We start from the raw sequence: 144,179 nt of genomic DNA, 5'->3' as shown, positions 1-144,179 counted from the left end.
CTACAAATAGATTCCAGTACTTCTAATACATTTAGCTGGCAAAATGATTCGTTATGGTACAAAGATCGCTTATACCTCTGTAAGAATTCCCAGCTAAAACAAAATATTCTTATGGAATTGCACACTTCTCCCTTAGGAGGGCACTCAGGATTTTTAAAAACTTACCACAGGGTTAAGAAGGAATTTTTTTTGGGATGGCCTTAAATCAGATATTCAAAAGTTTGTGGCGGAATGTTTGGTTTGCCAGCAAAATAAAGTTGAAACAATTAAGACACCGGGTCTATTACAACCTTTATCCATTCCAAGCCAACGTTGGGAGGATGTTTCAATGGATTTTATCATAGGTTTACCCAAGTCTGAGGGAAAGAGTGTCATCATGGTGGTAGTTGATAGACTTACCAAGTATGCACACTTTTGTGCATTATCACATCCATTTAAAGCCAGTACAGTCTCTACTGCATTTATGGAAACAATTCAAAAGCTACATGGAAACCCAAAGATTATTGTAAGTGACAGAGATCCCATTTTCACTAGAAATTTTTGGACAGAATTATTTTCTTGTCTTAGTACTCAGTTAGCTCATAACTCATCTTATCATCCTCAATCTGATGGGCAAACTGAGATAGTAAAGAAATGTTTGGAAGGATATCTTCGTTGCTTTGTATCTGATAAATAGACACAATGGGTGAAATGGTTGCCTCTGGCTGAATGGTGGTATAACACTTCCTTCCATACAGCAACAAAAATTACCCCATTTATGGCACTTTATGGGTATCAACCACCATCCATCACATCATATTTAAGAGAAAATTCTAAGGTTCAGGCAGTGGAACATCACATCGAACATCAACAACAAGTCCTCCAACTCTTAAAGGATAAGCTCGTGTTGGCACAAAATAGAATGAAACAACAGGCAGATCAACATCGCAGTGAAAGAAGTTTTGATGTAGGTGATTGGGTATTCCTACGGCTACAACCATATAAGAAAATGTCCCTAAAGCAAGCTAAGAAGGATAATAAATTATCACCAAAGTATTAGGGTCCGTACAAGGTGTTGCAAAAGATTGGTACTATGGCATACAAATTGGAGCTTCCTGCAGCTTCTCGATTGCACCAAGTTTTCCATGTTTCATGTTTAAAGAAGGTTATAGGTGATAAGCTCCCAATTCAAACAATATTGCCAGAACTTGACGAGGAAGGAAAAATTATATTGGAACTGGAAGCAGTCATAGAAACAAGAACTCGACAGCTACGAAATCGATCAATTTCAGAGTATCTTATCAAGTGGAAGAACTTATCCGCTGAAGATTCCACATGGGAGGATGAGAATTTTATGCAGAATTATCCAGAACTACTCAAGCGTTGAGGACAACACTTTTTTGAAGGAGAGGGGCATGTTGGGTCCCTATAATACTAGTGATTACCCCATTACTATTGTATTTATACCCCTTAATTATATTGTTGTGCCCCTATTACCCCCATATTGTTATTTCTGTGCCCCATAGAATCCCTCTATTGCTATTTTTGTGGCTTTATATTATTATTGTTAGGTCGGCTGGATTATATTGTGACTCCTTAGACTCCTATATATAGAAAGGAGGTTTTGTCATTTGTATCATCCAAGAATTGTTCATTTATGTAATGTAAAGGAGGTTTCCCCCTCGAAGAGGCTGAATTCTAAGGCGTGGATCTCTCTTTTCTATCTTTTTGTGAGCTGGTTTCATAACAGTTTCAAACAGAGGTATACTGACTACAGGCAGCAAAATTCTTGAATAGATCTGAAAAGAGTGAACACAAAAATCAACATTCAGGAACAATGCCTACTCTGATCAGCGCACCTGTAACACAGTGAATTTGAAATGCAGTGCACCTACTACACTCGGGAAGTGCGCTGAATTTCAGATTCACAGAACAGAGATTGCGCTAGGCCAGGGACGAGACTTTGCTTGGGTTCCGCGTCACAATTTGCAGTTCAGTTCAAGGATTTTGGCCGAGCAAGTGGTAATTAGTAAATCAACAACAGGGGTAGATCTAAAGAGGTTACTAGAGCCACCACGAGGGCAATTAGAGAGTTTGTAAATCAGTTGTTTAATTCATAAACAAAACCTGGAGATTGACTGAAGCGACATTTATCTACTTTGCATTTGTATAGAAAATGCAGTTCGAAAGCTACCTGGCTTAACTTCAGGCTCCGTCTGTAAGTTTATAAAGTAAACAAAGGTAGATAAACAATCAACCTAGTCTCTCCCCAGCTGAGTCGCCATTTTGTTACAGGGAAAAGTGTCTATGCAGAACTACTAATCCCACTAAGGTGTGGTAGCTACCTTAGAAACAAACAAATTAAACTACTTTCATTTTCCTTTATGAAAGATAGATGAGAGAAGAATAAAGGAGACCAACCTCTGTCTTGCGCTTGGTTCCTTGCTCGATTCCTCTCTCTTCTGATAGTCCTTTGCTACTCGCTTCCTTGTATACCCATCTTCGCAGAGTACCTGTAGAATCAAAGTAGCATAACACTATACGAGAACATGGATCTATTATCATAAACAATCTAGGATCAGATATAAATTGACCATACAAATGCACAAAACATAGATTACACAAGAGTATGGAGGAAAACTTGAATAGCTTTATTGATAATCAAGAAAGAGCCAAGAGAGTTACAACTAGTTGTTCTGACCCAGCATCATCCTCTTAGCAAGTAAGCCCTTCTTCACCTCATGCAAAACTTAGATCACCCAACACTATGATGTTGCCTAAAGAAACCAAAAAAAATTCCTTACAAGATGCAAAATTCAAACCTTTGGATCTCTGGGATGAGGGATCCATATATAGATATCTGTAAGGGAGATGAGTCAGCTTGTGATTTGATTAGTGTCTTCCCTCTGATAGTTCTTGCTTCCACTTGGAGATTGATGATCTCTTACTCATCCTTGGTCGAATTCAGAGAGGCAAGTGTCACAGGAGAAGTTTCTAGAAGATTCCATGCCTCTCCACCTCGCGGATTGACACTGCCATTTGTCTCTTCTCGCCCATCGCACCCCATAGAAGGGATTTTTGAAATGCAACGCACCCACAGAGTGTAATTAGGTGAGATGCAATGCACTTTGCCTATGGAGCAGGTGAAATGATCCTGTTTTGACCAGTTCTGAGTAGTTTTTCATGGAGAACTTCTGGGAGAAGCTGTAATCAGTTGACATTGTTCCTTTAGGGGTAAGAACAACACTTTTAGGGACTTAGGAGCCCTTGTTTTATGGACATTTTATGCCTGGGGTTGTAGTGCCCAAAAATTTCTATAACAGTAAGTTCTTCCACTTGGTGAGATACTATGAAATTGATCGATTCCGTAGCTGTCGAGTTCTTATTTCTTTGACTGCTTCAGGTTCCAATATGATTTTTCCTTCCTCATCAAGCTTTGGAAATATTGTTTAAATTGAAATCTTGTCACCTATATCCTTATTTAAGCATGAAACATGGAAAGCTGAGTGCACTCGGGAAGCTGTAGGAAGTTCCAATTTGTATGCCATTGTACCTATCTTTTGCAACAACTTGTATGGACCATAATACTTTGGTGATAATTTATTATCCTTATTAGCTTGCTTGAGTGACATTTGTTTACATGGTTGTAGCCGTAGGAATACCCAATCACCTACATCAAAACTTCTTTTGCTGCGATGTTGATCTGTTTGCTGTTTCATTCTATTCTGCGCCAAGGAATGGCTATCCTTTAAGAGTTGGAGAACTTGCTGTTGATGCTAGATGTGATCTTCCACCGCTTGAACCTTAGAATTTTCTCTTAAATATGATGTGATGGATGGTGGATATTATCCATAAAGTTCCATAAATGGGGTCATTTTTGTTGTAGTATGGAAGGAAGTGTTATACCACCATTCAGCTAGAGGCAACCATTTGACCCATTATGTATGTTTATCATATACAAAGCAACAAAGATATCCTTCCAAAGATTTGTTTACTATCTTAGTTTGCCCATCAGATTGAGGATGATAAGATGAGCTATGAGCTAGCTGAGTCCCAAGACAAGAAAATAATTCTGTCCAAAAATTTCCAGTGAAAATGGGATCTTTGTCGCTTACAATAATCTTTGGGTTTCCATGTAGCTTTTCAGTTGTTTCCATAAATGCAGTAGAAACTGTACTCGCTTTAAATGGATGAGATAATGCACAAAATGTGCATACTTGGTAAGTTTGTCAATTACCACTATGATAACAATTTTTCCTTCGGACTTGGGTAACCCTGTGATAAAATCCATTGAAAACTTCTCCCAACGTTGGCTTGGAATGGATAAGGTTTGTAATAGTCCTGGGGCCTTAATTGTTCAACTTTATTTTGTTGGCAAACCAAACATTCCGCCACAAGCTTTTGAATATCCGATTTAAGGCCATCCCAAAAAGAATCCTTCTTAACCCTGTGGTAGGTTTTTAGAAATCCTAAGTGCCCTCCTAAGGGAGAGGTGTGAAATTCCCTAAGAATCTTTTGTTCGAGTTGGGAATTCTTACATAGGTATAACCGATCCTTGTACCATAACGAATCATTATTTCAACTAAATGTATCAGATGTACTGGGATCTTGTTGTATCTTTTGAATGAGTGCCTACACTTCCTCATCATTCTTCCATTCATCCCTATCTTCGTTTATACAATCTGGTTAGATAATAGAAATGGCGCAAAGAAATGCTTCCATGTCCTCATCTTTTCTTGAGAGTGCATCTACCACAACATTTTGCTTCCCTTTTTTGTAGATGATTTCAAAGTCATAGCCCAACATCTTTGTGACCCATTTTTGCTGCTCTTATGAAGATAATCTTTGTTCCAAAAAGTGCTTAAGACTATCATGATCTGTTTTTACCTTGAAGTGTCTTCCCATTTGGTAGGGTCGCCATTTCTTAAGTGCATGTAGTATTGCCAACATTTCGTTCTCATAAATACCTTTGTGTAAATACTTTCCTTTGATTGGACGACTTTTGAAATCAATGGGTCTTTGTTCTTGCATTAAAACATCACCAATTCCATTTCCTGAGGCATCACATTCCACAATAAAGGTTTTTGTGAAGTCCAGTGTAGCTAAGACTGGTGCTTGGAAAATTTTCTCTTTAAGATGTTCAAAGGCCTTTGTTGCTTCTGGAGTCCATAAGAATGCATCTTTCTTCAATAATGTTGTTAGAGGTTCTTCTATTCTCCCATAACAAACTTGCGATAATACCCTGTCAACCTAAGAAATCCCTGTAGATGCTTTATGGATGTGGGGATTTTCCATTCCTTAATGGTTTTAATTTTGTCAGGTTCTACGTTAACACATTCATGAGATACAATATGACCTAGATATTCCACCTCTTTTACTCCAAAGAAACATTTGGACATTTTTTCATATAATTGTTTCTCCTGCAATAGTTTGAGAACCATATCAACATGTTAGACATGATCCTTCCAAGACTTGTTATAGATTAGTATATCATCAAAACATACTAACAAAAATTTTCTAAGGAAGGGTTTGAAAATGGAATTCATCAAACCTTGAAATGTAGAAGGTGCATTAGCAAGGCCAAAAGGAATGACCAAAAATTCATAATGACCCTCATGAGTTCTAAATGTTGTTTTTGGAATGTCTTTAGTCTTCATTCTGATTTGATGATATCCTAAATGAAGATCCAACTTGGTGAAGTAAATTGATCCATGTAATTCATCCAATCATTAATCAACGACAGGAGTGCGAAATTTATCTTTAATTTTGAGCTTGTTGATCTCCCTATAATCTGGACACATGTGCCATGATCCATCCTTCTTGTGAACCAATACTACTGGAGTAGAGAAAGAACTTTGACTAGGTTGAATTATACCAGCCTCTAGCATTTATGCAACCATACGTTCAATTTCACCCTTTTGGACATAGGGATATCTGTAAGGCCTGATGTTTGGAGGAACACTTCCTAGAATAAACTTGATAGCATGATCATGATCATGAACATGTGGGAGGCCTTTTGGAGTCTCAAATACCTGGGAATGATTGTCCAAGACTTTTTGGAGATCTAGAGAAATGGATGATTTTGATGTGGGAACCTCTAGTGAACATAATTATGCCTCGTTGTCCTTTCTTTGGAAGCTTTGTCATTCCATTAGAGCTGATTATCTTTCCCGATTTCCCTACAATACCCCTTAATTCAATTTCCTTTCCTTCTGAAGAGAATTTCATGATAAGTTCTTGAAAATTAAAAGCTATTGTACCCAAGGATTGTAGTCATTGGACTCCTAGTATGACATTAGCACCACCCATTGGAATGGAAAGCATTGGGCTATTCAATACATATTCTTCCATGGATAGCTTGATATTATGGAACTTTCCTGAGAAATTTATGATTCCTCCACTTGAAACCATCACTTGATACTCTGGTGGTGGATATAGAAAGCAATTCAATTCTTTGGCTATCTTATAATGAATAAAATTATGGGTACTTCCCGAATCAATCAACACTATTACCTTTTTCTTCTTGATATGCCCTTCTATCTTGATAATTTGAGGAGTGGTAATTCTAGCCAATGCATTACATGATATGTTCAGATTCATTTCTTGTTTTTCTAGGGTTTTTTTCCTGGTGTATATCCTCTTCTTTTGATGTTTCTTGTTCCTTTTCTTCCTCCTCTTCACAATCTATGTAAAATAATTTCTTCCCGGCACACTTATGAAATTTAGTGTATTTTCTATCACAACTGTAACAAATTCCTTTTTCTCTTTTTTCTTGCAATTGTTGTGGTGTCAACCTTGTAGGTTGTGGATGGTTAGGGGCAGCAACACTTCCATCTTTATGATTGTGAGTGGTAGGCTTCCTTGTTGCCATACTTTTCTTTCCATTTTTCTTTCCAACTTGAATGCCTTCTCCAATGAATCTGGTTCCCAAAGGCAAACCTCATGTTGGATGTTATCTTTTTAAGTCCCTATGAACATATCAATCCTATGCTCCTCTGGAATATCTTTTACCCTTATATTCAATTTTTGGAAGTCCTCAATGTGCTCCATCATTGAACCCTTTTGTTTGAGATTCATTAATTGGCTAAAAAAAGTGTTGCTTTTTGTATCCTCATAATGTGTTATCATTTCATCCGTAAAAATAGCCCAAGTGACAATTTATTTACAAGATCAAAGCCATCGATAACATACAAACTGATTTTTTTCCAAATATAAAGTTGCAATGCATACCTTTTGTGTGTTTTGCACATTATGGAGATCGAAAAATTTCTCCATCTGTAGTATCCATGTTCTGGGATCCTTGCCATCAAACTTCCTCATATCGATCTTTGGAACATGGTGGTTCTTCGATCCAACGTTAGAGTCTATGAAATCATGATTAACATTTATTTTTTTCTGATCATGAGTTTCCTTTACTACCCTTTCACCATTAGTAAGAATTTCTTGTAGAAAATTTGTCAGATCTGTCTTCAAATGTTCCATGCCGTCTTCAAATTTGTCTTCAAGTTCTCCATCTTAGTTTCCATGCCATCCATATTAGCTTCCATGTCGTCCGTCTTAGCTTCCATGCCATTCATCATAGCTTCCATTCCATTCATCTTAGCTTCTACGTCTTTCTTTAAACCATCCATCTTATTTTCTGTTACCTTTTATGCGAGTGAAATTTGTTGCACTTGGTTTCGTAATATTGATATATCATGTTGCATTTCTTCCTCTTCTTCATGATTCATGTTAGAGATTTCAGGTTTCTTACTAGGTGTTTCCATTTTCTTTCTTCTGGGCATCAATTACCAATAATAATGCTTCACTATGCCCTTTGAATTCCTTCAAACTAATTTTTCAAACCAAGCTTATGCAAAAATTTAAAAAATACACACGTTTTTCCACTTGTAGGAGCTCGATATTGAATCTGATGTACCTCTGTAATTTTGGATCTCCTAGTTTTGCAATCATGATCTGAAGTAGCCCTCTACGTCTTCTTTCCAATGCCACTAGTTTGATCCAAATTGGATTCTCCAAGGAAGCGTTATGCCAAATCTCCCACGATGACCTGATTATAAACTAGTTTAGTAGAGTGAACTTGTATGATGTTCAAGGTGTCACTATTTCGACCTTTGAATCTGAAAATTATATACAAGAAACTACAGCCTATCCTCTTTCTGTAAATTTTGATGAAATTTAAATATGATGCTCAGAGAGACAATTATGACGATTTTCCTACGGTGCCCTGTTTGGAATGTAATTCAAGGGTCTACAAAACCCCTACCTTCCTCAGACTATATCTCCGCAAATATAGTGAGATAGGATCTGAAATTTGGAGCTGATGTTCAAACCAATTGCTTCTCAAATGGGTTTTTGTTTTAGCTTCTGAAACATCATAGCGAAAGAGTTATAGCGAAAAGCCCACGATGACCTGTTTTATCTTAAATTTTGAAGCTTGCAAAAAGCCTAATGTCCTCAGATCATATCTCCGAAAATGTAGCAAGCCAAGCTCTGAAATTCAAACCCAAGGTTAAGCATGATTTCATCTCAAATGGGTTTTTGGTTTCGCTTCTGAAACGGTGCAGAAAGAAAGTTATAACGAAAATTCCATGATGACCTATTTGGAGTAGCGAAACCGTAGAATCCAAAGCTTTGATACCAAATGTTAGGAAACCAACTCAGAAAAAGATAAAAATATAGATCAACGCCTTAGAATTCAGCCTCTTGGAGGGGGCAACATCCTTTATATTACACAAATGAACAATTCATCCATGATACAAATGACAAAACTTCCTTTCTATATATAGGAGTCTAAGGGGTCACAATATAACCAAGCTGACCTAATAATAATAATATAAAGGCACAAAAGTAACAGTAGTGGGATTCTATGGGGCACAATAATAACAATATGGGACAATAGAGGATAGTGTGAGAGTAGAAAACTGTGAAAGTGGATTATGCACTTATGGTCTACATCTCATAACTATTTATTAAAAGAAATGAAGATCAGTTTTCATCATTCTTTCACATCCTGAAGATGAACCACCATTGCTTGTTCGAAACATCGATCTAAAGAAAACTAATGTGATGAATTTGGAAGATGATCTACACAAATCTGGTAATTGGATATTGAGCATCTTTATGTAGATCTCATTTGCCTTTGTATATTTGGAAAAAGTAGGCTTATTGACAAAAATGTGTTTTAACTCATGTTGGAGGTAAAACAAATTCTCAAAAGTTTGATATAATACTTTTCCAGTAGGCATTCCCTTATGGATGAAGTATTCACTTGATCTGTGGATACTTCCCTGATCTTTTTATTATAGTCCTCCTATGTCATTAACTTTTTGTTTATAACCAAGGGATTTGGTAAACCCTTTTGCCTCAAAATTTCGAACTTCACCATGAATCTGTCAATGGCCAATTGCATGGTTTGGCACTTACCCTCCAAGCTCAACATCAAATTCCTCTTGGTGAGGACCCTTTTAACATCCAAAATTGTACCTATTATGTCAGGTTATGTGTAATTCCTGTAGCTCATACCTATTCTTGGAGTTGAGGTGGTGAGTGATCCTTGCAACTTCCTCTGTCATGTCTCCAGGTTCTGCTTTGACTCTTTGAACGACTTCTGTAGCCTGCTTTATTAAATCAATTTGTTCGAAAATAACCTGGATAGATGGCCAAATATCATTGACAAAGTCAATGATATTAGCCTGAAGTTGCACCTTATCCTGACCTAAAGGTTCATTCAATGCCAGTTCCTTCTCCAGGGTTTTGATTCTTTCGGTCATCCTTGTAGACTTCTGTTGTTCTTCTTTGTACATTATTTGGGAAATTTTGTAATATGTTTCCAGGCTGGTCACTTTCTCCTGAGGCCTGTTCATCTCAGTGGTCTGGATGGACATTTCTTCCATTGCTCTGACCAACCTGTTTGCCTCATCATCTATAGACCTTGTTGTTGTTAACCCCATTTCTGATGTATTTGGTGTAGATGATAGCAGTGTTGTGGCCATTGGATATGTGGGAGCTAAGGATGCTACCAAAGTATAAGGTACAAGAGTGATAATTTTTGGGATAACAGTTGTAGGGGCATCATCAAGACTAGCTTTCTTTAGCTAAATCAAGCTATCCTCCATCTCCTTTAACTGATCATTCAGTTGGAGCTCTAGGTCCATCATCTCTTCATGATTAGTTTGGCTCTCCATGACCTCCTTTGTTTGTGGGTGCTGTAAATGAGGTAGCTTAAGTTGTTTCTTGAGGGCTAATATATCCTCATTCTTCTTTTTGACCAATTTCTCAGTAGCATTAATGTCACTTGGATCATGGCCCAGTTCAATGACCATGTCCTCCAACGACTTGATCCTATTGTCTTTGGCCTATGAAGAGGCCTTCTCCAATTTATAATGGGTTGTTACATTATCTAGTGAATCCTGCTACCTGTGTGTAGCCATGTCTTTTCCTGTAAGGGTGGAGTAAATAACTTCTCAACCTACTTGTGGAAATCTATCTGACCAATGGGATGATCATCCCTGGCCAACACCTGAAAATAAGTCTTCTTATAGTCAACTGAGGTCTTTGGTTTTTGAATAGTGGGCTTCAAAAATGATACCTGCATCTTTCCTACTTTGATGTAAAAGGCTAACATCAACCTGCTTTGATTGGCTGGTGTATGTTTGAAGAATTGGGCATATGTCTCTGCCTTCAACTTATCATTCCTTGTCTTTATTTATTTGTACCTATCTTTGATGTCGTTTTCTCTGTCAGATGGCCTGACAAAGGAAGAAACCTCAACACTTTGTTGTCTCTCAATCATTTGAGTGTTGGAGGTTGATGGCTATTATGTTTCACCTGAAGCTGCTATGTCTTTGCTTCTCTGCCCCATTGTTTCAGTGTCAATTATTTCCACTGATTCAATGTTCTCCTCCTATTCAGACACATGATTCAACTTGGGCCTTTTTCTAAGCTCAAACAATTCATCTATAGTCTCCATGGCAGAACTGGATGCCTCTTCCCTATTCCTCTTTGGATTCTTCTCCTCGGTGGTTGGGGTCTGTAATACAGGATCAATATTCATAGGTTCCCCTAGTTCTGGAACCTGCAAGAAAGAACTCTGGTGAAATTTCTTTTCTAGATCAATGAGTATGTTCTCTACATCCACAACTATGTTATCCATAACAATCAATGTATTTTCCAACCACTCAGATTGGTTGGAAAAATGTTCAGTGTCAGGTCTTGGGTGGTGGATGTAAGGTCCCAATTTCAGGTCCTGCGACTTATAACGTTTTATCTTTAGCATTTCACCTTGACATTGTGATCGCCAATCTGTGGGATTGGGCCCACTCCAATGTTAGGTCTTTGGTAGATTTAGCCAAAGAAATCCTGAAACTACCGGCCCTTTATACTCTTTTCCGTGGGTCTTTTTCCTTTGTTACTTGGGATCCTGCATACGACGACTTATAAGATTTTACCTTTGGCATTTCCCCTTGACATTGTGATCGCCAATCTGCGGGATTCTATGGGGCACAATAATAACAATATGGGGACAATGTTATTCCTTAAGGAATCCTTGGTGCAATAGAGGAATGAGATGATGGAGACTTTTATGAGATCCTTCGATGACTACCAATGTCTAAGGAACCTTCATCAAGATATCATTTTGAAACTGGAACGCCATTGAAAGTACCATTTAACTTTGATACCACCTTATGTGAAGTCTAAATAGATTTATATGGACTAGGGAAATCATTAAATTTGTTTGAGAGCTATTACTCTATCCAAACTTTTTCTAAGAATGAAAATATCACATAACACTATTTAATTCATGTATATATGTCATAACCACTGCTGCCAAAATTTACCCACTTTTACAAGCTCTCTAGTGTAAATGTTAGGTTGAGTGCTACTATAACATGACCCAACCTCCAAGTTCCAATTAAGGAAGTGGGACATACAAACTGAACACATATTAACATTCCATAGGGACTACATATCACTGAGGAGTTAGAAAACCACCTGAGGTGATTAATCCTTGATCTGGAACTCTTTTTCACTAACCTCACACACCAAACACATGCAAAAAAAGGAAAGAGTGTGGTTATGAGGTCCAAAGTACATGCACAAGCCATATTCCATGTGATTATGACACAAATATTGTAGTTGTGAGCATGTGGTTCTCGAATCTATGCCACTTTTTCAGGCTAGCCTTGAGACCATTGCCCAAAACTTCCTGTAGATGTATAGAATCATAGTTTAGGTGACGAAAATGCCAAACAAATGAAATTGATATGAAAAATTGACTTAGACCTCCTAATACACATTAGAGATTTCATAAAACATATGGTAAAAATGTAGTTATAGGCCATTAATGCATATCTAATCATAAATCTCTGAACTTCATATGAGAATCACCAAGAATGTATAATTCCCTCTTAACTAGCTGAAACGACACTTGTTAGCACATGCATTCGTCATCCATTCAAATACTTATCAAATAATGAGCAAGATCCATAACCAGAGAAAATCATAGAACCATGCTTATTACCAACATATAACCAAAATGATAACCATGGCAAAACAACCATAGAATACACATAATAACAAGTACAAGTGTTCATTGATTACAATAGAAAAATAACTCTTATTAACATATGAAAAATCCAACCAAGTCAGGGACTTCGACATACCACTCGACTGTAGATTGGGCTAAACCAAGTATTTCATTCAGAAAATAACCCCTATGCCATATTCAAAGCATGAATATGGGATATCATGGGATAAATCAAGATATAATCAAACAAAGACTCCAAATATTAAACCACCTCCACCCTCAATCTATCGGGATCTCACCTAAAATGGTCTCGAGATCACAAAACCAAACCATGCTTGGATGCCTCAAAAATATTTTGCCATACCTTGAGTAATTTTCCTCTCTCCACCCACTTGGTAAGGGCGTCCTGTAGAAAATCATGTCCATTGCAAACTATTGGAAATTTCACTGAGACCACCTAAACTGGTTCCAAACCCTTATGACAATCCAAATCTCAACCAAGAATGAATCCCATCACACCATGGCTATCTAGGAATGTCAAGGAAATGATGAAAACATTGTCAAACTAGTAAAAACCCATGCCAATGATAGAAAACAAACCAAATAAACAAATTCATTTACCATGCATTCACACCTCAGCTAGGAAATGACACATGAAACTTGTTACTTGCAAATAATCCTACTGAAGCTATTGATCCAACCTTCTCCTTACTTCCAATCACTTTTCATGCGTGTTCTTTTCCTTCCTTTTCTTCGATTTACTTTCTTAAATTCTCCTCCTTGAGCTCTCACTCTCTCTCTCTCTCTCTCTCTCTCTCTCTCTCTTAAATGACCCAAGCTAAAACTGAAAAAACCTGTGAATTGTTTCTCTGGTGCCCTGTTATTATTGATGTCTCCCTTTTTCTTCATTTCCCCCCTCTAATTTCTTTAGCATGAAAATTTGTCTTTCTTCGCCTTAATTTTCTCCTCTTTTCATTATTTCTCATGCCAATTATTGCCTCTTTTTCCTTTACCAATGCCTTTGCCAATAGCATGAAAATCTGGCTTTCTTCGCCTTAATTTTCTCCTCTTTTCATTATTTCTCATGCCAATTATTGCCTCTTTTTCCTTTACCAATGCCTTTGCCAATTTCTATAATCATACTAAACCACAAGTGATTCCCACTATAGTTCTTTCCCAATACTCAACTTGGAATATATGTCCCACGAATCTGGTATTATTTTCCCTTTATTATCCTTTATTACATGAAACTTTAACCTGGGGCTATTACAAACGCCTCCCCCTTAGGGGAACACTCTTCTCGATGTTTTATGACACCTATTACCAAAAAACCGCTAGAAACAAAACAAATTGCCTATGGAGCTTTATAAGATAGCTCAATGTAGTATTTACAATGATATTTTGCTTAAAATTAAAACAAACATACCACTTATTGGAGCTTTATAAGACAACTCATTGTAGTATTTACAACCGTACACATATACATATACCAAAAACTCGTTTTCTTCAACCAAAAAATAATGAAGGATACAAAGGTTGCATCTAATTTACCATCCAATCAAGCTTCATCGGTCCCAAAGTCCTTCCATTACACTTTAACTTGCTTGATTTCTTGGTTCTAGATCATGAGCTATTTCCACTACAATATGAACTAAGGTTTTGGTTGGAATTTATCCTCTAGTTCCACCTACAATACTAACCAATTAATCACATGATCAACATCCTAAAAAAATATCTTAAGCAACCAAACATGGAAAGCATCATGGAATTTCACTATTGGTAGAAATGCAAGTCTATAGGTCATTGGTCCAATCCTCTTAAGGATATCAAAAGGCCTGCAATACTGAGGTGTCAACTTGGCACATCATCCAATCATTAAGGATCTCCTCTTGGGCTTGATGTGAAAGTACATATGCTCCACAACTTGAAATACCTTCAATGGCCTGTGCCAATATTCATAACTCTTCTTCCTATCCTGTGCTACCTTCAAATTCATTTTGATAACTTGCATTTCATGTTCCATCTTTTCCATGTTCACTAGATCACTCCAACTGATAGGAGTATTACAAATTCGCATGTAAAGAGCCTCAAATGGACTCATAATAAATGACTCGTGATACCCATTGTTATAATAAATTTTATTAGTGGAAGATACTCCTCCCATTTCCTCGGATGAGAGATGACATACATCCTCAAAATGTCCTTAAGAATCTGGTTGACCGTCTCTATCTTTGCATCTGTTTGGGGATGATAAGTTGTACTGAAAGCAAACTATATCCCCAAACCTACAAACAACTCCTTCCAAAGCATAGAAGTGAACTTGGCATCTCTGTTTGATATGATATTCATAGGTACAACATGTAATCTCACCATGTCCCTGATGAAGATCTGAGCTAACCATTGGCTGAATTAGTAGAATTTACTGCAATGAAGTTAGCTACCTTAACCTATCAATCACAACCATGATGGAATCATGCTATCTAGATGTCCTTGAAAACACTATACTAAAAACCATGGAAATGGCCTCCCATTTCCATTTTGGGATTGGAATAGTTTTTAGTAAAGCAAGTGGATGCTTACACTTTGGTTTTATCAGTTGGAAATCCATACATATCACAACAAACTTAGCCACCTCTACCTTCAAATTCATCTGATGATAGAACATATTAACTGCTATCAAAGTATTCTGATATCATTGGTGGCCTTAATACAACTTAACATGAAACTTTCTTAAGATAAGCTTCTTGAGCTCATTGCTATACGACACATAAATCCTACTCCTAAATCTGACCAAGCCATCTACCATGATGTGATACTCCTCGTCCCTATCACCTTCACCCTACTACTCTAACCTCCGTTGAGACTAATGGTACCTCTCATCATGCTTCCTTGCATGCAAGATCTGCACTTGTAAATATGGTGCATAAGAGCTCACAACTAAAATATGGTTTACCTACACTCTCCTATTGAGGGCAACTACAACCTTGTTATGCTTTCCCTTATTATATTCAATCTCATTGAGTGTATCCAACCATCTAGCTTGCATAGAATTCAGATTTGGTTGGTCAAACAAATACCTCACTCCACTATGATCACTGATCATAATAAACCTTCTGCAAAAAATATAATTCCTTGACATCTTCAAGGCATGAATAATTATTGCCAACTCACGATCGTGGGTAACATAGTTGTACTCATTCCTATTCATCTTCGTTGAATCATAACATACCACCTATCCTTCTTGCATAAGGACTCCACCAATTCCTCCATTTCAAGCATATATACATACCATGAACTCTTTATTAGGATCTTAAATATTCAAGACTAGAGCATTAGTAAGGAACTACTTAAACTGCTCAAAACTAGTTTCACACTCCTCAGTTCATTCAAACTTATTCTCTTCCCTATGCAAGGATGTAATATGATAGAAAATTTGTGAGAAGTTCCTAATGAACCTCCTATAGTAACCTACTAGTCCCATGAATGATCTGACCTCATCCACATTCATAGGATTTTACCTTTACATTATAGCTCTAATATTTTATGGGTTCACTTTTATACCTTCCAAAGAAACAACATGTCCAAACTAGTGAGCTTTAGTTTGAACGAAAATGAACTTGCTAAGCTTAGAATAAAAATGATCCTCTCTCAACAATATTGACACTGCTGCCAAGTGAATTGCAAGATATTTATCATTCTTAGAATATAGCAATATATCATCAATAAACATTGTCACAAGCTTGTCCAGGTAAGGACACAATACACTATTCTTCAAACACATAAAGGTGGATGGAGCATTATTAAGACCAAATGGAACCACCACAAAATCATAATGCTCATACTCGATATGAAATGAGGTATTGTAGATATCTTATTCTTTGATGTGCATGATGATATCCTGGTCTTAGATACATCTTCGAGAATACTGTTGCTCTGTTAACTTGACCAAATAAGTCATCAATTCGTGACAATGGATACTTTTTCTTGATAGTCACCTTGTTCAGCTTCTTGTAATCAATTCACAACGTTAGAGTACCATCCTTCTTACAAACAACACTGGTGCACCCAAAGGTGACACACTTGGCCATACACATCCCTTATCATGCATTTCCTTAATCTAAAACCATAATTCCACCAAATATGGAGTACTCATTTAGTAAGGTGCCTTTAATGCCAATGTTGTTCCTAGTACCAACTCAATAGAGAAATCGACTTCCCTGCGAGGCGATAACTCTGAAATATCTTCTAGAAACAGATCCTGAAACTCCTACAAAACAGGATACCTCTTCAAGACTTCAGCATCCTCAACATCCTTAGCATTTTCAGTGGAAATATGTACTGCAAATTATACACACCCTTTCCTGCAACTGTATTTTTCCAGCACAACTATAACCAATCTCACTACTGTAGGATTCCTCCTACCCTACAAGATTCTCTTCTCTCCATCACCATCTAGGCACTAAATAGCCTTCTTATAACACTCTACCTTTGTCTTGTGAGTGAACAACCAACTTGTACCCCAAATCATACTATATTGTCCTAATGGAAGAAACTTTAGATGTGCTGAGGTGGGCATACCATTCATCTCAAATGCCGAAACTCTCACCCAATGGTGAACTCTTTTCTTGGTCCCTGTAGCCAACTACACCAACCAAGACTCTGCATAAACTTCTTTATTCAAGCCACAGTTACCTACTATGTTAGGAATAACATAACTATAATTATATCTAGGATTAATCAAAATGGAAACAACTTGATAAAAGACCTTACCTTCCATCTCAATAATGGATTCTTGATGATCCACCTGCCTATTATCAAGTGTTGCATAGTTCTGAGGAATGCTTTGACCAACATCCCAAATTGTCCGTGCCTTCTGGGCACTATAGATATGAGGCTTGCAATGCTAGTACAGTGGAAAATCCTTCTTGAGATGAACTTTTCCAAAAATCCAACACTCTAATGGTTCTCTTCCACTACCTTTATATTGATACTCTATAGTTTGAGGTCCATGTCCCTTCTCAATTGCATTAAACTTCTTGTAAGGAGCCACATTTTATTTCGCACCTTCATCCCGAGGTCTTCCCCGCTTCAGAGGCCCTTTTTCTTTAGCCTTCTCATTCCATTTCTAATCACGCTTAGGCTCAAACTTGCACTTTGTCTATTGATAACAATGCTTCAATTTCCCCATGAATTCCCTTAATGACCGAGGCTCATCATACTTAATCTAGTCCTTGAATTTTATTGGTAGTCCACTGATGAATCTTTGAAACTTTATCTTCTCATCCTTGAGGTAAGGAACACACCTCAACAACTCTAGCAATTTATTCATGTACTCTTCACCTGTCATAGGTCCCATTTCAACTCATAGAACTCATTAGCCTTTCCATCATATTATCTCTTAGACAAGTATTTTTTTTTCAAGAGTCTTTTAAAATCATTCCAACTCAACTCTTTTACCTTTATACCTCTAACACACTTCACATCTTGAAACCAGATATCTGCATTTCCTTTGAGACTGAAAATAACTATCCTAGCTTTTATATTCTCTCTATAATCATGAAATTTGGAAATCTTCTTAATCCTGAGAAACCATGATCCTGGCTCTTCTAGTTCCTTCATCTCTCTATCAAATGTAGGAGGCTTGGATTTATTGAACTCATCAGGCAAGTTCTTCTTCTCACTCCTCCAATATGGGTGATTGTGGTGATGACAATGATGTCTCTCTGAACCAAAACTAAAATAGAACCCATAAGCACTACCTCTCACGTTAAGTATATAAAACCATCTGCCACCTCTGACTGTACCTCCTATGTTCATCCTGTATCCTTATCAAGATCTTCTACCATATAAATCATTATTCCTTTACTCCTTTCCATGACTAGTTAATGGTTTTCCATGTCTCTGCAAATACAACAAGATTTGAAGGGTCACTGCATTAACCTCAAATTGCTTTTATTTCTTTTATTGTTATATTGCTTACAACTTTTGATTTATGCCTTCATAATTCTTAGTGTGCCTGCTATATCAAGAGAGTATTCATCTCCTTGTTTCCCAACTGAGGTATAAGAAGAGTCACAAGAGATGCAATCCATAATTATGCGTTTCATCTCTTATCTTCTTCTTCCCGTAAACATACCATGTTAGATAAGAAAAATATAGACAATCAAAATCATACCTCTTTGAAGTTCAAGGGAGGCTATCATGTTTGCACAATTAGTGCATATTAGCACGACATAAATGTATCTCTCTCTCTCTCTCTCTCTCTCTCTCTCTCTCTCTGTATATATATATATATATATATAATGACACCAACATACCAAACTATTGACATTATGCACGAGAACTCAAATTGTAACATTGACTATATACATGACAACCTTAGTTGTTGCAATGCATGTAAACTGACTGACATGGATGCATAACAATTAAATATAGCCCATCTAGTCCAAGTGTTTGAACCTAGAAGCTCTAATACTAATCTATGGTATCATATATCACCCAAAGATAACACAACACAATCTGATACCAATCTGTAACAGCCCCTCCCAACATTTACCTTCTTTATAAAGCTCTCTAGGGTGAATGTTAGGCTGAGTGCTACTATGACATGACCTGACCTTCAAGTTCCAATTAAGGAAGTGTGGGCTACAAACTGAACACATACTGACATCCCATAGAGACTACATATGACTCAAGAGTTAGACAACCATCCTAGGTGATAAATCCCTAAGTTGGAACCCTTTTTCACTTACCTAACACCCCAACCACACACACAAAAAGGAAAGAGAGTGGTTATGAGGCCCCAAACACACGCACAATAAGGAAAGAGTTTGGTTATGAGGCCCCAACCACACACAAAATCATTCTTCCATGTGGTTATGACCCAAATCCTCTAGTTCTGAGCATGCAGTTTCAAAATTTGTGCCACTTTTTCAGGATAACCTCTATATCATTGCCCAGAACTGACTGCAACTTTCGAGAATCATATTTTAGGTGATGACCATACCAAACAATCAAACTTCAAGCTAGGACTTGACCTAGACTTCCTTGTACACATTCCACATTTTGTCAAACATATAATGGTAAACATTGAAATTACAAGTCATGAATGCATATATGATCATAGATCTTTGAACTTCATTGGAGAATCACCAATAAGGTCTAGTGCCATATCAAGTAGTGAAAACAACACTTTTTAGCCAATGCATTCATCAACCATTCAAATACTTATCAAATAATGAAAAAGATCCAGAGTGAGAGCACATAATAGAACGATGCTGACGACCAACATATAACCAGAATAATAACCATGGAAAAACAACCATAGAATCCACATAATAATAAGTATATTTTCTCATGGATTATAATAGGAAAATACATTCTATTAAAATATGCAAAATCCAACCAAGTGAGGGACTTCCACGTACCACCATACCATAGATTGGGATGAACCAAGTATTTCTCTCATCCAATCACCCTCGTGCCATATTCTAAGCATGAATGTGGGATATCATGGGATAAAACAAGACATAATCAACCAAGGAATCCATACCTTAAACCACCTCAATCCTCATGCTACCATGATCTCACCTAAACTGGTACTGAGATCAAAAATCCAAACCATGCTTGAACGCCTCAAAATTTCTTCACCATAGCTTGAAGAATTTTGTTGCCTTGACCCACCTATCAAGGGCTTCCTACATAAAACCTTCTAAACACCAACACTTCAAAATTTTCTTGAGACCACCTCACCCAGTTACAAGAACTTCTAACAATCCAAAGCTGAACCAAGAATGAATCCCATAACAGCATGGCTATCTAGGAAATGGCAAGGCAAGTTTGAAACCAATGTCAAACTAGAAAAATCCCATGCCAATGACAACATATAAACCAAATAAATAAATTCATGTACCATGCATTCACACCTCAGCTAGGAAATCACAAATGTAACCTGTCACCTGCAAATCCTCCTGCTAAAGTTGTTGATCCAACATTCACCTTGTTTTCCTTCACTTTCATTGCTTGTCCTTTTCCTTCCTTTACTTGCTTGATTTCTCCTCTTAGAGATATATCTCTCTCTCTTAACTGATCTGAGCCAAAACTAAAAAAATTGTGAATTGTTTCTTTGACGCTTTTCTATTATTAATGTCTCCCTTTTTCTACATTTTCCTTAATTTTTCCTCTAATTTTCTTAGCATGCAAATTTGTATCTCTTCACCTTGTTTTTCTCCTATTTTCCTCATTTCTCATAAATAAATGACAATTATTACCCCTTTTTCTTTTCCCAATGCCTTTTCTGAGTTCCATAACCACAATAAACTACAAGTGATGTCCACGATAGTTCTTTCCCAACATTTAACTTGGAATACGTGTCCCATGAGCTTGGTCTTATTTTCCATTTATTATCCTTTATTACATGAAACTTTAAGTCGGGGTTGTTACAAACCCATACCCCTTAGGGGAAATTCATCCTCGGTGTTTTATGACACCTATGACCCGCAAACCATTGAAAATAAAACATATTGCTTATGAAGCTTTATAGCATAGATTGATGCAGTATTTATAATGACATCCCATTGAAAAGAAAAACAAACATACTTCTTATTGGAGCTTTATAAGAAAACTCATTGTGGTATTTACAACCATAAACATATACAAAAAAATTAATTTTCTTGAACTAGCAATTAATTAAGGATACAAAGCCCTCATCTGATCAACCATCTCCCATGTAGCTTTATTGGGGCCAAAGTGCTTCCACTGCACTTTAACTTGATTGATTACTCAGTTCCAAAGCATGGGCTCTTTCCATTGCAATATGCAATGAGGTTCTAGTTGGAATTCTCCCACTAGTTCCACTTGCAATGCAAACCATCCAATCACATGATTAACATCCTGCACATATCTCTTAAGAAACAAAACATGGAAAAAATCATGGAATTTCACTGTGGTGACAATGAAAGTTTGTACGCTACTGTCCATTCATCTCAAGGATCCCAAAAGGCCTGCAAGAGGCAGGTTCCAAATTGGCACATAATCCAATCCTCAAGCAACTCCTCTTGGGCTTGATGCACAAGTACACATGATTCCTAGATTGAAACTCCTTGAATGCCTTGTTTTAATATGCATTACTCTTCTTCCTATCTTGTGCTACCTTCAAATTCCTTTTAATAACCTGCATTTCTTTTTAGATCTTTGCCAACATGTCTGGTCCAATCAAAACCTTGTTCACTGTATCACTCTAGTTGATAGGAGTATTACAACTCCACCCATAAAGAGCCTCAAATGGACTCATCCTCAATGACTCATGATACCCATTATTACAAGAAAACTCTACTAGTGGAAGATACTCCTCCCACTTCCTCTATTTATGCATGAGATATATCCTCAACATGTCCTCCAGAATTCGGTTGACCCTCTATGTTCACCCATCTATTTGCACATGACAAGCTGTACTAAAATCCATGTTTATCCCCAAACCTGCAAGGAACTCCTTCTAAAACTTGGAAGTGAACTTACTGCATTTTTTTTATATAACAATCATGGGAACAACATGCAATCTCACTATCTCCCTGACGAAGATCTGAGCTACCTCACTAACTCAATTAGTAGACTTTACTACAATGAAGTGAGCTACCTTACTTAAGTTGTCAACCACAACCATGATGGAATCATGTTGTCTAGATGCCCTTAGAAAAACTATAATGAAGTCCATGGAAATGACCTCCCATTTCCATTATGGAATCAGAATAGGTTGTAGTAAACGAGATCAATTCTTACACTCTTATTTTACCTATTGACAATCCATTCATCTTGCAACAAACTCAACTACCACTTTCTTCAAATTTGGCCAATGATAGAACTTCTTAACTATTATCAAAGTCTTTTGATATCATGAGTGGCCTGAATATGGATTAACATTAAAATCCCTCAGGATAAGATTCTTGAGATCACTGCTATCCGACACATAAATATTGTTCCTTTATATGATGAAGCCATTTTTCGTGAGTTGATACTCCTCATCTCTATCACCTTCACCCTGATGTTGTAACCTCTGTTTCAAATGTTAGTACATCTCATCATGCTACTCTACATGAAATATTTTCTCTCGTAGATCTGACCCATAAGAGATCACAATTGAAATATGATTTACATGTACACTCCTACTGAGAGCATCTACAACCTTGCTATCATTTCCCTTAATGTATCCGATCTAAAATTCAAACTCACTGAGGGTAATCAACCACCTAGCTTGCTTAACATTCAGATTTGGTTGGTCAAACAGATACTTCAACGCACTATGATCACTCATCAGAATAAACCTCATGCCAGGAATATATTTCTTCCACATCTTCAAGGCATGAATGATAGCTGCCAACTCAATATCATGAGTCACATAGTTATGCTTATGCTCATTCAACTTCCTTAACTCATAACATACCACATGTCCTTCCTTCCTTAGGAATCCACCAAGTCGTCTCTTGCAAGCATCTTTACATTCCACGAACTCTTTATCAAGATCTTGAATCTTCAAGACCATAACATTTGTAAGCAATTTCTTCAACTGCTCAAAATTAGTTGCACACTCCTCAATCCATTCAAACTTATTTCTTTTCCTTTGCAAGGATGTAATAGTATAGGATATCTGTGAGCAGTTCCTAATGAACCTTTAGTAGTAACTTGCTACTCCCATGAATGATTTCACCTCATCCACATTCCTAGGAGTTGGCCACTCCATGATAGCTCTAATTTCTTTTGGGTCAACTGCTATACCTTCCCTGGATACAACATGTCCCAAGTAGTAAACTTTAGTCTAAAATAAACTGCACTTGCTAAGCTTAGCATACAACTAGTACTCTCTCAACAATATTAACACTGCTGCCAAGTTCTCCACATGCTCTTCCTCTTTCATGGAATATATTAATATATCATCAATAAAAGCTATCACAAACTTGAGTAGATAAGGATGCAACCAATTTTTGATCAAACACATAAAGGTGGATGGAGCATTAGTAATTGAAAAGAACTACCACAATCTCATAATTCCCATACCAGGTATGAAATTTGGCCTTGTAGATATCTTATTCTTTTATGCACACCTGATGATATCATGATCTTAGATCAATCTTCGAGAATACTGTTTCTCCCTTCAATTAATCAAACAAGTTACTATCAATGACAATGAATACTTGTTCTTGATAGTTAGCTTTTTCAACTTGCTATAATTGATGCACAGCCTGAGAGTACCATCCTTCTTATTTACAAACAACACTGGTACACCCCACGGTGACACAATTGTCCTTATGTATCCCTTATTAAGAATTTTATTAAGGTATAACTTCAAATCCACCAACTTTGGGATACCCATTCGATAAGGTTCCTTTGACGCTAGTTTTGCTTTAGATACCAACTCAATAGAGAATTCCACTTTCCTATGAGGTAGTAACTCTGAAATATTTGTTGGAAATACATCCTAAAACTGCTACAAAATATGATACCTCTTCAAGATTTCAACATCCTCAACATCCTTCCCTTTGTCACTTGAAACATGCACTGCAAATAATACACACCTTTTCCTACAATTGCACTTTTCCTACCTAGCTATAATCATTCTCACTGATGTAGGATTCTTCTTACCCTACAATATTCTTTGCTCTCCATCATCATCTAGGAACTCAATAACCTTCTCATAACAATCTACCTTAGTCATGTGAGTGAACAACCAATTCATACCCAAAAGAATACAATATTATCCCAATGGAAGCCCATTTAAGTGTGCTTATGTAGGCATATTATTCAACTCAAATGCACAAACTCTCACCCAAGGATGAACTCTTTTCTTGGCCCTTATAGCTAACTGCACTAGAAAAGACTATGCATGCACATATTTATTAGATACACACTTATCCACTATGTCAAGACCAACATAACTATAATTAGACCCAAGATAAATCAAAATTGAAACAAATCAATCATAGAGCTTAAATTCCATATCAATAATGGAATACAAGTGATATTCCTGCATGTTATCAAGTCTTGCATAGATCCGAGGAATGCTCTGCTAGACATCCCCTACTACCTATGCCTCCTGGGAACTATAGATCTGAGGCTTGCCACCATGGTACAATGGAAAATCCTTCTTGTGATGATCTTTGCCACAAATCCAAAACTGGAATGGTTCTTCACCACAAAATTTATTTTGATGCTCTCCAGGTTGAGGTCCATGTCCGTTCTCAACTGTAGTAAACTTCTTGTAAGTAGCCTGAATTTCTTTCTCACCTGCATCTTGAAGCCTTCCCCAATTTAGAGGCCATTTTCCTTTAGCCTTCTAATTCCGCTTCCAATCATTCTTAAGCTCAGAATCACGCTTTGACTTCACATAACAATTATTCAATTTCCCAATGACATCATCCAATGACTGAGGCTTATCATAATCAATCTGATCCTTGAATGCTATTAGAATTCCACTGATAAATTTTTGCATTAGAGAAATCTTAAGGCCAAAAATGGGCATCAAAACAAAAATGTACAACCAAAATCAACTTTATAAGTAATAATGGGATTCAAGATGATTATGTCAACCATGGTGGATGATTCACCATTTTTTGAGTAAAAAAGTAAAAACATTAAAAAATAAAAAAAAATTGAAAAAACTATTTTTTCAACTTATCTCCCTATGGTCTTACACAAATTTTGAGTGCTAGCACTTGTTGGATTCAAAATTGAATTCCTTGTCCAACGAGTACCCATGCCTCATACTTTTAATGGATCTTCCTACAATAAAAGTGAGAAATACATGAAAAACATGATTGCAATCACATTTTTACATGTATTTCTCACTTTTCGTGTAGAAGAGTATATAAAAAGTATGAAAAATGGGTACTCCTTAGATGAGGAATTAAATTTTGCATCCAGCGAGTGCTCCCACTTGAAATTTTAGTAAAATTGTAAGGCGATAAGTTGAATATATGAGTTTAAATAGTAGTTTTTTCTTTTTCCCCTCTAAAATATGATGTTGTAATCTAATATTATTTTATAATATTACTTATGATGCCCAATTTAGACCTAAAAATTTATCTAATGTAATGTTCATCTTCTCATCCTTGAGGTAAGGCACATACCTCAATAGCTCCATAAGCTTAGTCCTCTACTCTTCTTCTATCATAGATCCCATCGTCAACTCATTGAACTCCTTATCCTATCCATCATAGTATATCATGGAAAGGTACTTCTTTCTTAAGAGTCTGTTAAATTGATGCTAACTCAAATCTTCTACCTTGATGCATCTGACAAGCTTCACATCTTCCCACTAGATATTTGGCTTTCCTTTGAGATTGAAAATAACTATCTCGCTTTTATATTATCTGTATAATCATGTAATTCAAAAAACTTCTTCATCCCAAGAAACCATGCTTTAGCATTTTCTCATTTCTTCATCTCTCCATCAAATGTAGGAGGCTTGGATTTCTTGAACTCATCTCGCAATTTTTGTTCTCACTCCTCTTATAAGGATGAAGGCAGTGATGATAATGATGTCTCTTTGAACTAGGAATAGAATAGAATCCATAAGCACTACCTCTCCTATCAGGTGTATCCAACCATCTGCCACCTATTATTGTACCATATTTGGTCATCTTGTGTCCCGATCCATACCTGCTACCCTATGCCCCATTAGTCCTTTCCTCCTATCGATGACTAATACATTATTGTCCTTGTCTCTTCTAGGCTCTAGCAAGTACTTCCTATGACTCAACTATCCTATTATCTGCCTTACAAATCTGATTTCTGCCTTTAGAGTTCTCAATGTACCTAATGTATTAGGAGAGTAATCTTTGCCTTGTTGCTCAACTAATCTACAAGGTGAGTCACGTGATTTGTATTCCACCATATTGCTCATCATCCCATATATTATTCTTCCTGCAAGCATAACATGTTAGATAAACCAAATATGGGCATAATCAAAATCATACCTTTGTGAAGTTTAGGAGAGGCTATCTGGTCTACAAAATTAGTCCAGATACATAATGAAACCAAAATATCAACCTATCAGCATCATGCATGATAGATCACATTGTAACACCAAATATATACATGATAACCTTATCCACATGAATACATGAATACATGACCTGAACTCCAAGTTCTACTTAAGGAAGTGGGGTCCACAAAGTAAACACATACTGACATCCCACAGAGACGGCAGATCACTAAGGAGATGGAAAACGACCCCAGGTGATCAATCCCTAATTTGTAACCCTTTTTCACTGACCTAATACCCCAACTGTACACACAAAAAGGAAAAAGTGCAGTTATGAGGCCCAAACTACACACACAAGCCTTCTTCCATGTGGTTATGACCCAAATTCTCCAGTTCTAATCACGCAGTTCTGGAATTTGTGCCACTCTAGGCTAACCTCCATAACACTACCCATAACTGCATGTAACATTTCAGAATAATATTTTAGATGATGACAATGCTAAATAATCAAACTTCAAGCGAGAACTTGATCTAGACTGCCTAGTACACATTAGACATTTCGTGAAACATATGGTAAACATATAAGCTACATATCATGAATGCATATTTCATCATAAATCTTTGAGATTCATCTTAGAATCACTAACAAGGTCTAATTCTCTCTCAAGTAGCTACAAAAACACTTGTTATCCCATGTATTCAGCAACCATTCAAATATTTATCAAATAATGAACAATATCCATAGCCAAAGCACATTATAGAAACATGCTTATGATCATCATATAACTAGAATAATAACCATGAAAAAAACGATATAATACACATAATAACATGTATCAGTGCTCACTGATTACAATAGGAAAATAAATTTGATTAACATATGCGAAAGCCAACCAAGTCAGGGACTTGCACATACCAATCCACCATATTGATGAGCCCTAGAAATGGGTAACTATATGGGCTCATTTTGCCTATTATTTCCATTTAATCCACCATTCTCCATAGTTTTGTGCATGTTTTGAATATATTTATGTCAATTGAGTGAATGGGGATAGTCACTTTGCCACATAGTCTAATGAGTGTTTATTGCAGATTTTTGGACAATTTTTGGATAAGGACCAAGCATTTATGAGCAGATTGGCAGCCAAACTCGATGAAACAGGCCTAACGACTTATAGGAGGGGTGTGTCCTACATCAATGATCCCTTCCTCTAGTTCTCCACCAGCAGCTCGGAGTTCAAATGCCCACAATGATGATCCAAAGGGGTAGCCGAGCAAGTCTAGTAGAAGTTGTTGTTATCTTCAGTTTAGGTAGCCAAGTTCCTTAAGTTTAGGAGGAATGTTGGGAGTCCCCACTTGTATAAATAAGAAGGCTTCAGGCCTCAGTAGGTTAGCCATTTCATAGTCTATTTTCGCACTTTTGTGCAGTCTTGTACTGAGCTCATTTTCGAGCTCCTTTTGTAGACAGTTTGTGATGTAGCTATTATTTTTTGATCAATGAACATGAATCTAGCTTTGAACCAGCACTGATCTTTTCTAGAGGGCTGAAACTCTTGGGTTAGGGCCCAACCCAAGCTGCCCAACACCTCCTTTGTGTATTTATATGTTTTTTTTTGCATTCATAAGCTGATTTTTGTTGTTTAGGATTAATCTTGCTTTGGTAAAATAGGTTGCTTTTGATGATTAAATTAGTTGTTCTTGCTTCAAGTTGTTTAAGTAGTTTGCTGTAGTAATAAAGAAAGATCCAAAAGGGCTACCAGCAGGCCTTGATCCCCTTTCTCCCTCCTTGGGACCATGAATTGAGGACCAGGCACTGTTGCTGCCACCAAAAACACGTTTTTGCCTTTCATGCAATCACTAGTGTGATGTTTTGAGTTGGCGAAGCTGCTATTTGTTTGGATTCACATGCTTAGACCATTTCTTATTCATTTACCATGGTTTCCTCACATAGTTTCCTGTTCATAAAGTTATTTTCAGCACTTTTATGGTTTTAGGTCAAATTAGACAAACTCTGTTTTTTGGTTCTTTCTTGGGTTAGTATTAATAAGTAGGTGTGTAGCTCACTTGAAAAACATTCCAGCTTGTCATCACTCCATAGCACAACTTGTACCAGCTCATCTTTCACAAATTCCTTCACTCATTCACCACATTTCTCCAAACTGTCCTAATTTCTGCGTTTTTGTGCAAAGTTGCTTTCTTCCCCTTTGAGCAAGTCCAACCCTCCCTTCATTCCCGATCTTCATTAATAGAGTCCTAGACCCTCCAACACCTTCATCCCGCCTTCATTTCATTTTTCCCACCATTTTTTTCACCTTCAAACCTCCAAAAATCACTTTCAGCCTCCTCCTGGAGAACTTCTTGTAGAACTTCCTGTAGATCCCCTTCAGCCTCCTGTAGAAGTTCATGGGAGTGATTCTTCAAAGTATGATCGCAATGGAAGTCTCCAGAAGGGTTCTAGGGACTTCTTAGGACCCCTCCACACCTTCCTCACCATATGTAAAAGCCAACTCCATCCTCCTTTGCCACCAAACATCTGCAAAGTCATAATTAGTCAAATCAAAAGCATACTAAATCTGCATAAAAATACTCAAAATTGCAAAAAAATGATTTCTTTCCATTTCACTTCAGAAGTAGCTTGAATAAATATAATTTACCTTTTCAGTAATCAATGGCACCCATTTCAATAGTTTCCATCTCTTTTCTTGCACGATCAGGGTTTGCTAGGGTTTGAGTTCCATTTCAGTTTTCATTCTCTTTCTGCAAGTAGAATAGCCCCTGTAGAATTAGTATTCTACCATCACAGTAAAAGCTTCTTCTTAAAACTCATAAAATTTGGCTTGAGCTCCTAGCGAACTTGTGCCAGCTGATCCAGTGACAACCTGTAGTAAGAGCTAGTACTTGTGCATACAGCATCATCGCTTCTATGTTTGTTACGAACTACCGAGTTGATACAAGTAAAGAAGGGAGCTCTAGGAGTTGCAACATTATTGCTGCAATACTGGAGCTCACCACTCTTTTTGGTGTCGTTGCCAGGGAAGTGTCAGAGTAATTGTGATTACTTCTTTTCTTCTATTTTCTATTGCAACATTCTGCTAAGTAGTTTATTTCAGCAAGAGTAGAGTAGTTGTTTCATTTCAATTCTACAATTTCATTTATGCAAAAGTAGATTAGACATTTCCCTCTTTCATTTCAATTCTGCAATTTCATTTCAGCAAGCGTAGATTAGACATTTCCTGCTTTCATTTCAATTCTGCAATTTCATTTCAGCAAGCGTAGATTAGCAATTTCTTGCTTTCATTTCAATTCTGCAATTTTCATTTCAGCAAGGTTTATTTTAGTTAGTTGCAATTTGATGTTCAATCCATTTCAGTTTTTTTAGGTACAAGAAGAAAAACAAACAAAAAAATTCAAAAAAGTGATTTCCTTTCATGCCTCGTAAGAACAAAGACAATTCAGGAAAATTCCTGCCCAACACCCCCAACACATCATTGAGTCACCATTCTCTCTTCTTTGGTGGCAGTGATCCAAAAGATGTTATAGGTGAATCTCCAGAGATATACGAAGATCCTATAACAGAAGAAGAGCGAGAAAACATTCCTCCTGATACCATGGCTGAAAACAGAAATGTTAAAGGGAATGGGGAAAAAAGAGAAGGTACCTTTCCTATCCGGGAGACCAATGGGGACACAAAAATGAAAAACATAAGTCCTTCATCCCTACCTCACTTCCATGGACTAACTACGAAAGATCTTGATACTTTCTTGTTTGAATTTGTTTTTCTCTGTCGAACCTATGACTATGCAGAAGACGAGCAGAAGTTGAAACTGTTTCCTTCTACCCTGAAGGATGTAGCCTTGCACTGGTTCATGGGTTACCTGGAGACAATATCACAAATTGGGCTCAGATTCAGCAAGCCTTTAACAACAAATACCGTGACTATTGCAGGTCAAAGGAAACCAAGGAAGAAATCTTCCATATGACCATGGATAGTGATGAATATTTAGAAGACTATGAAGAGAGGTTTCAACTCAATTATAAAAGGGCCATGTGCACACTTGACCCTGAATCTCTGAAGTTGGTTCTGCTCAGAGGAGTCCCTGAAGACCTTCTAGATACCCTCCATTTGCTAGCTGGGGGAGACATCTATCAATTACCTTATGATGACATAAAGACTATGTTTAGAAACCATTCCAGGTCAGCTAGGAAGAGTGGTAGGGGAAGTTAGCCATTAGCCAGTACATCCTCATCCAGCTCATCGCTTAGAAATGAACTTGAGAATCGACTGGAAGATTTCAAGAGTGAGGTGAGGCAGACTCTTGCCATGAAAATGGATACCTTGCATATCAAAAGGGAACAAGAGGAAGCTGAGAGAGCTCTGGCCATCTTTTGTCCTAGGTGCACAAGAAAGCATCCTAGGAATGAATGTCCACTGCACTTTATAGAAGTGTGTGTAGTTTGTGAATAATACCATCCTACGAATCAGTGCCCTTCCTTGCCCGGAATCAAAATTATATATCAAGGGGCTGAAGGAGCCACTGAACCACTCTATTGCATGAACCAAAGGAGGCCACATGGGCCCATACCTTACCAGCAGGGAATGCAAGGGACCTCCCAGAGCTATTACATCCCCAATCAAGCCAATTCCATGCCTTCTTGGGGTCCCCCTACTCATCCTTCCTAGTCCACACCCCTTCCTTGCTTATATCCTCCTTAATACCAGGCCCCTCTAGTTGCTCATTTGTTTCATCTTTATGCTCAGCCACAACCTCAGTGGAGTGCACCTCATCAAGGGTGGAGGCCCCAGTATAACTCTCCTCCCACTCTTTTTCCTCCACCACCTACTCAACCACAACCATTACCTCTTGCGCCTCCAAGAAAACCCCAAATACCTGCTCAACTGAACCTGAACCCCAACAACAGACAGGCCCAACAGGTATATAGTGGGGAAACATCATGCCCAACATATGTTGTGGAGATTCTGGAGATTAACCTACGATATGGGAAGGTTCTCCCAAATAGCCAACCTCCTCCTAAGGAGGATGAGGAAGAAAAATAGGAAAGTGAACCTAAAGTCATTCCACCCTTTCCTGAGAGACTATCTGGAACCACCGAACCGACCCCAGAAGAAACTGAACTTCTGGGAGAACTAAAACAGTTATGTTTAAAAATACCCCTTCTCCAAGCCATAAAGGATGTGCCTATATACAACAAGATGATCAAGGAGAAGTGCTTCAAACACCCAGGTAGGCGAAAGAGATATGCCCCAACTATCAATGTCATAGGACAACTATCTGATCTGATGTTGGGGCAGGTAATTTGTCTGAAATATCTAGACCCTGGGAGTCTTGTAGTTGATGTCCACATCAATGGCACCATAATCCCCCATACCTTGATTGATCTAGGGGCTGCCATTAATGTGATGACCAGGGACACTATGCTCAAACTCAACCTTCAGGGTTCCCTAAGAAAGACCTCAACAGTACTGCAGTTAGCAGACCACTCCACCATGACCCCTGAGGGGATTGTGGAAGATGTCATGGTCTCTATTGATTCCTGGGAGTACCCTACTAATTTCCTGGTTCTCCAACCAAAGGCAAAGCTCACTGGGTATCCTCTCATCCTAGGAAGACCTTGGTTGGCTACTGCAGATGCCTACATCAGCTACCGAGCTAGGAACATGACAATCAAGAATGGGCATATGTCTAAGCAGCTAGTCCTCTATCCTCCTGTCCAACCTCTGCTGGAACATTATTTACCCCTTTGGTTGGAGGACGAAGATGAGGATGAAGTATATTCCGCACCATTGTGTATATTAGAAGCTACCATGGGGGGTCCACAAACCGAGGATGATGTTATTGAGAACTTGATTCATAATTCAACCCTGAGTGTGTTGCCTTAGAAGAGTTGGTGGAAGAAACCCAAGCTAATCCTTTAGTTGATCTCTGTGTGGCTGATCCGACCTCCCTTCGAGTCAAGAACGTGGAATTTGGCCCAGAAAAAACTTTGAAGATCAACTCATCCCTGTCCACCTCTCAGGAGAAAGAACTGTGTAGCTATTTGAAGAATCACTTGGATGCTTTTACTTGGAGTTATAAGGAGTTGAAGGGAGTCCACCCTCCCGTCTGTACTCATCACATTTACATTAAGAAAGATTTTAAACCAGTTAGGTAACCTCAAAGGAGGATGAATCCAGCCCTCAAGGACATTGTCAAAGAAGAATTGTAAAAGTTGCTCGATGCAGGATTCATCAACCCCATCTTTGATAGCGAATGGGTTTCTCTTTTGGTGCTAGTGCCAAAGAAAAACTAGAAGTGGAGAATCTATGTAGATTATCGGGAACTAAACAAGGCCACCAAGAAGGACCATTTCCCTTTGCCTTTCATAGATCAAGTGTTAGATGGCCTAGCAGGGAAGAAGTTCTTCTCCTTCCTAGATGGGTTTAGTGGGTACAACCAGATCCAAATCAGCCGGGAAGACCAGATAAGACCAGTTTCACTTGTCCATGGGGTACTTTTGCATACCAGGTCCTTCCTTTTGGGTTGTGCAATGCTCCTGCAACTTTCCAGAGAGCAGTATTGAGCATATTTGCAGAATTGGTTCATGATTCAATGGAGATCTATATGGATGACTTTACTCCTTATGGTTCTAACTTCCAGGAAGCTTTGACTAACCTAGGAAAAGTTTTAGGCAAGTGTATTGAAATGAACCTGTCCCTCAGTTCTAAAAAATGCGAATTCCTGATGACTGGAGGGACCGTGCTAGGTCATACAATTTCTCAGTAAGGATTATAGGTGGATCCCAACAAGATTGCTATCATCCAAAGGGTCCCAGCTCCTCAAAAGGTAAGAGATGTTCGGAGTTTTCTAGGATTAGTAAGGTATTATAGAAGATTCATTAAATATTTTAGTAAGCTAGCCTCTCCATTGTTTGGTCTTTTGGGGAAAGATGTTGAGTTTATATGGACTGACAACTGTTAGGAGGCTCTAGATGCCTTGAAAGGTAAGCTGGTAACTTCCCTAATCTTGAGAGGTCCAAATTGGGCCCTACCTTTCCACGTTCACACAAATGCCTCGAACAAAGTGATAGGAGCAGCCTTAGGGCAAGTTGAAGAGAAGTTGCCTTATGCCATATATTTTGTGAGTAAAAACTTGTCTAAGGAAGAATTAAACTACACTGTAACTGAAAAGGAGCTCCTAGCTATAGTCCATTCGCTAAACAAGTTCAGACACTACATCATTGGCTATCAAAAATTCATACACATTGATCATGCTGCAATTAGGTATTTGATGAATAAAACATATGTAAACGCTCGTATCATTAGATGGTTACTTTTATTGCAGCAATTTGATTTGACTATTGTTGATAAGCGAGGTAAGGAAAATGTCGTTGCTGATTTTCTGTCTAGACTAGATCTACCTGCAGGTGAAGTAGGAATGGTTGATGATCAAATGCCAGATGAACACTTATTTGCTATTTCTGTACTCTCTCCATGGTTTGTTGATATAGAAAATTACTTGGTTTCAGCACAGTTTCTGCCACGCCTGTCCTCAAAAGAGAAGAGCAAGATCGTGAGGAAAAGTGCCCCATTCACTTGGATTGGGGGAAATCTTTTCAAACTTGGCCCAGATTAAATTTTTACGCGATGTGTCAGGGAAGAGGAAGTCTTTGACATCCTCTTAACCTGTCATGATGGACCTTGTGGGGGCCACTTTGCAGCAAAGAGGACTGCTTTCAAAATTTTGCAGGCAGGTTACTATTGGCCCACTCTTCATCAAGATGTCAGGAGATACATCAGCCAATGTGACCGATGTCAAAGGATGGGGAAACCGACTCCAAGGGATGAGATGCCCCTGCAACCTCAAGTGACTTTCGAGCCATTTGAGAAGTGGGGCATGGACTTTGTGGGTCCTATCAACCCTCCTTCAAAACAGAAATCTTACATCATTGTGTGTACTGATTATCTGAAAAAATGGGTAGAAACAAAGGTGATCAAAGTGGAAACAGAAGAAAAAGTAGCTGAGTTTTTAAGCAAAAATATCTTCTACAAGTTTGGCTACCCAAGAGAGTTAGTTACAGATCAGGGAAGTCAGTTTACCTCCAATTTGGTTGAAGACATTCTCGCACACCACAAGATTAAGCATAGAAATTCCACCCCTTATCATGCACAAGAAAATGGACAGGTGGAAGTCACCAATAGGGCTTTGGAAGGGATTTTGACTAAGGTAGTGAGCAGCAACAAAAACGATTGGATAGATCGATTGGTTGAGGCCACCTGGGCCTATAACACCACCCAGAAAGCCACCACAGGGTTTACACCCTATGAACTGGTCTATGGGAAGAAGGCTCTACTATCAATATTCAGGATGGCAGCTCAGCGGGACCTAGATCTCATCCATGCACAAAAGGAAAGATTGCTTTAGCTAAATGGAATGGATGAACAGAGAATGCAGGCCATAATTCACTCAGAGGTAGTCCAAACTCAGAGAAAAATATGGCATGACAGACACCTCAAAGAAAAACAATTCCAGCAAAGAGATTGGGCACTGTTGTATGATTCAAGATATAAATATTTCAAGGGCAAATTGAGGACAAGATGGGTGGGACACTATATAGTAGAAAAATGTAGTGAAAATGGTTCAGTCTTTATCTGGACCATAGATAAAGAAGCCATCCCTATGCTCGTTAATGGGCATAGATTGAAGATCTATAGGAAGCCCCTTTCCAAGCAGGAGTTCATTGAGAATTTGGGAAAAACAGTGTTGGTAGTGGAGCAAGTCCCTGTCTCCACTCCACACTCCACCCACACCCTGAACCAAAAAAAAAAAAAAAAGAGAGAAAGAAAAGAAAAAAAAAGAGGAAAAAAGAGAAAAAAACATAAAGAGGAATAAAATATCCCTGGGTGAAAACCTCTTGGAGGCACCTAGGGCAGGCAGTGAGGGTGAAAACCTCCTCGAGGCACCCCAGCTGTCTCCAAAAAAAAAAAAAACCCTAACTTATTTTGGATGAATTGTAGGTCGTAGGAGGGTCGCACAAGAGGGAAAGACGAGACCAGGCTGCATGCACCCTTCATAGTCCATCCCTCCATCACTATTATCCTTTTCCAGGCCTCAGTCTCATTTGTTCTGAAAATTTCGCATCCTACAGGAAACTCTATGTATTTTACAGGAGGATCTCGTAGAAATTACAGAAAGGCCAAAATCAATTTTAGAAAAGAACCCGAGGGTTGCAAATTCATCTAGAAGGCCTGTGAACCTCTCTACCACCATCCATCCGCCTAACTCTCCATGTCATCTCTACACACCCGCATTTCCACTCATTTTTTCCTTTCCCTGCACAAACAAAATACAAAAATTATGTTTTTTTCCCACTTTGAAAACACAAAAGAAGATGACAAATAAAGTAGCAACGTTCTTCTTGCTTATTCTTACCTAATACCTTCCAGCTGCTATGTCTTCCATTCAAAACCTTTGTCAACTGTCTTTTTAAGCCTGCTCAAGCATCAGCCTGAATTTCAGAAGGAGAAGCAGCTATAGGAAATCCTGTAGGATTCCTGTAGCAGCTGATCCCTTTGAAAAACAAACTCTAGAGACAGGATCAACGTAGCAGGATGTATGAAACATGTAAGGAGTATACCTTGATCAAGGAATCATCCACCAAAGATGAAGGCTGAGCATGCAGAGCACTAGTAGCAATAGCAACGAGGAAATGAGGTGCCAGAGTCCAAAGTATGCATAGCACAACAACGACTAAGCAGGTAAGTGGCTAAACCTATTCCTCGATTGCATGAATACTATTTCAAAACTGCATGAACTATGGGAATGGTCATGATTAAGTGGACTCAGTGGCCAGCTAACTGGCCACCCTCGTTCAGTTCACACACCCTCGTGGAATTCAGTTGAGCCACGTCCAATTCAAACTGCTGATCAGATACGTAGTCAGCACGTGTGGCATGTCAACTCGGGAAGAAAACATTCAAAACCAGTAGTGGTGGCGGCGTATAATGGGAGTAAGGGAGGTGATGGCGGTCAGGTAGCATGAAGAACCATAATTACACTGGTATAGGACCAACGGTCCAGATGGGGATAACATACGCATCCGGCCACCTCATCTCCTCATCGCGGATATGATGATTAGGTGACAGAAGAATTTTTGATGTCCTTAAGACCCCATTCGAAAACACATGCTACAGTCAGTTTTAGGGGTCTGACCCTAGAGCTTACACCTGATTTTATTAGTCGAATCATAGGTCTTCCACTTGGGCTCCCTTGGAGCAAGGAGGAAAAAACATTGGGACAGGTTGCCAAGAAGACATTTTTTTCAACCTGGGGAGCATCCTGTAGAGGATAAAAATGGGGCCAGAAGGAAGGCTTACCTCCTCCATGGAGTGAAGTCAGCTACCAAATAATGAAATATATCACTTGTGAAGGAAGGTTCAGTATAATTTATGGTTATCACTTCATGTTATTGCATGAATTGAGGTATGGGATGGACCTATCTCTAGTTAGAAAACTCAGTCTCCCATATTTCCTCCTCCAGTCTTTGATAGAATGTGGCACCAAGCTGAATGCAGGGGTCCCAGACCAGCTGGCCCACCATGGTCTCATTAAATTATTGGTGGAAGATGCCCTACACACATACACCATCCCCATAGCTTGGGAAATTTTTAGGAATATGTCCAGAGAAGATGAAAACAAGACTTTGACCAAGGACATCAACCCATCTGGCATGAGGAGGAGGAAGAGAAAGAGGAAATTGAGAAAGAAATGCATGAGGAGACACAAAATATTCAAACAGAGGAAGAACAGGAAACAGAAGAGGAGCAGAAAGAAGAGGAGAAACTTGAAAAACCCACTGTAATACCTAAGGCAGAAAAGAAAACAGCCTCAAAGACAGAGAAGAGGAAAAGAACAAAAATTGAGAAGAAAAAGCCCAAGAAAGCCCAGAAAAAGACTGCCACAGGAGAGGTAGGGACCCAACAAGGAAAAGAGAAGACATTACCAGAGATAGCAGAGACACAAGAAAAAACAACAGACATAGAAAAGACTGCAGAAGATGAAGGGGAAGAACAACAGAAAGAAACATCCCCTAAAACATTGGAAAAAGAAGCAGCAATTGTGCTGGCTGCATTGAGCACTCCAACAAAACAAAAGGGAAAAAGAAAAAGAGAAACAATTGTGTATTTCAAAGCTAGAAGGAGCACCAGGATTAAGATGGGAAAGCCCCAACCACCATCAAAAGAACCTATAATAATTGAGGATGCACCTACTGAGAAAAAGGAGGAATCCCCCTCCAAAATCTCTATCACTTATGAGAGAGGGAGTCCCAAAACTTCCACTTCGAAGGAAAGAATCAAACTAATGGACTCCAAAGCAGTTCTACAGGAAGCTCAAACCTCTTTACAGGAAACACTGGCCAAGCTAAAATAAACTGAACAATTAGAAGCGAAGGCAGCAGAACAGTCACAAGAGGAAGGTAGGGAAAAAGAGATACCTGAACCAAGTCCTCAGCCTAATTTAGGCTGATATTACAATCTGCTAGAAGGTGGGAAGATCATCCCATAGAAATTTGCTATGCCCCTTTATTTGAACTAGGACAAGAAAGGGTTAGAACCCACACCTAAATGAAGATTGCTAAATCTAAAGGAGTATAAGATATCAAGCACATGGAAGAACAGTTAAAAGAGTTGAGAAGGGAGTTGGGCATGGTGAGACACATCGAGAGCATTAGAAGAGCCCAACTATAGGAAGAGAATGAGTTGCTGAAAAAGCAGTTACAGGAACGGGAAACTCAAGGGGGAGAAAAATCGCAAATTTTTGAAGAACAACAACTACAGGAATGTCCCCTAGTAGATGAGGGAGCAGTAGAGAAACAACATTAAGAAGAAGAGGCACAACCTGATGTTGGAATGATGATAAAGCAGCAGCAAGAAAGAGAATCTTAAGCAGTAGCTGAAGTGATGATGTTGAAGTAGTAGTTGCAGGAAAGGGAAGCCCAGATGGCCTGCATGGCCAGCTGGGCAATGGAGGCCTTACAGTGCAGGCAACCAGCTAGATCCTATGCACTATATCTCAAAGACCAATGGCTCCAGTTCTAGATTAAAACATTGGCCCAAAGGGGCACAATCCCATTCCAAAATTATGGTCAGTTTATGCATCTATGTGCTACTAGTTCAGTTGAGGATAAAGCCAAATTAGCAGAATTTTACTTACACAATATGGCACTCCCTGATATGAATTTTTGGGATCCGAATGCTGCATTGGGAGACCTACAGCTCATGGCTATGGCTTCTTGGATGAGCCATGAGGAAAAGAGAGCAGTGGAAATTCAACAGATCATGGAAAAAGAGCTAAGTGAGCCCCTGCTAATAAGGGCCGAACTGGAAGACCCCTCAGCTCTCATATATGCTCATCAACACCTTGCAAGCAATCCTCAAGTTCTCCCTGATTATGTTGAAACGAAAGCACAAGCTATTGCTGATTTTGAAGATATGGAAAGATTATTTGGCGATGATTGCCTTCATGCTTGCATGAGAAGGTGGAATACATTGTCATATAGCTTAAAGATCAGGGAGTATCACTCCCCAACTAGAATGAGGGAGGCTTTGGTGAGAGTTCCCCTATATAAACATTCAATGAAAAACTTGAAAGCCAACTGGATTGGCCTTAAGTTTAGTCCTCCACTACTCTTAGGACTATTGAAATGGGTTAAGGAAGAAGAAGAACACAAGCAATGGGAGGAAGTGAACAAAAAGGCAGGTTTTCATGACAGGGAAGAGGATATCACTTCAGAGGCTTGGGATGTCAGGGAAGCTATTAAAGCTATCAAGGATGAAGAACTGGATTAGTTGCTTAGAGGATGAGCAACCCATTCAGTAGGGGGGTGATGATGAGCCCCAGAAATGGGTAACTATATGGGATCATTTTGCCTATTATTTCCATTTAATCCACCATTCTCCATATTTTTGTGCATGTTTTGAATATATTTATGTCAATTGAGTGAATGGGGATAGTCACTTTGCCACATAGTCTAATGAGTGTTTATTGTAGATTTTTGGACAATTTTTGGACAAGGACCAAGCATTTATGAGCAGATTGGCAGCCAAACTCGATGAAACATGGCTAAGGACTTATAGGAGGGGTGTATCCTACATCAATGATCCCTTCCTCTAGTTCTCCACCAGCAGCTCGGAGTTCAAATGCCCACAATGATGATCCAAAGGGCAGTCGAGCAAGTCTAGTAGAAGTTGTTGTTATCTTCAGTTTAGGTAGCCGAGTTCCTTAAGTTTAGGAGGAATGTTGGGAGTCCCCACTTGTATAAATAAGAAGGCTTCAGGCCTCAGTAGGTTAGCCATTTCATAGTCTATTTTCGCACTTTTGTGCAGTCTTGTACTCAGCTCATTTTCGAGCTCCTTTTGTAGACAGTTTGTGATGTAGCTATTATTTTTTGATCAATGAACATGAATCCAGCTTTGAACCAGCACTGATCTTTTCTAGAGGGCTGAAACTCTTGGGTTAGGGCCCAACCCAAGCTGCCCAACACCTCCTTTGTGTATTTATATGTTTTCTTTTGCATTCATAAGCTGATTTTTGTTGTTTAGGATTAATCTTGCTTTGGTAAGATATGTTGCTTTTGATGATTAAATTAGTTGTTCTTGCTTCAAGTTGTTTAATTAGTTTGCTGTAGTAATAAAGAAAGATCCAAAAGGGCTACCAGCAGGCGTTGATCCCCTTTCTCCCTCCTTGGGACCATGAACTGAGGACCAGACAGTGCTGCTGCCACCAAAAACACGTTTTTGCCTTTCATGTAATCGCTAGTGTGATGTTTTGAGTTGTAGAAGCTAATATTTGTTTGGATTCACATCTTAGACCATTTATTATTCATTTACCATGGCTTTCTCACATAGTTCCCTATCCATAAAGTTTTGTTCAACACTTTTCTGTTTTTAGGTAAGATTTTAGGTCAAATTAGACAAACTCTGTTTTTCGGTTCTTGCTTGGGTCAATATTAAGAAGTAGGTGTGAAACTCACTTGAAAAACATTCTAGCTTTTCATCTGTACATAGCGCAACCTATACCAGCTCATTTTTTGCAGATTCATTCACTCATTCACCACATTTCGCCAAACTGTCCTAATTTATGTGTTTTTGTGCAAAGTTGCTTTCTTCCCCTTTGAGAAAGTCCAACCCTCTCCTTCATTCCTGATCTTCATTAATAGAGTCCTAAATGCTCCAACACCTTCATCCAGCCTTCATTTCCTTTTTCCCACCATTTTTTTCACCTTCAGACCTCCAAAAATCACTTTCGGCCTCCTCCTGTAGAACTTCCTGTAGATCCCCTACAGCCTCCTATAGAAGTTCATGCGAGCGATTTTTCAAATTCTGATCACAATGGAATTATCTAGAAGGGTTCTAGGGACTTCTTAGGACCCCTCCACACCTTCCTCACCATCTGTAAAAGCCAAATCCATCCTCCTTTGCCACTAAACCTCTGTACATTCGCAATTAGTCAAATCACAAGCATACTAAATCCGCATAAAAATACTCAAAATTGCAAAAAGATGACTTCTTTCTATTTCTCTTCAGAAGTAGCTTGAATAAATACAATTTACCTTTTTAGTAATCAATGGCACCCATTTCAGTAGTTTCCATCTCTTTTCTTGCATGATTAGGGTTTAACAGGATTTGCTAGGTTTTGAGTTCCATTTTAGTTTTGATTCTCTTTCTGCAAGTAGAATAGCCCCTGTAGAATTAGTCTTCTACCATCATAGTAAAAGCTTCTTCTGAGAACTCATAGAAGTTGTCTTGAGCTCCTACCGAACTTGTGCCAGCTGATCTAGTGACAACCTATAGTAGGAGCTAGTACTTGTGCATACAACACCGTCGCTTCCAAGTTTGTTACGAACTACAGGGTTGATAAAACTAAAGAAGGGAGCCCTAGGAGTTGCAACATTATTGTTACAATACTGGTGCTCACCACATATATTGGGTTGAGCCAAGTCTTTCATTCAACCAATCACCTCCTTGTCATATTCCAAGAATGAATGTGGGATCTCATGGGATAAACCGAGACATAATCAACCAAATACTCTAGAGGTTAAACCACCTCCACCTTCAAGCTACCATGATCTCAACTAATCTAGTCCCGACATAACAAAACCAAACCAATCTTGGATGCCTAAAAATTTCTTCACCATACCTTAAGGAATTTTCCTATCTCCACCCACCTGTCAAGGGCTTCCCAGTTAAAACGATATCGACCCCAAACCCTTTTGAAGTTTCCTGAGACCACCTCATGAGGTTCAAAAACCTTTCATTAATCCAAAGCTTAACTAAGAATGACTCCCATCATTCCATGGCTATCAAAGAAATGGCAAGGCAAGGCTGAAACCACTGTCAAATGAGGAAAAACACATACCAATGAGAGAAAATAAACCAAATAAACAAATGCATGTACCATGCATTCACACCTCAACAAGGAAATCACACATGCAACCTGTTACCTACAAATCCTCCTATTGAAGCTGCTAGTCCAACCTTCTCCTTGATTTCCTTCGCTTTCCTTGGTTGTCTTTTTCTATCCTTTTCTTTCCAATACTTAATTGATTTCTTGCTTTCTCCTCTTGGAGCTCTCTCTCTCTTTATCAAATGATCCAAGACAAAGCTAACAAAAGCTGTGAACTGTTTCTTCGATGCCTTTTTATTATTTATGTCTCCCTTTTTCTTCATTTTCATTATTTATCATAAATAAATGCCAATTGTTGTCTCTTTTTTCCTTTTCCAATTTCCATAGCCATAATCAAGTTATTCCCACTATAGTGTTTTCCCAAAGTTCAATTTGGAATACATGTCCCATGAAGTTGGTATTATTTTTCCTTTATTATACTTTACTAAATGAATATTTAACATGTGGCTATTACAACTACCATGATAGGAACTATGATCACTAGTGCAAAAGATGGAAAAATGTATGATAAATGAGATACTTGACACATATCATCCCATATCTTCCATTTATTGTGATGAAAGCTACATATTAGTGACCTTAAGCAACACATATTTTTCAAGTGTTATAGTGGCATACAAAAGTACATTTAAATAGATACATATTTCTTGGATATCTCCTCACTAACAAGAACTTGTCAATGTTCTATCAAAATAAAGCAAAAACTCAAGAAGGGAAATAAGTAGGAATTCAAGTCTACAATTCCACCACCATAAAAATCATGGTAAAAGTGGCCCTAAATCATAGAACAAGGGATGGACTAAGGTGAGCTAACCTCAAGACAACCAATCCAAGCTATATATAAAGAGGAAACTGCAAAATAGTGTGAGTTTGATAAATTCTAATGGAATAACACTAACAAATGCTACTGAATATAGTCATTGTTTGTTGATATTAAAGAAAAATGTATTCCCTACCTTGGAATCTGATTTAAAGTGGGATAAGGTAAAGTATATCATTGATGCATATCTAAGTGCTATTGACTATAAATATCCAACCAAAAGCGTTTGAGGATATTGAGCAAGGGGATCAGTTCTTCCAATTATATATGTGGGTTAAGAGGACCCCACTAAATTTCATTGTTGATCACGAGATCTAAAATAGCTCCATGTGAAGTAAGGTTATTAAGATATTGAATCTTCTAAGGATGTCACACCTTCAACTATACACCAATGGTTGGCTGAACCATGGACAAAAATTTCAAGTCAATGAACAATGTCACATATCCTAGGACATCAAGCCCTTCAAATATCAGGTATTGTGCATTGTTTCCTTAGTCAAGGTTTCTTATTTTCTTTTAGGAAATCCTTATTTTTGGAAACATCACGAGGTTTAATATTCATATGCTTACACCATCATTGTTACTTTCATATTATAGCCTTGAAAAGGGCTAAAGATACTTCTTACTAATACAATTTCACTATATTGAAAAGAAAGTTTTAGAAGGTTATCACTAAACAAAAGGTTGGATATTGGTATTTGGTAGCACAAATTCTAACCACTTCAACATAAGGTCTCTTTATAAAGTAGAAGTAGGTGGAAAAGATTTTAGAGGAGTAAAATGAAATATTTTTCTCACACTTTACACCACCCAGTCAAACTTTCCATTGAATTGATACCTAATTCACCTTCCCCTATTGGTTCAATATATAAAGGCATGTTTCCAAAGCATAATGAAATAATGTGTAAAATTTATGAACTCATCCATAAGGTACATTTGAGTAAACGTTTCAACTTGTGGGAGCCCAATTATTCTTCTCTAGAGAAAATATGGATAAATGAAAGTCGTCAGTAGAATTATTGTGCATATCATGGACATGTACAACTTCAAGCATCCATGTACACGGGAAGAGAACCTTTCATATGTTCGACATAACTATAACATAGTTCTCCATATCTCTATTGGATACATCACTTTTCAAGTATTCTTTGGGTTATATCCATTCACCCAGATTGATGTAGCTCTTCCCATTTCAACTTCATTGAAAAATTATTCCATAATGCAATCAAGGTAGATTGACCTGATTAAGAATATTAGTTTTCCTCTGCTAATATCCTCCTCAGATTATAAACAAAATGATATTCATGTGCTTAAGGATTTATGAGTTTATTGCAAGTGAAAATTAGTTTATATGTTAATATTATGAGCAATTTTAACATAAATAAGAAACTAAACAACATCATATAAATGAAAATAACATCACTAACAACACATCACAATAGGAACATGATGAAGGAGTTCATCCCTCCTGGACTACGTCTCCTTAGTCCAACTTCCAATGGCTTGGGCCTCTCTATTATGCTAAAATGTATAAAAATATGTGTTTACAATGATCAAATGCTTATGCAACCTGCTCCAATAAGCCCAAAATGTCCAAAAATGGCTACCTAGCCTCTTTCTGCACCCTATTTGGTCGAAAAATGGAGAAGTTATGACGTCTCATATTTTCTCCACTATTCGCTCCACAAATCGCCCAAAATATGGCATGGAACCCTCGGTTTTGCCCAAATTTCCGCTAACAAACCACCAAATGCGTCGAAGTCCAGGCACATTTGTCTGATGGATAATTTGGCTGTCTAGTCCTAAAAATCAGGAGATTAGGTCATATGGGGGCCATGCGCCCAGGGGCTAGCCAGTGGAGCTGGCCCCTTTTCCTCCGGTGGTCACATAACCCTTGGTGGTTAATGATAACAGTGTTCACATGGGGTGGTTAAGTCTGTGCCAACCTCCAAACTATGCAAAATTACAATTTATAAAGAATGCGCATACATAATGGTTAAGTAACATCCATCTGGTGCATTGGCAATGGGCTTTGTTTTGTGTTGGGAGGTCATGGGTTTGACCCTTGCTGCCTTCGCCCGAACTATAGCAACATTTTTGGTGGCCTCCCAGGTTGCCACTTCTCAGTCCGTGGTTGGCCATCATTCCAACCAATAAAATGCACTAAAATCCGACCAATCAGAATGTGCCACTTGGCACATTTTTCATTTGCCAATGATCCCTTGGACCAAGTCAACATTCACATCACTTGCTCAGTTAGCACCACATAAGTAGTACGGACTTCTGACTGGCCTTTCCTTTTTATTGAAAATTTGCATGTTTGGGAAAGTGAAAAAAACTTGTTTCTGGAGTCATACGAAGCCCATTTCACGCGAAAAGAATTGCGCTGGATTTAGGATGGCGATCACTACTCGGTGACTAAGTTCCACACTCATCTGAAAGATTTTAAATTTGAGCTATTTTTTGAGCACCTGATCATTCCTCCACACTGGAAGCCTTATGGATCCCAAAAGACCACTTTCGGTTGTCCAACAAGTGAGGGTACAGTTCCCTCACCTTTCCAATCTCTATCCATTTTTCATTTGAAGGATTTGTTCCTTTGAGCCCCAGTCGAAGGTAATCCACATCCCCTTGTTTTGAAGACCTTGTTCTTCCATTAAGAATGGTGTCTTGCTATATTTCATCAAGTTATTCAGGAGAAAAATCCTCTATGGAAGGAATTTGAACATTCTATCCTTGATTTTCAATCAAAGGAGTCTCATACAACCTTAAGTTCTCGAAATTAATAACAACATAAATTTGCATATGTGAAGGAAAAACCAACCTGAAGGAATTGTTACCAATATTTTCCAGAAGTTTGAATGGACCATATCTAATTGGTTTTTTTCTTTTTACCTTCCCCTTGGAGATTCTTTGCTAATGTGAAGCCAAACTTCATCACCAGCTTGGAACTTGTGATCTACATGATGGTTGTTGTGCCTAGCTTTGTACTTTCCTTGGCTCTTTTCAAGCTTTTCTTGAACTCTTTGGTGTACCAATTGGATTTATTTAATGAACCCTCTTGCTTTGTCTATGTCACTATGACCATCAATAGAAACATCTTTGCCAAAAATGAAATCCAAAGGATACTTAGGCAAGTATCCCAAACATGCCTCAAATGGAGATGTTTGAGTTGAAGAGTGTTTGGCCCATTTGTAAACACACTGAATATAGTGAAAATGTTCATCCCACAACTTAGGATGCTTGCTACAATATCCACGAAGAAGATGTATCGCTGTCCTGTTCACCACCTTTGTTTGACCTTCTGTTTGCGGATGAGATATTTCACTCTTTTATAATTTGGTGTCCATGAATCCCCACAAGCTTGACCAAAAATTTTCAACAAAGCAAGAATATCGATCACTAAAAGTGGATGCGGACAATCCAAAATGCAGCCATACATTCTGAAAGAATAACTGAGCAGTTTGTTCAACTGTAACTTTCTTTTTACATTGCATCAAAATACACATTTTTTTGAACCCATCCACAACTACATAGAAATAATCATGACCTCTTTTTGACAATGGAATACCTCCTACAAAATCCATAGAGACATTCTCCCGTGGTTGTGAAGGAACTGGAAGTGGTGTGTACAATCTTAACTTCCTATTGCTAGGCTTATTGACTGCACATAATGAACATCCTTTAATACAATATGACACACTTGCAAGCATATTAGGCCAATAACTATACATTTGTAGATGTGCCACCATCTTACCTACACCGAAATGACCAGCAATAAGAGAAGTATGTGCCTCTTTTATGATGTTGAATCTTTCTCCCTGTGAAATACAAAGATTGCCAATATAGTACAACAAGTTATCATGAAAATGATAATCCAATTTCTCTACTTGGTTACCTTGACTCAAGCTTGCATACACATCCTAAAAGTCATATTCTAATGCAAATTTCTCAATATAATTTTCATGCAAAATAGAATTATGCTTGTGTAAACTAGTTGCACTAACAATAGGCCTAGAAAGCATGTCAAAAACTTTAATATAGATACATTTATTATACCTAATTACCAAGTGGAATTGTTGAAGAAAATGCATCCATCGAAAGTGCCTTGATTGCTGCAACTTTGCTTGAGATTAAATTATTGCAATGGTTGATGATCAATGTGAATAATTGTTTCCTTACCCATCAAGTAGTGTTTCCACTTTTTCACACTTTCCACCAATGCATACAATTCCTTTTCATATGTAAGATAATTAATCACTGCACTATTAAAAGTTTCTGAATGAAAACAGATAGGCTTATCATGTTTCATGCAAACTGCACCCATGGCATAGTCACTAGCATCAGTTTGAATCTCAAATGATTGTCCAAAGTCTGGAAGTTCATGTATTGGAGCTGAATTGATATTTTCCTTAAATGCATCAAAGGTATTTTGTTGTTTTCCTCCCCACTAAAAAACCTTTTTTCACACTTGTCAATGCATGCAAAGGAGCTTCTATAGAAGAAATGTTAGCAGTGAACTTCCTCCAATATTGGGTTTTTCCCAAAAATCTTCTTACCTCAGTAGTTGTCTTGGGCCTTGGCCAATTTAAAATCACATCAACCTTGGATGGATCTATTTTAAACTCACCTCGTACAATAGTATGACCCAAGTAAACTAAAGAAGTTTTTGCAAACTCACACTTTGACATATTTAAATACAATTGTTCTTTCCTTAAGACATTAAGTAATTTTCTCACATGCATGAAATGTTCACCACGCGATTTACTGAAAATTAAGATTTATTTTAAGTAGACTATAAAAATCTCATCAAGAAATGGCCTCAACACATCATTCATCACACACATGACTGTAGCAGGAGCATTACATGAACGAAAAGGCATAACTATCCATTCAAACAAACCTTGTTTTGTTTTGAATGTTGTCATCCAAATGTCTCCTTCAACAATTCTAATTTGATGGTAGCCACTCCTTAAGTCCAACTTAATAAAATACTTTGCATCTGTCAACTGATCAAGTAAATAATCTATTCTAAGTAGTGGGTAGTGGTTCTTTACCGTAATTTTCTTCATTGCACGAAAGTACACACACATGCGCCATGTTCCATCCTTCTTTGGCACCAAAATAATAGGTGAACCCCATGGTGAAGAAGATGGCCTAATGATCCCTTTATCCAACAACTCTTGAATGTGATTTTTAATTTCTACACTGACATATTGTACATGCCAATGTTAGGAAGAGGACAATCTTGTTTCAAAAGCATCTCATGTTGGATTCCTCTATTGGGAGGTAATCCTTCTGGTTCCTAAAACATATCATCATATTATTTAACTACATCAACCAATTTAGATTTCAATTTTGAATCACAACCTTTAAAAGCTTCACTATCAACATCATTGTTGGGTTTGATCATTAGAAGTACAAAATTCTTGCTTGAATTCACTAGTCTTTTCATCGTCCCCACATTAACAACTGAATGCTTTAGTTTCTTGCTATGAGCTCTAACAATATATTCTACTCCATATTTGAATAAATGGTATTTGTTATCATGTCTATGGAAGATAAATTTTATGTCATAGAGGTACGAGCTACCCAAAACTATACCCCATATGTCTAATGGCACAACATCAAGCTCCACATCATCTATGAAATTTGTAGTAATGGCGAATCTCAGTTTACGCTTTGTAGTAACATGAAATTATGCATTGTCACATACCGATCCAAGTGGATATGGTTTATGATGTGGAATGGTTTCCAAGTTTAAAGCTTTGACAATTTTTCAGAGATAAGATTAGCTTGAGAGCCACTATCGAAAAGTGTATCAATTTTTCTATGTTATGAGATCACCCTTATGTGAAAGCGTTCTATCCTCTTCTTTTCATTTGGAGTTTCATTGTGTGAATTTGAAGTGTTAGTGCTAGCAATGGATTCTGTTCCTTTAATACCCATGGCTGTAATTTTAGTTTCATCACCTGCATTGGATGCAAAATCCTGTTGAGTGGTTGCGGTTGTATTTTGTTTTCCCTTATTGTTGAGTTTCTTTGGTTTCATTTCAGGATGAAGCTTCCAACAATGAGCTTCATTGTTACCCTATTTGGAACAATGTTTGCATGTTAATTTCTCCCCTTCCTTCTTGATAGATGTATTTTTATTTCCCTTCCCTTTTTAACCCTTTTCTTTTCCTTTACTCTTAAATAACTTTTTGCTACCTTCTTCTCGAGTGTTTTTCCCTCCTACCTAAAAATGAGTGGCTTGCACACACACATCATCTAAATTATTGGGATTAAAAACTAACATAGTATGCCTAAGGTAACAATATAAACCCCCTATGTACTTCAACAACGTGTCTTGTGATTGAAAATATACATCTAACATTAGAGACCTTTTCTAAATTTGTAGGTGTAATCATGCACATTTTGACCTTTAAGTTGTTTAAAGTTCTGCCAATTCATGATGGATTTCTTCATATAAGCTAGAGGGTAGAATTGGATTTTAATTGCAGTAATGAAATCAGATCAAAAAATTGAGATCTTACTATGTTTTTTTATCTGCTCTTGTGCCTTTGATTCCCACCATACTAGTTTTGCACCCTCCATTATCAAGGAAGCTAATTGAATCTTTAGGTCATCCTCTTGAAGGTTTTGAATTCTGCAATAGAACTCGAACTAACGAATCCAATTATCAAGCTTCTTTGTATTCACTTCACCATTATACATGGGCAACTCAAATCTAACATCAAGTTTTAATAAGGATGATTTAGCAATTCCTTTTGAAGTGTGTTGATGAGTATGAGTAAGGTTTGTGTTAGTCAAAGAGTGTGAAGATGCTTGTGAAGAAGAAGATGAAGAAGATGGTAGAGAGGGTGGAGGTTTACCTCCATTTCCATTACCTCTTCCTAAAGAACCTTAACCTTTGGGAGGTTTGGAGCTTTCACCCTACAGTCTGGTATTCCTCTCTTCATAGAGGACCTTCACAATATATGTCATATCAAAGAAAACCTTACTGAAGACATTCTCTACTTTTGCCATGTTTGTATGTTCTCCTTCATGAGACATGCTCATCGGCATCTCAACTGCAACTTGAGGAAGAGCTAGTGTTGGAGATTGTGGAAATCTTTCCCTCCTTCCCCTTGACCCAACTTCAGGGCTTCCAATGAGCTCCCCTTCTCCTCTTTTGAGTTTCAACCTTGTAATCATGACATAAACGCACAAACAATTAATCCTTCTTGCACAAAGAAAACCTAGTGCTCTGATACCAAAATGATCTGATTACGAATATTAGTGTTGTGCTAAGATCCTCCTCAGATTACAAAAAAAACGTTATTCATGTACTTAAGGATTCATGAGTTTATTGCAAGTGAAAATGACATTTTATGTTAATTTTATGAGAAATTTTAACATAAATAAGAAATTGAACAACAACATATAAATCGAGGATAATTTTAGGGGCGAATGTTCACCCTTTGGCGAAATTAAGGGGTTTTAAATTTTTAGTGGGCGAATATTTTGTATCATAGTACATTTTTACAAATCACCTCAAATAGCCCACCTTATTTTAAGGGAGAGGGTAAAAAAGGTAAATTTAGCCCATGAAATTAGGACTTACAACCTTCCATTCACCCATTTTCAAGAATAGGTTTTATTTAAGTGAATCCATTCGCCCATTTTCAAGAATAGGTTTTATTTAAGTGAATCCTATGGGCCAAATACCATATTTATAAAAGAGGTATGGTAAATTAATAAAAATATAAATAAATGAGAGGTATGGTAAATAAATAAAACATTTTTTATATTTACTCCATAAGTCACCTTATATACATGTAAGGGTGGAAACAAATAAAAATATAAGTAAAGTGGAGGTATGGTAAATGAATAAAACGTCTTTTTATACTTACACAAAAGGTATGGTAAGGTATGGTAAATAAATAAAAATATAAATAAACTAGACGTATCATAGATAAATAAAACCTCTTTTTATATTTAGTCCATTACCCTCCTTCTATTTATGAAGGCTCAAGAAAGAGGTTTTATTTAAGTGAATCCTATGGGCCAAATACCATATTTGTAAAAGAGGTATGGTAAATTAATAAAAATATAAATAAACGAGAGGTATGGTAAACAAATAAAACATTTTTTTATATTTACTCCATAAGTCACCTTATATTTACGAACACTCAAAAAATGGGTTATATTTAGGTGAAACCTATGGCCAAAATACTATGGGACAAATACCATGGACTAGATTGTTATTAATACCATGCAAAAAACCATTATTAACCCTAATATTAGAATTAATAAAAATAAAAATGGCACATGGTATTGACCCATGGTATTCACCAAAATGGCACATGGTATTGACCCATGGTATTCACCTGGAATGTAGCCTATTTAAATGGGGGAATTAAACCAGCATGTAGCCTATGCTAAGATTCACTAGGACTTTACAAACTTTTATTATTTAGTGAAAGACTCGCCAAGATCTTACAAGATTTTATGATTGAGTAAAATATTCGCCAGGCCTGGTGAGAGATTCGCCAAAAAATTATATATACATATTATATTATTGATAAAATCGCCTTCCATTTTTCCTATAGACCATGGAGATTCGCCCATTTATTATATTTATTAATTTAGGGGGGGTTCTTAAAATTTTCCCTGATATAAATGCACATAACATCACTAAAAAGACATCACAATAGGAACATGATGAAGGAATTCACCCCTCCTGGGCTACGTCTGCTTGGTCCAACTTCCATTAGCTTGGGCATCTCTATTATGATCAAATTTATAAAAATGTATGTTTACAATGCTCAAATTCAGGGAAAATTTTAAGAACCCCCCTAAATTTATAAATATAATAAATGGGCGAATCTCCATGGTATATAGGAAAAATGGAAGGCGATTTTATCAATAATATAATATGTATATATAATTTTTTGGCGAATCTCTCACCAGGCATGGCGAATATTTTACTCAATCATAAAATCTTGTAAGATCTTGGCCAGTCTTTCACTAAATAATAAAACTTTGTAAAGTCCTAGTGAATCTTAGCATAGGCTACATGCTGGTTTAATTCCCCCATTTAAATAGGCTACATTCCAAGTGAATACCATGGGTCAATACCATGTGCCATTTTGGTGAATACCATGGGTCAATACCATGTGCCATTTTTATTTTTATTAATTCTAATATTAGGGTTAATAATGGTTTTTTGCATGGTATTATTAACAATCTAGTCCATGGTATTTGTCCCATAGTATTTTGGCCATAGGTTTCACCTAAATATAACCCATTTTTTGAGTGTTCGTAAATATAAGGTGACTTATGGAGTAAATATAAAAAAATGTTTTATTTGTTTACCATACCTCTTGTTTATTTATATTTTTATTAATTTACCATACCTCTTTTACAAATATGGTATTTGGCCCATAGGATTCACTTAAATAAAACCTCTTTCTTGAGCCTTCATAAATAGAACGAGGGTTATGGACTAAATATAAAAAGAGGTTTTATTTATCTACGATACGTCTAGTTTATTTATATTTTTATTTATTTACCATACCTTACCATACCTTTTGTGTAAGTATAAAAAGACGTTTTATTTATTTACCATACCTCCACTTTACTTATATTTTTATTTGTTTACACCCTTACATGTATATAAGGTGACTTATGGAGTAAATATAAAAAATGTTTTATTTATTTACCATACCTCTCATTTATTTATATTTTTATTAATTTACCATACCTCTTTTATAAATATGGTATTTGGCCCATAGGATTCACTTAAATAAAACCTATTCTTGAAAATGGGCGAATGGAAGGTTGTAAGTCCTAATTTCATGGGCTAAATTTACCTTTTTTACCCTCTCCCTTAAAATAAGGTGGGTTATTTGAGGTGATTTGTAAAAATGTACTATGATACAAAATATTCGCCCACTAAAAATTTAAAACCCCTTAATTTCGCCAAAAGGCAAACATTCGCCCCTAAAATTATCCTTGCTCAAATTCTTCTGCGACCTACTCCAATGCGTCATGTCCAAAAATGGCTACCTAGCCTCTTTCTACACCCAATTTGGTCTAAAAATGGATAATTTATGACCTCTCCTAGTTTCTCCACTATTCGCTACACCAATGGTCCAAAATCCAGCACCGAACCCTCATTTTCACCTAGATTTCCATTAACAGGCCACCAAATCAGCTGAAATTTGGGTGGATTTGTCAGACAACTAATTTAGCCGTCGAGGCCTAAAAATAAAGAGATTAGGTCATATGGGGGTCATCCGCCTAGGGGCTAGCCCTCGGTGCTGGCCCCTTTTCCTCTGGCGGCAGCATAACCCTTGGCGGTTAATGGTAGCAATGTTCACATGGGGTGATTAAGTCTGTGCCAACCTTCAAACTATGTGGCATTACAATTTATAAAGAATGCACATACATAATGGTTAAGTAACATGGGCTCTGTTGTTTGTTGGGAGGTCACGGGTTCGACCTCTGTTGCCTCTCCATAGACTATAACAACATTTTTGGTGGCCTCCGACTGGGTCACGTGTCAGCCCGTGGTTGGCCATCATTCCAACCAATAAAAGCTACGAGAATCCGACTAGTGAAAATGTGCCACTTGGCACAATTTCATTATCCAAGGAGCCATTTGAACAAGTCAATGTCCACATCACTTGCCCAGTGAGTGCCACGTCAGCAATAAAGACTGTTGACTCGGATGTCATTTTTTTTAAATTCACCTATTTGGGAAAGTGAGAAAAACTCATTTATGCAGTCATACAGAGTCTTTTTCGCGCAAAACAAGTTGTGACGTATTCAGGATGACGAGAAGTACATGGTCGTCTAGGTTGCACACCAATCTGAAAACTTATAAATTTGAGCTATTTTTTTGCACTTGATCATAGATATGGAAGCCAAATTTGTTGAATGGATCCAACACCTCCAATGATAAGTTAATTTAATATTATATAGAGATAATGACAAGTATGAGTAGCTTCCTAGCCAAAATTGAGTTTTGCACATGATTTAGGTCAGTGATAAGGCATGGTTGCATTTGTAGGAAGAAAATATAAAATAACCCTATAAGAATCTCACACTAGCTCGATATGGGTCTCACACCATCATAAATGTTGTGGGTGAAAATTTTGTTGAATTGAGTATTACTCCTATCTTTGGCTTGCACCTCGAAATTAAGGTAGATATTCTTTGACCATATTTCCCACCTCTATCAGACACCTTGGAGATGGATAAACAATTGGGCCCTATAGAACGTAATCCTTGCTTCATTGAGAAAGATACAATAAATCAAAACATGGAGACTAGAATGGACACCTCCCAATATAACATTCAACTCTCTTGGTTTGTCCAAGTATCATAGTAAGTGGCTCACCGTGACTTAAAATTAGCGAAAGTTTCGACATCTCCTTTGGAAAACCGACATGATGGGGACTGATCCAAGTGAAGGTGGACATCTTTGGCATCCAAATCTCTCACTAAATCAACATGGTACCATGTAGATATTAGGTACTAAGAGATAACAAATAGGATAAAATAAAGATAGATTCAAATAATACTTAATAACTAATAGAAACAAAATAATGAAAGCACAAACTAGAGAAAATACATGTTTTAAGTAAAAGGGAACCTACAGTAGTATTTCTATGGGGTCTCTCATTTTTAGATGATATCTCTCGCTACTTAATGATGTAGACATCAAATATTTTTCTGGAAGCATTAACAAGCTAATTAGTAACTTTTTGTTGAAAGAGAGTAGCTAATATCTCTCGATTTTAGAGATAATCTACCACCATTTTAAGCTAGTGTTTGTTCTAAAATATTCTTCTATTTTATAAAGAGTTGGATTTTTACTATATAACTATTCTTTCTATTGGAATTTTACACATGTATAGTACATTTCCTTGTTTTCCTTTCATTTCATTCCTTACAACGTCTAAATCACAAAAACGGTCAAGATTTTATGCCAAAACTATGAAATTTATCCCAAAAGTGTGGTTTTTAATTCCAAAAATGTTAATGTTAAAAACAATTTTTATTTTTTATTACAAAAATGTCAACATAGAATTGCTACATTATGTACTTCAATTTTAATATTTGAAAGTTTTCATAATTCATGTGTATATAATATTTAAATTCTAGTATAATATATTTTTGTAATCATATGATTTTGTATAATATATTTTTGTAATCGTATGATTTTGTATATAATTGTATATTGTTACTATGACACCCATTACTAAACATATTAACATTGAAGAGAGGTAATAAAATAGAAACAACTAATAATGTACCTTCTATTCAAGTGTTTTACATTTTAATAAATATTTAAGGTAGTATCACTCATACAAAGTCTAATATATCAACTTCATTCCTACTTTCATCATTATGTTCCATTTATTATTGTTGTACCTTAATTGTTGCAGGGAACTTAGTTATTATTACTATCTTTCTGGTTGATATTTTTCTTCATGTCCATGCCTATATTATACTATTAACACGAATGCAGATATTTTTCTTTTATTACCAACATCCCATTGTTATTTCCTATCTAAAAAATTTTATTACAATACTTTGCTAATAATTGATGTTCTAGTTGGCTTCAAAACTTGAACCTCTACAACTAGATCCTGATAAACACTTCCCTTTTCCATAGTTAACCATATCACCCCATCTTTCTTTGGTGATTGCATTGTGATATTTTTTCGTCTACATCACCATCCTTTAGAAAGAAAGTATCCTTGCGCTTTTTACATAGAGGTATAACATATTAATTTTTAATTGTGAGTTATCCATCAAATATGCTTTCATAGCTTCATTTGAGGATTTCTTAGAGGCATTGTTTTTATTTCGTACATCATGGCCGGGAAAAAACTAATGGTTAATTTATTAATGCTTTGAAAGGGAGTGCTCAACGATTATATACAGTCTCCTAATAAATTTTTTAGGATGCCAATATTGTTCCACTTTCTTATCTTATCAGTTCATTTTTTCTAGAATGAAATATATGTTTCCAATCCTTTTTTATTCCATCCATATCAGAAGGTCTCTTTGCACATAAATTTAACAATTAAGACTGTGAGACTAGTAATCTTACACTTTTATTAGGTAAATAATTCTACATATTAATGGAAGGTGAGTGATTTTCATCTTAAAGTAAGGGTTTATATTGCATAATTGACTTATTATTATTAGCCCCTGCCGCAAGATCAATTGGGACTATAGTAATTGATATCGCAATGTTAAACATTAATTGAGCTGCTTGTTAGCTTTCCTCATCACTTATAATCAAAGCTTTTAATCACATATGGTTTCAACATGTTATTTGGCCTCATCGCGAGGCAAACAGAGGCAAACCATATATTATATGCATTTTAAAGGTGTTTTATTAATCATATAAGTTCACAACGTAGACTAATACTAACATCAGTCTCTAGTGTTAAATGTTATGTTATATGCTATACCTGTTCGGGTAATTAGCTATGAACTTGGCTCTGCCACCTGCACACCATGCATTGCCACCTTCCACCTTCACACCATGCATTTCCACCTATAGTTCTAGTTTCACCTAATGTTATAGTTCCAATTTCACCTAATGTTCTGCGGCCTTCAGTTTTCATGTTCTTCATTCTTCTTTAGGCGCATAGGCTTTAGGTTGCTTCTTCAGGTGGACATGCTTCAGGCAATTGAATCAGGATCTGTCCCAGCCTATACTTCCACCTCTACTACTTTTCTCTTTGCTCTTGGTGGTTACGGTTCAACTTGCAAAGTAACTAGCTCTCCAACGGAGGATGCCAGTGGGTAAACTTAACCTGGAGCCAGGTGGTGCACACTGCATGGTGCATACTGCATGTTGTTGCCAGGTGGTGCATACTTCATGTAGGTGGTCCATATTGCATGTAGGTGGTGCATATTGCATGTTTTTGTTGTAAGTCTGTGCGCAGAACACCTTCAAGGTATGGCCTGTGCGCAAAACACCTTCAAGGTATGCACGCCAGCTATCTTTTATGGACATGGAAAATGGAAATCCCTTGTTGTCAAATGGAAAACAGAAAATGCTTGTTGTATGCACTATAATAGGAATATGAATAAGCAGAGAGTACACAAACAAGCGAATATTCCAGTCATTGAAGTACATCAGAAAGTTCAGAACTACTTAACGACCTTGTCTACCTAGCCTGCCTGCCTGCCTTCCTACAAGATTGGGTGGCCATCCAAGAGTGATGAGGATGAAACTGTTATGAAACCAACTCACAAAAAGATAGAAAAGATAGTTGAATGCCTTAGAATTCAGCCTCTTCGAGGGGGCATGTTATGAAACCAGCTCAAGAAAAGATAGAAAAGATATATCAACGCCTTAGAATTCAGCCTCTTCGAGGGGGCAACCTCCTTTACATTACATAAATGAACAATTCTTGGATGATTCAAATGAAAAAACCTCCTTTCTATATATAGGAGTCTAAGGAGTCACAATATAATCCAGCCGACCTAACAATAATAATATAAAGCCACAAAAATAACAATAGAGGGATTCTATGGGGCACAGTAATAACAATATGGGGGTAATAGGGGCACAACAATATTAATAAGGGGTATAACTACAATAGTAATGGGGTAATCACTAGTATTATAGGGACCCAACATGCCCCTCTCCTTCAAAAAAGTGTTGTCCTCAACGCTTGAGTAGTTCTGGATACTTCTGCATAAAATTCTCATCCTCCCATGTGGAATCTTCAGCGGATAAGTTCTTCCACTTGATAAGATACTCTGAAATTGATCGATTTCGTAGCTTTCGAGTTCTTGTTTCTGTGACTGCTTCCGGTTCCAATATATTTTTTCCTTCCTCGTCAAGTTCTGGCAATATTGTTTGAACTGGGAGCTTGTCGCCTATAACCTTCTTTAAACATGAAACATGGAAAACTGGGTGCAATCGAGAAGCTGCAGGAAGCTCCAATTTGTATGCCATAGTACCAATCTTTTGCAACACCTTGTATGGACCATAATACTTTGGTGATAATTTATTATCCTTCTTAGCTTGCTTGAGGGACATTTCTTATATGGTTGTAGCCGTAGGAATACCCAATCACCTACATCAAAACTTCTTTCACTGCGATGTTGATCTGCCTGTTGTTTCATTCTATTCTGTGCCAACACGAGGTTATCCTTTAAGAGTTGGAGGACTTGTTGTTGATGTTCGATGTGATGTTCCACTGCCTGAACCTTAGAATTTTCTCTTAAATATGATGTGATGGATGGTGGTTGATACCCATAAAGTGCCATAAATGGGGTCATTTTTGTTGCTGTATGGAAGGAAGTGTTATACCACCATTCAGCCAGAGGCAACCATTTGACCCATTGTGTCTGTTTATCAGATACAAAGCAACGAAGATATCCTTCCAAACATTTGTTTACTATCTCAGTTTGCCCATCAGATTGAGGATGATAAGATGAGCTATGAGCTAACTGAGTACCAAGACAAGAAAATAATTCTGTCCAAAAATTTCCAGTGAAAATGGGATCTCTGTCACTTACAATAATCTTTGGGTTTCCATGTAGCTTTTGAATTGTTTCCATAAATGCAGTAGAAACTGTACTGGCTTTAAATGGATGTGATAATGCACAAAAGTGTGCATACTTGGTAAGTCTGTCAACTACCACCATGATGACACTCTTTCCCTCAGACTTGGGTAAACCTGTGATAAAATCCATTGAAACCTCCTCCCAACGTTGGCTTGGAATGGATAAAGGTTGTAATAGACCTGGTGTCTTAATTGTTTCAACTTTATTTTGTTGGCAAACCAAACATTCCGCCACAAACTTTTGAATATCTGATTTAAGGCCATCCCAAAAAAATTCCTTCTTAACCCTGTGGTAAGTTTTTAAAAATCCTGAGTGCCCTCCTAAGGGAGAAGTGTGCAATTCCATAAGAATCTTTTGTTTTAGCTGGGAATTCTTACAGAGGTATAAGCGATCTTTGTACCATAACAAATCATTTTTCCAGCTAAATGTATCAGACGTACTGGAATCTTGTTGTAACTTTCGAATAAGTGCCCACACTTCTTCGTCATTCTTCCATTCCTCCCTTGCTTCGTTTATCCAATCTGGTTGGATAATAGAAATGGCGCACAACAATGCTTCCACATCCTCATCCTTTCTTGAGAGTGCATCTGCCACCACATTTTGCTTCCCTTTTTTGTAGATGATTTCAAAGTCATAACCCAACATCTTTGTGACCCACTTTTGTTGCTCTTCAGAGGATAATCTTTGTTCTAAAAAGTATTTAAGGCTATCATGATCCGTTTTTACCTTGAAGTGTCTTCCCATTAGGTAGGGTCGCCATTTCTTAAGTGCATGGAGTATTGCCAACATTTCCTTCTCATAAATAGCTTTGCTTAAAAACTTTCCCTTGATTGGACGACTTTCAAAAGCAATGGGTCTTTCATCTTGCATTAGAACAACACCAATTCCATTTCCTGAAGCATCACATTCCACAATAAAGGTTTTTGTGAAGTCTAGTGTAGCTAAGACCGGTGCTTGGCACATTGCCTCTTTAAGATGTTCAAAGGCCTTTGTTGCTTCCGGAGTCCATGAAAATGCATCTTTCTTCAATAATGTTGTTAGAGGTGCTGCTATTCTCCCATAATTCTTAACAAACTTGCGATAATACCCTGTCAACCCGAGAAATCCTCGCAGATGCTTTATGGATGTGGGGATTTTCCATTCCTTAATGGCTTTAATTTTGCTAGGGTCTACCTTAACTCCTTCATGAGATACAATATGACCCAAATATTCCACCTCCTGGACTCCAAAGAAACATTTGGATCTTTTTGCATATAATTGTTTCTCCTCCAATAGTTGTAGCACCCTGTCAACATGTTCAACATGATCCTTCCAAGACTTGCTGTAGATTAGTATATCATCAAAAAATACTAACACAAATTTTCTAAGGAATGGTTTGAAAATTGAATTCATCAAACCTTGAAATGTTGAAGGTGCATTGGTAAGGCCAAAAGGCATGACCAAAAATTCATAATGACCCTCATGAGTTCTAAATGCTGTTTTCGGAATGTCTTCAATCTTCATTCTGATTTGATGATATCCTGAACGAAGATCCAACTTGGTGAAGTAAATTGATCCATGCAATTCATCCAGTAATTCATCAATGACAGGAATGGGGAACTTATCTTTAATAGTGAGCTTGTTGAGCTCCCTATAATCCGGACACATGCGCCATGATCCATCCTTCTTGTGCACCAATACTACTGGAGCAGAGAAAGAACTTTGACTCGGTTGAATTATACCAGCCTCTAGCATTTCTGCAACCATACGTTCAATTTCACTCTTTTGGACATAGGGATATCTGTACGGCCTGATGTTTGGAGGAACACTTCCTGGAATCAGATGAATAGCATGATCATGATCACGCATAGGTGGGAGACCTTTGGGAGTCTCAAATACCTTGGAATGATTGTCCAGGACTTTTTGGAGATCTGGAGAAATAGATGATTCCAATGTGGAAACATCTAGCGAACATAATTGTGCAATTACACCTCTTTGCTCCTTTTTTAGAAGCTTTGTCATACCATTAGAGCTGATTATCTTTCCTGGTTTCCCTGCAATACCCCTTAATTCAACTTCCTTTCCTTCCGTAGAAAATTTGATGAAAAGTTCTTGAAAATTAAAAGCTATTGTACCCAAGGATTGTAGCCATTGGACTCCTAGTACAACATCAGCACCTCCCATTGGAATGGAAAGCATTGGGCTAGTCAATACATATTCTCCCATGGATAGCTTGATATTATGGCACTTTCCAGAGCAATTTATTGTTCCTCCATTTGCAATCATCACTTGACACTCTGGTGCTGGATATAGGAAGCAATTCAATTCTTTTGCTACCTTACAATGAATAAAATTGTGGGTGCTTCCTGAATCAATCAACACTATTACCTTTTTCTTCTTGATTTGTCCTTCTATCTTGATGGTTTGAGGAGTGGTAATTCCCGCCAATGCATTACAAGATATGGTCGGATTTATTTTTTCTTCATCTAGGCTTTGTTCCTGGAGTATATCCTCTTCTTTTGACCTTTCTTGCTCCTTTTCTTCTTCCTCTTCACAATCTATGTAGAATAATTTCTTCTCAGCACACTTATGACCTTTAGTGTATTTGCTATCACAACTGTAACAAAGCCCTTTTGCTCTTTTTTCTTCCAATTGTTGTGGTGTCAACCTTATAGGTTGTGGAAGACTAGGGGCAACAACACTTCCGTCTTTATAGTTGTGAGTGGTATGCTTCCTGGTTGCCATAATTTTGCTTTCCATTTTTCTTGCTAACCTGAATGCCTTCTCTAATGAATCAGGTTCCCAAAGGCGAACATCATGTTGGATATTATCCTTTAAAGACCCTATGAACACATCAATCCTATGCTCCTCTGGAATATCTTTTACCCTTATGTTCAATTTTTGGAACTCCTCAATGTGCTCCATTATTGAACCCTTTTGTTTGAGACTTATCAATTGGCTAAAAAAAGTGTTGCTTTTTGTATCCTCATAATGTGCTATCAATTCTTTCGTAAAAATTGCCCAAGTGATAAATTGTTGACGAGAGAAAAGCCATTGATACCATACAAACTGATTTGGTTCCAAATATAAAGTTGCCATATGTACCTTTTGTGTGTTTTGCACATTATTGAGATCGAAGAATTGCTCCATCTATAATATCCATGTGGCGGGATCCTTGCCATAAAACTTCATCATATCGATTTTTGGAATATGGTGGGTCTTCGATCCAACATTAGAGTCTATGGAATCATGATTAAAATTTCTTTTTTTCACATCATGAGTTTCCTTTACAAACTTTTCACCATTAGTAAGTATTTCTTGTAGAACATTTGTCAAATCTGTCTTCAAATCTACCATGTCTATCTTCAAATCTGTCTTCAAATCTGCCATGTCTCTCTTCAAATCTATCTTTGAATCATCCATCTTAGCTTCCATGCCCTTTATCTTATATTCCACACCATTTATCTTAGCTTCTGTTAGCTTTTGTGAGCGTGACATTTGTTGCACTTGTTCTTGTAATTTTGGTATATCATGTAGCATTTCTTCCTCTTCTTCATGAGTCATGCTAGAGCTTTCAAGTTCCTTACTAGGTGTTTGCATTTTCTTTCCTTGGGGCATCAGTTACCGATAATAATGCTTTATTATGCCCTTTTAATTCCTTCAAACCAAGCTTACGCAAAAATTTAAAAAAAAACTACACATCTTTTTTCACTTTGTGGAAGCCTGATATTGAATCTGATGTATCTTTGTAAATTCAGATCCTCCAGTTCTGAAATTGTGAACTGTAGTAGCCTTCTACGTCCTCTTTCAAATGCCACAAGTCTGACCCAAATTTGATTCTCCAAGGAAGAGTTATGCGAAATCTCCCACAGTGACTTGATTATAGACTAGTTCAATAGAGCGAAGTTGTACGACGTGCCACGAGTCACTGTTTTGACCTTTGGATATGAAACATGCATACAAACAACTACAGTCCGTCCTCTTTCTTTACCTTCTTACGCAATTTCAATCCGATCCCCAGAGAGAAAGTTATGACGATTTTCCCCAGGTCACCTATTTGGAATGTAATTGAGGAGTCTGCAAAAAGACCAACTTCCTCAGATCATATCTCCGCAAATATAGCGCGAAAAGCTTTGAAATTCAGACCCGAGGTTTAGCACGATTTCTTCTCAAATGGGTTTTTTTTGAAACTTCGGAAACATCGCAGAAAAAATTTATAGCGAGAATGCCACGATGACCTGTTCGGAGCAGCGAAACCCTAGAATCCAAAGCTCTAATACCAAATGTTATGAAACCAACTCAAGAAAAGATAGAAAAGATAGATCAACACCTTAGAATTTAGCCTCTTCAAGGGGGCAACCTCCTTTACATTACATAAATGAACAGTTATTGGATTCTTCAAATGACAAAATCTCCTTCTATATATAGGAGTCTAAGGAGTCACAATATAATCCAGCCGACCTAACAATAATAATATAAAGCCACAAAAATAACAATAGAGGGATTCTATGGGGCACAGTAATAACAATATGGGGGCAATAGGGGCACAACAATACTAATAAGGGGTATAACTACAATAGTAATGGGGTAATCACTAGTATTATAGGGACCCAACATGACCTCCTTTACATTACACAATTGAACAATTCTTGGATGATACAAATGACAAAACCTCCTTTCTATATATAGGAGTCTAAGGGGTCACAATATAAATAAGTTGACCTAACAATAATAATATAAAGGCACAAAAATAACAATAGAGGGATTCTATGGGGCACAATAATAACAATATGGGGACAATAGGGGCACAACAATATTAATAAGGGATACCACTACAATAGTAATGGGGGCATCACTAGTATTATAGGGACCTAACATGCCCCTCTCCTTCAAAAATGTGTTGTCCTCAATGCTTGAGTAGTTCTGGATGCTTCTGTATAAAATTATCATCCGCCCATGTGGAATATTCAGTGGATAAGTTCTTCCACTTGATGAGATACTCTGAAATGGATTGATTTCGTAGCTGTCGAGTTCTTGTTTCTATGACTGCGTCTGGTTCCAATATAATTTTTCCTTCCTCTTCAAGTTCTGGCAATATTGTTTGAACTGGGAGCTTTTCACCTATAACCTTCTTTAAACATGAAACATGGAAAACTGGGTGCACTTGAGAAGTTGCAGGAAGCTCCAATTTGTATGCCATAGTACCAATCGTTTGCATCACCTTGTATGAACCATAATACTTTGGTGATAATTTATTATCCTTATTATCTTACTTGATGGACATCTATTTATATGGTTGTAGTTGTAGGAATACCTAGTCACCTACAACAAAAATTCTTTCGCTGCGATGTTGATCTGCTTGTTGTTTCATCCTATTTCGCGCTAACATGAGGTTATCCTTTAAGATTTGGAGAACTTGTTGTTGATGCTCGATGTGATCTTCAACTGCTTGAACCTTAGAATTTTCTCTTAAATATGATGTGATGGATGGTGGATGATATCCATAAAGTGCCATAAATGGGGTCATTTTTTTTGCAGTATGGAAGGAAGTGTTGTACCACTATTCAGCTAGAGGCAACCATTTGGCCCATTGTGACTTTTTATCAGATACAAAGCAACAAAGATATCCTTCAAAACATTTGTTTACTATCGTAGTTTTCCCATCAGATTGAGGATGATAAGATGAGCTATGAGCTAACTGAGTACCAAGACAAGAAAATAATTTTATCCAAAAATTTACAGTAAAATTGGGATCTCTGTCACTTACAATAATCTTTGGATTTCCATGTAGCTTTTGAATTGTTTCCATAAATGCAGTAGAAACTATACTGGCTTTAAATAGATGTGATAATGCACAAAAGTGTGCATACCTGGTAAGTCTGTCAACTACCACCATGATGAAACTCTTTCCCTCAGACTTGGGTAAACCTATGATAAAATCAATTGAAACCTCCTCCCAATGTTGGCTTGGAATGGATAAAGGTTGTAATAGACCTGGTGTCTTAATTGTTTCAGCGTTATTTTGTTGGCAAACCAAAAATTCTACCACACACGTTTGAATATCTGATTTAAGGCCATCCCAAAAAAATTCCTTCTTAACCCTATGGTAAGTTTTTAAAAATCCTGAGTGCCCTCCTAAGGAAGAAGCATGCAATTCCAGAAGAATCTTTTGTTTGATTTCAGAGTTCTTAGAGAGGCATAAGCGATCTTTGTACCATAACGAATCATTTTTCCAGCTAAATGTATCAGACGTATTGAAATCTTGTTGTAACTTTTGAATAAGTGTCCAAACTTCTTCGTCATTCTTCCATTCCTCCCTTGCTTCTTTTGTCCAATCTGGTTAGATAATAGAAATGGCACACAATAATGCTTCCACATCCTCATCCTTTCTTGAGAGTGCATCTGCCACAACATTTTTCTTCCCTTTTTTGTAGATGATTTCAAAGTCATAACCCAACATCTTTGTGACCCATTTTTGTTGTTCTTAAGAGGATAATCTTTGTTCTAAAAAGTATTCAAGGCTATCCTGGTCCGTTTTTACCTTGAAGTGTCTTCCCATCAGGTAGGGTTGCCATTTCTTAAGTGCATGTATTATTGCCAACATTTCCTTCTCATAAATAGCTTTGTGTAAATACTTTCCCTTGATTGGATGACTTTTGAAATCAATGGGTCTTTCATCTTGCATTAAAACAGTGCCAATTCCATTTCTTGAAGCATCACATTCCACAATAAAGGTTTTTGTGAAGTCTGGTGTAGCTAAGACCGGTGCTTGGCACATTGCCTCTTTAAGATGTTCAAAGGCCTTTGTTGCTTCCGGAGTCCATGAAAATGCATCTTTCTTCAATAATGTTGTTAGAGGTGCTGCTATTCTCCCATAATTCTTAACAAACTTGCGATAATACCCTGTCAACCCGAGAAATCCTCGCAGATGCTTTATGGATGTGGCGATTTTCCACTCCTTAATGGCTTTAATTTTGATAGGGTCTACCTTAACTCCTTCATGAGATACAATATGAACCAAATATTCCACCTCCTGGACTCCAAAGAAACATTTGGATCTTCTTGCATATAATTGTTTCCTCCAATAGTTGTAGCACTCCGTTAACATGTTCAACATGATCCTTCCAAGACTTGCTGTAGATTAGTATATCATCAAAAAATACTAACACAAATTTTCTAAGGAATGGTTTGAAAATTGAATTCATCAAACCTTGAAATGTTGAAGGTGCATTGGTAAGGCCAAAAGGCATGATCAAAAATTCATAATGACCCTCATGAGTTCTAAATGCTGTTTTCGGAATGTCTTCAGTCTTCATTCTGATTTGATGATATCCTGAATGAAGATCCAACTTGGTGAAGTAAATTGATCCATGTAATTCATCCAGTAATTCATCAATGACAGGAATGGGGAACTTATCTTTAATACTGAGCTTGTTGAGCTCCCTATAATCCGGATACATGCACCATGATCCATCCTTCTTATGCACCAATCCTACTAGAGCAGAGAAATAACTTTGGCTAGGTTGAATTATACCAGCCTCTAGCATTTCTGCAACCATACGTTCAATTTCACTCTTTTGGGAATAGGGATATCTATACGGCTTGATGTTTGGAGGAACACTTCCTAGAATCAAATGAATAGCATGATCATGATCACAAATAGGTGGGAGGCCTTTGGTAGTCTCAAATACCTTGGAATGATTGTCCACGACTTTTTGGAGATCTGGAGAAATAGATGATTTCGATGTGGAAACATCTAGTGAACACAATTGTGCAATTATACCTCGTTGTTCCTTTTTTAGAAGCTTTGTCATACTGTTAGAGCCGATTATCTTTCCCTGTTTCCTTGCAATACCCCTTAATTCAACTTACTTTCCTTCTACATAAAATTTCATGAAAAGTTTTTGAAAGTCAAAAGCTATTGTACCCAAGGATTGTAGCCATTGAACTCCTAGTACAGCATCAACACCTCCCATTGGAATGGAAAGCATTGGGATATTAAATACATATTCTCCCATGGATAGCTTGATATTATGGCACTTTCCATAGCAATTTATCATTCCTCCACTTGCAACCATCACTTGAAACTTTGGTGCTAGATATAGGAAGCAATTCAATTCTTTTGCTATCTTACAATGAATAAAATTGTGGGTACTTCCTTAATCAATCAACACTATTACCTTTTTCTTCTTGATATGTCCTTCTGTCTTGATGGTTTGGGGAGTGGTAATTCTAGCCAATGCATTACAAGATATGGTCGGATTCATTTCTTCTTTATCTAGGCTTTGTTCCTAGAGTATATCCGCTTCTTTTGACCTTTCTTGTTCCTTTTCTTCTTCCACTTCACAATCTATGTAGAATAATTTCTTCTTAGCGCACTTATGACCTTTAGTGTATTTTCTATCACAACTGTAAGAAAGCCCTTTTTCTCTTTTTTCTTTCAATTGTTGTGGTATCAACCTTATAGGTTGTGGAAGGCTAGGGGAAACAACACTTCCATCTTTATAATTGTGAGTGGTAGGCTTCCTAGTTGCCATAATTTTGCTTTCCATTTTTCTTGCTAACATGAATGCCTTTTCCAATGAATCAGTTTCCCAAAGGTGAACATCATGTTGGATATTCTCCTTTAAAGTCCCTATGAACACATCAATTCTATGCTCCTCTAGAATATTTTTTACCCTTATGTTCAATTTTTGTATCTCCTCAATGTGCTCCATCATTGAACCCTTTTGTTTGAGACTTATCAATTGGCTAAAAAAGGTGTTGCTTTTTGTATCCTCGTAATGTGATGCCAATTCTTATGTAAAAATTTCCCAAGTGACAATTTTTTTATGAGAGCAAAGGAATTGATACCATACAAACTGATTTGGTTCCAAATATAAAGTTGCAATGCGTACCTTTTGTGTGTTTTGCACATTATTGAGATTGAAAAATTGCTCCATATGTAGTATCCATGTTGAGGGATCCTTGCCATCAAACTTCTTCATATCGATTTTTGGAATATGGTGGGTCTTCGATCCAACATTAGAGTCTATGAAATCATGATTAACATTTCTTTTGTTCTCATCATGAGTTTCCTTTACTACCCTTTCACATTAGTGACCATTTCTTGTAGCAACTTATTCAAATTTATCTTCAATTCTTCCATCTTATCATCCATGCCATCCATCTTAGCGTCCATGCCATTCATCTTAGCTTCTATATCTTTCTTTAAACCATCCATATTAGATTCTGTTACTTTTTGTGCGAGTGACATTTGTTGCACTTGGTGTCGTAATTTTGATATATCATGTTGCATTTAGTCCTCTTCGTCATGAGTCATGCTAGAGCTTTCAGGTTATTTACTAGGTGTTTGCATTTTCTTTCCTCGGGGCATCAATTACCAATAATAATGCTTTACTATGCCCTCTGAATTCCTTGAAACTAATTTTTCAAACCAAGCTTATGCAAAATAAAAATAAAAACTACACACCTTTTTTCACTTTGTAGGAGCTCAATATTGAATCTGATGTATCTCTGTAATTTCGGATCATCCAGTTTCAAAATTGAGACCTGCAGTAGCCTTCTGTGTCCTCTTTCCAATGCCACCAGTCTAATCGAATTTAGATTCTCTAAGGTGGAGTTATGCACAATCTCCCAAGATGACCTGATTATAAACCTTTCTAGAAGAGCAAACTTGTATGAAGTGCCACGTGTCACTGTTTTGACCTTAGTATCTGAAAAATATACACAAGAAAGTACAGTCCGTCCTCTTTCTACAACTTCTTATGAAATTTCAATCTGATGCTCAAAACAAAAGTTATGACAATTTTCCCCAGGTCACCTTTTTGGAATGAAATTGAGGAGTCCGCAAAAAGGCCAAATTCCTCAGATCATATCTCCACAAATATAGTGTGAAACACTCTAAAATTTAGATCCAAGGTTCATAACGATTTCGTCCCACATGGATTTTTTTTAGCTTCTGAAACGTCGTAGAAAAAAAGTTATAGCGGAAATGCCACGATGACCTATTTGGAGCAGCGAAACCCTAGAATTCAAAGCTTTGATATGAAATGTTATGAAACCAACTCACAAAAAGATACACAAGACAATTGAGTGCCTTATAATTCAGCATCTTCGAGGGGGCAACATCCTTTACATTACACAATTGAACAATTCTTGGATGATATAAATGACAAAACCTTCTTTCTATATATAGGAGTCTAAGGGGTCACAATATAACCAAGCTGACCTAACAATAATAATATAAAGGCACAAAAATAACAATAGAGGGATTTTATGGGGCACAGTAATAACAATATGGGGACAATAGGGGCACAATAATATTAATAAGGGATACAACTACAATAGTAATGGGGACATCACTATTATTATAGTGACCTAACAGAAACTGGTGGTGTGGATATATTACTAATGGGTATGGTGGGCATGGACTCAGGCTGGGAAAATTTCCTGGTGCAATCCAGGAACATAGACATGAGAGAGATGCAATATCCTAGGCACTGATGGATTTGAAGAATGAAGCTAGCCTCAGCTTCCGCTGATTTGTAGTTCAACACATGGATTTGCCATAAAGGGAGGGAGGGATCTAGAGGTGGGGCAATAGCCAATGAGGCTGTGTAATTCTCAACAAAATTAGGACCCTAGAAAGAGGAGACATTGAGTTTAGGTACTATAACATGCTTATCTATATCAAAATCCTTCTGGACCGATTTATGATTCCTTTTTTACATTTTTCTTGCAAAAATTTCAAGCAAAGCATATGCTTAGTAGCTAATATCTTCTCTAATCAATCCCTTGTGAAAAAATATGTAATATTTTTCTAATTTCCTAGCTATATTGGGGTTATTTTGGGTTGTTGGGTAGTAGGATTGAAATCTCTTTATGTTCAATTTTGGTCAGTGATATCACTAATTTGAATGCAATACACAGAATATGATTATTTTTTATGTTGAACTTTAGTGTATTACACCAAATATGTATATTTCTCATGTCTAATTTGAATGTAATGCATTGAATATGTATAGTTTTCATATTTTTCATATCTAAATTTAATGTAATATGAGGAATATGTGTATTTCTCATAGCAAACATGAATATGTAACATGCTGAATATGTATATTTCTCATATCAATTTTAAAAATAAATACGAGAAATATGTATATTTCTCATGTCAAACTTGAATGGAATAGATGAAATATGTATATTTTGCATTTTGAACTTGAATATAATAAACAGAACATGTATATTTTTTATAAACACAGAAAAAACTAACGAACTTAAAACATACTGACCACAGTGTTGCAGAAGCATTTGTGTTTAATGAGAGTAGATTGCAGAGTCACCTTCATAGAAGGCACATGAACTAGTTTTTCCAGACCTATGATCACTAAAATGTAACTATCCATGTAAAAATGGCGAAATATAGCTCCTTGTGGAGACATGGGTTCTTCTTCTTCATTTAAACTGTCTTTTCTCAGACTGATATGCCTCAAGTCTGGCTGTTGCTTCACACAGGACCATAATCTGCTCTCATCGTCATCCATGGCTACTGTTGTGGCTTGTCCACCGTCCATGGCAGAGTTCTGCATAGTGCAATGGCCTCTGAATATTTTATGTCAATGTGTTTCAGTGTTATTCAATGCATACTAATCTGTCTATAAAATATCTACAAATACATCTCCATTAATGTGGTTGAAACTAGTGCATTTTGGGTCGGTCAGAGCATTGGGAGAGTGAAACCACCACCAATAACTCAAAGAAATGCAGCTCCTCACATTTAATATTCGTATACTTTGCCAAATTAGTGATCCAGCAATAGAGAAGAGTTGGAATTCGATCGGGTAAAGCGAGGCCAGATCTAGTTGTTTCTCTGAGCAACAGTTTGAACATTTTCATGAGGAGACAAGGGTTGGTCAAGTAGCATTTATAGAGGAAATGAACAATGGTAAGAGCCAAAGACAGATAGGGTCGAGCTTTCATTTACAGAGGAAAGACACGACATTAAGAACCAAGCTTTCAATTGATGTTTTTAACCTCTGCATGCATGTTATACATGTTTAACATTCATTCTACAAGTGTCTTTTCCAAATCTGATTAGGCTTTTATTCCATTGTAACTTTAATGTCATGTGGCGCTTGAGTGGGTGTAATGAACAACTTTAATGTCATGTGGCTTTTGAGTGGGTATAATGAACATCTCATAGTAAAAAATAACATTTAATAATTTAATTTTAAAAATAAATAATATAAAATAAATATTTCAAACTTTGGAAATTACATCTGATATCATTATTTAATACTATAAATCATAGTTATGGCAGATTATTGAATTCACTTGAGATACTTATCCGCATTTTGACATACTCCTATCAAAATTGACTGGGGATGCTAGAATCAAACCTTATTACCATAAATCCCCCCCATATGATATTATGAAAATTGATGACTCGATTATTCATGATTTTGTGTTTAGTGAAGCCCGATTACCACTAACCACCCATGCCTATTGGATGGATACACTAGTTATTTTGTATGCAGCGAACCCAACTAATCTCTGATTCCAACGCATATATTATTTGACCGGCACTTGGTTGTTGCCATGTGGTGCAGACTATGAGTTCATCCATGGTATCAAAGGTTTTTACTACCACTATTTCTTTGCTGGTTGTAAGTCCTCCTCTCTGGGACCTGTACAATTTTGGAAGCCATTCCGAATTAAGCTATCTTGGTTGCTATTTTTTTTAATGAGTACCAAGTAGTGCAATCGGTAAGTAATCTGAAAGTTCAAAGTAAGAGCTTTCACTTCTAGTCCATCCCATGGTCTCAATGAATATCATCTGCTTTTTGTCTACAAGGCAATTGAGTGAGTTGATTCAATTAATTTTTCCATACAATCAATTCAAATAGAAAAGTAAGCTACTTGTAATATAGTAGATATGTATTTCCTTGGCTACTTATATGTAACAATTTTATTACTGAATAAAATGAACTTACATACCAAGCCATCGAACCAAGTGGTGTGAACTCAAACTCGTATCGCAACTACACGCATACAAGTTCATGACTCGCTTTATGAAGCCATTCTCATTTTGATTCCCATTGCCTGCCATCCATTCAACGATCCAACGATTCCATGCTATGCATGTCCTCATGGCTTCAAAGGCAGAGCACTGGGTGGATAAATGTTTGAGTAGTGGCGAGTTCAATTGAAGAGAACTGGACAACCTAATCCTTTTGTATTGAAAAAACAGGAGTTGACAGATAGAAGCAACTAACATTTTCCATGTCTATAGTCGGCAACAACTTAAAGTTGTGGTCTACAGACATAGGAGCAGCAGAAGAACCTGCAACATTTTGAGACCTATGCAAATCTTCAATGGGAATTGGCTGCAAAGGCTGGGCATGGAAAACCAGTAGGAGTTACGATCGTAGTGAATGGGAACTTTTGGAGCTAAATCGCTGCGGCTTGTGGAGTGCTTGTTCGGCTTCATTGCTTTTCCTGTGGCAGGGACTTGCTGCCATGCAGCGATCTTGTTGAACTAGAATTCGAAGAATCACATCCTTTGATAGTAATAGTCTTGGAGTTATAATATAAAAGGCGTGGTTCAATAAAGATATTGAATTCAAAAAATTCATCAATTAAGCATAGAACATACTAAATATGATTATATCTGTTATAAGTGTTCATTATATTTATTAGGTAAAAAAAATATTTCAACCTTAATCCTTTTGATAACCTTCCTTAAGTTCCCATGTATGTATTGATCTATCTATTTCAGGGAAATAAATTCAAACTTAAAAATGCCAAACACCCTCCTTGATTTTAATAATCTAAAATGGACCTAAACAAATGATTGGTTATAAGGCTAAATGCTTGTAAGAGAAATTAAAAAAAATATTACGGTTAGTAAAATATGTAAATTAATGCAAATGAAAAGTTTGAATAAGAGAAAATGAAAAGAGAAAAAATAAATTAATTTAATGGATACAAAAAATTAAATAGGTGAGGAAGCTAATGAATGAGAAACAAAGGGCCATGAATGTTTTTTTTTTCTCCTCACCACCAATCTCTCCCCATTTCTTCATTCACATTCTTTCTCGATGGATAGCTTTTGGAAAAGAGAGGTAGAGTCATAGAGAAAAGTGGAAACATTGTAAAAAGATATTTCTAGAGTGACATACCAAGCCCCTTTTGAAGTTGGTCTTCCCATTTTTTTTTAGGATAAACAATGTCTTGATTTTGGTTTGATCTACTATCTGAATGCACTGTATTTTCCTATGATTCTATCATATTCACTTATTAAGTAATGTATGGATTCAATGTGGATATCTTTTGTATTGTTTTCACGATTATCCCTACTTGTTTTATGTTGCATTAGAGGCGGTATCTTCGAAAACATTTTTGGGGTGATATTTTGCATCCGTTTTTGGCATTTTTAAAAACACAATTTATACCTTTAGTTTCTTTGTGGTGCATGGTGGTTTTTCCATGGATTTTTAGTTTCAGTTATGAATTATCATTCTATCCTAATACATGGTAAATAAATTGGCACTTTTTGAATTGCACAAAATTGTTATATTGTAATAATATATTGAAAAATCTTTTTGTTTTCCTAGTTTGGGTTCTGGGATAAAATATATGTGTCATGTTTTTTTTTACTAATGAATATTTTCTATTTCAATAAGAATGTGTTCGCAACAATTAGTTGTATAGGCCTAAAACCTACGTGTAGTATCAAAGTAGTTATGGCTTCAAGAGTATGTATTTATGCCTAAGGAGTTTGGCCTAGGCCTATGGTAGACTTTGTTGTAGTGGTAGATTTGTGGAAGTGATTCTTGTGGTGGAAATTAATGGTGAGAAATCTAAAGAAAGAGGTAAAAAAGCTCAACGGAAATATTTTTTAGGTGTGGAGGGTCAAAACAGAAGATTTGTTAGTAGTTAGAGATAAATGGATTACTATGGATCCATGTTATGCATTGATGAGGATGTTAATAGAAGACTTAAAAAAATTGGATTCAAAGAAGAAAAGCACAATATGGTTTCAAATTTCAGATTTTTGTGATTATCATCTTGTAAATAGGTTTCCATATTTATTGTTACTCAATGTTTTAGGAGAACCTATAGTAAAGGAATTTTGGAACATGTTAGGGGATATGTCTCATTCTATGCCTCTAGGGAAAAAACATTTCATATGGAAAAAAGTTGTATAACCTTAGGATTAAAGATGGAAACTCAATGATAAGAGAACTTGATCTCTTTAAATAGTGTAACAAGTCGTCTATTATTTACTAATATTTTGGGATTTTTCTTAATCATTTACTTTATTTATATATTATATTTAGCTAATATTTAGATATTATATTTTATTATTAATACATTTTTGAAATGACATATGTGATTCAACTGCGTTAAGTAATTCATTCACGTATGAACATTTCCATGAGAGGTAGTTGTAACTGACTAATTTCTCATGATTTTTGAATAGTTCACTTAGCACTCATTGCATCGCAACTGTGTTAACTAAGTCATTCATGTATGAACATTTCCATGAGAGGTAGTCGTAACTGACTAATTTCTCATGATTTTTGAATAGTTCACTTAGCACTCATTGCATCGCACATTTCCATGAGAGGTAGTCGTAACTGACTAATTTCTCATGATTTTTGAATAGTTCACTTAGTACTCATTTCTCATGATTTTTGAATAGTTCACTTAGCACTCATTGCATCACAACTGCGTTAAGTAAGTCATTCACGTATGAACATTTCCATGAGAGGTAGTTACATAAATCATTCATGTATGAACATTTCCTTGAGAGGTAGTCGTAACTGACTAATTCCTCATGAGGACTTCTCCGCAGGTCACCCATCCCAGATTGCCTCTGATTCAAGCACACTTAACTATGGAGTTTTCCCCACAATCAAGCCCACTTAGCTTGCTACCCCATTTGCAAAAACTTAGCAAATATTGTGCCTCATGAACCATTCAAGTAGAGATCCCTTCACTCTTTTTTGAATTTATGTATGGGGATTTACACAATGCATTATATTAGATATCATTTTGGGATTCACGTAGTGCGGAATTATATTATTAAAGGTAAATATTAAATTATTTGTCAAATCATAAATTGTAAATATTGTTTATTATAATTATTAAAAAAATAGAAACTAATAGCCCCGAGGGATAGCTCAAATGGTCGAGTTCCCGTTGATAGTACTCTCCGGATTTGGGAGGTCATGGGGTCAAATCTCCTTGACGCCCTCGGGGTTAGGCCTGATATGGCCGACCGGCAGTTCCCTTCGGGTGGAGCTGCCCCGCTTCTCACTGTGGACGTAGCGGCCCACCTCCGGTGCCCCGTGAACCACATCGAAAATAAAAATAAAAAAAAAACATATATATATATATATATAGAAACTAATTTATTAATAATAAATTATAATTTTTACAAATTAATTTAGCATACTTTATAGTTATATTAGGAACAATTTTCTATATAAAATTATTAAACAATTAGTTATAAAAGATAAATATTTCATCCAATTATAGACTCCCTACTTCAACAATTCTTTTTTGTCAAAGACACCACCTTTAAGTGAAGGTTATAAATTTAGAAGAGACACATGTTTTTTTATAGTAGGTTCTAATTTTGCTTCTTATAGCCCAATTCCTAGGGCTCATATCCATCAATTACTTCTACAACAATTCCCTATCCATAACCCTCTTCCTCATCAGCCTACACAACCTAATGAAATGGAGCCCAGGAATTACTAATTGTAGCGAATTTCCTTAATGGTAATTGTTATCATTCCACATAGCTATAATTCTTACTTAATTCATGGTTGTACCTTTTAAAATCTTAATTTACTATACACACAACAATGCATGATGACAATTTCCTTTATTCTCTTAACAAATGATAGTTTGCAGAGCAGATTACCAATTTGTGATAAGTCTGATTCTTTGAAAATTGAATAGCACATGCTTTCTAAATCCCACTTTAAAACTTCAAAGTTGAACAATCAAAATAATTTATTGGTCTACTAAAGATATGAATTTTAGTTAGCAGTAATGAAGACGCACTATATATCTCCTTCATGTACTATTTTCCCCTAAAACTTAACTAAATTATAATTACCACAATCATCTCAATTAAATGATTACAATCATATCAATTAAATGATTAGTAAATTCAAATAACCATCAATCTATAATAAGCATAGTACGTGATGCATTTCAAAATTGCTAATATTTAAAAAATTATAAAAACTAACTAAACTATAACGTAATTTTAAATTACTATTATTATTATTATTATGTAGTAAAAAAATATATTATTAATAGTAAATCTTCAATATAAATTAAAATTTTAATTATTCATTTAATAATAAAATTAAAACTATAAAAGCCAGATTCCAAAATAACATAAACATATTACTGACGTAATTAATTATTAAAATGAATAATTATATCGAATTCAATAATTACTTTATAAAACTAAAATTATAAAGACCCTAAAATAAATAATTAGGTTGCATTTAATAATTATTTTATAAAACCAAAACTAAAAATACATATTCCAAAATAAACGCATCTACTCAGTTAATTAACGATTAAAATGAATAATTACATTGTACCGGCATCTCCGTTAAATCTTAAATCCCCTTACCCAAGGTCCTTAGCGTAACCAAGTATCATTAGAACTCAAGGTGAAAAGGTTAGTAGATGTTTTCTATTTTGACTCGTATCGAGCTTAACCAAGTGTCATTAGAACTCAAGGTGAAAAGGTTAGTAGATGTTTTCTATTTTGAAAAGGTTATATAACCTATTATTTCCTGTTTACATATTTTTGTTTGTTTGTTTTTGGATCATTTTAAAGGCTTCGACTAGTAAGTATAAACCTATGTTTCGATTAGTATAACACTATTAACACTATTAATTGGAGCCTTCATACTTTACGGTATGTTATTCAGATGGCAATCCTAAAATATTTGGATATCCCCAAGAGTATTTAGCTAGCTTATGTTGCCTTGCTTTGGTTTTTTTGGGATGAAAGTTAACGCTATTAAATGTTTTATTTCTTTGATAAAATATTAAATTTAAGTGGTTATCTATATATATATTTTATATCGCAAAATTTAATAAATAAATTAGTACAGATTTAATTCAAGTAAGGCTAGGATCAAATTTATTTATGGTAAATTATAAGATTTAAATATTTTAAATACATTTTTTTACTTTTAATTGTTTTACAATATATTTATTTTTTTATTATATTTGATATTATTTTTTTATTTAAAATATTTTTTTATTATTTTTAAAGGAAAGAGAGGCAAGTTTACACATCCTTTAATACTAAGTTGTAGAATAAGTCTCTAAGCTCAAAAACGGAATCGATCATTTAATTAAAATTAAATTGCATTATAAGCTTAATATAAGAAAGATGATTGTATGTTAAAATTTCCTAACATAAGCTCCATTTATATATGTGCTTATAAAAAAGTAAACTAAAATTAAAAAATAAAATATATACAAAGTTCTTCTATTGGTTTGATGGGGAGAAAAGATAGCTCAAACATGTAAAAAAGTGTGATATATTCATAGATTTTTCTTTGATTTAGATTTTTTTTAGTATATATTTAATTTATTTTATTATAAATAAATTTCAAATATTTGGCAAATGATAGAGAGCAGGGAGTGTGCGGTGAAAGAAATCTGAAATTTAAGCTATAAACCCTATTCTAGGAGTAGATGCTGTATTAATAACATAAAGCTTTTAAGATATCATAACATATAAATGGAGAGGATAGAAACATATAAGTTATTTTTACCCTTTTGGCGCTTAAGGGGACAATTATCTGAGAGCGTATTGTAAGTTTATGTGCCATTCTTAAGTGCAGATTCTCGGAATATTCCGGGATCTGACGGACATGGCGCAGTCAATTTTTTGACCGCGCCCATGTCTATCAGATCCTGGAATATTCAGGGAATCACTTAAGCTCAACGAAGTTTCTGTGAAAGCACCCTCTGTTTCCACCAATAGATATTTTCATCTATAACACCAGCAATCATCTTGCTCGATGTGTGTTTCATCCCAACTATGCCTCTCTATGCTGACATACCCGCAAATCTTTAAATTGTAGAGAGAGTTGAATCATTTTAATTGTAAACTCAATAACTCTGTAATTACGTTTTCAAGGGCCCCGGATGCGGGTGATAGCAATGAGAGTTAAGTTGACAGGACAGTGGATGGGCGGGGCAGAACGCCACTTGCCCGACCTGCACAGGAATCGTGGAATGGTAATTACACCCGGCGCACGGCACATTTGCATGAACGTCATTCAGGATACGCTATACCACCGGATCAGCTGGAACGCCAGGCTCACAGCGAGGGAATTAAGTCTCGCACGCACCAGCGTGCAGTGGAAGGCTCAAGCCATCAAGGGAGCAGTAATGGGAGGAGACTCCCAAGACAAGGCTGGTAACTTTAAAGCCGGAGAAAGGTCGAGGAAGATGGATAGTTCGGTGGCTCTGCCACTCTGCCAACATACCTTAGCACATGCAAAGAAATTCAGGGAGAAGGGAGGGAATTGGACCCCGGCGCTGATAGTCTTGGCCTTCTTTGCGAGGCTGGTTATTCCCCTCCCCGAGTACCGCTCAGGTATCGCAAATTGGCCCTCCCGTTCTTATTTCTTGGCAACTGATATCTGTGTTTGGTTTTGGATATTGCACACGCGCAGGGATTTGGCAAACCTAGAGGATAAGCTCAAACTAGGCAGAGGAGGCTCAATTAGGAGGCAACGCCGCATCCAGGGTATTTCCCCACAGTTACATTTCTGGATCTGGGCCACTGTCATCTGCAGGATGCCTCGATTGAGACCTAGATTGGGCAGTCGCAGGGGGCAGCCGAGAAGAGCCCCAACGGATTCATCCTCCAGCGACTTGAATCATCCTCCAAGGAGAGGGCTCTCTTCTCGCAGTAGAAGAGGAAGATCTCGAGCCTCTAACTCTCGGCCCGGACCTATTCCTGCCACTGGTTCCGCCATATTCACCTTTGACAGTGCTCTAAACAGGCCCAGGATCACAACCTATTTTACAGTGGTTTTTCAGGAGGAAAGTTTAGCTGTTGATTTAAGGACTCAGGCAGAAAATTCGAGGGCAATCCCGGACCCCTCTTCATATTTTCAGCTGGCTACGGAGAACACCCCTCAGCGGGAAACAAATGAACAAAGGAGCAGCGCGCGGGAGGCGATGATGGTAGATCTGGGTCCTGAAGCTCAGAATGTGACACAGATAGAGGAACCACCTGATATGGGCTGGTGTCGAATTACTGAAGAGCCCATTGATGAATAGAAAAGCCATCCACGCTTCTCTTTTTGTAGGATGCCCCTCTCCACTGGGCATGGTTGTAAGGCGACTCGGTCATGGGTTTCTGGTATTGTCTCATGTTTCAGTGATCATTCCCCTCAGGTCTTTTTTGAGTTTTTGATTTGTCTCATGTTTCAGAGATTATTCCCCTGCGTGGGAAACAAAAATAGACATTTTTCAAATATGCCTGTTTTGGATAGAACTGCCTCCTGCAGGAGCAGAGTGCTTGACTACGGTCATGATGTAAATTTACCATTTGCTTGTTAATATAATAGATATAGTTTTACGTTAAAAAAAAAAAAATTTCAAGGGAAAAGAAGAAACGCAAAATGAATGTGTAAATATTTACTCATAATTGTATTTGCAAAAGTCAAACTTTGAATTACCTACGTATGTATTTAATTCCTGTTGTGAATATCCAGACACAGTCTATGATATACCGTAATCTAAACTTGCTTGAACTCTCACCACCTTGTATTACTTTGAAATGACTGTATGCACCTCGTCGTGGCTTTCACTTCGTATAACGATCATTTGAAATTTAACAGAAACAACATGTATCGCTGCAAAATTTTCATTACATTATTTTGAATATAATATGCATGAGAACCGTTTATTACGTCCATTTTCTGACCGAGTTATGCATTGAATTTTCTTTATTATTTTATTAGTGCATTGAGAGATGCTTTATAGATTAGTATAAGATATATAAGGGTTGAGATGTTAAACATTAGAGATGTAGATATTTGTATTTTTTTTAATTGTAATTTTGATTTATTAAGAGGGTTATGTATGGATTATTGGTTGATATTTGGGAATAGCTAGAATATATATATACATATGTATTATTTTATTAGTGTAGTGAGAGATGCTCTACAACCTAGTTTAATGTATATGTGTAGGGGTTGAGATTTTAAAAGTTAGAGGTTAGATGTCAATATCTTTTAAATTTATTTTTTTAATTGTAATTTTGTTTTTATTAATAAAATTACCATTTTTAGATAAACTAAAATCATAATATATAGATGACATTAAAATATATAACATATAAATAACAATTATAAATTAACATCCATTTTACCATATAAATTATAATAATGATTTTGTAGCATATTTAAATTTAAAAACTAAGCACATAAAAAAATAATATTTACAATATAATAAGATTCGTAACCATAATACGCATCCCCTTTTACCATGGATATTATTAACTTCTAAATAGGACTTTCTACAATAAAATTTAGTGCTTACGATAAACATACAGTAACAAGATTCTTAACCATTGATATTCAACTTTGTTTTAACATGAAGATTCTTAACTTGTGAATATTATTTCTTACAATACTATGAGCTAATAAGAAGATTTATCAATACCATTTGACCAGTAGCGATAACTCATTTCAAAATCAAAATATTTTATAAATATTTTATTTTAATTTTATTTTATAACATTTTTAAAATTAAATCTAAAAGCTAAAAATTGTGGGAGAGATGTTGTAATGGTGTAATATTGATCAATTCCACTTGCCCAATAATGATAACTCATTTCAAAATCAAAATATTTTATTTTATAATTTTTTTAAATTAAATCTTGTAAGCTACCTGGAATAATAAAAAAATAAAAAAATTGAAAGCAACACAAATTCTTAGGAATATATAAGCACAAATAAAATGCACCTAACACATATATTTATATACCTAAGATTAACCTGCTAAATTAGTTTTATGCTATCTTTACTCCTTAATAGCGTGATATACAACTATTATGAGTTGGTGTACAACTGCGGTAGAAAGGAAGGTTCAGGACTAGTGACGGTTTGGTGACATATATACTAAACTTCGAATCCTGCCTCCAATATACAGTTGAGGTGATTGATTCCCATCCAACGGTTGTGATCAACCGAGTTGGAGTCAATGCTTACCCTAACCCCGCTATAGTGTCACATTTGACTAGTCAACAATTGGTCTAGTGTTCGCGTTCTATTGATGCTGATGCAACACGTTCCCTTCCTCCTGAGACAATTTCCTTCATCCAAGACATCAAAACCCATGGCAACACCAGTTTGAGCTCTGTAACCAGATGGCCTAGGTAAGCTTGCTTTCTCGAACGAAGTTGGTATTTTGACAAATTATGTTTTCCCTTTTGACTTGGTTCTAATAATCATGATTTCAAGCATACCCTCAAGTTGGACTTCACACCGCCTTCTGGTTGCAGTGATACAGGTATGGGTAAGGGTTAGCAGAGAAGGGTTTTGGGTTTCCGATTTATTATTCTGCTTACCCTTGGGTACTAACATTAGTTTATGATAGATGGATACACCAGCCTCTAGATAATGGAAATAACCCTATAGGTATACTCAAATCCTACTCCGTTTTCCTCTTTTAATCTAGTTTTCTCAGAAAGTTGTGTTTTAACTGAGTTGCTTTGGTGACAGGTAAATTCTTGCCCTCATTACTGTTTCTTGCCAAGGTTTTTCTGCCCATAATAATGGAAGAAGTGCTTGTTTTAGGTGCACATTGTATGGCACTTTAGAGTCCATTCTCCCTTTTTTGGCTTAGCATTCGAGGGTTAACGGTTAAACTCCTGTTCTTGCTGGGTCGTTGGAAAAGTCTTCAACCAGTCACACTGTGACGTTGTAATGTTGTGCCCAGAGTTTATTGAGAGAAGAAACTATAGAATTTTGAATTATAAATCTTGTTTGCTTATTCATTGTTAAAGGTTGTGCCAATGTTGTTTGTGTTTCAGTCAAGCACTACATAGCCATGAGTAGTCTACTTAGGTAAATGTAATGAAGCTGTGGGGGCATGCACCTAGTGGTAAAGTTAACTCTCCCTATAGATTATGTGAAGGGAGTCACCCCGTTCACCTTTGCCCCTATCTAGACAAAGCCAAAAAGGTGTTGGATAACTGTCCTACTTCACCGCAGCGACTTCCATCTGGTTACAGGGGACTCTCCCTTTCATCATGTTTGGGGCATGTAAATGAATCTAAAGCATAGTTTTTCGTCTCAAACTTGTGTGAAAATGAAACTAAATCCAAGAATAGTTTTTCGTTTCGAGCTTGTGTAAAAATGAAACTAAATCCAAGTATAGTTTTTGGTTTCGAGCTTGTGTAAAAATGGAACTGAATCCAAGCATAGTTTTTTGTTTCAAGCTTGTGTAAACATGAAACTTAATCCAAGCATAGCTCCCAATGGTTCAAGCTTGTGTAAAAATAAAACCATCTCTATTTTAACCCTCGTGATGGCCATTCTATCAAACCTCTTCTGTCAGATGAGCCTTGGTTTTTCTCCTTCCATCGTCACTATCTGCTGGGCCAATTATACACTTTGATTTGGTTGTTTACCATTTTTAAGGAACAATTGCAATGAATGGTCTTATTATCCATCCTCTTCACATAAATCAACATGTTTTGAGAAGTTCCAACATCACTGGAACCAGTTGCTATCCTAAACACCACTCATTCCTCAAAGTCGAGTCGTCTTTAAGCTCTTTTCAGAATCTCAAAATATGAAAAGATTGTTGAGCGCTTGTCCTTTTCAGCTTGTTAACGGATTGGAAATGACATATACTTAGTATAAGTTTAACCCTTTTCGGGTTGAGATAGATTATTTACGAAAAATGAATATGTTGACCAAACATGGTCAATAGGTTCTCTCTTGTATTGTTTTATGCTTTTTTGCGCTTGAGAGACAAATCTACGAAAAAGAACTTGTGGAGTTTTCTTTTCGTCCCTTTTCAAACTCTCTAAACATGAAAAGGACCAAGTTATCTTTGGCGTTAAACTTGTTAAAACATCAAATAGTGACAAACTTGTCCTTCTAGACAAGACCGAGTATCACCTTTGCTAGACTCGTTAAAACATCACATAACGATGGATTCATATGAAGGGTGAAATTATACAACAAGCATATGTTGTCCTCCTCAAGCTTGATAAAAATAAAGAGGTACTGGTCAACAATGACCGGGGAAAATGGGAAAAGGGGGAAAACCACTTTATGGTAGTAGGTCGCTCTTGAACATGACACTTTCACTCCATCACCATGACTATTTGGGTTGGGTTATCAGCTTGATGGTTATCATACCGTTGGTCTATCATACCATCCATCACTTTGTTTTGGGTCAATGCTACCAATTCATTTTAGTGTTTCCAACATGTTCAAGACAAGTCATCTAGTCAAAATTCATCCTTTGCAATACCATAAACCTTCATTTTCATGACCGCCATTCTTGAACCTTGTCTATTCAGTCAAATTCCATCTCCAAAATCACTACACTCATTTCGTGTCATTGATGTGGGATACATCAAGGCCCTCTTGTGATGAGTTGCTTCTTGTTGACATTAGCACATTATCCAAGAAGTTGACTTAGAAACACCCTTCCAATACCTTAAGGCTTGCATACATCAATGAGAGGTTTCTCGCTTTCGGCGATAGGTTGACATCAATGGCCTTCGACCAAAAGACCTCGTATGGTGTTCAACATCAAAAATCTATTCACACCATGCAGAATGTGTTGCTGTACCTTGAGGATCATTATCATTTACAGTGATTTCTCTCACGTCTATTAACAGCTTACATCATTGGCTTGTATCAGACGGTGTCTTCTGATGTTTGACTTCAGATCACATATTCACATGATTAGAATCGTACTTGAGTGAAAAATTGAATGAGATAGAAGAACCTAGATCTAGTTTCATCCATCTGGGCTGGGATTTCAGGAGTACTAAATCATATGTACAATGGCTTTACATTGATTGTCATTCTGATCATGGGTCTATATTTTTATACGATTGTCTATTTACATGTAATGAAATTTTATAAGCTCAGCATGGGTATGCCTTCCCTCAACATTTCATGTAAAAATCAAAATATCATGATATATGTATTGTAATTGATGCAGGCCACCTTCCACCTTGAAACCTCCTCATCACATAGTAAAGCATTTCATTCGACATTGGCATTTTTCCGACTTCATGCTTTAGGGGGCAGCTGTTACAGATCCATTTGGGCACATCACCCCCATCATCCATATCAGTGTTTTAGGGCTCGTCAAACCATAATTTCAGTTACTACATGCCCTAAACAAGTCACCCTTTTGAATGCCTCCTTCCCAGACAATCTCATAACATGAAGACATCCTGAAATGACCTTTAAAGGGACTAGTGCAGGTAGGCCCATGTAAGGGTGCACTGCAGAGAAGTTTAGTCCATGCCAGGGTGCTCTGCAGAGCACTTAGGCCTCCTTTCACCTACTCTGGGTGAGAATGGTTTGGGGAATATTCTTATCTTTTGGAGTCATATAGAAGGTTCCCTCACTTATCAACTCATATGAGCTCGAAAATGGATGAGGAATGAGTTAAGATGCATCATATCCTCTCATCCCTTCCTCCATGGAACTAATTCTAAGTATGGAAGGCCATCCAATACCACCATTTATGACAAAACCTCCTTCATCTCCGTATAAATTGACCACTCATATAAGTGATTAGGGGCTGGGCTATGTTGAATTGTAAGGAGATAATGTTGCAATGAGAATTTGCTTTGAAGCAAGTATTGAAATACTACAAGTTTGTCATGATTTTGATGTGATGTGGATGGGATCCAAACTGGAGGAATGACTTTGAATCAGACTCAATGGTTGTAATTCCTAATCCTATTCAATAAAGTATTTGAACCTTTCTCCCATATGTTTGTATTATCTTATGATGCATATATGTGAGAAATGTATCTGATTCCATTCACTTGTATTCAATAGATCTTTTGCTTTGATCGGTTCATTGTCTCCTATTTGTGCTTATAGGTACTTCTCAAGCATGTTAAGTACAGGAAGGAGCAACATGATCGATACAAAGGAGACAAGAGGAAAGCAAAACTACAAGTAAGTCTTCTCATCTTCTTTGTCTTATCTGTTGCTTATAGGAAAAGGCTAAAATGCTTTAAATTGTTGTTCTATATATGACTACTCATCTACAGAATTTGTATTTATCCGTAGATACCAAATTCTCCAAAAAACTAATGCCAATTTATTTAATTCCGTGGATCAATTTAGCTGTGCATCCTTATCTCCAGTGAAACCGTTAGTTAATTAATGTCATCAGTTGTTTTCTATCAATCTATGATTTATAACTTAAGAAAAGTACTTTATTGTTGGATTCTATCTGTTAATATGATAAGTATTCTAGCATATAGAAGCTTCTGTTAATTTCATGGAAACATACATCTATTTAACAATAAGAATATTTAACAATAAAGTTTTCTAATATATGAAATCTTTCGTTAATTTCATGTCAACACACATCTATTTAAAAATAAGAATAGTTACTTATCTGTTTTCTGCTTGTCCTCGCTCTGTAAGCACCTCGTCATGTAATCACTTAGCTTACCTCCTCTCGAAACTTATGAATTAATTGCCTTAATCATCCCGACCATGAGATCAGACTCATTTGCATCTCACCCTCTGCTACAATCACATATAAGTTTGCAGTGAGCTTGCAACTATCTCGTCCCAACCAGACTTAGTTCAGGCCAACTGCGAGGAATCCCGTCAGACACTTCAGCACCATTTTTCCCATCATTTTGGTTGTCTTATTTTTCCCCACTATAGGTACCTTTTACCCTCTTGGTGTCCTCTTTTAAAAAGAGTGATTATGGGAAAGTAACCACCCGCCATAACCAATTAACCAACTTGATATGTTAAACACATTTGGCATAATTTCCAAGAATAATATTTTATATCAAACCGTTACCATTTAATCTGAAACTTTGAGTTCTTTTACATAGTTATAAACAAAAAACTCTTACTGTAGTAAATAAAAGTTTACTGGGGAATATTACATCTTCCCCCCCTTAAACCAAACATCTTCTCGTTGTTTATTCCTACGTAAATAAGCTAGGGTAATCTTCTCTGATTAATTTTTCATCTTCCCAAGTAGCTTCCTCTAGACTAAAGTGCCACAACGTGACTTCTCTCTGATTGAGTATATGCAGCGGTTCGATCAAGAACTCACCTTCCGGTTTGACCTACACACCCAATAATAATTACATTAGAGTTTATCCATTGCCTTATCCAAAATAACTTATTAAAGTTGTGTGACATCATTTCAACTACCTGTATATTATGCCAAATGATTATATGTTTAGGATCGTATACATATTTCCTTAATAAAAAACGTGGAAAACATTATGCATGCAGATACGACTTGGTAATGCCAGCTGATAAGCTACTGGCCCAAGACGGGCTAAAATATGGAAGGGGCCACAAAAACGGGGTGCTAGCTTAGCACAACTTCCCCATTGCATTGTACTTTTCTTGGGCCTAGCTCGTAGAGATACATGATCTCCAACCTCAAATTCTTGATGTTTGTGTTTTCTCTTAGCGTAGGTATTTTTTCGGTTCTGGGAAGACTTAGCTTACCATTACTTTTTTTTACTGCTTCTTCCATTTCCTTTAACATTTCTGGTCCCAGCATCAACTTATCCTCCAGACCTCCCCAATTTATGGGTGTTCTACATCACCGTCTATTCAACATCTCAAAAGAACTCATTTTTAGAGATGCATGATAGCTATTGTTGTATGCGAACTCCACCAAATGTATATAATCATCCCATGGTTGTTGCATCACATACATTTGCAGCATGTATTCAATTACTTGATTTACTCACTCTGTCTGCCCATCAGTTTGTGGGTGATATGCAGTACTAAACTGTATCTGAGTGCCCAATCCTGCAAAGAGATCTTTCCAAAATGCAGATGTAAACTTTATATCTCGGTCATAAACTATATCTTTTGGAATTCCATGTAATCTAAAAATTTATTTCATTAATATGTTAGAAATTTGGACAACCTTAAAAGTTAGTTCAATAAGAATAAAATGGGCAGATTTACCATGTTTGTCCACTACTACCATTAAGGATTCATTATGTTTCTTCGTCCTCTGTAAGTCGGTGATAAATTTAATTGTAATCATTTCCCATTTCCATTCCTGAATAAGCAATGGGTGAAGTAGCTTGGCTAGATGCCGGTGCTCAACTTTTACCTGTTGGCATTCCAAGTAGCGAGCCAAATAATCTCTCACCTCTTTCTTCATGCCTGGCTAGAAGTATACCTTTCTCAAAGTAGTGATAAGTTTTTGATAACCAGGATGAGCTGTGTAGGGACTTTTATGATATTTGTCAAGAATTAACTGTTTAACATTCTTCTGATTTGGCACATATATTCTGCCTCGATAAATTAGTCAATTGTCTGTACTTATTTCAAATACCAATTGTGGTTCACTGATGTCCTTAATTTGAGCTTGCTGACATAGAAACCTATATTTTGGATCTATTTGGGCTACTTCTTGGATATGTTCTTTGAATGCCATCTCCACCTTGCTAAATGATAGTTCATAGTTGCAATTTAATTTCTGGCTCAACTTATCTGCCACCCAGTTTTCCTTTCCCTTTAAATTCTTAATTTCAAAGTCAAATTAACTTAAGAAGTCAACCCAATATTCATGTCATGAGTTTAAGGTAGGCTATCTAAAGTAATTAGTAAAGCTATGATGATCTGTCATCAACATTTTCAATGCATGGATCACTGTGGTCAATTCTAAATCGTAGGCGGAATACTTCTGTTCATGCTCTTTTATCTTTTGTGATTCATAAGCTATCACTTTGCCTTCTTGCATCAATACTCCCCCCACGCCTTCTTTGAAAGCATCGGTGCACATGATAAATTCTTTATTCAGATCTTCAATGCTTAGAAATGGATAAGTATTCAGAAATTGCTTCAATTGATCAAAACTTCTTTAGCATTTTGCTAACCATTTAAAGGTTTTTCCCTTTTTCTGCAGTGAAGTGACGAGGTAGGCTACTTTTGAAAATCCTTTAACAAACCCCCAATAGTACCCGACTAATCCCATGAATGATCTTATTTCTGCCACATTCTTTGGGATTGGCCATTCCATTATAGTTTTTATTTTTCCAGGATCTATGGAAATTCTGGCCTTGGTTATGATATGTCCTAAATATTGGATTTATTCCTTAAAGAAATTGCATTTACTATATTTCGCATACAACTAATGCTCCCTTAAGGTCTACAACACAATTGGTAAATGTTATTTATGTTCCTCCATTCTCCTGGAATATATTAGTATATCATCAATAAAGATCAATACAAATTTATCTAAATATTGGTGAAAGATATTGTTCATAAGACACATGAAAGTTTCCAGAGCATTGGTCAATCCAAAGGTAAAACGACAAATTCGTAATGCCAATATCTAGTTCTAAATGTCGTCTTACAAATGTCCTCCTCTTTTATTCTTATCTGATGGTAACTTGACCGAAGCTCAATTTTAGAGAAGATCTTAGCTCCCTTTACTTGATCAAATAATTCATTAATGTGGGGTAGAGGGTATTTATTTTTCACTGTTAATTTATTTAACTGTCTATAATCGATACATAATCGAAAGGTTCCATCTTTTTTATTTACGAACAATACATGAGTTCCCTAGGGTGATACACTTGGGAGAATATATTTTTTATCTAGCAATTCCTGCAGTTGCATCTCGAGTTCTGTTAGTTCAGGAATTCTCATGTGATAAGGCACCCGAGATACTGGGGCAGCCCCAAGAATTAGTTCAATGGTGAAGTCTATATCTCGCTTCCATGGCAGACCAGGAATGTCTTCTGGAAAAACATCAGGAGAACTTTGCACCATAGGCAAGTTTTCCAATGTGTTGCTCTTCTCCTTAGAGTTAGAGTACCCTACTTATACTGCAAAGATCGAGCATCCTTTACATATGCACTTGTCCAACTTAGAGGTAGTTATGAATCTCAATTTTAAGGGTCTTTTGGCTCCCTAAATTGATTTTCTTTCCCCATTATTGCTTAAGTAGTTAATAGTTTTATCTTTGCAGTTGACAAGGGTCCAATGCTTTTCTAGCCAATCCATGCTTATCAGGACATCATAGGATCCTAGAGGCAAAATATTCAGATCTAACTTAATCGGTTGTCCAACCAATTCTATACGAAAATCATTGACCTTGGCCAACACTCTTCTTTTGGGTCCCGTGGCGAGCTGAACCAACCATGGTTTTTTGAATTTAACTGCATGCAAACAACATCTTTCGACCAATGGGGACTTATGTAACTTAGGCTAGCCCAAGGGTCAATTAGAATGGATATGGTTTGGTTAAGGATCTAACCTTCTAGATCCACCATTGTGGGTTGATACTTCATTTGATGATATTCCAAAGTAGCATTGATCCTTGGCAAACTCCTCACCACTTCCCCCATAGTTGACGCATCTTGAATGTGTGCAACTTGATCACATACCTTCCGGTATGGACAATCTTTAACGCAGTAGGGTCCCCCGCATCCCCAACATTGTACTGGAGGTCTGAGTGCTGATTCCACTTTTGGTTTATTTGGCTGATCATGATTCTTTGTTTCATTAGGAAATCTGAAATTTTGTTGGGGTTTGACAAAAGTTTTATTTAACTGGTTCTTTTAGGTTCCCTTAAAGCTGGTAGGTTTTTTTACCTTTACTCCTGTCGCAAATTTGGACCCCTTCTTTCCAGGCCATCTTTTCCTTCCATCTGCCCTGTGTCTAATTTGCTGATAACATATACGTGCCTTTTTTATGACTTCGTCCATGGTCTTGGGGTTGCAAATTCTAATCGTGCCTTCATAAACACAGGTAAGCTACTAATAAATCGTTGAACCTTCTCCTTTTCTTCTCGTATGTATGGAACATATTGTAATAGGGACGTAAATTTGGTAATGTAATCATCCATAGTAATTTGACCTAATCTAAGATCATGAAACTCCTTTTCTTTTTCATCATGAAATCTTTTAGTCAAGCACTTATCCTTAAAATACTTCTAAAACTTCTCCCAGGTTACATTTTGCTCATTAATGCCTTGCACTGTCTTTGTTTCCTCCCACCAGAGAGTAGATTTTCCTTGCAATTGATAAATCGCCAGACGAGCCTTTAGGTTGTGATCATATTCATATAATTGAAAATACTTGTTCATGTTAATTAACCAGGCTTCAGTAGCCTCTTCGTGCTCACTGTCAAACGCTGGAGGTTTTATTTTTCTAAATTCAACCTAGAGCTCATTTTTCTATCTCTTATTTGTTTTATGAGCTGACACATTATCAGACTCCTCTTCCTGATTCCCTTGATCGCCCTTGGATTCTGGATTGCCACCTTCCATATTATGTGGACCTTCATGTTTTGGGCTGGGATTGGGTTGTCGCTAGTTTTGTCGATCAGACAAACTGATCATGATTTTCTCTTGCTCATGCATCAGTCTCTCGTTATCGGCCCGTAATTGAGCCATTTCATTCTTTAATTCTTGTATTGTTTCCTATATTGCAATGTTGGTATGACGTGTTTCTTCTCCAAGTTACACCCATAGTTCCGGATAAGTGTCTAGAAAGGGTGTTGATTTTGTATTTCAGGAAAGAAATCCTATTCGCCTCAAAATATCTTCAACTTGTACTTCAGCTCACTCAGTTTTTTTTTTCTTATCCTTATTGTTGTCTGTCTCTGTGAACACACAATCACTGCTATTTTTTTTTAACTATCCCAGAGGCCATGGTTTTGCAACTAGGCCCTTATGCCACTTGTAAGCTAACTCACATAATAAAAGAAATATATTTTTTTTGAATGTAACATGAATGCCTATCAATATATAAGTAGGAATAAAATGCACCTGCCTTGTCATAATGACATATAAACTACACATTTATTTAAACGTAACACATATATTTATATACCTAAGATTAACCTGCTAAATTAGTTTTCTGCTATCTTTACTCATTAATAGTGTGATTTATGGCTCATTAAAGCAGTCATGCATGGATTTACTTCAGACTTAAATGCATTGAACTGTTATGAGCTGGTGTACAACTGTGGTGGTAAGGAAGGTTTAGGACTGGCGACAGTTTGATGACATCTATACTAAACCTTGAATCCTGCCTCTAATCTACAGTTGAGGTGATTGATTCCCATTGGACGGTTGTGATGAACCGAGTTAGAGTGAAGGCTTACCCCAACCCCACTACAGTGTCTCATTTTCATAGTCAACTGCTGGTTTGGTGTGCTTCTTCTGCGATGTCGATGTAGCAGGTTATCTTCTTCCTGAGATAGTTTCCTTCCTGCAAGACATTACAGCCCATGACAACACCAGTTTGAGCTCTGTAACTAGATGACCGAGGTAAGCTTGCTTTCTCCAATGTTGATGGTATCTTGACAGATTAAGTATGTTTTCCCTCTTGACCTAGTTCTAATAATCATGATTTCAAACGTTCTCTCAGGTTGGACTTCACACCGCCTTCTGCTTGTAGTGATACAGGTATGGGTAAGGGTTAGAGGAGGAGGATTTTGGGTATGCGATTTGTTATTTTCCTCACCCTTGGGTACTAACATCAGCTTATGACATATGGATACACCAGCCTCTGCATAATGGAAATAACACTACAGCTATACTCAAATCCTACTATGTTTTCCTCTTTTAATCCAATTTTTTGATAAAGTTCTGATTTTAACTGAGCTGCTTTGGTGATAGGTAAATTCCTGCCCTCATCATTGTTTCTTTCCAAGGTTTTCTGCCTAGAATAATGGAAGCAGTTCTTGATTCATGTACACAAAATATGGCGCTTTGGAGTCCATTCTCCCTTTCTGGCTTAGCATGCGAGGCTTAATGGTTGAACTTCTTTTCTTGCTGGGTTGTTGGAAAATTATTCAATTATGAAATGTCTTAACAGTCACACTGTGACCTTATAATGATGTGCCTAGAGTTTATTAAGAGAAGAAACTGTATTGAGTTTTTGAATTATAAATTTTGTTTGCTTATTAATAGTTAAAGGTCGCACTGACGTTCTTTGTGTTTCGGTCAAGCACTAGGTAGCACTCTGCTACTTGTGTTTACTCACCTAGAGTTATACGATCGAAAGACATTGCTTTTGTGTTTAGACGACTAAAACTACTACTTGGTTATTTTTCCTATTGTGCTACTTACTTGTTTCGAATGGCTAAATGAACAAGATTGCATACAAAACATTTATTTTCTTTTCAATGTCATTTATTATTTGTAGATTGGAATTTATAATATATGGTTATTTTCATGCTAGGGTTTTAGGGACTGTTCCAGGCGGGTCAGAACCCAACTAGCCGGAACTAACTCTATTCTGCCCCATCATGACATAGTGAATACAAATTGTGGTTAATATAAGATTAATGTTACTGGTGTAATCTTGTCCAATTTATTTTATGAAAGGATAATATGGCTTGGGGTTTTATCCACTGTGTAACTAATCCCAATTTATTTAATTTTGTGGAGCAGTTTAGCTGTGCATCCTTATCTCTAGTGAAACCGTTAGTTAATTAATGTCATTTGTCCTTTTCTCTCAATCTCTGATTTATAACTTAAGAAAAGTACTTTATTGTTGGCTTCTATTTGTTAATATGATAAGTATTTTAACATATAGAAACTTACGTTAATTTCATGGGAACATACATCTATTTAACAATAAGAATAATTAATTATCAAGTTCTCTAATATATGAAATCTTCCGTTAATTTCACGTCAACACACATCTATTTATTGTTTAACAATAAGAATAGATACTTATCTATTTTCCGCTTGTCCTTGCTCTGTAAGCACCTTGTCCTGTAATCACTTAACTTAGCTCCTCATGAATATTAAGAATTCATTGCCTTAATCATCCTGACCATGACATCAGACTTGTCTGCATCTTCCCCTTTGCTACAATCACATACAAGTTTGCAATGAGCTTGCAACTATCTGGTCCCAACCAGACACAGTTCAGGCCAACTGCCAGGAATCTTGTCAGACCCTTCATCACAATTTTCCCCGTCATTTTGGTTGTTTTGTTTTCCCCACTGTAGGTACCTTTTACCCTCTTGGTCTCCTCTTTTAAAAAGAGTGGTTATGGGCAAGTAACCGCCTGCCATAAACAATTAACCAACCTGATATGTGCAACACATTTGGCATAGTTTCCAAGAATAATATTTTCTATCAAAATGTTACCATTTAATCTAAAAGTTTGAGTTGATTTACATAGTTCAATATTAAAAAAAAAAAAAAAAAGAAAAAAAAGAAAAAAGAAAAAAAAGAAAACTCTTCCTGCAGTGAATAAAAATCAACTAGGGAATATTACAAATCTAAAAGCTAAAATTTGTGGGAGAGATGTTGTAATGGTGTAAATGTTTGTAAACATTTACATGTAGGGTCAAATAAAAAATAATAGAAAGTTACAAGTAATTGCCTAGAGAGGCTTTCTCCAATCCAATATGTAAAAATGTTATAAAACATATTGACTTGGTTAAAATATAATAAAAAATAAAAAGAAAATAAAATAAAATCTTTTTAGAACTAAACTTATTTTAGAGCGAAAAATAATTTGATCCATCTCAACAATTAGTAGATATAGATTTAAGATGGTTTTAGATTAATAGCTAAAACAAATTTATTCTACTTACTGTTAGTACCATTTCAACTAATACAAGTTTATTTACTTAGTGTTTTCTTCTATTTCAAACCATATTTGACTAGCAATCAACATTTTAGCAATCCAGAATATCCCGCTCATCTATTTGAAGTTCAAATATACTGGTAGTAAATAATGGTTTAGCGTTAATAAAAATTTTAGCAGGTCCAAAATATCACACTCATTTATTTGAAGTTCAAATACACCGATAGTAAATAATGGTTTAACATTTACATTCACAAGTGACTCTTTTGTTTATTTATATAATTTATTTATCATATATTATTATTATTAACAATAATATGAGATATAAATGGAAATATATTTATTACATTTTATTTATATGCTTGTACATGAGATTTTTTTTTTATAAAAAACATGTATTTCCAAACATATTTAAAATAAAATACATATTTGACGTGTGCATATGCTAAAAAGAATTAAAACGAGAGGCTAAAATGAATTTTAAGATGAGAAAAAACTTAAAAATGAAAATAGAAATACAATAAAGGGGAATATCAAACAATGTAGAAATCACTTATCTTTCCCTTGTTTCCTTTATTTTTCTGGACCCATTTCCACTCCCCAAGTTTGGGGTCCATTTTTACCAAACACATATTTCTCACGGATGTATCAAGAAGATGTTATTTATTTTAATTTCAACTTTTTAACAAGTGGACATACTTTGTGTCCACTACTTCATCCTCTTTATCTGTTGATCTTACTCCTAGATTATTGTTGAATCTGTCATGATATTAAAGGTGGTAGCATTATCATTTTTATTACGGGTCACCCTTTCTTCTTTTACTAGATTATGTTAGACACACAATATTAGAAACCAAACTCAAACGCATGCTAATGAATGATGTACAATATGTATATGTAAATACATAAAAGAAACCATTAAATTAGTTTCCCTGTCTTCTTGGACTAATAACCACTAACCCTAACATAAATCTAATACCTAGGATTAGTTTTCTAACATTCCCCCCTTAATCCGAAAGGATGTTCCAGAGTCCAAGAATGAGAGCTTAAAATGAAAAAATGCATCTTAGCCAAGAGCCCAATGTCTCTCAAGAAATGGTTTTTAAGGATGGCCATAAACCAATATGGGAGAACTCAAGGTCTTAACCAACAATAACTCTAGAACCTTCATAGTGGTTCTCAGAACAGCCAAAAAATTGTGGTTTTAAGGTGACCACAAACTCTGGAACAATCAATGTAGTTCCTTGAACAATTCCAAATATGGAAGTGCTCGTTCAGAAACAACCCAATCAACTCAATAAAAAAAAAGAAAGTCTCACAACTGTGGCTATAATTGGTACAAGTTGTGGCTCAGGCTCAATGTAGATCTCTCACTTAGGTTCGCTTGATATCTCAAACTCAAACCTGTAGCAGGTCATCAACAATTCCTCCCTTGTCGGATACAAGGTGAGAAGTATTCTTCATCATTGTGAGAATCATCATCACTCTCGAACATATTCTTCAGTATGACCTGTAAATATTCTTGGTTGTTTTTGTCCAATCCCAAGATGAAATCTATCTGAAATTTAACTGCTCTCTTGCAGTAGTCTTCTTTTTGGAACATCTATTTGTATGGTTATTGTGACGTCCTTAATGATCACATGGTTTAAGATCAAAACAATCATATTTCACATGTCCAACTCTGTAACATCGTTGGTGTCTATCAACTTGTTCTGGAACAACACCATCCAGAAATCTAGCACTTTTGAATTGTATAGGTTTGGAAAAACCTCGAATGTGAAAAGATACATCGAGGACATTATATCTCAAACCAGTTTTTTGTTTATTATGAATAATATATTCCCATGGCCCTATAATAGTTTTGGGAATCATACACTTCACTTCTGTATGCAAATGACTCTCGCATCCACTTGCCTGAACATGATTTTCTGTTGCACCCAAATTTTCTCTTGAAATCACTTCATTACTCTGATAATTTTTTGACTGATGATCAGGCTCAAACAGACTATTATTCTGAGTAATAAGAAGTCCATAATTCATATTTTGTAGTTCTTATCTCTGTAATTATGACTCTATTTGGAGAAAATAAAATTTTTTATCTACATCATGTAATTTAGATTGCATATCAACAATAATAAATTTGTTGATATACACTGTGTCACCATCATTAGATTTAATGAGTGTACTAAATATTTTTAACACTTTATGACCCTTAGTCAAACTAAGGGTGTAAGCTTCAACGAAAAATGCACCCATTTTACAAAGTAATTTGGTGGTTAAAAACAATTAAAAATTTATGACCAAAATCATCTCACTAAGATTTGAACTTGTGACCTTGTGATATTTAACATAAAAATGAGCTCTTCTGACCACATTGCCTTTCCCTTTCTTGATTTTATATTTTGTAAATTATATAATTAAAATCAATGCTCATAAGAAAAAAGAACTGTCAAATCCCTATGTAGGGCAGCACGACCTTCAAGAGGAAAATAATAAATTTGAAGAGGGGTGATTCTCACTCATCCAAAATTTGTAAGATAGTATTCTCCAGCGTGCAACATAGGATGCCTCAACCGGTTCTCAAATCTTCAACAGTAGACAACATGGATTCTCACCACGTGCTTAAAAAACGAAAAAAATTAAATTCCAGAATTTTTTTGTCCAAAATGAGGAACTCAACATGAAACAAAATATTAATCTATTGTGGTCTATAACTAAACCAACTCTTTATTTTGACTGTATTAGAAATTTTGCCAAAATTTCAACACATATCGTTGTACTCGCTTATGTTATTGAGTGTTTCTCGGCCTCCTGTCGCACAGAGAGACCAACTACTTAATGACTGTCAACTTCTTCTCTGATACCATGTTCACAACTTAACCCTGTACTGTGATTCTGCTAACATCGCTTTCAAACAACCAAGTCCAAACAAATCCAAATAAATCCCAGAATCTTTGCTGCTCAAAATTGAACGCTAAAAGAGAAATACTTCAAAACTCAGAGAATTGTTTTAGATTCAAAGAGTTAAGGCATTCAGTTCTTTAATTATTCAGCAACGTTAAGTCTCCTCTTTTCTTGCAGCAACACATCAAACTTGTTCGACTGAGAATTAACAATGGAAAATCCTACGAAAACGCATTCTTTTTATGAAGGCAACACATCATAAACTATTGTGATCATTTATTTGGTCCCAAAGATCAATTAATTGAAATTCAATCTGCCACTCTGTTCTATGGAAAATAACTCCGGTAATTTTTCAAACTATGGGGCTACGTCCTCTTTCATTTAAAGTATCCCCAGCAATGTATGCAATTCAGGGAAGAGAAAAATAATATGCAGAGTTAAGTACAAATCTCAATGGAATAAAGATCCACCCTACAGAGGAGATCAAAGCTTTCCCTTTACTACAGGTTAAGAGAAGTCTATGGTGAATGTGAAATGATTCTAAAAAATTTCTTATGTAGACAAAAAACAACTTTTCTGACATTCATACTCAAATTATGGCACTACTAACTGCAAGTTATGGTTTAGATTCACCAATTTCTTCAATACCTCCACCGTATGAAACTGCTTCAGCTCAGATTTACAACTAAAACCAACCAACACTATTAAAACTGTTTTAGAACTCTTCCTCAAACATTTTTACAATGTTCTATCATTTAGTCAAATATTCTTCGTATACATGTGATCTTAGTAACCTTTCAATTTACATGGGAATTATTTACAATTAAAAAAAAATACAATTATCACAACCTTCTGTAATGGATCCACTACATACCTCATTAGATTGCCTCTCCAACAAAATACCATTGTAATATCTGTTTGCATGGAGACTCTGTGATTTCAATGATTACCTCTGCATTGATGTTGATCCATGCATCAATTTTATATAAATTCCTCTTTCAACAAATCGTGTTGGCTGAAATGTCGCTCATTCAACACAGTCTCATCACTCTTTACCAAAATATTCAAGCCAAGGTTTGAAGACCAAGGTTTGGGAAAGGAGAGTAGTCAAGAAGGCCACAAAACTAGTGGCTTAGGCTTCATTGATATGGCATATTAACCATGATCGGATACCGATAACTACTCAAAATAACCCAAAATTAATCTTGAGGTTTATTTGTCTACCATTCCCCCTTAATCCGAAGGGATGTACCAAAGTCCAAGAATGATATATCAAAATGTAAAAATGCATCTCAAGCAAGAGGCCAATGTATCTCTCCATGGTTTCTTCTTCTTCCACTTCGTAGAAGTGTGGATATGTAAACTACCATCATTTTTTCTTATGTGCCTTTTTACTTTTTGGGTTTTTTGTATCATGTGCAAGTGTCTTTTCTGAAAGCATAATCAACATCTAAATTTCTTGTTCTCATAGTCTAATGCTTTGGACCCTATGTTTCACCATAATGTGATTGGGTAAACCTATGCTAAATTCTATCACCACAAGCATGAAGACGTGGAATGTCAAAAGCAAGTTGATTAACAAAATATTAGTTTAAATTATCTTAGACTCATCATAACCCTGGATATACCAAGCTCCTAGAGGGATCAAATATTTTGAGGTGAAAAGAATTAGAGAGATAAAATCTTTTGAGGTGAAAATAATAAAAAGAGATTTGATCCCTCTTTATTCTTGACTTTCTAACAAAATTCATTACACAGGATATCATTTCTTTGGGAGAAACAGGGTGGCGAAGAGGATGCCAACAATGTGGCATTGAAATGTTTACACTCTAAAAAATTTATAATGTTGTTCTGAGTTGATTAATTATTTACATGAGGGAAACTTCTAGGGCTTATCTAATATATCAATGATGAGACTCCTAGGAACTATCCTAGGTGGTATCTTCATGCAAGGTAAAGACATTAATTGAACCTAAGAATTCTTTGGTTTATGTGAAATCATCTCAACTCTTACTATGGTCTCAGTCAAATGATTCATCATCATTAAAAGCGTTCATGAAGCTAAGAAACACATAGCCAAAAAGAAACTTTCATGAAAATTTTATTTTTTGTGTAAAAAAAGAGCACGAGATCCCCCTTTCCACTAAATTAGGCGATAGAGGTTGGAAGGCCAAGGTTTGGTTTCTTCTAGTGAAAAGGATTTGTAAGAGGAAAATCCACCTATGTAGCTAATTTTATGATTTCTAAAAGAAAGTGGGGAAAAAATAAAATATTTTCGAATGCAAAACTTTGATGAATATTTTGCAACACTCTTAGAGAGAGATTATATATATTTTTATAGTAGAGAAGTTTTACAAAATTAATAAAATATTGCAAAATCCAATGAGAGGTCAAGTTCACAGGAAGATATTCAAAGTTTTTAACAACTACGAAGTTTTAGCAAATGAATAATTTTTTTAAACCAACCCATATCTATCTTGATCCTGGATCTATCAAGAGCCAAGAGAGATAAAATATCTCTAAATGCAAACCCCTTTTTTGAGTGAAAAAATTGAGGTAAAGTTTGTACCTCGAGCAATTTGATCCCTCTCGGTGCTTGATAGATCCAAGGTTAAGACGGATGCATGATGGTTATATCTATATATATATCTATATATATATATATATATCTATATATATATATATATATATATATATATATATATATATATATATATATATATATATATATATATATGTGTTTCTCTTTCTTATCCCCTCTCTCTCTTCCCCTTATCTCCCTCTCTCTCTCTCTTTCCTCCCACTTTGTTGTCTCCCTCACTCTCTCTCCATCTCTCCCTTGCCACTCCCTCTCTCTCTCTCCACCTTTATCCCTGAATGTCTTTCTTCTTCCCTCCCTCCAACTCCCCCTCCAACTCTATCTCTATCTCCTTATATCTCTTCCTTTCTCACTCTCCCTTTATCTCCCACCTCCCTCTATCTCTCCCCCCATCATTCACACTCTCTCTTCCCTCTAAATATGTCACTGTCTCCCTGCCTCTTTCCTCCTCTGTCTCTCTCCTCTATCTTTGTCTCCCTCTCTCTCTTCCCCTTCTCTTCCTCTCTCTCTCCATGTCTCATTTGTCACTCCCTCTCTCTCTCTCCATGTCTTTGTTGTTTACTCTCTCGCTCTATCTCTCTCCCCTTCGCCCCCTCCTCCCTCTCTCTCTCTCTCTTTGCCCTCAAATTTGTCATTATCATCCTCTATCACCCCCTCCCCTCCTCCCTCCCTCTCTCTCTTAAATTTGACCCCATTGTATAATTTGTATCTAAGAAAGTATCTAAATGAAAAGACTCAATTGGTTTTCAAATATTAAGCCTATATTTTGGATCAATCATGTCAAACAAAATACAATAATGAAAAACTTAAAAATCATGCACTATCTTACTTTTATTATGGTTAGCCACTTTGTTTGGTTAGTTACTATAGATCTATGTTGATTCTTAATAATATTATTTACATCATATAAATTTCACATCTTAATATATAAAAGTATTCTCTTTTTTAATTTTATTAGAACCTTTATTTAATTTCTATGGGAATTTTTAATAGTCCTGAGGATAAAGAATTTTGGTATATCTCAAAAGTAATTATAACATGTCTAACAAAGCCTATTTACAAGTTAATAATATGCATGGTAAAGTGGTGGTGAATATCAATATTTAAGAATCTCGCCATATTGTTATAAAATATTTTGATTGTGAAATAAGTTATGATTTTTGGGCATGTGGTATTCATAAGCCATGGTATTGGGCCATGGAATTGTAACAAAGCCTATTCACAAGTTCGTAATTTCAATCCAAAAATGGGGGTGAATATCCATGGTTAAGAATCTTGTCATATTGCTGTAAAATATTTTGATTGTGAAATACATTATGTTTTTTAGGCAAGAAGTGTTGAGAAGACATGGTATTGGCACATGGTATTATAACAAAGCATATTTACAAGTTAATAATATTGTTATAAAATATTTTGGTTGTGAAATAAGTTATGATTTTTGGGCATGTGGTATTCATAATAAATGGTATTAGCCCATAGTATTGGGACAAATGGTATTCACAAGTTCGTAAATTATCAATGGCAAAACATGGCTGAATATCCATGGTTAAGAATCTTGTCATATTGTTATAACATATTTTGATTGTGAAATAAGTTATATATTTTGAGTACGTATTGATAAGCCATGGTATTGACACATGGTATTGTAACAAAGCATATTTTCAAGTTCATACTATCCATGGTAAACTGTCGGTAAATATCGATGGTTAAGAATCTCATGATATTGTTATAAAATATTTTGATTGCCAAATAATTTATGTTTTTTGGTCATGTGGTATTCATAAGCCATGGTATTGGCCCTTGTTATTGAAACAAAGCCTATTTACAAGTTAATACTATGTATGGTAATGTGGGGAGTGAATATTCATGATTAAGAAATCTTGCTATATTATTATAAAATATTTTGGTTGTGAAATAAGTTATGGTTTTTGGGCGTGTGGTATTGATAAGCCATAATATTGTAACAAATATTATACATAAGTTAATCAAAAAAATATAACAAATTGAATTTTATTATTTTAACATTTTATTATGAATTGAGCTAACATTTAAATGTTTACACTCATCATATTTATATTACTTATTTTTTAATTACTTTTATATATATATATATATATGACATTTAAAATTATTTCCATATTACATTACACGAGCGAATCTACCTTATACGGACTGAAAACCCTCTCGATACAAATATTTTTTTTCTAAACTAACATGGTTTAAAATGCTTTAATTAATTATTATGAAAACAATAATAATAATTTTCAATAAATAAAAAAATCTCATTAGCTTCTTTAATTTTTATATTCTACTTTAAATATAAATCTTAGTAACTTAGATTTTTGACAAACATGCGGGAATATTTATATGAAAGATACATAGTAAATTTAATATTATTAAGTTGTTGGTGTCATACATTAAAGTTAAATTTCTTAATTATTTTTGGAACTCACAATTTGTTTTAGACGGTTGGAACATGTTTAATAATAATTTTTACATTTATTTTAGATATAACTATATTACTTTTAGGAATATATGTATATGGAAGATTATTTAGGAAAAGATACATAGTACATTTATATACTATAAAGTGGTTGGTTTCTTACCTTAAACCTCAAATTTGATAATATCTTTTTGGAAGTGTCAATTTGCTTTACTTTATTGGAACATTTTTCATAATCATTTTCATACTTATTTTAAATATAATTATATTATTTTTATTTTATTGAAAAATATGTTTATTGTCATTATTTAATAATTTTAATTTATTTTGTTTTTTCACTATTGTATACGTATATATAATACGGAAATTAACATGTACCTCATAACAAGTATTAAATGTGATGTAGATTTCGTTATAGATAGTTCAATTTATATATTGTATAATCCCATATATATCTAACAAGGTATATATCTAACCATGTAGCTTTATATTTATACAATATTGAATACACTGTTATTGTTTCTCATAAGAACTTATTCATATAATATTTGTTATTGTTTCTCATAAGAACTTATTCATATAATATTTATAACTTTTATAGTATGGTGATAATGTCAAACGAGTAGAGAGATGGACTTTTCCCATCCATTAATACTACTTACAACAGCAGAAATAAAGATTTATAACTTCAATTTTAAAATTATATTTTTTAAAATTGTACTTGAAACCAAAGTTACAAGCCTCTTACAGTTTGAGTCTTCAAGAGGGTAATATGACGAAAGCCAATCAGACACATCTTCTAAGTCACTGGGAACAAGGAATTGAGGCATTTCTTAGACTTAAGGGTCATTTCACCTCAAACAAATTCATGTGGATTTGGCTTCAACCACTACTCCATTATCCACGTTACGTGGTCTCAACAGAACCAGAAAAGCTGCAGACCAATCCGAATCTTGAAGGTCGCCATTCATTCACTACAGTAAAACGTGACGATAAAGCTGGCAGACTTTTATAGAAGGATGTGCCATTTCAAATTCCAAGAATTATAAGGAAACCAATAAAAACTTCCTGATCCCTTAAAGCTGCCATTCATATGACGAGGGACAGCGTAATACCCACAGCCTGCGTCGTTTCTCGTCAGGCAAACTTTTAAAATGGATTTCGTTCAATCGTATGTCTGTACATGATTTGTATATCTCGAGGCCCAACTGAAATCTGTAGCTTTTTAACTGTCAATTCAGGTCGGTCAGTCATCCGAGCAGCCCACGTGAAGTTATAGCGTGAAGAGCAACTACTGAGTTAACTTCACGTTCACCTCTGGCCGGCATACGACATCAGGAAGTAAATTGGTATGTGACTTCCAGGATTTAAAAGTCGGCCTGACTTCAATACGAATTCTAGTAACTTCATTCTAGTAATGTCGGCCTGGCTTCCAAATGGTATTCTATGAGATTAAAAAAACTTTAGGAAACACAAATAAAAATGTTGAGTTTTAAAAAAATATTTCAGAGGATGCAATGCCTTTTAAGCTCTTTAAAGTTTATACGATAGAAAGCTAAAGAAGCTTGATTATGGGAAAACACTTCGTGGTTAGTGAGCTAGAGTAGCTATGGGATGAAAAACCCTACTCTAATTAGTTTAGTTTTTATGGAATACGGGAGATGGTATTTCTTATGTTGGACTATGAAGATCTTTAAAATTTAAAGTTTTGGAATTGTTGTCGCAACTTAAATATCACAACATAAATATCTTTCTATATGTTCAACATCACCATTAAAGTTCTTACTATTTTAAAATTAAAACATTAATATCCAAGTTTCTACTATCGAAATCTTGTTGGCTTCCGAATTGGAGCCAATTTCACAAATTTGAATAACTTCTCATACTTATTCAATGAGTATGGTGTTTCAGAAGGCCTCTTTATGGATGTTTGAATTATACCAAACGGTGAAGGATCTTTTAATAATGTGGCTAATATGTTGGTTGTCAAATGGGCAATTCAATGTATGGAGGGATGTTGTTCTTGATAGGTATTATTAAGGGTGAGGATCTTCTTAATAATGTGGCTCTTGCCAAATGGAAATTCAATATATGGATCGATGTTGTTCTTGGTAGGTATTATTTCAATGTATGGAGCGATATTGTTCTTGGTAGGTACTGTTTCAATGTATAGAGCGATGTTGTTCTTGGTAGGTGTCATCACTGAAAAGATTTCAAAGGAAAAGGGTAAGGTAAGGGAGAATTGGTCTTGGTTATTCTCATGCTCCTTTCATGCATAAGGAGCATTTGGAAAACTCAAGGTCAGCATACCTAAAAGTTCTTTGAAGGCTCAAGCAAGGCAAGTAAAATCTCAGGGAAAAGAGAAACTGTTTAAAACAGTTTCGCAGTTTCGCAGCGCGCTACGAAACTGTGAAACTGTTGTAGGTGATGTTTTCTACAGGCACATTTCTCTGTTTTAAGTAGTAAACTTCCAGGAGGTATTTAGAGCAGCTGAAAGAATATTTTTGAAAACTGAAAGAGGTTTTTATTCCTAACATACTGAACTAGAAAAACCTCTTTCAGTTTCTTCAAATTGATTATGATCTGGGAGAAACGGGTGACTAAAAGTTGCACTACGAAACTGCTGTAGGTGCAGTTTTTAATTTCCTGTTTTACACATCTTCGTCAAGGATCGATTCTGGGCAGCTGGAGTAGTGTTTCAAAAAACTAAAAGAGGTTTTTGTTCAGCATGGATTGGTTCACAAAAGCCTCCTTCAGTTTTTCCAAATACGTTTTCTGTGAGAAGTTATGAGCTCTGTCCCGAGACCTATTTTTCAGGCAGAACAACAGTTTCGTAGCAGCTGAAGCTAAATAATTCAATCTCAAACTAGAATTGAAAACAAAGGATTCAGTCCTCATTTGGATGATATGGGTGAAATTAAAAGTGACCAGCTGCCTTGCAATGAAAAATCTTTAATACAGTTTGAGGATGGGAACATTCTTGAAGATGTCAATGTTGACAAATGTGGCAGTGATTCAAAAAGTACTGAGGTTAATTTAGTGGCAATAAACTCTGCAGCTAGTAGTACATTTGTTTCAGATACTCCAATAGAACAACCTCCTTGTACTGATGCCACAAATGTTAGCAGTTATGAAGAAGCAAATTAATACACTGAAGAAGTGGTGGTAAGGACAAGTGAGTCCCAACTGAACTTTTCAGTTGTCGAGGGACTAATCAAATCTCTTAATACAGCTGAGTCCTTCTATAAAGAAAGTGGAAGACTATTTATCTATGGTGGAACAGTAACCTTCTGAGTTAATGCAAGATACAGTGATTCCATCCATGAGTGCGTTGGTAAAGCCAGAGCTTCTAAGGCACTAAGACAAAAATGTCAGGCTCATTGTTGTTACTTGCATTAGTGAGAATCATACTGAAAACGTATCTGCTTCAATGCAAACAATTATGAGTTTGGTTTGAATGAAAGGGAGACTGTGTTTTTTAAATTACACAGCAGTTTCGTAGCGCGCTACGAAACTGCTGTAGGTGTTGTTTTTTAACGCATACAAACAGTTTGATAAGATGATCAGAAATTTGTAAAGGGAACACCTAAGTGACATGAAAGAGACCAAAGGGAGCCACCACAACCATTCAAATTATGACAGGTGTACCTTTTAAAAAGTGAAATGTTTTTGACTCAAGTTTAAAGTTTTTTGTTATAAAGTCACTTTATTATCAGTCATTAGGGTTTGGAGAGAGCTGCATACGAAAAGTTTGGTTGGTACACCTGTCCATCAAGGAAGCCCCCAGCATATCAGGAGCATGGTGTTGCCCTATTTTCTTGGGTTATTAAAGACTTAAAGTACCCACTGCTGCATACTCGGTGATGGGGGACCAGAACCGAAAATTTAGGGATATTTTCAGCCAACACAGAACAGATCAAAGCCTTCGGTATTCAAAGCCAACATGGGACATTAATTGCTTATCTCATGCCATCTCAGCCAAACGAAGAAAAAGCCAGGTGTCAAAGCTGCAAGGAGGAATCAATTTATGAGGAAGATAGAGTTAGAGTTATAGTTGGTTTAGGACTCTTAAACACTACAGTTAGTTCCTTATTGTATTTATGAGTCAGTTCAATAGTAAATAGGTGTCATTAGTGGCAGTCATCGAGCTCCCCTCATGCTGGAGGAGGAAGCTCCAAGTAGTTAAAATCATGTTTCTATATATAGCTGGAAGATCTATGTAATTGGGGTTGGATATTTTATGAAAACAGAGTGCTATTTTGGCTTGTGTAAAGAACAGTTTGCAGTAATATAAGATATATGCCTTTCTTCTCAGGATTCATACAGCATTTCCATGTTCAAGATGTATTGTTTTACTTTGTCCTTCATGTCTTTTTTCAGTTGCTTAGAGGAGTAATCACTCAGAATTCACATATGTTGCTCTGACTTCCTGTACTCTTCTATGAACTGTGGTTTTATAAGAGTTATATTTTGAACATTTAAATGTCACATGCCCTGACTTCTATGTAGAGGAAATATCATTGTTTGTTGTAGCATGTTTGACTCCATAAGCCCAATGGATGTATTTGTATATTTGTCCAGCTAGCAAGTTCATTAAATCTATTGTACAAGAGTTAGCCCTCTTATCAACATTCAAAATCAATAACTTTTTCTTGAGAGAGCCCTCTCAGGCTAGGGAGGCTAATCCTTAGTCAAAAGCTTGGTCTGAAACAGTTACACAGAGTCTACCTGATCAGCAGCCCTTCAGTGCTTGATTTTGTGATAACAGTAGGTATTGTTGAGGCATCACGTTCTCATGGCACAACATATTGAAAATATAAGGGGACGTTCCAAAATATGTGATACAATTCCAACTCCTCACAACTTATATCTATGAGGCTCCCTTTTATTAGAAATACATAGGTATCATGGAAAAAGGTAGTTGCCTTGATACAATGAAAAATGTTTAGTCGTGTAAAATAGAATTTCCAAAGAAGATCAATTTGGAGTTGGATGCCATTCTTCATGTGTGCTATAGGAATTCCCATTTTCAAGGATGACAAATAAGAATGAAGTAGATATTTTTATTGTATGGAATTTTGGGATGCGAGTGCTTGTTGTCGGAAAGAAAAATAGTTTATTGACCATGAGTTTTATGTATCTTCTATGGATAACATACTAATATGGATATCATTTTTGTTATTGCATAGGAGGACTTATTCAATATGAATATAGAAATGGTTAGTTAAATTTGACAAGATTAAGAATGGAGATTTAGGTGAATATTGGTCTAATATGATTCTTAGAGATGTGCTTGATCTGCAGAATTCCATGGATATTCTAGTCAACATCAAATTTTATAAAATTTATAAAATATTTACTGTTAATTTTTCCTTCAATTTTATGTTCTTTAGTTAGTTTATTTTCTACTTATTTAATTAAATTAGTTGAAATGAAAGAAATAGAAGAAAGAAATCCATTGCCCATCCATAACAAGCAAAAATACTTTCCCTTAAAAACCTATATGGGATAAAAACGAGCTAAAAGGTGAGGCTACTCTACTCTCTTTTCTCAAGTATGGAAATTATGCAAGTACAAATAAGATCTACTCTCTATTAAGTTACCCTATGACTTGTATGAATATTATAGAATCCTAACCTCCCCCATTGTACTCTCTAACTTCCCAATCCCAGTTGCTCTATTATATGATGGAAAAAAATACAATAGTGAACAATGGAACCCTTACTCCTCCTAATAGCCTATCATATAACATATCAAAAAACTCAACTAGGGGTATGGTTTTACTCCCTCAACCCTCAACTAGAGTTACATGCTTGAACCTTCTAGAGTCTTGTTAATGGTCCTCATGTGGTTAGCTGCATATGCATGAGTAATAGGGGTTGACATGGCATCCACTCATACCATGTTGATCGACATGGTCAAATTGTGAGAGGCAACTTTTGCATACAATCTCTGACTCACATGATTCTTACACCATTAGAAAGGTATTTCTGTGTAGAATAGTTCCTTCCTTCATATCTTCTACATCTTCTTTCATTTTGGGCCAATATAAAAACATATGTAAGTTAGCAACTATCTTCCCAAAACCAAAATTCCTTGCAACCTTGGAGGCATGATTATACTTGATCAAATGGAATTAATTACATTTAGGAACACATAGATTGTATAGCCTATTGAGTAAGCCATTCTAGAGATAACATTTAGCTTTGTTTTCATCGGCTTCTACATGAGTCTGTCCTTCTGGTTACTAAAACACCTCCTTGAAGTTCTCCCATATATGTATTCCTATTTTTATGCATCATGGGTGAAAAGAAAGGTGTGTATTATAGTTCCCAAAGGTATAATTTTGATGTGAGTAGTCCTAAAAGAATCTTATACAACGGTTTTGTGCTATGTTTATTGTGTAGATTTTATGTGTAGATTTGAAACTGCACATGAGATTTACTAAATTACAAGACCCAAAGCTACTCTACTGGTCTACAAAATTCAATTCAAATTATAGAAGACAAATCATAGACATGAAAAAGGAAACATAACATATACATGAAGATTTATCTAGGGGAAAGCAATTGCTCAAAACCCATTCCTATATGTATTTCATTAACCAAAGAATAAACATGAATACATATGTTTTCTCAAGCCTAAGCATAACCTACAAGTGTATAGTCCTTACTGGCTTAATTTGGCCAACACTTGTCAATTTTCAAGTCCTCGAATATCCTATTTCCTTACATTGTTACTTAAGGAATTAATCCCCTATAATTAGGAAATTCCCTCAGTTGAATTACGCAATTTAGGTTGATCCTCTAATTGCACACACCACCTGTACACATTGGAATAGTCTACAAATGATAGCACATTTCATTGGAATCTCTATCGCAACTCAATAAATAGAGTTTTCAACATGCATCAATTGTTTTGGGTTGATTGATTAGTTAACTGAATGATCATTCTATGGCTGCAGTCACAATGCACAACTTAACCTTCCACTAGTTCCTCTAATAGTTATAACTAGTTTAATTGACAATATGTTAATTTAACTGAAACAGATTACTACAAATTAGTATTCAATCATACTAAATTAATCTCAAGCTTCCCCAACTCAAATTAACTTAGTTAACTGAGTAACAAGTTCCATGTCACCTCAATTAACTCCCTCCAGGATTCTTCTAAAAGTAGAAATTCAAATTTTATTTAGTTTAACTAAGACAAAGTTAAACTGAGAATTTCTTGTTGCCCTTTTCAACACTACCTCTTAGCAAGAAAAGGATTATATTTCACTCCAATCTTGCCTCTATGGAACTCAAATTTTCCTCTTGAAAAATCCTATGTCAAAATATCTGCATCGTGTTCCTCTACAGGAATGTATTTGAAAAACATTATCTACCTCTGCACACAATCCCATAGATGGTGATACCAAATATCTATATGTTTGGATCGATCATGAAATACTGATTTCAGAGAGCTTGGTTCAAATTTAATTATCACAATAGTTTTGAGTAGGATCCATCATCTTACCAAACACTCCCACAATAATCTTTCTCATCTAGATCGCCTCATGTGCTGCTTGACTCACAACCATGTTTTCTGCTTTTGTTGAGCTGAGTGCCACAGATATTTGCTTCATGCTATACCAAGAAACAAATGTGAACCCAACACTAAAAATTCCTCTTGATGTACTCGTTGAGTCTAATGGACTCCCTGCCCAATCTGCATCTTTGCAGCCACATAGCTTCACTCCCTCTATTTGTCTGTACCATACTCCAAATTGGGTAGCATCTCTAAGGTACTATAGAATATGCTTAGTTTCCTTCCAAAATAATTTGGTTGGATTAACCATAGATTGGCTCAGCTACTTGAATGCATAACACATATTTGGTCGTGTGTTCACAAGATACATTAGTGAACCAACAAGTTTCTGATAAATGGTAAGCTCCACTTCCTCACCTGAAGTGGCATCCTCTTTCCTCCTACTGGTTGCTAGAGGACTCTCCATGGATTTTCTGCTCTCCATGTAGAACTTATTTAGTATATCATTTTCATATTTTCCTTGAGAGACAAACAGTTCCCCATCTCCTTGCCACACTTCCAATCCGAGGAAGTAGTGCATGAGTCCCATGTCCTTCATTTCAAATTCTCTTGCAAGGTCCTCCTTGCAAGATCCATCACTGGTTAAAATCTAGTAATCAAAATATAAGACAATAATCAATATTTTACCTTCAATGAAGATATGATAAATTTTTGCGTTGACCTCACTTTTGGTGAAGCCTAAACCGATAACATAGTTGTCGATCGTAGTGTATCATGCACAAGGTGCTTGCTTGAGACCGTACAATGCTCGCTTGAATATACAAACATGGAAGTCCCAATCAAAGGTCTCAAACCCATATGATTACTCAATATACACCTCATAATCAATAGCTCCATTGAGGAATGTTGTCTTTACATCCATTTCGTTGATATTCCATGTGATCTACGCAACTAGTGCAAGATAATATCTAATGGATGAGTACCTTTATATAGGAGAAAAGGTCTCCTCATAGTCAATTCCCTCAACTTGAGAGAATCATTTAGCCACAAATCTAGCCTTATGGTTCTCCATTCTTCTTTCTACTACATGCTATACCTTGAAGATCCATCTCAAACCTCCCACTGATTTATCTCCTGGTCTTGGGACTACTTCCCAAACATTGTTATTTATAATGGAATCATATTCCTCCACCATTGTATCAACCCATATAGGTTTCTCTACTGCTTCCTCAAAAGACGATGACTCAATCTCTACAAGCTCAGTCAGTAGAGCGATGTAGCCAATGTACTGATTAAGTGGCCTTCTCTACCTACATTGTGAAGTGGGTGCTCCCACATTATCTCTAACATCATGCACTAATATATTAGCTTCCCTAGTTCTTTTCCAAACTTTTACGGATGGTTATGCTTGAGTGGATGTCTCCACTCTCTGATCTTGAATTTGTGGCTACTCCATAACATCTTGAGTTACTCCTTTGGAGCTAAAAGCTCCTCACCTGATGGAATTTGAAGCTTCATCTCAAGAGAGCACCACATCTCTTTCTCCTCATCAAACTTCACATCCCCTCATACAATTGTCATTCTACGGAATGACAAGTGTACAAAATAGTTGTGAGGAGTTTCTATGTAACCAAAAGATACCTCCAACTCTGTTGTTGGCTCAAGCTTCTTCCTTAATTATTTGAAGATATGGCAGTAAATATACTCTCCAAAAAGCTTGAAGTGTGACACATCTTGATTTCTCCCCGAGAAAGTATCCTCTGGTGTAACCATGCCCAGAATCTGATGAGGGCTCCGGTTTTGCAATTAGACTACTTTGTTGCATGCTTCTAACCACAAGTGTAGTGGTAGGCCTTGGTCATGCAACATAACCCTCACAACTCCCACAATACTACGGTTCTTTCTCTTGGCCACCCCATTCTGTTGTGGGTTGTGGGGTGTTGTCAAATCCCATTGAATGCCTTCTTTTTCATATTTTTTTTAAATTCATTCAGCACGTACTCACCTCCATTATTGCTCCTAGAGCCCCACCTTCTTGTCGGTTTATTTCTCAACTAGTGCCTTCAATTCAATAAACTTGGAGAATGTTTGATCGTTATTCTACATGAAAACGATCCATCCCTTCTGTGAGAAATCATCTACAATGATAACAAAATACTTGTGTCTGGTAGTGGAGGATGTCAAGAAAGGTCCATAGACATCAGAGTGGATCCTATCAAGGACTGCATGTGCTTTGTTGTCTCGATCATGGAAAGTGGATTTGGTGTACCTCCCCAAAGTACATCCTTTGCACACATCTTGCCGCTCTAGTGCACCTTTGGCAAGACCTATGGTTATTTGCTACAAAATATTTAGGGTTTTATGATGCAAATGGTGAAGTATTATATGCCATAGTTGACCAAAATCATGACTCTACACCTTCTCTTCCTTAGTGCTTAATGCATCACAGTATTCCACATGTAGCTTATACAAGTTCTTCACCCGAACCCCAATCTCCCATGGTTACGTGTCTTAGGAATGTCTTTCTTTTAATGAATATCACATCATACCCCTGAAATACCAAGAATCAAATGGAGATGATATTTTTCTTTAGGCCTAGAATAAACATGACATCCTTGAGCCTGAGAAAGGAGCTCGACTGCCTCTCAAAGGTGACTGTACCCATCCTAATCACACTATACCATCCATCATCCCCCATATCTATGTACATCTACAAGTCCTTTTTGTCCAAGTCACCGAAAAATCTCTATTCCCTGCAATGTGGAACAAGGCACGACTATCCAAGTACCACACACACTCCTTAACTGTGTTGGCCATGCATGCAATGACATTAAAGTCAAGCTCAAACTTTGAAGCTAACACCTCACCAGTTTCTCCTCGTGAGGTCTTTTTACGTGTCTTCTTGTGTGGAGACTTCGTGTCATAGTGCCCAAATTCATGACAATTGAAGCACGTAATTTTGGACAAGTCCTTCTTCTTTCCCCCTTAAATAGATTCAGATTTGGATTGGGATTTCTTTCCTTTCTATTTCTTTTCCTTTCCAACCAATGCAAATTTTTCCTCATCCTAACCCTTGGATGAACTCCCATCTCTAATATAATGCCTTATTTCTTCTTATACCAAATCATACCACAAGCATTTCTAATTTGGTAGTTTCTCTCTCTCGTTCACCAAATATTGGTAGTTGTGCTAGCTCTTGGGAAGGCTTAAAAGGGCTGGATTACCAAATCACCCTTTTCAATAGCAACACCAAACCCACCAAGTTCATCAAGACGTTGTTTGAAATTGCTTAGATACTGAGGTGTGGAGTCATTCTTATGCATCTTAATATTTCAAAGTTTATCCTTGAATTCTAACTTACTATTGTCACTACTATTCCTCTAAAATTTTGTTAGTGCTTTCCAAAGTGCAAATGGATTATCGTTTCTGTGGATATTTGAGACAATATGATCTTGTTCTCCGTCCAAGGTAATTAGTCTCACATTGGCAACATATTTCTTCCATTTAGCAAGTTCTTGGACATCTCTTGAAGGTGGTTGGGGAATGCTTGTCTTGAAATATTCCAACAATCCATTGTTGTCCAATACCATGACCATGTGACAAAATTAGATTCACCTTCCAGGGCATACTCTAGCCTCAACCCATTGAAGCTCATCATCACAATTATGAAGAGATCCTTCAACAGTGAACTACAAATTTGAACTTGGAAATTTCTTCTCTAGTGTGAATCCTTCTTTGATACCATGTATAAATTATGTGTAGATTTGAAACTTCTCATAAAATTTACTAAATCTTAAGACTGAAAGATTCTCTACTTCTTTATGGAATTCAATTCACAATCTCGAACCCAAATCATAGACATGAAAAAGGAAGCTTCACAGATAAACAAATATTTATCTAGGGGAAAGGAACTATTGGAAACCCATTCCTATCTATATTTCATTAACCAAAGAATAAAGATGAATACATATGATTTCTCAAGCCTAAGCACAACCTACAACTGTATTGTCCATCCCTCTCCTTGACTAACTGAATTTGGCCAACACTTAGCCAATTTTCAAGCCCTTTAAGCTCCTATTTCCTTGTGTTGTTCCTTGAGGAATTAGGCCCCTAATAATTAGAAAATTCCCTCAATTGAATTGCACAATTCCTTTAGGTGGATCCTCTGATTGCATGCACCACTTGTACACATTGAAAGAATTTACAACTGATAGTACACTTCCCTGGAATCTCTATCTCAAGTGGGTATCTCGAGTTCTCTACATGCATCAATTATTTTGGGTGGAATGATTATTTAATGAATTATCATTAGGTTTGACTCAAGTCACAATACACAATTGGACCTTCCACAAGTTCCTCTAACAGTTAGAACTTGTTTAACTCACAATAACTCAATTTGTCTGAAATATATTGCTACAAATTAGCAGTCAATCATATTGAACTAAACTCAAGCTTCTACAACATGAATTAACTGAGTAAACTGAGTGACAAGTTCCATTTCACCTCAGTTACATTCCTCCAGGATTTCCGCTGAAAATATAAATTCAAATTTTTTCTAGTTTGACCAAGGGAAAGTCACATTGAGATTTTTTTGCTGCATTTTTCTACATATTGTACTTGATTATGAAGTGAAAAAGTTGTAAGAAACCATCCCACCCATTATGAAATGAAATGGTTGTATCCTTTCTCATTATATAGCCTTTTTTGAACCAAAATATCACACTAAGAGGAGAGGGTGAGTTAGTGTGGCTGCTATTTTACCATTTCCCAATTTTATCTATAAACAATTCTATATCAATGAATCAATGATAATGATAATGGTGAAGAATGGATGAAAAGTCCTCCATATATAGAAAGTATGGAGTTAATCTCGAAAATGGAGAATAATAAAATATTATTGACCAAATTCAGATCTGACTGCTTTGGAATACTTTATTATATTTATTGAAGAGGGAAAACATATTTAAAATGGTTAAATACCTCTATTTAAAGATAATTAACAAATAAAATTATTTATTAATTATTTCATAAGAAACAAGAAAGGGTTGAAATCAAAATACTTATTAAATAGTGATTTAATAATTATTCTAATAACAATTAACAAATAAAATTATTTATTAATTATTTCATAAGAAACAAGAAAGGATTGAAATCAAAATACTTATTAAATAGTGATTTAATAATTATTCTAATAACATAAATCAGGAAATTCAAATAAATACTGATTTATTTAGATATTCTAGAGGGATTTAGTAAAATGTGACGAGGAATACCTATTAAATAATGATTTAATAATTATTCCTATAGAAAATTAAATAAATAATGATTTATCTTATTATTCTCATGGGGTTTTTGATTTAAATAAAAAAATAATTTAATAATTGTGGTTTACTAAATTATTTTCCATAGTGAAAGCAATTTTACTATGGTAAAATTAAATCTACATGGTGTTTTTTGACCCACCTAGTTAGAAATCGCTAGGTGATCATTTTCTTGTGATAACATGCTTATTTATGGCTCACTAATCATTTGACAAAGTGGACATTGGTGACACAAATAAAATAAAATAATCTAACCTCATGATCACTCGGGCTAATTTGGGTCTTAATCAACACACTACAAACCCTGTGTTATCCCTCAACTTAATAATTTCATGGTGATTGCATGTGGATAAGTTTAATTATGAGTTATTATGCTGATAGATATTTAATTATACATAATTTGGCTAGTAATAACTGATGTACAATTGTTGTCTCTAAAGATGTAATTATGTTTTATTTTATGAATACAAAAAAAAATCTAGGAAATTAATGGTTAGAGTACAAATGGTGAAGTTTTCTATGATGAAAATGGTGAAGTATTCTAGCCCATAGTTCACCAACATCACGACTCTACACCTTCTCTTCCTTAATGCTTAATACAACACAGCCTTCCAAATCTATCTTATACAGGTTCTTCACCTGAACCCCGATCTACTTCACCTGTCCCATGGCTATGTGTCTTAGGAATGCATTTCTTTTAATGAATATCACATCATATCCACGGTGTTCCAAGAATCCAATGGAGATGATATTTTTCTTTAGGCCTAGAACAAACATGACATCCTTGAGCCTGAGCAGGGAGCCTGACTGCCTCTCGAAGGTGACTGTACCCATCATGATCGCATTATACTGTTCATCATTCCCCATATCTATGTGCATCTGCAAGTCCTTTTCCTCCAAGTCACTGAAAAATAGTTATTCCCCATTACGTGGAACGAGGCACCACTGTCCAAGTACCACACACTCCCCATCATTGTGTTGGCCATGCATGTAATGAGAGTAAAGTTGATTGACAGTTTAGACTTCACAATGGTTACATTGGATGAACATACAATCATCTTGGGATAGGGCTCAAACTATGAAGCCAACACTTCACCTATTTCTCCTCCTGAGGTCTTATTTCTTGTCTTGTTGTGTGGATGCTTCGTGGCATAGTTCCCAAATTCATGAGATTTGAAGCACTTAATTTTGGACAAGTCCTTCTTCTTGCCCCCTCGACTAGATTTAGATTTCAATTGGGATTTCTTCCCTTTCCCTTTCTTTTCCTTTCCATCCAATGCAAATTTTTCCTCATCCTCACCCTTGGATGAAGTCCCATCTCTAGTAGACTACCTTATTTCCTCTTGTACCAAATCATACAACAAGTGTTCCTAATTTGGCAGTTTCTCTCTCTCGTTCACCAAATCTTGGTAGTTTTTCTAGATCTTGGGAGGGCCTAGAAGGGCTAGTCTTAACAAATCTTCCGCTACTACATAAACAACAACCCCACCAATTTCATCAAGACATTTTGCGAAACTGCTTAAATATTGAGGTATGGAGTCATTCTTTTGCATATTGATATTTCAAAGTTTATCCTTGAGTTCTATCTTCTTATGGTCACCACTATTCTTGAAACATTTTGTTAGTGCTTTCCACATTGTGAATGGAGTATCTTTTCTATGGATAGTTGAGAGAATATGATCTTGTACTCCCTCCAAGGTAATTATCCTTGCCTTGGCCACATATTTCTTCCATCGACAATGGTCCTGGACATCTCTTGAAGGTGGTTGGGGAATGTCTATCTTGACATATTCTAACAATCCATTATTGTCCAATATTGCTTCCATGCAACAAAATTAGAGTCACCTTCCAAGGCATACTCTACCCTCAACCCATTGAAGCTCATATCCATAACTATGAAGAGATTATGCAACACTGAACTGCAAATTCGATTCTATTGAGAGAAAAACTCAAATTTTATTCTCTTGTGTGAATCCTTCTTTAATACCATGTATAAATTATGTGTAGATTTGAAACTACTGATGAAATTTACTAAATCACAAGACTCAAAGTTTCTCTACTTCTTTGCAGAATTCAATTCACAATATAGAACACAAACCATAGACATGCAAAAGGAAACATCATACATACAAAAATATTTATCTAGGGGAAAGCAACTACTCAAAACCCCTTCCTATCTATATTTCATTAACCAAAGAGTAAAGATGAATACATATGCTTTCTCAAGACTAAGCACAACCTACAAGTTTATTGTCTATCCCTCTAGCTGACTGATTGAATTTGGCCAACACTTAACCAATTTTCAAGCCCTCTAAGCTCCTACTTCCTTGCATTGTTCCTTCTAGAATTAGGCCACTATTAATTAGAAAATTCTCTCAATTGAATTGTGCAATTCCTTTAGTTTGATCCTTTGATTTCATACACCACTTGTACACATTAGAGTAATTTACAGCTGATAGTACACTTCCTTGGAATCTCTATCTCAAGTGAGTATCTCAAGTTCTCTACATGCATCAATTATTTTGGTTGGGCTGATTAGTTACTAAATTATCATTGAGTTTGACTGAACTCACACTACACAATTTGACCTTCCATAAGTTCCTCTAACAGTTAGAACTTGTCTAATTGTCAATAACTCAATTTAACTGAAATATATTGCTACATATTAGCAAATGGTCATCGTGAACTAAACTCAAGCTTCCCCAATGTGAATTAATGAGTAAACTGAGTGACAAGTGCCATGTCACCTTAGTTAACTTCCCCCAAGATTTTTGCGTAAAATATAAATTTCGAATTTTCTCTAGTTTGACCAAGGGAAAGTCAGACTGAGACTTTTTTGCTGCATTTTTCTACATATTGTACTTGATTATGAAATAAAAAATTTGTAAGACACCCTCCCACTTGTATTTTATATTCTTATATATGTTACTATGGGCTTGTATATACCATAGTATATGGCGATACGTGTGGATGGTGGTATCCTTTCTCATTATATAATATTTTTTGAACCAAAATATCACACTAAGAGGAGTTGGTGAGTTAGTGTGGAAACTGTTTTACCATTTCAAAATTTTATCTATAAACAATTATGTATCAATGAATCATCACTATTAACAACATATCAATAATAAAAAAATGAATCATGAACCTTCCATCACATCAAAACTACTCAAATAATCTATAAATCAACAAAAGGAGACATAATCGTTTTATGTGGAAACCAAGATGGGGGGGACCACAAAATTCTTCATCTCTTCTTCCTAAATTCATTACAGAGATTTGCAGGCTTTGGCATGCTAAAGGAACCCATTCCCAAGATATATAGGATTTTGTTTGTAGTAGGCTACAACCCTATTGAGGTACAAATCTCGAAAGAGTGCAAGAAATAACTCACTATAAGCTACAACCTAATTGAGGAACCAAACTCGAGATGAACAAGATCCTACTTGCTCTAGGCTCAAAAATAATTGAGGCACCAACCTCAGTGATATGCAAGTTTCTAATTATTGTAGGATCTAACCTAATTAAGGTACCAACGTTTGTCATATGCAAGATTCAACTTGATGTAGGGTCTAACTTGATTGAGATGCCAACCTTGGTGGAGGAACTAACTTCCTCCTATAACCTTTTATGGAACTCTTTTAAAACTATTTTAGACTAGATCCACCTACTTTTCAAACAATATAAATAATCAAATATAGTAAATTGTTGTTGTCATGCTATTTTTAACACACTATCATGCCTTATCCAAACTTTGTTCCAATTTTCCCATTAAATTGGTCATATAAAACTCATCGCAATTTTTTTTTCCATATACTCAACAATAATGCTACTTTCTAATCAGCACCTAAATCATATAATATAGATTTTGGTCAACATAAATATATCAATAAGCCTTCTCATGCCTATAAAGTTTTTCAATTGAGAACCCTAAATGATGTGCTTCTTCTGGAATCCAATTTCACTAAAAATTGAGCTCATTAACCCCCCAAAACCATATAAAATTAAAATTAAAATTAACTATTCTACAAAGTCCCCCATTTAAGGCATGTTATATAAAATATGTTTATTTCAACAATTGGTTCTATAGAGTGCTTTATTAGTGTGAGAATTTAGGGAAGGTGTACCTAAAACCCTCACATTAGTCACTATGTGGCAAGTGATCCTAACAACAATTTGATGCCTGTTGTCGATCTAGATCTGCAAAACAAATGGAAAAACTTACAAAAAAGGGTGTAGATAACCTAGAACAAAAAACAACCATATAAAAACCAATGTAATAACCCAATCGGAAACACTTTTTTAAATGTAAGAGAATTTTATAAATAACACCTCTGAAGGAGATCTACAAAAGTGTCTGCAAGTGCCCCTCCGTGGGTTGGGTCCTTTGATATCCTTGATATTTCAGAAATTGGTTCTCTCTTCCTTAATGTGTGAAAAACCCAAGCAAAATTTAAGAACTCAAATGGGAGCTCAAGAAAAATAACGACAATATTGATGATGATAATGAACATGGTGAAGCATGGATGAAAAACCCCCATTAGATAGCGAAATATGGAGTTAATCTTGAGAATTGAACATATAAAATATTATTTACCAAATTCAGGTCTAACTACTTTGGAATATTTTATTATATTTATTGGAGATGGAAAAAGTATTTAAAATGGTTAAATACCTTTATTTAGAAATAATTAACAAATAAAAATATTTATTAATTATTTCATGAGAAACAAGAAATAAATAATGATTTATCTAATTATTCTCATGGGGCTTTTTGATTTAAATCACAAAATAATTTAATAAAAGTGGTTTAGTAAATTATTTTCCACAGTGAAATCGATTTTACTATGATAAAATTAAATCTACATGGTGTATTTCGATCCACCTAGTTAGAAATGGCTAGGTGATCATCTTTTGGTAATTAGAGATTTCCCCCAAACGTATGAGTGTTAGGAGAAAATTGTATGACCAAAATACATTGTATATTACACTTCCACTAGATGCCAAAATGGGAGTTAGAGAGAAAGAGAGAAATCTGAAGAAAGTTAACGATGGAGAAATGATGGAGGGGGCAAGAACTACAATACTGATAGGAGTGTCCTTTTATGTGGTAGTACATGATATGAAATGAGGTGGGGGAGGCATATCCATGTCCCTAGATATAATTGCATAGAAAGAATAATGGTGAGCCCAATAATGTGGGAGTGAGCTACGAAGTACATGATACATGATACAATGGCATCAATGGGCCAGAAAATAATACAATGGATCCCATATACATAATGTGCCTAGAAAAGACATAGGTGAAGACTGAATACAATAACATCTGAATACATGAGATATAATTTCCCTCAAATTGACAAGGGGAGGGGGGATCACAACCGAAGAACCCATGTTGAACAGGAAACCGCTCTAAAGATCTGAATGGATCATCGGAAGGAGACATTTATGTTGTGCGCACTACAAGCTGCTGAAACCGAACCCATCAAATCTACAAAACTGCATATGAGGTTGGATCAACATACGTGGTCATTTGGGCATGTGGGGGGCTACCTGAATGGAAACCCCCTCATGAGGTCTGGAACATATCACACATACCTGGGAATCACTCAGACAATCATCTGGATCACTGAACTGTCAAGTGTATGAATATCAATCGTGCAATAAGGAGCTGATGTCAAGAACATGCGAAACAACCAAGTAAAAGGGTAATAATGAGTCCCTTTGCTTGATCTGAGGTACTAAACAAATACGAAAGATAGAACCACGGTACACGACCCTCTAGACTACTCTTTTGAAATAAATGTGATGAGGACAGTAGAAGAGAGCCATGAGAGTTGAGGCATTGAGGAATCCTCAACAAAGGCATGAGGGAACATAGCAGAGTGACTGAGGGACTAACACTAGGGATGATGATGGAAGGGAACATGATGGATGGAGTATTGGTGACTTCCCTTGTCAGAGAATAATAAAAATGGCTGACCTGGTAGTGATTGACTCGATTCTGGAGGGCATGGTCGATGACTCAAACAGGGGGTTCGGTAAAGACGGAGTAGAAGGAATGGAGGCCAAGTATGAGTAAAATGGAAGAAATTCAGCATGAACATGAACGAAACACTGTAATAGACAGAATGGGAACTCAAAAGAGACTCCATAAGTACAAGGGTGATACATCTCAAATGTTGCAACAAGGGTGAGTTGAGGATACTATCACGTGGGGACCATGAAAACATGAGTAAATGATGATTACCCATGACAAAACTCAATACGTGAGTCAACTAGTGCAAAGGTAAAGGGGTACCAGAGTATGAGGGGCTCAAACGAGGAGATTTGATTTGAATAGGCGGCAGAGTGAGACCTCATGGAAAAAATGGCTTCCGGGTGAAGTTTCAAATTACCAAAAATAAAGAGAGACCCATTAGAGAACTTGGTGAGAACTTCCAAATTGTGTTGACGTTTCATCAAATTGAGCTATGGTTTGGTCACAATGGGTGATGGAAAAAACTAGAGTTTTTCCTATAAAAGGGCTTTTTGCCTCCAAATCCAATTCATTTGCATAGTGAGTTGTGGAGAATTTTGAGAGGAGGAGAAGGCCCTAAATCTTGTGGAGATTGTAGTGAACAAAACGTTCATCGGAATTTGGATCAACGAATTCCAGGTAGGTGGATTTACTCGTGTAAATATGGCCTTAATACTTCTTGGAAGGATGGTTCCTGGTGTCGAATCAAGGTAAGACAAGAATACAATAATGAAATACTAGAGAAGATCTAGAGTTATCCCTACCCACCTATTCAAACATGGGGATCGGGTGGTAACTGTGGCATCACATAAAGTAGAAAGGTTGAAGATATGGTATCAATTATCTACAATATGCAATGTGTATATGGATCTCGAGAGAGGCTGGTAGGACAAACTATCTAGGAAATGAAAGGATAAGTGACCATACCTAGATCTGAGGGGTCTAGGGCGAGGATTATGTTAATAAAGTGAGAAGGTATCTAGGGGGATCATCATGCCCTCAAGCATGGGATACTTCCCCCAAGCATATGTGATGGAGGGGGCTGATCTAGTATGTGGAGGTGGGAATGATGGTCCCTAGCAGGAGGAGTTTGTGGGATACCATTGTGTTCAAAGTGATCGAATGAGGGATTCAAGAATCGTGGCCCAACTAGCACGAGATCCTCCAAAGGATGATGAGGAGATGTAGGGGCATATGTGCCCCCCCATCATGCTATGGGCATACCGATGTATTTAGAGTAGTGGATTCCAAACACATTTTGATGATGTGATTCACCCTTTTCTTATGGATGTCTTATTATGGGAAGATTGGATAGATACAGTTAGAGAAAGGAAATGGTGGATTACCAATCTCATTTGGAACTACATATATGAATCAAATGGACCAACTTTCTGGGTTCACATACATGGTGTCACTATACCAAAGAGCGGCTTCGAATATCATTAATTGAATCTCACCTAGAAAACATGGGGGTTGAACGACAATAATGTCTAAGGGATTGTGTTTTTGTTGTATGATAAAGGAATTATTAAGTGGATTGTCCCTAGAGTGATCTTAATTGATAGGAGACTCTAGAGGTTCTTCTAAATGGGGAATAATAATGGTACTAGAGTCGACACTACTAGATGAACTAGGAGGATTAGGGAGAATGACTTCTCCTAGACTCTCAAATGTGAATTCTACCCCCAAACATTGAGTGGTAATGTAATGGCCACAAGGTGTATGTGTTTCAAATGCATGGGTTAGAAGTAAGGGTTATCGAACTAATCGACCTCATCATGGATTGAGTGTTTAGACTCCATAACATATTTTTCATGTGTTTTCTGTGGAAGGAAGTATGCGTGATGATGCATATCATAACAAGGCTAACCAGGGGTGGTCATAGCTTCCATGATGTCTTCATCACAATGGAGTATGGGGAGATGGGAGGAAGAAATACCACATGAGGGCGAAAAGCTACCTGAATCATCTTCATGAGAGACAAGGTTCACATATGCATCTTCAAGGTTGAGAGACATATGACTAGTAGATGGGATATCTACCGATGTTGAGATGGTGTGTTCATTGAAGACAGTTCAACATAATCACAAGTGGATACATGAAGGGAGTTCCAAGGCAATGATCTCATGAATGGTGATAGGTAGAGAATAGGAGCAGAACTATCCTTCATCTTGACGTCAGGGGGAGGGATCACGAAGGGTGTGTTAGAGACCTCATGTTCTGGAGTATGGGTAGGACTAGAATCCATTGATAAAGTAGAAGTGGACTCATTATGAGTGGCCTTTAATTCGTGAAGTACTCGAAGTGTATCACAAAAATCTTCAAGACAGGGGTAGTGATGGGAATAGTGGTCATATTTATCACACAAAGCGCAAGGGTGGTTTTTGGGTAACGATCAACTCCTCTTAGCTGACTCAGGTAGGTTTCCTAGACCTCGAGAATGTTTGAATTAGAAAATGAATTAGTGAAAATCTCTTTAATACGAGGGAGTTCAAGATGCTTATTGGTGGCATGACTGACAACATCACATAAGGCGTAAGGAGGAAGAAGATTTGGCGGCTTAGGAGTTGGGGGATCCTTGTCTTGGTTTTCCTTTTTTCGAGCTTTTTGCCCCTCACCATATGCTTTCACAAAAAAAGTAAGCTCCTATTGGGGTTTCTCTAGAACTGAAGAAAAGGCAAGAGTAGGAACGACTAGTTGGATCGGGGTTAAAGCGGTGTAAGGTTTCAATTGATTAGGTGGAGTGTTTGTGGGAGGATCGATATACCAGACTGGGATCCCTAATATAATATTGGGTAGACTCAATGTATCCATGATAGGTGTATAATAAACTCCAGGAAGTGGAAATAAAAATGTATTTGACCAAAAGGGTAATGGCCTTGAGGAACGAATCTTGAATGGTTAAGGGTTAGGGGAACAATTTTGGGTAGAAAATGATAAGGAGAGACACTATCAGAAGGAGGTGGTCCTTCAGCGGTTGTACTAGTAGGTGGGGTTGAGTCAGTCCTAACAGGTTTTGGAGGTGCGCTTTGCTGTGAGGGCATACCAAATCGTTTATGGTGGACAAGTGATTCTTGGAGCATGAAAACACTCAATAAGGTAGGATCATAAAGAGTAAGTGGTGCTCCATAGTAAGCATCAAGTAAACAAATAATACATAATAATACATGGAAGTCAATCCTATTGTTAGCCATGGAAGAAATTTTGTACTAAGGTGAAGTCTAGAATTTTGGCTAATAATACATCAATTGATCGATTGTGATGATATTCCCATTGTTCAGAAAGAACATCTTATGGTGAACTGCAGATGCAACAATTAGCATGGAATAAGTATAACTACAACCGAAAAAGGATGTTATATTCTAAGGGAGCAACAATGATTTCAATGTCAATACAGATGGTCTTGCCAACAACTGTGACTCGAAAATTGCAATATAAGCCAAGGAGCTGTGAAGGATGACCATGTCATACACGAAGAGTGATGGTGTATGAATATAGGTCAGGGGAACCAATTTTCTTCCAAACGATGATGACCATCACACAGGTGGATGCACCCTTGTCAATGATACACCTATGCATAATGGTGTTTCAAATGGAAACTGAAATTTGGAAAGAAACGTATGAAGGTAAGGGAGGATTTTCTGACTTGTCAACATGAAAGAAAATCATCTGGTCATCTTGAGGATCCATGATTCCTGGAGAAGATAGTAGAGATTTTAATTGTGATGCAAATGTCTGTAGAACTTCCAATGCTGACATGGGAGAAGGAGATTATGGCAAGTCATCTACTATGCTATATGTATGGGAGACTTTTGTAGAAGCACAATTTAGACGTGAATGAACTTTAGGGACCTTGGGAATGACCTCAAACTTAGATTGAGGGATCTGTAAGGTACCGTTTGGTGATGATAGAAGCTCAGGGGACACTTTGGTTTGGGACTCAATCACAAACTTAACATCGGGCTTATCATACAAATGTGATCGAGTCTGGAGGTTGAATTTCTTCTTTTTTAACTCATCAGAATTCATCATGAGAATCTGATAATTGTGGTAACCAGATGGTGAATCTATTTGAGTGGATTGACCTTGCGGAGGTTGGGTAGCTATATACCCTTGGTGAGGAAAAGGGTTGGTAAGCACAGTTGGTTGAAATGAAGTAGGAGGGGGAGGAGGAGCGGTGGGCTATGATCCTCGAGAAGTTTCTTGAGCTTCCCATGCTTGTCAAATTTGAGGTAACAAAGGACACTCATGGGTATAATGAACATAGAATACACAACAAGCACAAGGTTTGTTTGTATGAAGACCCTTGTTCTGCTTGGGCTGACCGCCCTGTTGTTTGGTTGTGGGGTTAGGTGGAGGATCATGAGGGGCATTGGGAGGAGGACCCTGGTTTCGTTGATTACCTTGACACTACTAGTTCCTATTATCATTCCCCTTGTTTATTTTCCTTGGGATAAGGGGATTGGTTCCACTTTGATGAGCATACCCTTATCCTTGTTGAGGAGGTGGTTGTTGCGGCAGAGGGGGAGCAGGCATGGGGGGCTAGGGTGCTGATGCCAGAGGGGATTGAGAACTTGGTTGTGCATTCAAATAATATCAAGCTAGGGAAACATTAGTATAAGCATGAAGCTGAATAGATGGCCTTGGCATTAGTTAATGTGGATAGGGATATGCATATGGTGTGTTGGGACCTAGGTAAAGATAATCTTTAGGCGGATTGGGGGAGGGATAATTGTACATGGTACTGGTCCCTCCTTGAGGTTGGCCATAAATCATCTTAGGTGGAGCATATGGCTAAGGGTGTGAAAGGGTTCCAATTATGCCATCTACAACATGAGATTCCCCCGGCACGTTAGCAACAATGGATCGAGGTAGATCGGGGATGACAATGTAACCATAACATGACTCGTGTAAATCATATCAATTTAGAGAGTTATTTGGAGAGCTTCTTCCTTTGACTCAGGATAGTGAGAAGCAACATATTTTGCAATAGGGACCAATAATGATCGAAGAAACCAACCCATATAGACTCGGTCTTTGAAGTCAGGAGCTCTACAAATGCTCTTCCTTCTACACCATTCCTAAACATGGTCGGAAATGCGGGTGGCAGAAGTTTGACGGAATGAGGTCAAAAGTTTGGTAACAGTACCATAATGGAGTGGTAGCTAGAAATATGAAAGAAAGTTTGTGGAAAGAGTGGCCAAGGTGGAATGGGTTGCTCTGGGTTGGTCAATATACCACTTAACAACAATTCCAATGAGTTTGTGTTGGAACAACCAAAGATGAATGGAGTCTTCAGTAATATAATTATATGAACACCACATATGGAAGGAGAAAACATGATCAGGTTGGTCTTCTCTAGGATTACATTCAAACTTCAGGATGTTAGATGGGAATTTAGTAGGAATTATTGGCCATGTGTGATTATGGAGATGAGGATGATTGAAAAGATGGTTAAAATCCAGGAAACTTAAACCAATGATAAAAGGAAGTAAGCGAGTTGGAGTGACCACATTGGTGGGGGTTCCACTAGTGGTGGTACCCTCATTATCACTTGGGTTACCACCCTAGGTTCCTCAACCCGCATTGGTTCTTGACAAGATAGCGATATGGGGTTGACAAGACGTGGAATCAGAGGATGAAGGAGATGAATTAGCAGAATCAAAATCAAAATAAGAATGATGACTCGATGGAGGATTGGTAGGACGAAATTGAACTTAATGGGGAGGAGGAATATGGCCTGACAGGAACTGAGGATGAAACCTTTGAATTCAACATGAAAAATTCCTTGGAGGAATTATGGTGTCTAGACTAAAGGCTAATGATAGCAATAAAAGAACAACGAACAACAAGAAAACACCTAGTGCATTTGCGCGAAGTGTAATCTAACTATTTTAATGATGTTACTCTAATACAATAAAACACATCCTATAAAAAACGACCTCTAGCATAGGTGATCTAAATCCTCAAGCAATCCTAGATCTACTATTTCAAATGGCCTTCCAAAGAACTTCTTACATAACGAAATCTCATCCCCACAAGAAAAATTGTCCAGAGAAAAGTGGGGTAGAGGACCAACTTCTTCCTATAACTTGTCCTATAATGTCGTTTCCTAAGATTGGTCACTATGGTTACCTTCGTCCCATGAGGGTGGTCAAGTCTTGAGCTTCTTCATAGTCATCCACTGCACAGAATTCCCTGCCACGGGTTGGGTGGCCCCAAGGAGAACTGCTCACTTGATGATCTAGCATAACCTCCTCTGAATTGGGTTGCTAATGCACTCTAGATTTGACCATAGGATGGTGAAGGATTTTAAGCTCCTTATGTTTTGGGAAAATTTAGTGTTTCTTCAAACGCCTAACCCTCTAGAACTAGTAGATAGTCTGGAAACAACAAACAAATTAATTCGTTTCTTTTTCTATAGTTAACAGATAAGAGAAAGAAGAACAAAGGTACCAACCTATAACTTTCGCTCGATCCCTCTCTCCTTTGACTGATTTCACCACTTCTTTTTGTACTTAACTCGCTTGGAAAGTACCTGCACACAAGCTGAGACAGAAACCCATCAAAGTATACAATAATGATGATCTGTTAACTAAACATATCATAGAATCCAGAGTACAGTAAACATCATATAAGCACATGAATGGAAAAAGCTTAGAATTCTTTACTAATAGAAGGAAAGAATACAACCCATGTAGGTGCATGCTCGATTCAGTGTCAACCTTCCAATTTCAAACCCTTCTCTCCTCATGAAGCAATAATTTGACATCATTACAATACTCTTACTAATCTCATTCAAACAACATTTCCTTAGATCAGGAAGTTCCAACCTAGACCAGCCTTTGAGTGCTTGGTCAATTTATAGCTGAATGGAGGAGGTTAAGCCATTAATGGCCCTCTTGAATGCTTTGCCAAAATTGGGAAGTGGTTCCATGGAGGAAGGGATAATGGATTAAGGTTCATTCATCTCCTTCCTCATAAAAAACGAAGCTCAATCCATTTGGAAACTTCTAGAAGCATCCATTGGATGAGGAATAGAATGGATTCATTTCAAAAATTTGATGAATCTTGCCCAGTGTAGGTGAAACAAAGGCTAGGTGCGATGCATAGCACCCAGATAGTGTAGTTCCTGCAATGCATTGCAGCTTGGTAAAGGACCATCTGTGCTGATCTCTCTAGGGGCACTTTTTGGATGAATGGTGTCATGAAACTCTTGGGAGGTAAGCATGATGTAGGTTAACTTCATTAGGGAATGAAAACAACTGAATTAGGGGTTGATGGACCCTAATAATATGGATTTGGAAGTCGGGGTTGATGTGCCCAAATTTTCCTATAACAGTTGTCCCCTAAAGCATGAAGTCGAAAATAAACATGTCAAGTGAGATGCTTTACCACTTGGAGAGAGGGTTTCGAAACTGAAGGAGACCTACATCAGTTAAAATACCCATGCTCAGTTGAGGGAAGGCATACCCATTCTTAGCTTATAAACTTTCATTACATGTACAAAAGTAGTCATCTACAGATATAGACCCATGAATTGATGACCATGAATGTAAGGCTATTTTTACATTTCATATAGTACTCTTGAAAAATATATCGTAGCCTAGATGGATGAAACTAGATCCGAGGTCTTCAATCTCGTTCAATCTTCACTCAATGTACAAGTATAACCATGTGAATAGATGATCTGAAGTCGAACATGGAGAGACATCATCTGATTACCAGCCAATGATGTAAGCCGTTAACAGACGCGAGAGGAATCACCGATAATGATAATGACCCTCAAGGTACTGTAGTACATTTCGCATGGTGTGAATAAATTATTTGATGTCGAACACCATACGAAGTCTTTTGGTCGAAGGCCATTTATGTCCACCTATCGCCAGAGGCGAGAAACCTACCATTGATGTATGCAAGTCTCAAGGTACTGAAGGGGTGTTTCTAAGTCAACTTCTTGGATGTTATGTTGATGTCGACAAGAAGCGACTCGTTGCGGGAGGGCCTTGATGTATCCCACATCAACGACATGAAACGAGGTAAATGATTTTTGAGATGAAACATTAACTGATGATACAAGGTTTAGGAATGGCGGACATGAAAATGAAGGTTTACTGTATTGAAAAGGATGAATTTTTGAACTGAATGACTTCTCTTGAACATATCGGTGACACTGAAGTGAATTGGTAGCATTGACCCAAAACAAAGTGATGGATGGTATGATAGACCAACGGTTTCATAACCATCAAATTGAATGACCCAACCCACATAGTCATGGTGATGAGGTGAAAGTGTCATGTTCAAGAGCGACCTCCTACCATAAAGTGTTCCCAGCTTTTTGCCATTTTCCCCAGTCATTTCTAACTAGTACCTCTTTATTTTTAATCAAGCTTGAGGAGGATAACATATCCTTGTTGTATAATTTCATCCTTCGGGTGAATCCATCACTATTTGATGTTTCAATGAGTCTAGCAAAGGTGAACTTGGTATTGTCTAGATGGGCAAGTTTGTCGCTATTTAATGTTTTTAATGAGTTTAATGACAAAGATAACTCGGTCCTTTTCCTATTTAGAGAGTCTGAAAAGGGACTAAAAGAAAAATCCACAAGTCCTATTTCATACATTTATCTCTCAAGCCCGAAAAATAATAAAACAATACAAGAGAGAACCCATGCTAAGGGAAGGCATACCCATGCTCAGCTTATAAAATTTCATTACATATACAGAAATAGTCATCTACAGATATAGACCCATGAATGGATGACCATGAATGTAAGGCCATTTGTACATTTGATATAGTACTGAAAATATATTGCATCCCGGATGGATGAAACTAGATCTGAGGTCTTCAATCTTGTTCAATCGTCAATCAATGTACAAATCTAACCATGTGAATAGATGATCTAAAGTCGAACATGGAGAGACATCATCTGATTACCATCCAATGGTGTAAGTCGTTAGCAGGCGCGAGAGGAATCACCGATAATGATAATGATCCTTAAGGTACCGCAGTACATTTCGCATGGTGTGAATAAATTATTTGATGTCGAACACCATATGAAGTTTTTTGGTCGAAGGCCATTTATTTCAACCTATCGTCGGAGGTGAGAAACCTACCATTGATGTATCCAAGTATCAAGGTACTGAAGGGGTGTTTCTAAGTCAACTTCTTGGATGATGTGTTGTTGTCGATAAGAAGTGACCTATCGCAGGAGGGCCTTGATGTATCCCACATCAGCGACACGAAACAAGGTAAATGATTTTTGAGATGAAACATTAATTGATGACACAAGGTTCAGGACTGGCAGACATGAAAATGAAGGTTTACTGTATTGCAAAGGATGAAGTTTTGAACTAAATGAATTCTCTTAAACATATCGGTGACACTAAAGTGAATTGGTAGCATTGACCCAAAACAAAGGGATGGATGGTATGATAGACCAATGGTGTCATAACCATAAAATTGAATGACCCAACCCACATAGTCATAGTGATGAGGTGAAAGTGTCATGTTCAAGAGCGACCTACTACCATAAAGTGTTCCTAGCTTTTTCCCTTTTTCCCCAATCATTTCTGACTAGTACCTCTTAATTTTTAATCAAGCTTGAGGAGGATAACATATGCTTGTTGTATAATTTCACCCTTCGGGTGAATCCATCACTATTTGATGTTTTAATGATTCTAGCGAAGGTGAAACTCAGTCTTGTCTAGATGGACAATTTTGTCGCTATTTAATGTTTCTAACTAGTTTAATGACAGAGATAACTCGGTCCTTTTGATGTTTAGAGAGTATGAAAAGGGACTAAAAGGAAACTCCACAAGTTCTATTTCGTACATTTATCTCTCATGCCCGTAAAAGAATAAAACAATAAAAGAGAGAACCTATTGATCATGTTTGACCAACAAGTACCTTTTTCGTAATTAATCTATCTCAGCTCGAAGTAGGGGTAAAACTATTGAGTAGATATCGATTCTAATCCATTAACAAGCTAGAAACGACGAGCACTCGACAATCTTTTCATGTTTAGAGAGTCTAAAAAGAGCTTAAAAAGGACTCCATTTTGAAGAATGAGTGGTGTCTAGGGTAGCAACTGGCTCCGGTGATGTTGGAACTTCTCAAAACATGTTGATTTATGTGAAGAGGCTGGCTAATAAGACCACTCATTGCAATTGTCCCTCAAAAAAGGTAAACAACCAAGTGAAAGCGATGATCGGCCAAAGGGATGGTGGCAATGGGATGAAAACAACCAATGCTCATCTGATAAAAAAGGTTGATAGAATGAAAATCACAAGGGTTAAAATGGAAATGGGTTCATTTTTAGAAAAGCTTGAACCATAGGGAACTATGCTTGGATTCAGTTTCATGTTTACAGAAGCTTGAAATGAAAAACAATGATTGGTTTCAGTTTAATTTCTATACAAGATTAAAATGAAAAACTATGCTTGAATTGGTTTTCATGCCCATAGCATGATGAAAAGGAGAGTCTCCTGTAACCAGATGGAAGTCACTGCGGTGAAGCAGGACAGTTATCCAATGCCTTTTTGGCTTCGTCCAGATAGACAAAGGTGAATGGGGTGATTCCCTTCACATAACCTACAGGGAAACTTAACTTTACCACTAGGTGCGTGCCCCCCAAGCTTCATTACATTCACCTAAGTGGACTACTCATGGCTATCAAGTGGATGAAATGAAGGTTCGCTTATGAGATCAAGTGAAAGACTCGACTGGGATTTTACGAGATCTATTCAAAGACTCGACTTGGAACTTTTTTAGGGGACCTCGATTCATTTTTTGATGAGCTTGACACAGGACAAGGAATTCTGCTCAGGTTCCTTGTTTCATTTTTTAATGAGGTTGACACAAGACCAAGAACTGTCCTTGTGGGCCAGTTTCATTTTTCAACGAGTTTGACACAGTAAAAGAGCTATCCTCATGTTCCTTGTTTCTTTTTTAACAAGGTTGACACAACACAAGGAACTATCCTCATGGTCAATCACAACTCATAAGTGGTCATGAAGGAGAGATCTAGTTCCAATGCCCCTAGTACATGTTGTACAACATCACTGAATTGATCATCAGTTGATGTAGGTATGGAACAGGTTGCCACATAATTAACCCGTGGCGGGGATGATACGATATGTACACAAGGACCATTTAGGGAAGATGGTTGACTAGGAGCCATATTTGGACTGGGAAATGAAAGCTAGTCAATAGTGAAAATTCTTCCTTCATGCGGGAAACAAATCACTTGAAAGAGTGTTCAAACAATACCTCCCATGTCATAAACGTAGTTGTGCCCAAGAAGTAAATTGTAATCTAAGGGTCATGGGACTACCATCACATTTAGATAAACAATTTTTCCTCCCAAGGTAATGGGTAACTGAGGGAGGATCCCTAATGGTCGACTCATCCTCTGTTAAAAGCCAACAGATTCTAGGTAATTGGCATAAGCGGCGGTGAATCGAGCGCTTGCCAAGCAGTTGAGGAAAGGATGCTTACTGATGCACCTTCATCTATAATAATGCCAGATACAATAATATTACTAACCTGTACTATGATCTGGAAAGGCATATAAGAAGGAAGATGCAATCTAGCCAGTCGATTCCAATCAAACGAAGTGACTAGACTACTTGGAGGGGGTCCTGTATAAATAACGAAATTAACCCCTTGAGTTACGAGAACTAGAGGATTTTCCTCCTATCTTGATGGAACAGGAGGACTGCCCCCAAGTTCATTAGAATCTGAAGAAACAAAAAGAACATGAGTGGTATCATTTTTACTCTCTTCGGGAATGGTACGATTAGATGAAGGTGAAATCGGGTCAACTATAACCTCGACCTATTAATTTGGGTTGGGTATAGACTCATAGGATTCACTTTCAGAGAGAGTGGTTTCGATCAATGGTTGATTTTGGTCAGTCAATTCATCAACTAGTGAAGGATTTAGGGAGAGTTTCCTGTAACTATATGGAAGTCACTGCAGTGAAGTAGGACGGTTATCGAACACTTTCTTAGCTTCATCTATATAAGGACAAAGGTGAATGGGGTGATTCCCTTCACATAACCTACATGGAAACTTAACTTTGTCCTTCTTTCCATGATCTTTACTACCACTAGTTGGTGGTGTGTCACCAACATGATCTCCATAAGTTGCTGACACAGGATGTTGTGAACGAGAAGACAATTCTTCTAAGATATGAGGAATATCAGGACAATTTCGAAGAAGATGGTCTCCCGCACAAATTTTTCATGGATAACGAACTTTGCAAGGCTTGACGGATGGTTTCTCTGCAGATGTTGCATTCAAAGCAATGGTTGCTTTGTTGCCCCTCTACTAAATTTGCTTCTTCTTCTTCTTCTTCCCTTTCTTCTTCTTCTCAGCCACCTGGTTACTAGTACCAATATTTTCACCAGGTGAAGAGGAAGAAGGGGAGGTGATCCAGGTGGATATTGGTGGCCACCCGCCAAGTCCACTTGGACCCCTAGCATGATTTCTTTTGGCTTTTCAATTTCCTTAATTGTAGCATAGTTTACTATTTTTAGTAGTTTTTCGGTTCCTGAACTTCTGGAGCTATTTTGAGGCCCTAAACGACGTTATTTTGGAAAACCTGGGAGCAACATGGGTCCATGCACTGACGTTGCTCTTGCCAAAGTTGTAGTTCTCAGATAGATCTTTCTAACAAGATATTGTACGCATCAAATGAAGATTGTATGCCAAAGTTACAACCCCAGGAAGTTGATGTACCAATTTACCCAAATGGGGCCCACAATTTGGCATTTCATCTTCGAGGGTTAGGTTTTTGGATGTTTAGGGTGATCCATTGTCTCTCAACAATAAATAGGCCTTCGAGCCTCATTGTAACATAGTTCATAGGCATGTAGCCACCACATCTCTTCTCAGAGATAAGCTACCATCGCCCTAGCTATTTATTTCCGTTTTCTGTTTGTAAGAATATCTTAGTATTTTACATTAATGAAATGAAGTATTATTTTTGTTGCATCCTTGTGTTTATGGTTATCTTTGTAGTTTGTTGCGTTCCTATTTAAATCCAGATTAGTGGTATCACAGCGGTCTGCTTTTTCTCTGTTTTTCTTTGCATATCCCCAAAAAGGTCGGGATATGAGTTAGTGCTTGAACTGGTTGAACCTTTGCAAGACCAGCCTCGCAAAACCCGATGGCCTCCCATGGCGGATGAAAAGAAATATGAGGGGGCAGGAGATCCTATCAAAATATTTCTTGAAGAAGCCCTCGAACGATAAAGGAATGCGATGATGGAAAAATTTGCTCAGATCCTTCAGGGGCTACCCAGGTGCAATGCAGCGGCTTCCCACAGCTACTCTGGAAATGCCACAGTGTTTAGGTACAAGTTAATTTTGAAATCCCCATATTTGAGGGTTAGATAGACGCAGTTTCCATTGATAAATGGTTAAATCTGCTAGAGGGTTATTTTTCCATTCATGATTTCTCTAGTGGGGAAAAGATTACTTTTGCTCTTCTCAAAGTAGCCCCCTGCGTCAAGGATTGGTGGGAAACCTATTGCGAGTAGAAGGATGAAAATACCAGCTTACTATTTTTAGCCGCACCCAACTAGAATTCATTCCGGGATGCCATCAAGGAGTAGTACTATCCTATCGGAAGCTTTGAGGATCAATACATAAAGTGGACCACGCTGCGGCAGGGAAGGGACCAATACGTGCCAAAGTTTACCAATATTTTCCATACCCTATGCAAAAAGTTGGGTATCAAGGATTCAGAGCAGAATTTGATACTCAAATACCGCGGCTGCCTACACATGTACATCCATGAGGAAATAGAATTCCTAAACATCTCGCCACTTGGCACGACATACCGATATGCCGCCAAGGTCAAGAAAAAGTTTAAACAGAGGAAGCGAGACTTTGGATTTGCGAATTCGAAGCAAGGGAAAGGTACCGCCAAACCACATAACAAAGGAAAAAACTAAGGCGGGGTGGCCCAAGACAACCCGCTAAAGCTGTAAGCAAATAACAACGCTGCGAAGCCAAAAAAGGACATGGGAAAATGGTGTGAGTTCTGTAAGAGCTCTACTCACAACACAAGTGAGTGTCGGGCCAAGCAGTCACTGGTGGCTGAGCTAAAGGTTTCAGAATCCGATGCATGTTCTGACTCTGAGTCAGAACCTGATAAGGGGAATGACAAAGGGAAGCAGATTATCGATGCAAAGCCCAATGCCACCGTTGCCACCACGAAGATCTAGAAAGAGGAACCTGAAGATCCAGAGGAGGAGGAGCATCTCTTCCACTCCCAAATGTGGGTAAAGTGATCCCCACTACAGTTCATTGTCGACAGCGGGAGCCAAAAGAACCTCATTTCAGTAGAGGTCGTGAAGTGGCTGGGATTACTGACCATAGCACATCCACAACCATACACCATTAGGTGGCTTCACCAAGGATGGGATCTTCGCATGAGCTAGTAGTGTCGCCTTCCATACAACATCAAGCCCTCCATGGATGAGGTATTATGTGACATTGCTCCCCTTGAAGTTTGTGATGTATTATTAGGACAACCATACTTGTGGAAGTGACATGCTCTGTATGAATCAAGGCCCCGTGCTGTTATTGTTACTTTGGAAAATAAGTTGTATAGGATACCATAGGTAGCACCGCCTGCCGCCATCTTTTTGGTTACTGCAAAACAATGCAGTAAGCTTATTTCCAAACCAAGAAATTTGTTTTCTCGATGATACGCTCTCAAGTAAAGAAGAAGACAGTGGCCACGACCTCTAGACAGGGCCCCTCCACACGACAACTAAAGATGGACAAGGTTGTGGAGGAGTACGAGGACATCTTCACCTCCCCTGCAGGGGTTCCTCTACACTGTCAGGTCAAGCACTCCATCGATCTGACCCCAGGTGCATCGCTACCCAATGGACCAATCTATCGACACTCTGTTTTGGACAACGATGAAATCAAGAGGTAGATTCAAGAGCTACTACAGAGAGGTCACATCCGTCTCAGTTCATTCTCCTATGGGAGCCCGATCATGTTGGTACAGAAGAAGGATGGGACTTGGAGACTCTATATTGACTATCAGGCACTGGACAAGATCACTGTTTGTAATAGGTACCCAATCCCATGGATTGATGACCTCCTGGACCAACTAAAGGGGGTAAAATATTTTAGCAAGATCGATTTGAAGTTAGGATATCACCAGGTACCAATCAAACCCTCCTATGTGTGGAGGACTTCCTTCAAAGCCAAGGAGGGCCTTCTCGAATGGTTGGTTATGCCTTTTGGATTGACGAATGCTCCCGCAACCTTCATGAGGCTAATGGATGACATCTTGTGGCCCTTCACCAACTCATTTGTAGTGGTATACTTGGATGACATCCTAATCTTAAGCCAGAGTTGGGAAGAGCACCTCCACCACATCGGATAGGTTCTCCAAACACTGCGACAACATAAGTTATGTGCCAATTTGGAGAAATGCACTTTTGGCATGATGCAGGTTCAGTATTTTGGGTACATTATTGATGAACAGGGGGTGCATGTTGATCCAACCAAGATCCAAGTCATTCAGGATTGGCCCTCTCCAACCACTCTAACGGAGCTCGGTAGCTTTCTAGGTCTTGCCAACTTCTACCACAGGTTTATGTTGGGATTTTCTCATATCACTTGGCTCTTGAGTCAAGTCACCGAGGGAGGAGTGAAAGCAAAATTATTTTTGTCTGAATCTCAATAGAAAGCATTCACAAAGTTAAAATATCGCCTCTACTCAGTACCAATGCTCGCATTGCTAGACTTGCAACAACCATTTCAGGTCTAGACAGATGCCTTTGACTATGCTATTAGGGTAGTCCTTACTCAACATGGGCATCCTGTGGCATATCACAATGAGACACTTCCAGACATAGTCTGGAAGTATCCAACATATGACAAAGAGATGTATTCCATTGTGCAGGTCTGCCGATAATGGAAACATTACATTTTGGGGAAGGAAATGGTCATTCACACAGACCACCGACCCCTCCAATTCATACAGACCCAAGGGAAAGTGCAAACTGATTACCATCAGAAGTGATCCACAAATCTGCAACAGTTCCATTTGAATATTAGGTATAAGAAGGGCAACACCAATAATGTTGCGGATTGCCTCAGTCGACCACCGATCATGTCATTAACCATCGTGCTCAACTCTTGTGGGTACGAGACTGCTGATTGGCCAATTCTCTACAAAAGCAACCCAAAATTTGGCCACACATACCAGACACTCTTGGAGGGTCAGCATGTTCCATATTTTCACCTCTAGGATACCCTGTTATGCCACCTGGGTCACCTTTGTGTTCCTTCAAGTGAGAGTGCCAAGATGATTTGGAAATCATACTATAGTCGGGCTGTTGGGCATTTCAGGGTCGAGAAAATGATGGCAGTACTGCAGAAGTATTTCTATTGGCCGAATCTTCAATAGGATGTCGGGAAGTACATCAGATCACACACTGCCTGTACCATTGCCAAACTGATAGTCAAGAAGCAAGGCCTCTATAACCTGCTGCCTACCCCTAGTCGACCTTGGGAATCCATATCCATGGATTACATGTCAAGCTTTCCTTCCACTAAGCATGGAAACGACTGTGTTTTTGTGGTTTTTGACAGGTTCTCGAAGATGGCCATTCTGGTGGCCTGCAAGAATAATATCACAGCAGAAGCCACTGCTAAACTCTTCTTTGAACGAGTGTGGGTACACTTTGGGATCCCACAGTCTATCATCTTAGATTGGGACAACATGTTCCTCAATACATTTTTGTCCAGTCTCTGGTCGATGTTGTACACCAAACTCACTAAGTCCACAACCTTCCATCCTCAAACTGATGGCTAGACAGAGGTTGTCAACAAGATGATTGTACACATTCTGCGCATGTACAACTCAAAAAATCCACGCACATGGGATGAGAGCTTCCCTTATGTTCAGCACAGCTACAACCAGGCTGTCCACAACTCGACTGGCCACAGCCCTTTTCGGGTGGGCTTGAGATTCCAACCACTATGTCCCATTGATGTGACCATGCCACTTACAGCTACTCATGCAAGTTTGGCTCATGTCCAGTCCAAAACAGATAAGGAAAATAGCTTCATTGAGCACATCCAACATATTCTTCAACAAGTACATGACATTCTAGAGAAATCAAATGCCAAGTACAAGTAGCGACATGATCAACTTTGGGTGCGACACAAGTTTTAGGTGGGCGACAAAGTCTGGTTGCATTTGCAAAAGGAACACCTTACCGGAGGCTATCGGAAACTCAGGCCACTCCGATATGGTCCCTACACCATTGCCAAGGCTATGGGAGACAATGCATTTGAGCTCAACATTCCCCCATTCCTTGGTCTGCACCTAGTGTTCAATGTGAACCGCCTTCGGCCATACTTTCCACCATTACTAGACACATCCGACATTGCAGAACAACTCACACCCACAGAGTTAAATCTAGATTGCATGGAACAAGCTGCAAGTGATTGGATCATGGACACACAGATCAAGCACACTCGCCAGCAGAACATCCACCTATATCAAGTTGTCAAAGTAGGCCAACTCCTTCACCAGGGCAAGTGGCTCACGAGGGACCAAGTTCAGTAGAAGTTTCTTCATCTCATGGAGGAACTCAACGCAATGGGGACCATTACTTCCTAAAGGTGGAGGAATGATCCAGGTGGATATTGGTGGCCACCCACCAAGTCCACTTGGACCCCCACCATGGTTTCTTTTAGCTTTTCAGTTTCCTTAATTGTAGCACAATTTACTATTTTTAGCAATTTTTCGGGTCCTGAACTTCGGAAGCCGTTTTGAGGTCCTAAAAGATGTTTTTTGGAAAAACTGGGAGCAACATGTGTCCATGGACTGATGTTGCTCTTCCTAAATTTGTAGTTCTTCGATAAATCTTTCTAACTAGATATTGTACGTGTCAAACGGAGATTGTATGCCAAGGTTACAACCCCAGGAAGTTGATGTACCAATTTACCCAAACGGGGTCCACAGTTTGGCATTTCATCTTCTAGGGTTAGGTTTTTGGATGTTTAGGGTTTTCAATTGTTTTTCAACAATAAATAGGTCTTCGAGCCTCATCATAACACAGTTCAGAGGCATGTAGCCACCACATCTCTCCTCAGAGATAAGCTACCATCGCCCTAGTTGTTTATTTCCATTTTCTATTTGTAAGCATATCTCAGTATTTTACATTAATGAAATGAAGTATTATTTCCACTGCATCCTTGTGTTTATGGTTATCTCTGTAATTTGTTGTGTTCCTATTTAAATCCGGATTAGGAGGAAGAAACAACCGAGGAAGAAGGCAAAGGGTCAACTTTAGGATCAACTGGAGGTTGATTTTGTCCAGTTGGAGGTGTACTCGATTGCGGAGAAATCACGATGTTTTGAACCAAGGAGGTTGAAAACAACCATACTGGCAAGCCAATGGTAAATCCCGGAAGGGACAATGTAGCCATATATGGAGCACCAATATTTCCAAATGAAAGAAAAGGACTAGGATTTCCATCAAAAGGAATTCCTTGATTGGTGGACTTCGGATTTGTCACCATATGTTGCAACCTAATATCAACTAAAGAGTGAACGAGGAGGATGTTATCTGCGGTCAATTAATTTTTATGACCATGGAACACAACTTCACTTTTTCATTTTTAACGAGTCAAGAAAAAGAAAAATATGACTTTAGTCGCTTTCGATGTTTAATGAGCCTGAAAGGAAAAGTGCTCATATGATCCTTTTACTTTTAAAGAGTTGAAAAGGAACGAACGTGACTGCTATGGAGATTCTAGACAAGAGGGTTTACTAGACTAATTGCAACACTACAATATACGCCTTGGTGATAAATGAAAGAGAAATTACCAAGGATTTAATGTACGACAGTCAATCTTCCTGAATGCTGTGTTCGGTACATTGTGATTGGTAAGGCAGTAGACACGGCTTCCTAGGGATAAAGGATTTCAACCTATTTGTGTCTCCCACTATATACTCGACGGTACAGGGAGCACAAGTCCGTACTAGTACTTATTGAATCGGAGAGGAGGAATCACCGAACCTCAACAAAAACGACAACCACTAGGTTTTAAGACGTCAGAACACGTCTCTAGCCTAGGCCTCTAGATGTTTTTCGTTAAGTTCCAATACGTTATTAGATTGATTGATGTAAATTTTAGGTTGATCGTGCTTAAAATTTTCCTTTGAAGATTCACCACATGATGTTTTTCGAACTTCCTAAAAATGCAACTAGAATGAGAAGCACTCTTTCCATTTAATTTCAGCAATGAAAATCCTAGCTATGAGGGATAGAGCAAACAAATACTTTTTTATCAATCAAAAAAGAGAACAAACTAGACGCAATTCCCTAAACCATTCCTTTCAATCATTCACAAACTTTAATATGCACAATGCATGTTTTTCTTTTCAGTTTCTCTTAATGTGAACGATGCAATAAGAAAAACTAATGCACAAACGATTTAGAACTATTTTCGTAAAAAATGACAATTTGTGACAATTTCTTTTAAAGGGAAAGGAAGACTGTACAACACTTTTGATTTTAAAGAAATGAGTATTTTCGACACTTTAAATTAAAATACAAATCAAATGTATAAATAAATCAATCAATTATTTATGAAGGAATACTTTACGACACTTCATTTTTTCGAATAAAATGACGATTTTATGACACTTTTCTATCAACAAAAAATAATCGATTATATTCTAACTTTGACTATAGGCTGATAATGACAATGAAAAAATTAAAGAAACATTATCAATCCAATCAAAGTAGGGTTGGATGGCTAAGGAGATGAAAAGACTATTTTCAGAGATAAGACATCATTGATATTCAATAGGCAATTCAAACAACTGAAAATTGACTGAAGGTTTCCGTTCCTAGATGGGAAAAGCGACCCTAAAGGGATCATTGCAGGTATCAGTTAGAGACAGTGTGATGCATTGCACTGGGTCTTTACAGAAGGTGATTTGCATCACATTGTGTTAGTCACAGAAGTGCGATGATTACTGAAGGCAATTTTATGCTCAAAATTGACTCAATTTTCATTGAATTGGACTTGAATTCGATGAATATCAGAAGGTATAGTATGTCAAAGTGTTTTAAGAGATTGATAAGCTACTATATGGGATAGGATCTCTCCCCAGCAGAGTTTCCAATTTTTTTTGGGAAAATTTAGTGTTTCTTCAAACGCCTAACCCTCTAAACCTAGTAACCAGTCTAGAAACAAAAGAAAAAGTAGTTTGTTGCTTTTTCTTTAGTTAACAGATAAGAGAAAGAAGAAAAAAGGTACCAACCTGTAACTTTCACTCGATCCCTCTCTCCTTTCACTGATTTTGCCACTCCTTTCTGTACTTAACTCGCTTGGAAAGTACCTGCACACAAGCCGAGACAAAAACCCATCAAAACATACAATAATGATGATCTTTTAACTAAACATATCATAGAATCCAGAGTACAATATATATCATATAAACAAATGAATGGAAAAATCTTAGAATTCTTTATTAATAGAAGGAAATATTACAACCCATGTAGATGCATGCTCGATTTAGTTTCATCCTTCCAGCTTCAAACCCTTCTCTCCTCATGAAGCAACAATTCGACATCATTACAATACTCTTACTAATCTCATTCAAAAAGAATTTCCTTAGCTCAAGAAGTTCCAACCTAGACCAGCCTTTGAGTGCTTGCTCAATTTATAGTTGAATGGAGGAGGTTAAGCCATTAATGTCCCTCATGAATGCTTTGCCAAAATTGGGAAGTGGTTCCATGGAGGAAGGGATAATCGATTAAGGTTCATTCAACTCCTTCCTCATCCAAAAGCGAGCTCAATCCATCTGGAAACTTCCAGAAGCATCCATTGGATGAGGAATCCAATGGATTCATTTCAAAAATTCGATGAATCTCGCTCATCGCAGGTGAAACAAAGGCTAGGTGCAATGCATAGCACCCAGACAGTGTAGTTACTACAATGCATTACAACCTGGTAAAGGACCATTTGCGTTGATCTCTCTAGGGGCACTTTTTGGATGAATGGTGTCATGAAACTATTGGGAGGCAAGCATGATGTAGGTTAGCTTCATTAGGGAACGAAAACAACTGAATTTGGGGTTGATGGACCCTAATAATACAGATCTGGAAGTCGGGGTTGATGTGCCCAAATTTTCCTGTAACACCCTAATACATCAACTTCTATGTCTCAATGAAAGTGATCGATGGGTGTTATTGGAATCATATCCCTTTGATGCTACACCTATACTATAAATAATATTTTCCCTCGATGCCTAAGTGGGATTAATCTATGCGTGTCAATTTATTAAGGTGTGGTGTTTCAAGTCTTGTCTTTGTGGTGTTTACGAAGCTCATGTTCGCTTAAGGTGTGAGTTTTTGAAAATGATGTGTCAAGTGAATGAGTTAATTAAGAATGTTTCATGATGCCATATGTTTCTGAAAGTAAAATACTAAAATATTGTAAATAAATATGAAAATGATAGAAAAATAAATAGTCAATCAAGCACACACAACCCCGCCAACAAGGGTTACTAAGCAACTAAACAAGAGAAGGAAAGCAAGCCACTGAAAGGCACATAGAGAGGCCAAAAATATCTGATGTCAAGGGACTAGGATATAAAGGCTCTAATATGTTGTAAATGGTGCAGACAAACAACAAAAATTAGAGGTGAAAAGTGTTGTAAAGGATAAGTATGAAGCTCTAAGACCTAGGATGCTCAAGGGGATCCTGTGGGGGGAAAGGAAAACCCAAACTCTAAAGGGAGAAAAGGTAAAATAAACCTATCTAATTGATCTAAAAGGTAATGGATCATATCTAAAAAAAATGGCTGAAAATGTTAAAAATCCTAGACTCCTCACTCAACAAATCTCTTCCTAACAATGTGGAGGGGTACTCTAAAACCCTAGGGGGGGTTTTCCTTCCTCAAAGAGAAAAATAAAGTGGATCCATGCCTAAGGGATATCGACAAACAAAGGTGAATAACCCAAATCAGTTTGTAGGCAACACTCTTGGCAAATCTATAAAAAAATTTAAACTTTTTTTGGAAAAATTCCAAAATGCAGGTACTGACCTGGAATTGAGGAAAACATAGTTTTGGAGCTAGAAAGTGTGCTCTGGAACTCACTTATGGGGCTGAAAAATGTGCTCTTTTCCCAGGATTCTTATTCAATAGATCTGGTAGAAATTTTGTTGTCTCCTACTCCGTTGGTACCTCTGACGTGCGAAAAAGACCATAAACCCAACATAATACAAAAATTTAACAAAATAGGGTTTGATACTATATATAAATTGAGAGGCTTAAAAATAGCTGAAGAAAACCTTGAAATTTCTTAAACTTTAGTCACCCAAGAATGTTGTTTTTACACCATTGAAGTCTCCACTTGTTGAATGACAAATGTGTAACTAAACACCTAGTGGAGTCTCCATTCGTTAGTGTGAAAATTATTGGAAGGTGTAGAAAAAATGCTCAATTTAGTCACTAGGTGACAAGTGAACCTAACAACAATTTGATGGCTGTCGATCTAGGTCTAAAAAACAAATGGAAAAACCTGCAGAAAAAAAAAAAATGTATATAACCTAGAACAAAAAACAGCGATATAGAAACCAATGTAATAACCCAATTGGAAAGACTTTTCTAAATGTACAAGATTTTTATTAATAGCACCTGTGAAGGAGATCTACAGAAGTTTCTGCAAGTCCCCCTCTGTGGGATGGCTCCTTTGATATCTTTGATATTTCAGAAACTAGTTCTCTATCTCTTAATGTGTGAAAAACCCAAGCAAAAGTGGAGAACTCAAATGGGAGATCAAGAAAAATGACAATAATATTGACAATGATAATGATCATGATAAAGAATGGATGAAAAAACCTCCTTATATATAAAGTCTGGAGTTAATCTTGAAAATGGAGAATAATAAAATATGATTGACCAAGTTTAGATCTAACTACTTCAGAATACTTTATTATATTTATTGGAGAGGTAAAACATATTTAAAATGTTAAAACACCTTTATTTAGAAATAATGAAAAAATAAAATTATTTATTAATTATTTCACGAGAAACAAGAAAGGTGTGAAATCAAAATAAATATTAAATAGTGATTTAATAATTATTCTAATAACATAAATAAGGAAATTCAAATATATAATGATTTATTTAAATATTCCTAAGAGATTTAGTCAAATGTTACAAGGAATAAATATTAAATAATGATTTAACAATTATTCCTAGAAAAAATTAACTAAATAATGATTTATCTAATTATTCTCATGGGTTTTTTATTTAAATTAGAAAATAATTTAATAGTAGTGCTTTACTAAATTATTTTCCACAGTGAAAGCGATTTTACTATGGTAAAATTAAATCTACATGGCGTATTTCGATCCACCTAGTTATAAATGACTAGGTGATCATTTTTTGTGATAACATGCTTATTTATGGCTGACTAATCATTTTACAAAATAGACATTGGTGACACAAATAAGATAAAATAAAAATTCTAACTGGAGGATCGCCAGGGCTTGAACTTGGGTCTAAACGAATACACCACAAACCCTGTGTTATTCATCAACTTAATGATTTCATTGTAATGGCATGTTGATAAGTTTAATTATGACTTAGTATGCTACATTAATAAACATATAGATATTTAATTATCAATAATTTCACTGGTAATAAATGATGTACAATTGTTGTTTGTAAAGTTGTAATTATGTTTTATTTTATGAATAAAAAAGAAAAACTAGGAAATTAATGGTGAAAGTACAAATGGATGAAACACGAAAAGGGTTGCAATTTATTTTTTAGAATTATTTTATCCATCAACAATCCTAGGCATCTAATCTAGGTGATTAGATTCAATTATGAAATTATCATATTGGCAAATTAAATTTTTCCTAGAAGACTAAGAGTTGTCTTTAGAAGTGGGAAACAAGAGTTCATTAATGAGTAATTGATTTCTTGCCACCTATTGGTGAGGTGGAGGTAGTTAATAACCACCCAAATACTGGAAGATGGATAATATATATGGAATTTATGGCTTTTGTTTCATAATATTCTTGAGGGGAGAAATCAAGAGACTAAAAAAAAAAGAAAGAGATATACAAAGAAGGATCTTGCAGGCCGA

Source organism: Pinus tabuliformis, chromosome 1_1 (assembly GCF_031772625.1).
Source record: "Pinus tabuliformis cultivar Carrire ecotype Pingquan chromosome 1_1, CPIR1, whole genome shotgun sequence".
NCBI lineage: Eukaryota > Viridiplantae > Streptophyta > Pinopsida > Pinales > Pinaceae > Pinus > Pinus tabuliformis.
Note: the sequence above shows the minus strand (reverse complement) of the source record.